The sequence below is a fragment of the Lagenorhynchus albirostris genome, chromosome 8, assembly GCF_949774975.1.
Source record: "Lagenorhynchus albirostris chromosome 8, mLagAlb1.1, whole genome shotgun sequence".
Taxonomy (NCBI): domain Eukaryota; kingdom Metazoa; phylum Chordata; class Mammalia; order Artiodactyla; family Delphinidae; genus Lagenorhynchus; species Lagenorhynchus albirostris.
In genome coordinates this window covers 105395142-105507696 of record NC_083102.1, presented here as the reverse complement: position 1 = coordinate 105507696, position 112555 = coordinate 105395142, and the positions used below count along the sequence as shown (strand labels likewise).

The window sequence follows — 112555 nt, the reverse complement described above, 5'->3', positions numbered from 1 at the left end:
CAAATTAATAATTCAGGCTAAGCCTGTCATTAGGACTCAAGTGCTATTGTTACTTGGTTCCCATTCTTGAAAGAGTAGCAAAGATTGGTGGTCCAGAAACTAGATAATAGTCTTTGGTACAGGGAGAATTGGCAAGCTTAAAGCATTTGAAATGATTATAAATGTATTTGGATCAATTTTACCAAAGTAAACTAATTTATATTTTGATATCTCTCTAATTATAGATATTAGTTGATAATCAATACATACTTAATGAACTGAGTTGAATTTCATTACACTAATGAGGCTGTGTCTTGCTTCAATCTTTTGGACCTTTTTGCTCTGTGCCATACCATCTCTCAGAGAGGCATGCCATCCTGGATCCATCTTTATTTATGAAGGTCATAATCCATACGATAATATGATTATAAATCAATAAAAATGGACTTTTTGCATGCTTCTTAGAAAAAATAATTCAATAATTTCAGTATTGATAATTAAATATATTGACACTACTTCCTTACATTTCTTCCAAACGTTTTGAAGGCAAGGAATGAGGTCACCAGAGCTCTCTAGAAGCCTGTGTGGTACTGAGTTTTCTAATGCAATGTATAGTCATATTGTTGTCTGTCTAGCTAATACATAGTCTTCTAATGTATATGATTATAAGATCCGGGGAGCAGTGTTGATGTTATTCATTATGTTTGTTTATTGTGCAAGGAAATGCCCTCATCTTGAAAATGGAAATACAATGAGTGAAGCATACAAAACATCAGTCAGGGTGTGGAGCTGGAAGTAAGGAACTAACCTTTTTATAGCTGCAGAGATGGTAAACTCCACCTAAATAAGTATCATGCATTTAGTAGCTGTCACCCAAAGCTGCATCTGCCAGTGTCTGTCAGGTGCCTGCTTCCCCCTGCAGTCCCAGGGGAAGGCTATTTGCAGTCCTATTGTTACCAGTTAATGTTGGAAAAATTACCCAAGGGGAAAGATACTGGCATAGCTCAGAGATTCTACATCAGTCCTGATGGGCAATATTTGTCTTTTTTTTTTCTTTTACATGGGAAAACTGTAAAATGAGGGAAAGCATACTGCAGGGGTGGCATGAGTGAATCTCTTTCGAGAATTATACTAGTTTAAGGGTGGGTTTTACTTAAACAATTCTTCAAAGACTCTTGTCATCTTTTAGATGTTAAAGGAAAAATACTTCAATACGTTTCATAATTTAAAAAAATTGACATCTGTGGCGCCTGTTAGAAGTGTCAGGTACAGTGCTTGGGGCTCGTGCTCCGAGGAGGGGGCTCCTCCACCCAGGAGGGGGAAGACAGACGTTTGTTGGGTGACTCTGTGTTTCGTTTTGATGTAGTAGAACTTTTATTTTTCTTTTGTGACTCCTGAAGTCTGAGTCATATTCAGAAAGGTGTTCCTCTATCCAATGCCATATGGGAGTTTTTCCAAGTTTTCTTGTTATATTTTTATGTTTTTTTTAATGTTTTTTTTACACCTGTAAATCTTTTCCCATATTGGGAATTCATCATGTTTCAAACTGAGAAGTATGGATGCAATGTTCTTTTCTTAATGAGGAGATAATTGTTCCAAGCCATTTGTTTTTTCCCATCCCTTTTGAGATGCCACCTTTATCATATATACTATGTTCCAACATAGATATTAATCTATTTCTGAATATCAGAAACAGAATTTTTTGTTTGTTCCATTGGTCTGTCAATGTTCCAGTGTCACACATTTTAAATTATTTATATCTATGTCATTAATAACTCTGGGACACCAATTCCAATGTGTGGGGCTTTTTCCCCCACCCCAAGAAATTCTCCAAGACCAGCTGGGTGTCCTATGATTCAAGTCTGACACTACCTACCTGGAGAGAGCGTCAGACCCCACAGGTCCCACAAGACTGCCCCCCCCATTCAGATGACAGTCACAGTCCAGATGTCATCTGTGCTTCTGATCAACTGGCTGTAAATTGGGGTACCATGATCCCCTCCTTGGATTTGAATGTTTTGCCAGAGCCCCTCACAGAACTCAAGAGAATCATTACTAGTTACATTACTTACTAGTTACAAGAGAAACATTTTACTCACTGGTTTATTGTAAAAGGCTATAACTCGGGAACAGCCAAATGGAAGCAATGAATAGAGCAAAGCATGATGAAGGGGCTCAAAGCTTCCCTACTGCCTCAGAGCTGGCCATTGTTCCCTAATCTCCATGGGTTCACCAAACCGGAAGCTCTCCAAACCCCATCCTTTTGGATTTTTATGAAGGTGTCTTACATAACGTGATTGATTTGATTTAATCACTGGCCTTTGGCATTTGATTCAGCATCCAGCTCCTCTCCTGTCCCCAGATGTCGAGGGTTGAGACTGAAATTTCCAACTCTCTAATCAGTAGTTGGTTCTCCTGGCAACCAGCCCCCATCCTTCCCCAAAGTCACCTCACTGACACAACAAAGACACCTTGATCACTCTTATGCTCAGGAAATTCCAAGGGTTTTAGGAGCTCTGCACCATAAACTGGGGAGAAAAACAAATGTATATTTCTTACTGTAAATCACAGTATAACAGTCTTAGAGCTATTTCCCTTTGTTGATTGTCTTAATTTCAGGGGTTTCCTAGCTTCTTACTAAGTTTATATTTCCATGGAAACTTTAGAGTCAGTTTGGTTGAAAACACAACCCTTTGGTTTCTTATGCATATGTGTTTTAATCTTTTTAAACCTTTCTAAAACTGAAAATGTCAAACATATATACATGTAGACAGAATAGTATTAAGTGAAACCTTGTGGACCAACACCTGACTGCAATGATCATTTCATGACCAATCTTTTTCATTGATCCTCCCACCCATTTCCTCCTATATTATTTTGAAACATATCCCAGGTATATCATTTCATTTGTAAATTTTAAAACATATATTATAAATCTAAGTGATAAGAATTCTTTGTTGTAACAAAATCATAATACCATAATAACCTATTGTTTTTAAAAACAATTCCTTAATATTCCATAATTGTCTCGTAAATACCATACTTTTTTCCTGGCTTTTAATTGAGATCAAATTGAGTTTGTAGATCAATTTAGAGAGAACTGACTTCTTGACAGTGAAGTTTTTGCATCCACAGATGAGTTATGTCTTTACATTTATTGAAGTCTTTTTTTCATTATCCACTTCTCTTTCATTGGCTCTTCATACAGTTTAATTCTTTCATTTGATTTTTTTAAATCTTTGTTGTGGCGTTTGTAAATTATATCCTCTTACTGGTTGTGGTTTGCATTTATGAATGATTTTGATTTATATATGATAATTTTGTCTCCATCTGTGTTTGTAATGTATTTTTTAATCGAATTTATTGTTGCATTTCAAGGAATTCATCAAGTCATCTGCAAATTAGTCATGGTCGGACTTCCTCACTAATTTTTACCTCTAATTTTATTAGCTTCTCTAATTGCGCTGACAGTGTATCCAGATCAGTGTTAAATAACAGTTTTAACAGCAAACATCCATTCCCGGTATGGATGAATAATAAATGAAGGCAAAGATGCTATTATGTGAAAGACTGTTGAAAAATACCATCTTCTTCTAAATGCAAACTCATTTTTCAGTGCTTCAACAACATGATTCATCCTCAGAAGCTACACTAACATGGGACTTCCCTGGCGGTCCAGTGGTTAAGACTCTGAGCTTCCACTGCAGGGGGTGTGGGTTTGATCCCTGGTTGGGTAGCTAAGATCCCACATGCCCTGTGGCTAAAAATTTTTTAAAAACACAGTAATGCAGAGAGATTGAATTTACTTTTTTTTTTTTATTAGTAAAATTCATTCACTTTTTACTGGCAGGTAGGAACCACTTGGAGGTTTCTTTCTCACTTCTGATTTTTGATTCCTATAGGTGTGGTGTAAACTAAGGGAATCACTTGAATATTTTGGACATGTGGTCATGGGCTTCTGCACCAGTTCTTCTAGGTGTCATCTCTTGGGGTGCCATGAACCCTGAATCTATATAAACAAGTATACTTCGGGTGTCCCCAATTGCTAAGGATTTTAAGTTTCATACATAATAAGAATTCAGAAACTTCATGCTGAAAATACAGAAAAGATTGAAATTAATGTCTTATAAAATAAACCTTCTCAAAGAACCCTGAGTCATGCTGATGTAATAAAAAATTAAAACACTGTCTTTCCTTCTAAGTCAAGTGCTTTCAAGTACCAGTCTAATGGATGATGTAATGAGCTACTGTAAGTAAAGAGCTCATAAAAAGGCAAATACAGGGGAGGGAGATAACATGGTGGTCTATACTTCGAGGCCTCTCACTGCCTTGTCCAGCCTCCATGGTGCTCCTTGTTGGCTGCCCCAGGGAGGGATGTGGGTAAACAACTGAATGCGAAACTCTACAAGTACGTTCATTTCTGACACATATACTGCTTTCAGCTTAGATTTTCTCATCATTGGCCAAGAAGTGTAGTAACACACTTGTTTTTACATGGTTTGAGATGCCTTCTGCATCTCTTCATTACTTCCTGTGACTAATGAGAAATGATTAAATATATTTCATATGCCTTAATGACTTTCAAGGGTTTCTAAGTTACCAGTTGGTATTCTTTCCCCATTGAGTTAGGGTGAGAAGTGTTACTTATATTATTTGGTATTAAATATTTATTCTCTCCAAGTTCCTCTCTGCCCCCAACCATCTCATTTTGTACCATCATCATCCCCATCCCTTTTACGGAAGGAAGATGATAGTGACCATCACACCTAATCTTATCAAGGGAATCTAATAAGTAAGATAAGGATGAGAAAGAGAATATATATATATATATATATATATATATAAGTGATAGCAAATGATGACGAATTTGGCTTAGAAATAAATTTTATATTTGCCTATTTTTTGCATTAAAACTTCTGTACATGATTGGAGCTAAGAATTTAAATTCAGACAAGCTTTGCTTATCGCATACTTTTGTCAGAATTATTCTCACACACACCACTTTGCATCAAGCAATCCCAACAAATCCCTCCCTGGGATGGAGTCACTGATACCCTATCTTTTCCCAAGGGTCTCATTACCTGGAGCGCGAATGTTTGAACGGTGGTTCCTGTTTTATTATATATAAACTGACCTAGGAAAATTTCTTCTCCTTCACATTGTTTCGAGACGCCCTGTAAAGAAAACAACAGACACAGAGGTTGTAATGAATGGGTGTTCAGTTACAGTAAACGGAGGCAAGTGTCTGTTCAAGTAGCAACTATTCTCCAGACATCTTTGGGTGTCCTCCGGGGCACAGCGCTATGCTAGCTGCCAGTACTGCCCTATAAACCCAAAAGGTGTTTAACTCTGATGGGGGAGCCCTTAGGCAAGAAACAGGCTAATCAAAGGGCCGAATAGATTCAGATAGAGAGATAAACAAAGAGGTGAGAAAGAGAGATGACAGAGCAAATTCCAAAATTGACTTTGGCCTCATAAATGTATTTGCTATACTTTGAATAAAATAAACACCAAATGAGTCCCTATATTGACCCAATATGCGTGAAACTTAACCAGTTTGCCAAACTTTGATCACACAAATAGCTCCATCCAAAAAGTAAGCTTTTGTTAATTTGTGTATGCAATTACCCTTGTGCTTTTGACCTTCCTTCTTTAACCTTTATTTATTTTTTCACTATCAAATATTTTTTTTCTTTTTAGTCATCCATTTAATACACATCAGTGTATACATGTCAATCCCAATTGCCCAATTCATCACATCACCACCCCCACCCCACTGACGCTTTCCCCCCTTGGTGTCCATATGTTTTTCCTCTACTTCTGTGTCTCAATTTCTGCTTGGCAAACTGGTTCATCTGTACCATTTCTAGGTTCCACATATATGCGTTAATATATGATATATGTTTTTCTCTTTCTGACTTAATTCACTCTGTATGACAGTCTCCAGATCCATCCACATCTCTACAAATGACCCACTTTCGTTCCTTTTTATGGCTGAGTAATATTCCATTGTATATATGTACCACACTTCTTTATCCATTTGTCTGTTGATGGGCATTTAGGTTGACTCCATGACCTGGCTATTGTAAATAGTGCTGCAATGAACATTGGGGTGCATGTGTCTTTTTGAATTATGGTTTTCTCAGGTTATATGCACAGTAGTGGGATTGCTGGGTCATATGGTAATTCTATTTTTAATTCTTTAAGGAACCTCCGTACTGTTCTCCATAGTGGCTGTATCAATTTACATTCCCACCAACAGTGCAAGAGGGTTGCTGTTTCTTCACACCCTCTCCAGCACCTGTTGCTTCTAGATTTTCTGATGCTGCCCATTCTAACTGGTGTGAGGTGATACCTCATTGTAGTTTTGATTTGCATTTCTCTAATAATTAGTGATGTGGAGCAGCTTTTCATGTGCTTCTTGGCCATCTGTATGTCTTCTTTGGAGAAATGTCTATTTAGGTCCTCTGCCCATTTTTGGATTGGGTTGTTTATTTTTTTAATATTGAGCCATATGACCTGTTTATATATTTTGGAGATTAATCCTTTGTCCGATGATTCATTTGCAAATATTTTCTCCCATTCTGAGGGTTGTCTTTTCATCTTGTTTATGGTTTCCTTTGCTATGCAAAAGCTTTGAAGTTTCATTAGGTCCCATTTGTTTATTTCTGTTTTTATTCCCATTACTCTAGGAGGTGGATCAAAAAATATCTTGCTGTGATTTACCTCAAAGAGTGTTCTTCCTACTCTAAGAGTTTTATGGTGTCCAGTCTTACATTTAGGTATCTAATCCATTTTGAGTTTATTTTTGTGTATGGTGTTGGGGAGTGTTCTAATTTCATTCTTTTACATGTAGCTGTCCAGTTTTCCCAGCACCACTTATTGGAAAGACTGTCTTTTCTACATTGTATATCCTTGCCTCCTTTGTCATAGATTAGTTGACCATAGGTACGTGGGTTTATCTCTGGGCTTTCTGTCCTGTTCCATTGATCTATATTTCTGTTTTTGTGCCAGTACCATATTGTCTTGATTACTGTAGCTTTGTAGTATAGTCTGAAGTCAGGGAGTCTGATTCCTCCAGCTCCATTTTTGTCCCTCAAGAGCGCTTTGGCTATTCAGGGTCTTTTGTGTCTCCATACAAATTTTAAGACATTTTGTTCCAGTTCTGTAAAAAAATGCCATTGGTAATTTGATAGGGATTGCATTGAATCTGCAGATTGCTTTCTGTAGTACAGTCATTTTCACAGTATTGATTCTTCCAACCCAAGAACATGGTATATCTCTCCATCTCTTGGTATCATCTTCAATATCTTTCATCAGTGTCTTATAGTTTTCTGCATACAGGTCTTTTGTCTCCTTAGGTAGGTTTATTCCTAGGTATTTTTTTCTTTTTGTTGCAATGGTAAATTGGAGAGTTTCCTTAATTTCTCTTTCAGATTTTTCATCATTAGTATATAGAACTGCAAGAGATTTCTGTGCATTAATTTTGTATCCTGCAGCAATGCCGAATTCATTGATTAGCTCTATTAGTTTTCTGTTGGCATCTTTAGGATTCTCTATGTATGGTATCATGTCATCTGCAAACAGTGACAGTTTTACTTCTTCTTTTCCAAATTGTATTCCTTTTATTTCTTTTTCTTCTCTGATTGCTGTGTCTAGGACTACCAAAACTATGTTGAATAATATTGGTGAGAGGGGACATCCTTGCCTTGTTCCTGATCTTAGATGAAATGCTTTCAGTTTTTCACCATTGAGAATGACGTTTGCTGTGGGTTTGTCATATATGGCCTTTATTATTTTGAAGTACCTTCCCTCTATGCCCACTTTCTGCAGAGTTTTTTTTTATAAATGGTTATTGAATTTGTCAAAAGCTTTTTCTGCATCTATTGACATGATCATATGGTTTTTATTCTTCAGTTTGTTAATACGGTGTATCACATTGATTGCATATATTGAAGAATCCTTGCATCTCTGGGATAAATTCCACTTGATCATGGTGTATGCTCTTTTTAATGTGTGGTTGGATTCTGTTTGCTTGTATTTTGTTGAGGATTTTTGCATCTATATTCATCAGTGATATTGGTCTGTAATTTTCTTTTTTTGTAGTATCTTTGTCTGGTTTTGGTATCAGGGTGATGGTGGCCTCATAGAATGAGTTTGGGAGTGTTCCTTCCTCTGCAGTTTTTTGGAAGAGTTTGAGAAGGATGGGTGTTAGCTCTTCTCTAAATGTTTGATAGAATTCACCTGTGTAGCCATCTTATCCTGGACTTTGGTTTGTTGGAAGATTTTTAATCACAGTTTCAATTTCATTACTTGTGATTGGTCTGTTCATATTTTCTATTTCTTCCTGGTTCAGTCTTGGAAGGTTATACCTTTCTAAGAATTTGTCCATTTCTTCCAGGTTGTCCATTTTATTGGCATAGAGTTGCTTGTAGTAGTCTCTTAGAATGCTTTGTATTTCTGTGGTGTTTGTTGTAACTTCTCCTTTTTCATTTCTAATTTTATTGATTTGAGTCTCCTCCCTCTTTTTCTTGATGAGTCTGGCTAATGGTTTATCAATTTTGCTTATCTTCTCAAAGAACCAGCTTTTAGTTTTATTGATCTTTGCTATTGTTTTCTTTGTTTCTATTTCATTTATTTCTGCTCTGATCTTTATGATTTATTTCCTTCTGCTAACTTTGAATTTTGTTTGTTCTTCTTTCTCTAGTTCCTCTAGGTGTAAGGTTAGATTGTTTATTTGAGATTTTTTTTGTTTCTTGAGATCAGCTTGTATAGCTATAAACTTCCCTCTTAGAAAGGTTTTTGCTGCATCCCATAGGTTTTGGATCATCATGTTTTCATTGTCATTTGTCTCTAGGTATTTTCTGATTTCCTCTTTGATTTCTTCAGTGATCTCTTGGTTATTTAGTAATGTATTGTTTAGCCTCCATGTGTTTGTGGGGTTTTTTTTGTTGTTGTTGTTTTTTGTTTTTGTGGTATGCGGGCCTCTCACTGCGGTGGCCTCTCCCGTTGTGGAGCACAGGCTCCGGACATGCAGGCTCGGTGGCCATGGCTCACGGGCCCAGCCGCTCCGCGGCATGTGGGATCTTCCCAGACCGGGGCACGAACTCGTGTCCCCTGCATCAGCAGGTGGACTCTCAACCACTGCACCACCAGGGAAGCCCTGTTTGTGTTTTTTACATTTTTTCCCCTGTAATTCATTTCTAATCTCATAGCATTGTGGACAGAAAAGATGCTTGATATGACTTCAATTTTCTTAAATTTACTGAGGCTTGATTTGTGACCCAAGATGTGATCTATCCTGGAGACTGTTCTGTGCACACTTGAGAAGAAAGTGTAATCTGCTGTTTTTGGATAGAATGTCCTATAAATATAAATTAAATCTATCTGGTCTATTGTGTCATTTAAAGCTTCTGTTTCCTTACTTATTTTCATTTTGGATGATCTGTCCATTGGTGTAAGTGAGGTGTTAAAGTCCCCCACTATTATTGTGTTACTGTTGATTTCCTCTTTTATAGCCGTTAGCAGTGCCTTATGTATTGAGGTGCTCCTATGTTGGCTGCATACATATTTTTAATTGTCATATCTTCTTCTTGGATTGATACCTTGATCATTATGTAGTGTCCTTCCTTGTCTCTTGTAACATTCTTTATTTTAAAGGCTATTTTATCTGATATGAGTATTGCTACTCCAGCTTTCTTTTGATTTCCATTTGCATGGAATATCTTTTTCCATCCCCTCACCTTCAGTCTGTGTGTCCCTAGGTCTGAAGTGGGTCTCTTGTAGACAGCATATATATGGGTCTTGTTTCTGTATCCATTCAGCAAGCCTGTGCCTCTTGGTTGGAGCATTTAATCCATTCATGTTTAAGGTAATTATCGATATGTATGTTCCTTTGACCATTTTCTTAATTGTTTTGGGTTTGTTTTTGTAGGTCCTTTTCTTCTGTTGTGTTTCCCACTTAGAGAAGTTCCTTTAGCATTTGTTGTAGAGCTGGTTTGGTGGTGCTGAATCTCTTAGTTTTTGCTTGTCTGTAAAGCTTTTGATTTCTCCATGGAATCTGAATGAGATCCTTGCCAGGTAGAGTACTCTTGGTTGTAGGTTCTTCCCTTTCATCACTTTAAGTATATCATGCCACTCCCTTCTGGCTTGTAGAGTTTCTGCTGAGAAATCAGCTGTTAACCTTATGGGAGTTCGCTTGTGTGTTATTTGTCATGTTTCCCTTGCTGCTTTCAATAATTTTTCTTTGTCTTTATTTTTTGCCAGTTTGATTACTATGTGTCTCGGCGTGTTTCTCCTTGGGTTTATCCTATATGGGACTCACTGCACTTCCTGGACTTGGGTGGCTATTTCCTTTCCCATGTTAGGGAAGTTTTTGGTTATAATCTCTTCAAATATTTTCTCTGGTCCTTTCTTGCTCTCTTCTCCTTCTGTGACCCCTATAATGCGAATGTCATTGCGTTTAATGTTGTCCCAGAGGTCTCTTAGGCTGTCTTCATTTATTTTCATTCTTTTTTCTTTATTCTGTTCCACAGCAGTGAATTCCACCATTCTGCCTTCCAGGTCACTTATCCATTCTTCTGCCTCAGTTATTCTGCTATTGATTCCTTCTAAGAGGTGAAGGTATAACCTCTGCATGAATGGTGGGCTGTACACCTCCACCCCCAGCACATTGGCCAAGCTGAAACCCCCTGGGCACAAGGTTGCAGGATTCCTGGGGTCAAACTTCTGGATACCACACTCTGCAGTCTCTACTAGATTCCTTCTAGTAGTTTTCATTTCAGTTATTTTATTGTTCATCTCTGTTTCTTTAATTCTTCTAGGTCTTTGTTAAACATTTCTTGCGTCTTCACGATCTTTGCCTCCATTCTTTTTCTGAGGTCCTGAATCATCTTCACTATCATTATTCTGAATTCTTTTTCTAGAAGGTTGCCTATCTCCACTTCATTAAGTTGTTTTTCTGGGGTTTTATCTTGTTCCTTCATCTGTTACATAGCCCTCTGCCTTTTCATCTTGTCTATTTCTCTGTGAATGTGGTTTTTGTTCCATAGGCTGCAGGATTGTAGTTCTTCTTGCTTCTCTCTACCCTTTAAAATTGAAGATTTTTGAGAGGAGAGCACACTGGTGGAAGTTAATTTACCCTGTAAATCTAAAGTTTATTGTTAGGTTCCTTGAATCATAGTAACACAATAAAATAAAGATTTCATGAGTTCAGTCATTTTATTCAATATAATGAAAATCATAATATCAACATTCAAACTATTTATAAATTAATTTTTTCAAAGAATTGGATACATCATGACTAAATAATGCACTCACAATTTTATATAATATATATTATATATTCAATTATTTCTAATATATATTATATTCAATTATATATAATATATTCTATTATATATAATATACATATTCATCTATATATTGACATATCAATATACATATTTCACATTTTATATATATATATAAAGTCTCATATAGTTCCTGTAGCCTGTTGAGAGGCATGCTACTTTTATTTCCACCTTCTTTATCATTCTATTTTAATTTCACTTGGTTCATAAATTCACTAATATTAGAGAAAAACAATGAGAAGTACTTTTTCTTACTAAAGGATTCTTGCCTGAAGTATTCATCCATAAAATCCCTCTATAATGAGCAACTGTGCACACTTTTGTGAGACAGGGTTTGATCTGCTCAAATCCAACATAGCTCAACTATAGGTGTCTGCAGACACTGACTGTGGATGGCATCAGGCTTGCATCAAAGGACAGTAGTCTCTGTGTTTTATAACTCCAGGACCATGGCATTTAATGGTTTGAATGACACACAAGGCAGGCTGAGCACCCTTGTTTAACTCTGAGCCCTCCTTTGGATAGGAACACGAAGGGATTGAAGTAAGGCATAAACCTCTGAGGAAAACATGGGAGCAGACACTGAGAGAAAAACATCTGGAGATGGCCAAATGGTGACTGGTATAGTGGCCTGGAAAAAACTCACGCTACCCTGGCTGTAGGGGGAACCAACAGCATGCTGGTGCTGATGTTTACTGCAAGGGCCCAGAAAGGGCCAGAGCTGGGGCCGTGCAATGGGGCCCAGCATGAGGTTGAGGGGTCTCCACATCTGAGAGTGGGCTAACTGTCTTTTTAAGAAGCAGTTATACCCTGGTCATCACCCCTGCCCTTGTCCAGAAAAGGATTTTCTTTTTCCCCCCAGCTCTACGAAAGTTGACCTCAGGAGCACCCTGCAAAACTAAGAGGTGAAGGTATAACCTCTGCATGAATGGTGGGCTGTGCACCTCCACACCCAGCACATTGGCCAAGCTGAAACCCCCTGGGCACAAGGTTGCAGGATTCCTGGGGTCAAACTTCTGGATACCACACTCTGCAGTCTCCAACCAGACCACCTAGCCGTGAAGCTCACTGTTGACTTGCCTCTCATGTGTGCAGCAAAAGCCAGCCACCAGACACATGTGGAAAGCAACTAACAAGAAACATGGAGCCCCTGTTAACAAATAGGAAAGGGGGTACTTGGGAGTAAAGATGTGAGGGAGCTAAAAACATGGAACAAAACTGTAATTGCATCCAGTAATATAGGAAAACATATACACTCTAGAAAAAGGAGTATTTATAGAAAAAGAGTCTTAGAATAATCATGACAGCAGAAATGAAAAATTTAGCACAGGGTTTAAAATATAAATTGATAAAATATTCCAGAAGGTGGAACAGAAAACAAAGAAGAAAAATAAGATCGAAAAGATTTTTAAAATAATAGATTAGACAAAACTACAATGAGGTATCACCTCACACCAGTCAGAATGTCCATCATCAAAAAATCTAGAAACAATAAATGCTGGAGAGGGTGTGGAGAAAAGGGAACCCTCTTGCACTGTTGGTGGAAATGTAAATTGATACAGCCACTATGGAGAACAGTATGGAGGTTCCTTAAAAAGCTAAAAATAGAACTACTGTATGACCCAGCAATCCCAATACTGGGAATATACCCTGAGAAAACCATAATTCAAAAAGAGTCAAGTACCACAATGTTAATTGCAACACTATTTACAATAGGGCATGGAAGCAACCTAAGTGTCCGTCGACAGATGAATGGATAAAGAAGATGTGGCACATATATACAATGGAATATTACTCAGCCATAAAAATAAATGAAATTGAGTTATTTGTAGTGAGGTGGGTGGACATAGAGTCTGTCATACAGAGTGAAGTAAGTCAGAAAGAGAAAAACAAATATCTTATGCTAACACATATATATGGAATCTAAAAAAATTTTTTAAAAATGGTCATGAAGAACCTAGGGGCAAGACAGGAATAAAGACACAGACCTCCTAGATAATGGACTTGAGGATATGGGGAGGGGGAAGGGTAAGTTGGAGCAAAGTGAGAGAGTGGCATGGACACATATACACTACCAAACGTAAAATAGATAGCTAGTGGGAAGCAGCCGCATAGCACAGGGAGATCAGCTCGGTGCTTTGTGACCGCCTAGAGGGGTGGGATAGGGAGGGTAGGAGGGAGGTAGACGCAAGAGGGAAGAGATATGGGGACATAGGTATATGTATAACTGATTCACTTTGTTATAAAGCAGAAACTAACACACCATTGTAAAGCAATTATACTCCAATAAAGATGTTAAAAAAAATAGATTAGATAAGTCAAATCCCCAGGATGTGGACATGAAACCCCCTGACAACAATTGTGCATTAGGCCTGGCCAGCAACCAGGTTGGAGCAGATGAGCAGTGCTCCAGAGGATATCTTTAAAAAATAAAAAAGAAATTATTTATAAAGTATCTGACATGAATGGGCAGAATGGGAGGATATTTACACATCTGAAGAAGAGGTTGGAAATGTTTTCATGATAGAAATATAGATAACTAAGCAAATTAAATTAAAATGAGGCAATTATCCTCAAGAACATCAAAATTTTCATATAAAGAAAATAGTATTCCAGTGCATTGTATGACTCAACTAAAACAATATTGTTCACAGAGTCACAGTGAAAATGTTGGCTATGGATTGAAACTGAGATAAGCCGTCTGGCAGTGTCTCACACATGAAACACGGATTCAGATCTAGCAATTCCGCTCTGTGGCACAAACCCAAGAGAAATGAAGCCTGAGGTCCACAGAAAACCTTGTACACAGCTCCTCACAGCAGATTTATTCATAATAGTCAAATAGGTGGGAACCATTCAAATGTCCAGCAACTGATGAACGAATCAATAAAAGGGGTCTATCCATATAAGAAAATATTATCCAGCAATTAAAAATATGAAGTACTGACACATTATAACATACATGAACCTTGGAAACATGCTGAGTGAAAGAAGCCATTCACAAAAGACCAGTACTTCCCTGGTGGCGCAGTGGTTAGGAATCCGCCTGCCAGTTCAGGGGACACAGGTTCGAGCCCTGGTCTGGGAAGATCCCACATGCCATGGAGCAACTGGGCCTGTGCGCCACAACTACTGAGGCTGCACTCTAGAGCCCGCAAGCCACAACTACTGAGGTCTGTGTGCCTAGAGCCCACGGTCTGCAACAAAGAGAAGCCACCACTCGCTGCAACTAGAGAAAGCCTGCGCACAGCAACGGAGACCCAAAGCAGCCAAAAATTAATTAATTCATTCATTAAAAAAACCAAAAGACCACGTATTATATGATTCCATTTTATACAAAATATCCAAAATAGGGAAAGCTACAGGTACAAAGTAGATTAGTGGTTGTCAGCGGCTGGGGGTGTGAGGTGGGGGATGGGAAGTGACAGCTAAGGGGTGCAGGCTTTCTTTGGAGAATAGTAAAAATATTCTAAAATTGATCATGTTGATGGTTACACAACTCTAAGTTGTGTACTAAGTGTACACTTTACATGACTGAATCAGCAGAGTGTGAATTATATCTCAATAAACCTGTTTGGTTTTTTTTTTAAGTTAAGACATAAACATTTTGGGAGAATGGGAGAGGCATGGAAGAGAACTAATCTCCATTTTCCATTAGAGGAAGTCAGTAGATAATAATCAAAACTGAAAAATCAAGGAATAACAGTAAAAGCAAACATGAAGTCAGTAATGACATAAGCAGCTAAAACTGTTGCAAGGGGAAGCTTCCAGAGAGTAAAAATTGAGGTGGGAGAAGTGGGACAAGGGAAAATCATGTTTCCTTATAAACATGGGAATGTTTCTTTTTAAATTATACTTGTATAACTTTGATAAAAGTAAACAATAGAATTAAGTAATAGTAATCATCTGGTCCAACCCTCTTACTTTGTAGATGACAAAACAGAGATCCAGGAAGTAAGTGATTTTCTCACAGTGATACAAATGGTTAGCTGCACAGTTCAGATGAGATCCCAGCTCCCAATTCCTAACCAATCATCTACTATAACCCCTTCTGAATGAAGATTTAGACAGCTTCTCACATAGACAGAAAATTCCTTGGGTGCGCTGGAGATGTTTCCTGAGGGAGACACCTTCTCTGCGATGTGCTCCATGGTGACAGCAGTTGGTATGATCTTCCTGGCAAGCTTGATTAGGGCATGACCCTGGGAACCTGGAAAGGCCCAGCACTTCCCAGGGTGGACATCCGGCTGGAAAGAAAACACTGCATTAATCTTTTATCTGCTTATATAAATCCACTCCTACAATGTTGGCCAGCTAATCACTATTGACCAAAGAACTTGCTTATGCCTATAATATGAAGGCACTGTGTGGGATGTATCAAACAGGAAAGTTTCCATGATACCCATAGTTTTGGTTGTGCTGATGTCAATCAGAGCCTTTTATTGTGTGAGTATGTTTTCTTTTATTGCTCTAACTAGACTGTAAGTTGCTACAGGCAGCTAGTTGGTATGAGTGGTGAAGGCACTGGTGAAGACAGTGCTGGTGGTGGTAATGAAGAGGGTGGTGGCAGTCACTGTGGTGACAATGATGGCAGGTGATGATGGTGATGGTGGTGGTGATGGTAGTAGTGGTGATGATAATGGTGGTGATAGCAAAGCTGGCTATACTGGTGGTAAGGAAGAAAGATGATGTCTACCATTTTCTAGATCTAGACTGTACTCTGGAGTGAGATCTATACATTTGCCACTGAAGGTATTTCTAAACTGGAAATAAATTCAGGTGTGTAGTTATAGTTAAGAAGAACTGTACTGTCAGTTGGTGTCTAATGCCTTTTGAATTGAACTGAAATGATAGTGAAAATCTTACTTGGAAATTTCTCCTATTATAATTGGACTTTATAAAAATGTGTTGGCCTGAACAGCACATAGCACAGTACTTGCACTTAGGGGTCATGCATCTTCAACAAGTGTTTGTTGAGTGACTGAAGTTTTCAGTGGAAAAGGAAGACCACAGAATCAACTTAAAGAAAAGATATGGAATGTGTATGTTTTATTTGAGAAGTACATACTGTAGTTCACTGATCTTAGAATAATAAATAATTATTAATTAATTAATTAACCATAGTTAATTGCCAATAAGTAGGAAATATTTCACGTACTTTGATGACTGTAAAAATGCAAGAGTACAGTTTCAGTTTCCCTGACAAGTTCAGAGTTGTTGCCATTTCAGACATTAAAATTTTTCCTGATAAGTGATAGGAACAGAATGCTAAAATATAAACAGGTTATTTTAAATCTAGCTTTTACCTGGAGAATGATATCTGGAGGCATTTCATAATTTAAGAACCCAATCCCATGCCAGTAGAGTTTTGTTTTATTATTTTTGTAACTTTCTGAGGTCCCAGCTTCAAGAACAGAGGCTCCTGAAATTACAAAATAATTTTTAAAATTAAAAAATCACACAATTCAAAACACCATTTAGATTTTAATGTTGTTGGGAAACTATTACTAGGCAACTTACAAATAAGGTAAAATTCATACCAGGAAACTGATAAGAAAATTATGACTTTCAGCTTTCACTACCACTGAAATTTTGTCACTTTGAGAAAACCATTCTTACTCTGTGTGGTTTCACAAAATTTCTGGAACTGATATTACAATAAAAAATTGAAATCTGGAGCAATTGATTTAGACATGGAAATATTATGTGTACTGTATTTATTAGCTAAGGAGACATATGGATCCCCATACTTCAACAAGTCAGTGATAAATAAGCCCAATTCAATCAAAAACAAAAGCAGAATGACCAGCAATGTCATAAATGTACTAACAAGTTGTATTCATAACAGCCATTCTGCAGATTTATTGAGCTTTCATTTTAATCAAAGAAATATAAAATATACTCATCAAATATTATCCCTTCAGGTTACTTCATTTTAGAAGCAAAATGTATCTGATACATAAGAAATAAAGAAAATGCAAATCACTTCCTTAAATTCCATCTGGATATCACAATACAACATTAAAAAGACACGTACGTGGTGAATATCAGATCACCAGTGCCTTTTCTAAGATGGTAGGATTTGAAATAGTGAATGTACCCAGGGATGCAGGACTTAGCAAGTAGAAACACAGATTCCCAGTTAAATTTTAATTTTACATAAACTATGAATAATCTTTTAGTACAGTTACGTCCCATACAATATCTGGGACATATACTAAAAAATTGTTTGCTGTTTACCTGAAACTCAGATTTCATGGAGCATCCTTTATTTTACCTGGCAACCCTGTGAGTACCTTGTTTTTGAGTGCTGATACGGTCTGCTTGGTCAATGAATTTTCCTGCTGGGCTGACTGGTTGGACGGGAATTAAACTTCCACATACTGATGTGAGGACTGACCCCACTCCAGCCATAATCTAGTTCAGAAAACGCTAATTGTGGCAGGTAGGGTTTTTAAGTAATTCAAATTCACTTTTCTCATTCTCATTTTTTAAGTTTCTATTCAGCTTTATTGAGATATACATACTACCCAATTTACTCATTTAAAGTGTACAATTCAGTGGTTTTTAGCATATTCACAGAGTTGCACAACCACGACCGCAATCAACATTAGAACACTTTCAATCAGCACCCAAAGAAACCCTATTGCACTCAGCGGTCACTCCCCCGAACCGCACCTCATCCCTAGGCAATCACTGACCTACTTGCTATCTACATTTGCCTATTCTGGACCTTCTCTCTTGCTGTCTCTTTGTAGTCAATCACAGTAGTAGCCTTTTGAATATGGCTACTTTCACTTAGCACAATTGAGCACGTTTGAGCTTCCTGGCAGGTATAATGAATGTGTTCCTTCTTATTGCTGAGTAACATTCCACCGTATGGATACATCACAACTAGCTATTCCTTCATCTATTTCCAGTTTTGGTGACAATGAATAAAGTTGCTGTAGACATTCTCAGACAGGTTTTATTGTGAACATAAGTTTAAACTTCTCTTAGGTAAATATTGATACATAGAGGTGGAATTGCTGGCTCATACATGTTATGTTTAACTTCATAAGAAATTGTCAAATGTCATACCCTAGTGAAGTAAGTCAGACAGAGAAAGACAATTATTGTATGTTTTCACTTATATGTGGAATCTAAATAATAAAACGAGTGAGTGACTATAACAAAACAGAAACAGACTCATTGATACAAAAGAGCAAACTAGTGGTTACCAAAGGGGAGAGGGCTGGGGGGAGGGGCAAGATAGGGGAAGGGGATTAAGAAGTGCAAACTACGAGGTATAAAATAAATAAGATACAAGGATATAATGCACAGCACTGGGAATATAACCAATATTTTATATGTAATGACTTTAAATGGAGTATAAGCTATAAAAATATTGAATGACTGTGTTGTACACCTGAAACTAATGCAACATTGTAAATCAACTATATTTCAATTTTAAAAAGAAAAGAAAGAAAGAAATTGGCAAATGGTTTTCCAAAAATGGCTGTACCACCGTTACATTCTCTCCAGCCCCGTGTAAGAGTTCTGCTTGCTTTCCATTGCTGCCGCCATTTCACGCGTCAGGTTTTGTTTGTTTGCTGTTCTAATGGGTATATCTACATTTCACTCATGGATACTAATGATGAGCATTTTTTCATGTGCTTTTTTGACATGTATATATCTTCTTTGATGAGGTGGCTTTCAAATCGTTTGCTCACTTTTTATTGGATTGGCTGTTTTCTTACCATTGAAATTTGAGTGTTTATAAATTGTGGGTATAAGTCCTTTGTCAAGTATTTGGTTTGCAGTCCTGTCTCCCAGCCTGTGAATTGTCTTTTCATTCTCTTCAATGGCTTTTTCCAAGCAGAAGTTTTAAATTTAGATGAAGTCCAAATTATCCATTCTTTTCTTTTTCCGGATCACATTTTGGGTATTGTGTCTAAGAAATCTTTTCCCAACTCAAAGTCACAAAAACTTTCTCTTATTTTTTCTTCTAGAAGTTTTATAGTTTTAAGCTTTATATTTAGATCATACTTTTTACATTTAACGCATTTTGAGTTAACTTTTGTAAGGTGTGAGCCAAGGTTTATTTTTGCATACGAATGTCCAACTCTTCCAGCACCATCAACTTGCTTTTTCTCCTTTGTCAAAAGTTAATTAGTGTGGGACTATTTCTGGACTTTTTATTATGTTTCATTAATTTAATCGACATCACATTCTCTCATTACTGTAACTTTATAGTAAGCTTTCAAATCAGTGTGAGTCCTCCGAATTTGTTCTTCTTTTCAAAACTGTTTTGGCTATTTTAGAAAGAGCTTGTAGATTTCTACAAACAATCATGCTGAGATTTTGACTGGGATTGTGTTGAATCAATAGACTGGTTAGGAAGAATTGCCATCTTACCAATATTGGTGCCTCTAATACACAAACTTGGAAGATCTGTCCACTTTTTTAGGTCTTCTGTTATTTCTTTCATTAGTGGTTTTTTGTTTTTTTGTTTTTTTTTTTGCTTTTAGCATGTTTTTCACTGCTGTTGTGAATAAGACTGTTTTTAAAATTTATTTTTCCAATTTCTTATTACTAGCATCTAAAAATTATATATATACAGTTGAACTTACTAACTTCACTTATTAGTTCTAGTAGATTTTTTGATGATTCTCTACATAAATCATCATGTTGTCTGTGAATACGGAGTTTTTTATTTCTTCCTCTCCAATTTGCTTGCTTCTTTCTTCTTTCCCTCTCTTCCCCTCCCCACCCCCACTCTTCCCTCCCCTTCTCTCTCTGATTCTTGTCTTAATTTACTGTTAGGAATTCTAGTACAGTGTTGACTAGGACAGAGTATAGTTCTTTCATCTTAGTTAAATTTATTCCTAGGCATTTTATTCTTTCTGGTGCAATTGTAAATGGAGTTGTTTTCTTTATTTCTGTTTCTGATAATTTGTTATTAGTGTATAGAAATGCAGCAGATTTTTATGTATTAATTTTGTATCCTGCAACTTTAATGAATTCATTTATTGGTTGTAATAGTTTTTTGGTAGAGTTTTTATGGTTCTCTGTATATGGTATCATGTCATCTGCAAATAGTGACAGTTTTATTTCTTTTTCTCCCATTTGGATACCTTTTACTTCTTTTTCTTCTCTGATTGCTGTGGCTGGGACAACCAATACTACATTGAACAAAAGTGGTGAGAGTAGGCATCTTTGTCTAGATCCTGATCTTAGAGGAAAGTGCTCAGCTTTTCACTGTTGAGTATGACGTTAGCTCTGAGTTTGTCACATATGGCTTTATTATGTTGAGGTGTGTTCCCTCTGTACATACTTTGTCTCTGTATTTTTTTAGTGGTTGCTCTGGCAATCTTAACACACATAACTAACCTTTCAAAGTCAATTTCGAGCTAATATTTTACCAAGAGGTCCCTTTAACTTCACCCATTGACCTTTCCTTAAGAGTTGTCCATCTACATATATTAAAACCCCATCAGCTAATGTTATAATTTTTCTTTTCAACAGTCATACCTATTTTAAAGAACTTAAGAAAATTGTCTCATAGTTATAGATATTTGTCTTATCTGTCGTTCTTTCTTCTTTCCTGAAGTTCCAAGTTTCATTTTGGTGTCATTTCCCTTGGCCCTGAAGAACTTCCTTTAGCAGATCTGTTGACTAAGAAGTCCCTTGGTTTCCCTTCTAAGAATGACTTCATTTCACCCTCATTCTCTTTTTGTTTTTTTTTTAACTTGGTTGCACTGGGTCTTGGTTGTGGCAGGTGGGCTCCTTAGTTGCAGCACACTGGCTCCTTAGTTGTGGCATGTGAACTCTTAGTTGCAGCATGCATGTGGGATCTAGTTCCCTGACCAGGGATTGAAACTGGGCCCCCTGAATCGAGAGCATGGAGTCTTAACCACTGCGCCACCAGGGAAGTCCCTCATCCTCATTCTTAAAGGATATTTTTACTGGATCTGCATTGGCATTTCCTTTATTTCAGTGCTTTACAGTGTAGTTCCCTTCTCTTCTGGTCTCCTTGGTTTTCGATAAGAAATCTGCAGTCATTTGTATCATTATTCTCCCATATTAATGTGTGTGTTTTGTTCCTCTAGCTGCTTTCAAGACTTCCTCATCTTTGGTTTTGTGAAATTTATGATGTGTCTGGATATAGTTTTCCTTGACTTTATCTTGTTTCTGATTTCCTCAGTTTCTTGACTCTATAAATTTACTTAACAAAATTGGGGATGTTTTCAGCTATTATTTCTTCAAATAAATTATTTTTCTGCATTTATCTCTTATTTGCTTCTGAGACTACAAGGATGAGAACGTTAGACCTTTTCATATATGTCCCATAGGTTTCTGAAGCTGTTTCATTTTTTTCAAAATTGTTTCCATTTTTTCCCACTTCTTCAGATTGGATAATTTCTACTGATCTTCAGTTTCACTAATTCTTTTCTCTTGTCATTGTCCTATTATTAAGCCCATATAATGAATTTTTTTCAGATGTTGTATTTTCATTTCTCAAATTTTCATCTGGCTATTTTCTATAGTTTCTCTGTCTTGGCTGAGAGATCATATCTTTTCATTCATTTTAGCTGTACTTACCTTTACCACGTGAAGCCTAGTTACACTACCTGCCTTCAGAGTCTCTGTGTGATAATCCAACATCTTTGTCCTGATGGAGTGGGTTGGCATCTGCTGGTTCTCTTTCCCCTTGCAAATTGGTCACATTTGCCTAGGTCTTGGTATGTCGACTAATTTTGAACTGTATCCTAGACATACTGAATATTATATTGTGAGACTCTGGGTGCTTTTGTTTGTTTCATCACACAATCAACCAGAAATGTTCAGACCATAAATGCCCCTCCTTTTATATGGGAGGTGGTAACAATCTCAGTTCCATTTTCAGAGCCTTCACAATAGCCATGTTCTGCCCATGTGTCCCTCAGTGGACAGTCTAAGACCCGAGCTGTGGCTAAATCTTTGTCAAAATCTCAGAGCCGCTGCTGTGTTGCCGTGGGTCCATCTCCGTGAAAGAGAAGCTATGAGGCAAGCCGGCAGCAGGCCACACACATGAGGTCAGGGCGTCTGCTCTCCTGTCCGGCCTTCTCAAGCCTTCCTCCTACACTCTCTGGCCAACAGGACTATTTTGTTCTGGTTCTTTCTAGAACGGTGGAGTTTCTCTCATAATTTTAGTCACCCACCGCACTGTCACCACCTTGCGGCTCTGTCACTGCAGCTCAAGCCTCAGCTCAAGCTTTGAGAGAAAAGAAAAACAGTAAACTCACCCCTGCATGGGCCACATTTCCAGCCTTTTACTTCCCTCCACAATCTGCCTCCTTTTGTTTACTTTTCATCATACTCAGGTAGCTGCTTTTTATATTTTGTCCAACTCTTTTAGTTGTATGTCATCAGCAGGGAAGAAAGGCTACCCTGGGCTTTTCTCCATCTCATCCTAACCAGAAGCTGGCTGTGCATCATGCTAACATTTATTCAGAAGCCATAACGTTTTCTGCCATTCCTTGTTTTACACAGGGTATCTACGGACCTTTGTCATTATGGTTTTTCCAAATGGAGTTGTAAGTATATTCAACAGAATAGGAAGAAGGCATCAAAAGGCTGTATCAGAATGCCAAGACTCGGACTTCCCTGGTGGTGCAGTGGTTAAGAATCCGCCTGCCAACAGGGGGGCCACAGGTTCGAGCCCTGGTCCAGGAGGATCCCACATGCCACGGAGCAACTAAGCTCATGCACCATAACAACTGAGCCTGAGCTCTAGAGCCCGTGAACCACAACTACTGAGCCCACGTGCCACAACTACTAAAGCCCACGCACCTAGAGCCCATGCTCCACAACAAGAGAAGCCACCGCAATGAGAAGCCCGCACACCGCAACAAAGAGTAGACCCCGCTCGCCGCAACTAGAGAAAACCTGTGCACAGCAACGAAGACCCAATGCAGCCAAAAATAAATAAATAAATTTATGCCCAAGGAAACAAACAAAAAAAGCATTCTGTGAGCTACCTTCCCACCTTATTTAAGCTCATGCCTCTCAGGCTTCAGGGAATTCAAAGTCAGACGTCTGTCCTCTTGCTCTGTCTCTCAACACACACCCATACACGCGTGCGCGTGCGCGCGCGCACACACACACACACACACACACACACACACACACGACTAATAATCATGCTGGTTCAAATGTTCTCTGCTCCATGCAGGACACAAATTTATTTCTGCAATATTAGTTTGGCTTTTGTCACTTGATAAAAATTAGCGCTCCTCTGTGTGCTTTGTATTTCCCCCCTCTTTCTCTTGCATCCTTTCCCCCTCCTCCCTCCCACCCCCCCCCCCATGCTTCACTGAGCACATGGTCATACACTGCCACAGGCAGGGGCTTCTAGGCAGTATTAAGATTAACGATTCACAGTCTAAGCACTTCAGAATGTATTTTTGGAGGATACTAAGAACATTACATACAGTCTTGAGACACTATCACTTAATCACTAATAATGCATTTAGATTAGTCATTAGTACTCGTTTTAGTATACAGAGGATAGAATGCTATAACGCTTGTGACGCATCCCCAGCCTCCCTGTGCAGGCGCACCTTCTCTGTGGTGCTTTTGCCTACACGTCTGCACTCACCCACAACCATTTCTATTCTCCTCTTTACTGTCTAGGTTTGTTAGTTTTTCCTCCCTCTCCAGTTACCAGATAGATAAACACCAGATAAAGAAACACAGAGGACGTAGATGCTTTTGAAGCCTCGACTTTTTATACTGGCCTTGTCCCTCCTTTACTCACCTGCAGACTTAAGGGCGTAATCGGCCATCTGGACTTGATCTCCTCTCAACTTTTTAAGTACATAATTTACCAAGTTTGACATTTCCTGTACAAATTTTAAAAAGAGTTTCCTGTTAACAATCTCTGTCAACTGCTTGAGTTTTGACAATTTACTTTGTTGATTTGGACCCAAATTCCCTAATCTGCAAAATGATAACAACACTGAACATTGACCAAGCTGCAGATGGAGCCCAGCACTGCATACAGATTCTTAACATCACCTTCCCAGGTCAGTGGGCTCGGTGTTTCTCAGGCAGCTGAGTTATCCAACCTGCGATGTTCAGCCGTTCACCAAGGCCACAGAGCAAGGCTGGACTCAAGCCCCTTCTGAAGGCCTGACAACTACTCCATCATGCTGTCACGGTGGGGCAGTCAAATGCGGATGCGTGTGACCTGCTGGGTGCCCCTTACAGTGTCTCTGCTTAGTAATAAAGACTTGAATGTTCTGTAAATATTTGGTTAAATATATATATATATATTTTTTGAAGCTTGTGGGATCTTAGTTCCCCAACCCAGGATCGAACCTGTGCCCCCTGCAGTGGAAGCGCAGATTCCTAACCACTGGACCGCCAGGGAACTCCCTGTAGGTATTTGGGGATCAAGGCAGTTTACATAGAGTACGTGATTGCTTGTGTGAGAAATTATTCATCATTTGGATTAACATTGGGTTCTTGAGTATGTTCTGAGTCTAGAAAAGCAAGTGTCCTGAGAGAACATAACAGTCTGAGTTCTAACTGAGGAAGCACTTTGTCCCAGGGCCGTGGCAGTGGGGACCTTGAGGCAGTGGTGGTCAGTGTCAGCTTTCTGTGTCTTTCAAAAAGCAGAACCTAAGGAAAGGAAAGAAGCTAGTGCTAATAAGGGGGGAGAAGATCTCATTGGTCTTCATCATAATGTTGCCCGACCTGGTGCTAAGTAGGTCAAATACACGAGCTTTAGGTCCCTGAATAAAAATATTTTACTATTTGAGTATTTGTGCATGGACTTTCAGAGACTGTCATTTCTGAATGAGATTTTGTTTGTCTTCTTTTGTTTTTAACTGCAAAATAAGACAGAATCAGTTACTTATTTGGGTGGGAAGTCAGTTTTCTTGAAATACAAAATCTTCCCTGTGACACAGCAATTATGAAAAAGTGTGTTTCCAGGGGCAAGCTTTAGTGAATGTAAGCTACTGCCGGGGAAGAATTTTCAAGAGGACACAGACCACACCCCAGCTGTCGCCCCATTCCCCACTCACGTAAGCTGTGGATGTGACAACTGAAGGTCAGACGAGCCCCGCCTCCCTGCCAATGCCCACATCACCTCGTCCACAACTTCAGTGTGGTCCCAGCCTTCAGCGGAGTCTCCATCTGCAGTCCAGCTGTAACTGTGCAGACCATCCCGTATATCTCTAAGTAAGGCCTTCAGAACATCTATTTCTTCAATTAAAAATAGAATTTCACGTAAGTTGTTTTCCAAAGTCTGGCTTTCCTTCCTGTGAATGGAGACCCTCACTGTGAAAGCAGGAAGCGGTGGGCTCCCTGCTGCCCCCCAGGGCTGGGCTTCAGGGCCAGCAAAACAAAGAGGTGCTTTACGTTGCAGAAGAGAGAAACCCCAAGTGAGGGGCGCTCAGGAGATGCCCCTTTGTCTAAAGCACTGCCCTTCCCTACATGTGAAAAGAAAAGGCTTTCAGGGAAGCTGTCCTGAGGACATCCCAGGGCTTGGGGCGTGCTCTGTGTAGGCACGTCCCATCCCTCCCTTGGTGAGTGCAGCCACCCTGACCTGAGCTGGGTGATCTCACAGTGTGGATCTTAAATCCCCCTCTCACCTCCTTAGGATGGGGAACACCTTGTACTTTGAGTGGGGTACAGAGCTGGAGATTCCCAGACAAGCCCTGAGACTCTGTGGACCAGCCTCAGGTGGGCGAGGCGGGGGGCTGGAGGATCCAGCCATGGGTGGAGGTGGGGGGCAGCTGCCTTTCACCAGCTCCAGGGTGCAAGATTTTACTTTCCAAGTATGGACTCTGCTACTTGTACAGTTTGAAACTTATTAGAAAGAATAAGAAAATGTCAAGCCAATGGGTATTTCTTTATGCTGAAAAAAATGGAAGCACTACTTATCTAGTATTTTCTCCCAATTTGTGAAACAATATAAAATTTTGAAGAAATAAAAACTTAAATTTTGGTGTGTTTGTAACAGTTTTTATTCCATGCAAAAACATTGTTACAAAATAATTTTGTGTCCCACTGCACTTCCCAGATCAGTAAACATATTTTAGAATTATTTTAATGGCTTCATAATTCTCCATTCCACATGTTTAACCTTCGACCTGTTTTTCTCATCTTGGTTGTTTCCTTTTTTAAAAAAATAATAAATAATATTGAAAGCACCTCCCAGTGTATATTTCCTTAAAGAATGATCCACAGAAGTAGAAATTAGTTTTATAATTTTACAAAAGCATTTCAGTGTTTGGACCCACACCAGAAAGTCCCACACATGAGAACATCTCACTCACTTTAAAAGTTCCAGTTGCTCTTTCGGCATTCGAAGCCTGGCCTGAAAAAAACAAAACAAAACAAAACAAAATCATTCCAAATCCTGCCTACTCAGGTGGAGGTATTTTTCCTATTTGTAAAGGGGAAGGAAATCACACTGCCACCCTCGATAGAGACGTGTGGCAAGTGGGACCCACAGCCTCTAAGACACCTGCATCTTCCTGCAAATAGTTATATTTAGAGGAGATGCGGAGGCATCCAGACCTGAGGTTTGTTCCTGTAAACAGTGAGGGGCATCCCCTTTCTCTGTAAGGAAGCCAATGGCTGGATTCCATTAGCATGCCATCAAACACATTGCAGGCCCTTACCTCATGCCGGCAGGGTGTCCCAACAGGACCGTCTCACATTTGAACAGGGGGTGCCCAGCCAGGCTGACGACGTTGCTGCCGTTTAGGATGCACATGGGGCGTGGCAGAGGAGGTCCACATGGGACAGCGGACAGAGAGTCTGCTCCCAGGCTGCAGCCCCTGCCCACCCAGCTTCCTTCTGCCAGCTCCTCTGTGTGCGAAGTTCCACGAACCTCGTGGGTTCCAGGCTCCCCCACCAATGGCTGCAAACCCAGCAGCTTAAAATGACAGAAGTGGATTCTCTTACAGCCCTAGAGGCCAGAAGTCCGAGATCAGGGTGTCAGCAGGGCCGCACTTTCCTCTGAGGCTCAAGAGAGATTCCATTTCTTGCTTCCTCCACCTTCTGGAGGCTCCCGGGCTTGCTGTGGCTGCACTGTCCCCACACGCCCTTCTCCCCTAGGTGCTTCTCCTCTGTGTGTCTCTTATCTTATCTGTGTGACACATGTCAATGGGTTTAGGGCCCATCTGGGAAATCCAGGATGACTTCATCTCAGGAGCCCTAATTACATCTGCAGAGACTCTTTTTCCAAATAAAGATTCCATTCACAGGTTCTGCGGGTCAGGCCATGAAATAGCTTCTTGGGGGTTACTTTCAACCCACTGCAGTGACCAACCATGAGTTATCAGGGAAATAATGTTCCATCCTTCTCAACAGACAAGTTTGCTTTTTTGTTTCAAAGACTCTGACTTCCCATCAGTTTGCTCTGCCCAAATGTGCAAGGCAGGAGGGACATCTCATCCACACTGTTGTGTGACAATGGAGTGGAGTAGAACACAGCATGCCACACAGTAAACGATTACCTCGCTTTTGTTTTTCTGCTGAGCAATTTAATTTTTAAAAATATTTTATTGGAGTATTGTTGTTTTACAATGTTGTGTTAGTTTCTGCTGTGCAGCAAAGTGAATCAAATTATACATATATATATATCCCCTCTTTTTTGGATTTCCTTCCCATTTAGGTCACCACAGAGCACTGAGGAGAGATCCCTGTGCTAAACGGTAGGTTCTCATTAGTGGACAATTTAATTTCTTACAGGCTCTCCTCAACATTTTTCTTTTGATGTGGATGTGGATGTGGGAGCTTATTTTTGGTAGGGAGAAATTCTTATTTCTAGTTTTTCAGTTTCTGTTTGAATAGGTTTCCTGTCGGTAGAGGCAGTGTGTTGCACTTCTGTTACTTTTTTTCTGTTCTAACCTTAAAAGAACATACAGGAAATATGCCTTCATTAATTTGCTGATAAATAAATTTGAGAGTTCTTTGAAAGCTAACATTTTCCGGATTTTTAAAAGCATTTTTATTTGCCTCATTTCCAAAAGGATTTTAGGTGGCTTCCACTATAGGAGCAAATATAGTATAAAAAGCCATCAGACCAGGGCTTCCCTGGTGGCACAGTGGTTAAGAATCTGCCTGCCAATGCAGGGGACACGGGTTCCAGCCCTGGTCTGGGAAGATCCCACATGCCGCGGAGCAACTAAGCCTGTGTGCCACAGCTACTGAGCCTGCACGCTAGAGCCCATGAGCCACAACTACTGAGCCTACACTCTAGAGCCCATGAGCCACTACTACTAAGCCCATGTGCCACAACTACTGAGCCTGTGCTCTAGAACTCGTGCTCCACAACAAGAGAAGCCAACACAATGAGAAGCCTGCACACTGGAACGAAGAGTAGCCCCCACTTGCCGCAACTAGAGAAAGCCCGTGCACAGCAACAAAGACCCAACACAGCCAAAAATAAATAAAGTAATAAATTAAAAAATAAAAAGCCATCAGACCAAAAAAAAAGTGAGGAAATGAACGTGAAGAGAAAAGAAGGACTGGGAAAGGAAGATAACACGTGAAAGATGGGTTGGCATCCACAGGGAAAAATGAAAACCTCAAAGATGCAGCAGAGGCTGCTTTGGGTACGGCTGGTGATCCATCCCTTCCACGAGGGTCCTGTGATAAGAATGGTGCTGGGGCTCCTAAGAACCTTTCTGGAGCTTCCTTCCGGGCAGGTGTACAGAGTCCCATGGAAGGTTAGGACAGATGTCCAGTGCCTTCAGTAGGACTGCACAGCATCTCCAACAGAGCTCCTAATGAAACACCTGCTGCCTGACCCAAAACATGCCCATTGAAGGAGGACCAGTTGGCATCTGCAGTCAACTGGACAGGTGTGGAATCAACAGCCTCCTGAGAAATGACAAGGCTGAGTAGAAAAGGCAGAGAAACAGCTGTGGGCAGGGCCACAGCCTTGTTAGTCATTGTTAACTATTTTACTCTTAAAAATACGGAAGCCTTCATGAATCTGCTAGTCATCCTTGCTCAGGGGCCGTGCTGATCTTCTCTGTACTGGTCCACTTTTTGTATGTGCACTGCCTCGGTGAGCACTGTTTTGTTTTTACAGGTAATGTCGACTGAGAATGTGGCTCAGTCAGATTCTGAGAATGTGGCTCCAATACTTTGAGCTGTGACAAATTGGATGCAAGTGTTCACAAATGCCCCACGTGGTCAGTACTTTTTTTTTTTTATAACAAAACTGCCACAAGTCATCTAATTTTAAACCTTATAACTTCCAGGGAAGAGGGCACAAGCTCAGGTCCAAGGTCACTGACTGGATGGAGTTCATTGGTCTGTCGCTTCTTTCTGTGGAGCAGTGGTTGACTTGACTGAAGCTCCTGTCCTTCCTCCTTTCTCTCATCTTCAGAGGCCAAAGCATAGGACAAACAAGGTAACATCTGGAGTGCTGGGGTGCACCAGAGAGAGGACACCAGTGTCTGGTCTCAGGCTCAGTCCCTTTTGCTCTAACTAGCTTCAGGACAGATGGGAGGCCATTCTGTCCACAGCTCCAGGCCGTGGTTAACTGAAGTGTTCGTTGCCATTTTCCATGTGCTGAAGCTTCCCTTGGGGTGCTGGCTTAGTTTGTTCAGGCTGCTCCAGAATACCAGAGACTGGTTGGCTTATAAATAACAGTTTATTTCTCACAGTTGTGGAGACAGAAGTTCAAGATCAAGGCACCAGCAGATTTGGTATCTGGTGAGAACCACTTCCTGTTCATAGACAGTGTCTCCTCACTGTGTCCTCACATGGCAGAGAGAGGGCAGGGAACCCTCTGGGGTATCTTTTTTTATTTTTTATTTTTTGGCCACACCATGTGCCATGCAGGATCTTAGTTTCCCGACCAGGGATCGAACCCACACACCCTGCAGTGGGACTGTGGAGTCTTAACCACTGGACTGCCAGGGAAGTCCCTGGGCTATCTTTTTTATAACGGGCACTAATCCCAATCATGGGGGTTCCACCCTCATGACTTAATCACTTCTCAAAGACCCCACCTCCTAATACCTGGGGTTAGGTTTCAACATATGAATTGGGGGGGGACATAAATATTCAGCCTATGACATTCTAACCCTGGCCCCCCAAATTAATGTCCTTCTTGCATACAAAATACATCCATTTTATCCCAACAGCTCAAAAGTCTTTGTTCATTCCAGCATCAACTTAAAAGTCCAAAGTCCAAAGCCTCAACTAAATGTCATCCAAGTCAGATATGGGTGAGACCCCAGGTACAATTCATCCTGAAGCAAATTCCCCTCCAGCTATGAGGCTGTGAAATCAAACACATTAACTGCTTTCAAACATAGCAGCATAGGATAGACATTGCCATTGCAAAAGGGAGAAACAGGGAAGAAAGAAAGGGTAATGAATCACAAATCTAGTGTATTAGATTTTAAATGAGTGACATACAAAATGATTTAACAAAACATCACCTGGTAATTGTAAAGCTGTGAACCATATTCTGCAATTACAGCATAAAATTGTCTGGATTTTTGAGGAAACTCTTTTTCTTTAAGCCTCATGTGGTTTCTAAATCCTGTTAAGGAAAAGATTGACTTTGATTAAATAGTTTATCTGGAAACAGTTATAAGATATTTTACATTGATGAAACAAAATTTATATTTTCAGGCAGGACAAAAAAAAAATTTAAGTTCTTTCTGTGTCCATTTGGGCCTTCTCCCTCCCTGCCTAATATGCAGTGTGCATCTGCATTACACATTAACCAGGGCTCCTCAAAGACGGGCGTGAACTTTATATAAATATCAGCATGTCATTTTGACGTATGAGCTTTTGTCTCAAAAATGTATATGTGCCTTCGACTTCTAACAGGTGGAACAGTTCTCAGAACTACTGAGAGTCTGTCTCCTGAGATATAATCCTCAGTTTGCCTTGAATAAAATTCCTCTTTTTCCTTCTTAACCTGATTGTTAATTGAATTTTTGTGGACAACATATATTAATAGAGATTTCTCTAAGCAGGGAAGCTATATCAGATTCTTGGGTGACAATAATTTTAAATGGCAGCATAAGGGGCTCAAAAACGTGTTCCTTCATTGAAACAATCATAAGCTTGCAAAGACTAACAGGACCAACTTTATTGGAATTCTGAAATCTAATCTCAAACTTACAGCAACCAGAGGACTGAAGAAAAGGGCAGATTAATTTTGGAAAGAGAACAGTGTGGCATTATTGCTCACCTGCCCTACCATCTCCCACTCCCCAGAATGGTGGCAGTGGCTGTGCAGATGGCAGCCAATGTTTCTGGTGCAGATGTTGTGCCAGGGGTCTAATACAGACATTGTTCTTCAACTAGTGTGACTCTGAGTTTTGACCTGCCTAGTGTTCCCCTGATTAGCTGGTGCAGAGGCTGACCTTTGTTTCTACCCACTCCCTTGGGCTAGAACAGTTTTCTGGGAGGCTGCAATGTCTGTTGAAAGATTTCAAGATATAAACTGGCCATGACATCTCTGAGGAAGCCCAAACATTGGACTAACTAGAAAAAAACTTTATAACCCATCTGTCTTAAATATGCTCAAAAACTAAAGGAAACCATGGACAAAGAACTAAAGAAAACCAAAGAAATGAAGTATGAATAAAATGATAATACCAATAGAAAAATTATAAAAGGAACCAAATACAAATTCTGGAGCTGAAAAGTACAATAACTGAAATGAAAAAATTCACTGAAAGGGCTCAACAGCAGATGTGAGTAGGCAAAAGAGAGAATCAATGAACTCAGAGACAGAACAATTGAAATTATCGAGTATGATGATGAGGAGGAGAAAGAATAAAGAAAGTACACAGGGCTTGAGAGACCTGCAAAACAGCCTCAAACTTATCAATGTACACTATGGGAGTCCCAGAAGAAGACAGAGTGAAAGATATCTGAATAAATAATAGCTGAAAACTTCCCAATTTGATGAAAAGCATAAATCTACGCATCCAAGAAGCTCAACAAACTCTAACTAGGATAAACTTAAGGAGACTTATACTAGGACACACTATAATCAGTCAGTCAAAAGTCAAAGACAGATAATTTTTTTTATTTTTTTACATCTTCATTGGAGTATAATTGCTTTATAATGTTGTGTTAGTTTCTACTGTACAACAAAGTAAATCAGCTATATGTATACATATATCCCCATATCCCCTCCCTCTTGAGCCTCCCTCCCACCCTTGGTAGTGTATATATGTCATTGCTACTCTCTCACTTCATCCCAGCTTCCCCTTCCCCACTGTGTCCTCAAGTCCAAAGACAGAGAATCTTGAAAAGAGCAAGATAAATACTACTTGTCAAGTACAAGGAATCCTTAATAAGAATATTATCAGATCTCTGAATATTATCAGAAACTATGGAAGCCAGAAGTTGGTGGGATGACATATTTAACATGCTGAAAGGAAAAAAAACCAAAACATGCCAACCAAGAATTCTATATCCACCCAAATTATCTTTCAAATGAAGAGGAAATTAAGACATTCCCAGAAAACAAAAACTGAAGAAGTTATTGCCAGAATACCTGCCCTACAGTAAATGCTAAGGGGACTCCTTCAGGCTGAAGTGAAAGGGCACTAGAGAGTCAATGTCATCTGGAAAATCAGTATCTCCAGTAAAGGCAACTATAAGTTTTAATAAGTAAATATAAAAGCCAGTATTATTGTATTTTTGCTTCGTAACTCTTTATATTTCCTGCATGATTAAAAAGACAAATGCATAAAAATAATTATAGATCCATGTTAGTGGATACAAAATATGAGGCCACAATCACCCTGATATGAAAAACAGACAAAGATGTCACAAAGAAAGAAAATTACAGGCCAATATCACTGATGAACATAGATGCAAAAATCCTCAACAAAATACTAGCAAACAGAATCCAACAGCACATTAAAAGGATCATACACCATGATCAAGTGGGATTTATCCCAGAGATGCAAGGATTCTTCAATAAATGCAAATCAATCAATGTGATACACCATATTAACAAATCGAAGGAGAAAAACCATATGATCATCTCAATAGATGCACAGAAATCTTTCGACAAAATTCAACACCCATTTATGATAAAAACCCTGCAGAAACTAGGTATAGAGGGAACTTTCCTCAACATATTAAAGGCCATATATGACAAACCCACAGCCAACATCGTCCTCAATGGTGAAAAATGGTGGAACCATTTCCTGTAAGATCAGGAACAAGACAAGGTTACCCACTCTCACCAATCTTATTCAACATAGTTTCAGAAGTTTTAGCCACAGCAATCAGAGAAGAAAAGGAAATAAAAGGAATCCAAATTGGAAAAGAAGAAGTAAAGCTGTCACTGTTTGCAGATGACATGATACTATACATAGAGAATCCAAAAGATGCTACCAGAAAACTACTAGAGCTAATCAATGAATTTGGTAAAGTAGCAGAATATAAAATTAATGCACAGAAATCTCTGGCATTCCTATACACTAATGATGAAAAATCGAAAATGAAATTAAGAAAACTCTCCCATTTACCACTGCAACAAAAAGAATAAAATATCGAGGAATAAACCTACCTAAGGAGACAAAAGACCTGCATACAGAAAATTATAAGACACTGATAAAAGAAATTAAAGATAATACAAATAGATGGAGAGATATAAAATGTTCTTGGATTGGAAGAATCAACATTGTGAAAATGACTCTACTACCCAAAACAATGTACAGATTCAATGCAATCCCTATCAAACTACCACTGGCATTTTTCACAGAACTAGAACAAAAAATTTCACAATTTGTATGGAAACACAAAAGACCCCGAATAGCCAAAGCAATCTTGAGAACAAAAAATGGAGTTGGAGGAATCAGGCTCCCTGACTTCAGACTATACTACAAAGCTATAGTAATCAAGACAGTATGGTACTGGCACAAAAATAGAAATATAGCTCAATGGAACAGGATAGAAAGCCCAGAGATAAACACACGCACCTATGGTCACCTTATCTTTGATAAAAGAGGCAAGAATATACAGTGGAGAAAAGACAGCCTCTTCAATAAGTGGTGCTGGGAAAACTGGACAGGTACATGTAAAAGTATGAGATTAGAACACTCCCTAACACCATACACAAAAATAAGCTCAAAATGGATTAAAGACCTAAATGTAAGGCCAGAAACTATCAAACTCTTAGAGGAAAACATAGGCAGAACACTCTATGACATAAATCACAGCAAGATCCTTTTTGACCCACCTCCTAGAGAAATGGAAATAAAAACAAAAATAAACAAATGGGACCTAATGAAACTTAAAAGTTTTTGTGCAGCAAAGGAAACCGTAAACAAGACCAAAAGACAACCCTCAGAATGGGAGAAAATATTTGCAAATGAAGCAACTGACAAAGGATTAATCTCCAAAATTTACAAGCAGCTCATGCAGCTCAATAACAAAAAAACAAACAACTCAATCCAAAAATGGGCACAAGACCTAAACAGACATTTCTCCGAAGAAGATATACAGACTGCCAACAAACACATGAAAGAATGCTCAACATCATTAATCATTAGAGAAATGCAAAGCAAAACTACAATGAGATATCATCTCACACCAGTCAGAATGGGCATCATCAAAAAATCTAGAAACAATAAATGCTGGAGAGGGTATGGAGAAAAGGCAACACTCTTGCACTGCTGGTGGAAATGTAAATTGATACAGCCACTATGGAAAACAGTATGGAGGTTCCTTAAAAAACTACAAATAGAACTACCATACGACCCAGCAATCCCACTACTGGGCATATACCCTGAGAAAACCATAATTCAAAAAGAGTCATGTACCAAAATGTTCATTGCAGCTCTATTTACAAAAACCAGGAGATGGAAGCAACCTAAGAGTCCCTCATTGGATGAATGGATAAAGAAGATGTGGCACATATATACAATTTAATATTACTCAGCCATAAAAAGAAATGAAATTGAGTTATTTGTAGTGAGGTGGATGGATCTAGAGTCTGTCATACAGAGTGAAGTAAGTCAGAAAGAGAAAAAGAAATACCGTATGCTAACACATATATATGGAATCTAAAGAAAAAAAAAAAGATCATGAAGAACCTAGGTGTAAGACGTGAATACAGACACACACCTACTAGAGAATGGACTTCAGGATATGGGGAGGGGTAAGGGTGAGCTGTGACAAAGTGAGACAGTGGCATGGACATATATACACTACCAAATGTAAAATAGATAGCTAGTGGGAAGCAACCTCATGGCACAGGGAGATCAGCTCCGTGCTTTGTGACCACCTAGAGGGGTGGGATAGGGAGGGTGGGAAGGAGTGAGACACAAGAGCGAAGAGATATGGGAACATATGTATAACTGATTCACTTTGTTATAAAGCAGAAACTAACACACCATTGTAAAGCAATTATACTCCAATAAAGGTGTTAAAAAAAAGGGTGTAATTTTTGACAACAGCATAAAAGAGGAAGGGATGTAGCTGTATAGGAGCAGAGTATTTATATGCTGTTGAAGTTATGTTGGTACCAATTCAGGCTGTATTTTATGAATTCAGAGTGTTAGTTGTAATCTCCTGGGTAGTCCCCATGAAAACTTCTAAAACATATCCACAAAATGAGAAGAAAATCAAAACAGTACACTACAGGGACGTCCCTGGTGGTCCAGTGGTTAAGACTGTGTGCTTCCATTGCATGGGGTGCAGGTTTGATCCCTTATCAGGGAACTAGGATCCCACATGCTGTGCGGCACAGCCAAGAAAAAAAAACACAAAAAATAATTAAACACAAAAGGCAATAATGAATAAAATGAGGACCAAACAAGGTATAAGACAGAGAAAACAATAGGAAAATGGCGGAATTCTTTTCTTATCAGTAATTACTTTACATGTAAATGGATTAAACTCTCCAATCAAAATAAAGACTGCCAGAATGGATTAAAAAAACATGATCCAACTATATGTTGCCTACAGGAGACACATTTTACAACCTAAACTGAAAACTATAAAAGAATGCTGAAAGGTATTTTTTAAAGATGTAAATAAATCAGGATGCTTACTATTGTTAAGATGAGAATACTACCTGAAACTGTCTATAGATTTCAAGCAATCCCTGTCAAATTCCAGCAATGTGGTCCAGGCATAGAGATAGACATATAGACCAATGGGATAGAATTTCACATCCAGAAATAAGCCCATACATCTATGGCTGATTGAATTTTTTGACAAGGGTGTCAAGACCATTCAATGGGGAATATAGTCTTTTCAACAAATGATGCTGAGATAACTGGATGTCCATTTGCTAAAAAATGAAGTTGGATCCCTACTTCATGCTATATACAAAAATTAACTCAAAATGGATCAATGAGCTAAATATAAGAGCGAAAATCATACAACTCTCAGAAAAGACATAGAAGTAAATTGTCATGACCGAAAATTTAGTAATGGATTCTTAGATATGACACCATTAAAATTAAAACATTTTGTGCATCAAAGGACATTACTCAAAAAGTGAAAGGGCAACCTACTGAATGAAAGAAAATAGCTGCAAATTATATATCTGAGAAGGGTCTAATATCCAGAATATATTAATATAAAGGACTCTTACAAGTCTAACCACAAAAAGACAAAAGCCCAATCAAATGGGCAAAGGACTAGAAGAGACTTTCTCCAAAGAAGATATATAGATGTCAAACAAGCACATAAAAAGTGGCTCAATATTAGTCAACATCAATCATTAGGGAAATGCAAATCAAAACCACAATGAGACGGCACTTCACATCCACCAGGATGGCTACAATCCTAAAAAATGGAGAATAACAAGTGTCGGTGAGGATGTGTGGAAACTGGGACCATCATACATTGCTGGTGGGAAAGTGAAATGGTGCAGCTTCTCTGGAAAAGAGTTTGGCAATTCCTCCCTAGCAACTTGCTAGTAGGAATATAACACAAAGAATTGAAAAGAGGTACAGTAAGTCCACTACATGTGAACGAGTTCTGTTCTGAGAGCTAGTTCATAAGTCCAATTTTTTCATAAGTCCAAATACTTATAATACTTTTCACACAAAAAATACATAAAAAACAAACAAACACAAAAAATATAGAAAACATTTTAAATTCTACAGTATAGTGCCTTGAAAAGTACAGTAGTACAGTACGACAGCTGGCATACAGGGGCTGGCATCGAGTGAACAGGCAAGAAATAAAGATACTGTCCTACAGTACTCTATACAGTACTGTATAGTACACAAAAGCACAACCACTTATAGAGGATGCACACACATGACAATGTACACCAGACATGTGAACTAAGTTATGTGATTGGACATGTGAATGTACATTCAAATCTTTGGAAGTTCACAACGTGAAGGTTCGTATGTAGAGGACTTACCGTATTCAAACAAGTACATGTATACACATGTTCATAGAAGCACTATTCACAACAGCCGAAAGGTGGAAGCAGTGGATGCCCATCCAGAGTTGACTGGATAAACAAGTTGTGGTCTATTCATACAATGGGATATTATTCATCCACAAAAAGGAATGAAGCACTTATTCATCTACAACATGGGTGAGCCTCAAAAACATGATGCTTAGTGAAAGAAGCCAGACAAAAATGGTCATCCATTGTATGGTTCCGTTTATATGACACATTCAGAGCATGTTAATCCTTAGAAACAGAAGCAGATTGGTGGTTGCCAGGGGATAGGGGAGGGGCAATGGGGAGTGACTGATTAATGGGTGTGGGGTTTCTTTTGGGGTTGATGAAAATGTTTCGGAATTAGAAGTGGTGGGTGTACAACACTGTGAATGCACTCAATGCCACTAAACTGTTCACTTCTAAATGGTTAATTTTATATTATGTGGATTTCACCCCAGTAGATAAAAAAAAGGGATCTGAGGGGCTTCCCTGGTGGCGCAGTGGTTAAGAATCCGCCTGCCAATGCAGGGGACACAGGTTCCAGCCCTGGTCTGGGAAGATCCCACATGCCGCAGAGCAACTAAGCCCGTGCGCCACAACTACTGAGCCTGCGCTCTAGAGCCCATAAGCCACAACTACTGAGCCCGTGTGCCACAACTATTGAGGCTGCGCTCTAGAGCCGGTGCTCCACAACAAGAAAAGCCACTGCAATGAGAAACCTGCACACCGCAATGAAGAGTAGCCCCTGCTTGCTGCAACTAGAGAAAGCCCGTGCACAGCAACGAAGACCCAATGCAGCCGAAAATAAATTAAAAAAAAAAAAAGGGTCTGAGTCCACTTTAATTCCATTGAAATCATTCACACATCAGTGGTGTCTAAAATGGATCTGGCCCCTTTGTGGGCAAGTGGGCAAGCTTACAGTGGGGAAAGACAAAGAAGAAGTTTGCATGCACTGTGAAGATGTATCTTAAAAGATATCAAAGGAATATAGGGTATTCATTTCCAAAACAAGGAAAATCCTGAGCACAAATAGTTCTACCGTTCACATGGCGTGTTCCTGACACAGGCAGGGAGGTGGAGCCTAAGAAGAGCAGACGTGGATCACTGTACATGGGGCTAGGGTGGAGCTGTGGGAAATCTCATCACAGAGGGTTCATGAGTCAGGGGCGGGCAGCAGCAAGGGGTCGAGGGTGCGGGGGCGGCCCCCTGAGGTTCACAGACTGAAATCAGCAGAGATGAAGACCAGACAGCTGGAAGCAGCAGAGCCAGGCAGCGTGCAGTTCTCGGTAGGAACTGGAATGTTCAAAGTCTAGTCTAGAGGTCTGCTGAGATGGTGTGGGTGCTCAGGGCACTAAGATGCGGCTAAAGGAAGGCTGGTGCAAGCTTCACAGAGCCCTCGGTCCAGGTATCTGCATGCAGTCCCAGCTAAATAGCCCCCAGTGCCATGTAAAATAGCATTTCGTGGTGGAACTGGGTGGAACTCTTTCATGGGCAGTCTACACTTCAGGTTGTCTGCATACCACAGAGCAGGTTTCCGGTGTGCTAGGGTTTGTGATGGGTGATATTTACAGTCAGAAAACTGCAAACTGCATGCTCCATCATTTCTTCAAGAATCCTATGATAAGCCAGAGCCTTTGGTTGTCAAAATCCCATAAGATGAAAAAAAAAAAAAAATCCCATAAGATGAGTCACCCAGATTTAGAAAAGGTCAATTGTATGTGTTTGCAATAAAAATATAAAGGATTCTTAACTTCACAGCAACTTCTTTCATTTTAAACTGTGATTCTAAGAGAAATAAAGTACTTGCTAAGTTTTCACAAAGATGCCCATATTACTTTTACGATCAGAAATAAAAGACAAAAAAAAAAAGGAATGGTTCAAGAGCGTGCAGTCGCTTCCAGGCTCCTGTGGCATTTATTACAAATGTGAGTCATTCCACTGTGATGTCTCTCACCACACACATCCTGTGAAATGGCTTCAAGGATCATTATTTAGGAGGACTCACCTAGAAGAAGAAATGTCAGTATAAACACCACACTCGTGACAGTCTTCCATGATCGAGTTAACCTGAAAAGAAGAAGAACAGCAAAAAGAATTTAACAACACACCACCCTTAACCTTTAATTTGAACTTTAACCTCTACAACCAAGTCAAGAAACAGGACTAGGCTGAGTATGTGAGTTAATTTAATTCCTAATCCACTATCTGTGAAATTGAGGGAAAACAGTATTCAGGCTGGTGCATATACATATTCACACATACATACACACCCCTCTCTTTCACACACATTACTGTCATGCTGTTCCATGTTTTTATGCCTATAAATGCTTATAAAGAAGAAAACAGAGGTCTGTTTTCTTAGAGGTCTGCAATGTAGCGTGAGCCAAAGAGAAAAAAGAAAAGTCAGAGTCTGATTTTGTGGAAATTCGGTATTCAGCTAAAGAACTACGACAACGAGCAACTATCTGATAAAATTCTTGAAAGCAATCCTAACCTTCTTTCCTGCTTTTTATTGAAGTACAACATACACACAGAAAAGAGCACAAACCATCACACAGCTCAGTGGACCTTCACAAAATGAACGTATCCATGTAACTTCACCCAGAACAAGGAAAGAGCACGGCGGCTGGTCAGCAGCCCCTCTGGGCCCCCATCAGACCCTGCATTTCCCGCCCCTGAAGGGCACCTCTCTCCCAGGCTCTGTGCCCACTGAGTAGGCTTCCTGGTTGGGAAGAATCGTAAACGGAACACATGTGTGGCTGATCCTCTGAATGTTCGCGAGCCATCCATGGCCTCACGCTGCGTGGCTGGAGCCCCTTCATTCTTATCACTGCAGAGTACCCCACTGTGTGAGTGCACAGACGGGTACCATCCTAACGCTGGTGGGCATTAGGGGCCGTGATGCACAACACCGTTGCCGTCTTACAAACGATGCTGCTGTGAGCGCTCTTGTCCGTGGCTTTTGATGAACGCACCGTGTGTATTTCATTTAGGTGAACTCCCAAGAGAGGAACTGCTGGGTGGTAGAGTCTGTGCACAGTCAGCCTCAGTAGATTTTTCCAAAGAGTTTTACAATGTGATCCCAGTTATAACCTTTTCACATCCAACTTTAAAGATTGTTTAAAAAGAAAAAAAAAGACAATGGCTAAAATAGGCTAATCACGTTAAGACAGAAGGCTAGGAGCTTTGGGACAAGGCTGCAGCTTTAGGGACAAAGTACCCTAAGGTGGCAGACTGAAATTTCTATTTAAAACCCCAGAACTGCCTGAAGCCTTTCAGAAAAGCCCTTTGGTAGGAAAGGTGGGGGGTGGGCGTGGTTGGTTGCTGCAGGCTTCTTGGCGTCAGAGCCTTTGTTCTCGCAGCTGTCCGGGAAGGTCAGGTCACGATGTCCCTATAAACCTCCATCAAAACAAATGTTATCCTCTGTCCTGCAAGTTTTTATCTAAAGGTGTAATGCTCTTAAAGGTCGTAGACAAGAAAGAGAAAGACAGGCATTAAATTCCTTCTCCATGCGCCCTTGCGGCATCATCACCCCACATCTTACTTGTTCAGGTCCCATGTCTTGACTTTCGCCCTCCGAGGTCCAGGCCATGGCTGAGGGGACGGGGGTCCCTGTGCGGGCCGGTCACCCTGCCAGGGGGCGCTCATCCAGCACACAGTCTGGGTCTTCCTGCCAGTGCCCAGGCCCCGCTGAGGAATCTCAGCTGGCAGTGCCCTCAGGGCCAGGTTCCCAGACCTGCCCAACCATCATCACTGAGGGAGCCAGGTGCCCAGGACCCAGCCGGCCCTCAGCCTCCTCAGGCCACGCAAATGGGGACCAGGTCCCTCGGACCCTTGGAGACGGACGTGTGCCCACAGTCTGGCGACAACGGCCTGCTGCCCGCCCCGCCCCTATGGCACTGCTGGGCCTGAGTTTCAGCAAGTCCCTTGAGCAGTTTGAGTTTGGGGTTTTGACCTGTTATGAGCTAGTTTCCATCAACAGAAAGGCAGAATTCCCTGCTCCAGGTGAATGAAGAATGGCTGAGCAAGGGACCTCAAGTCTGGAGGCTGCTTCATTCATAGTGCTGCACCCTGCTCACGAGAGAGACCGGGCAAGAGGCCACTGACGAATGACCCGAGAGGCTGCAGTTTACAGTCATAATTTCACACTGCTGCCGAAGTGCATTTTTTAAAAAAGAATGTCTTTCTCTTTCAGAACCCTTGTCCCCCACTTGCTGTAATTAACCTAAAACCCCAGGCCACAGAAAGTAACATTGCTGTTTAACATTATGCGAACCAGACAGGAAACAGATTTCCTGAATTCGTTTGAGCTAGTTGACCAAATGGACAGATTTACTCCCTCAGGGATCTGCTCCTGAGCTGGACTGTCCATTGGGCTTGTAACCTGACAGCTCCTGAAGCAGCTCAAACCCCGCGGGGAGTATAGACTCAGGACTGTCAGGGAGGAAAACATTTTCCTCTCCCCTCCTAGGTTCCTCTGGCTGGTCTAAGAATTAAATGGACCTGAGACAGATTAAGCAAACACAAGTTTTATAACAGGTACGTGTGAGGGAAGCCAGGAAAACGAAGTCGCTCGCCCAGATGGCTGAGACCCTCACCTCAAATACCATCTTCAGCTAAAGGCAGAAGAGGAGGTCAGTGTTGGGACTTCAGAGGGGAGGGAGGCAGTTCACATGGGGATGGAAAAGCAAGTGTCTGGTATATAAAAGCGGAGACAGTGGGACACAGAGTGGACTCTGATGTCTGGGCCCTGCCAGTCCCCACCCCTTGCCCCAATTCTTTGCAGACATCCCTCCCTGCTGATAGCTCTGTTCCAGGGACGGTCCCTTTATCTCAGTTCTTTACACAGCTAAGGGGAAGGTAAAAAGAACCTCCTGAGTCTTCTGTTTCTTCAAAATAATCGGCCTAAATGAACCCTCATGCCAAAGAGACATATTTTATGGGGGGGGCAAATTTTGTTCCTCTACAGAATGAGCCACCTAATTCCCCCCATATAGAATCTTTAAGTGGCTTATCCATCTACAAAAAGCAATCATGTCTATTGTCCATCCAGGGTGGTGAGAATGTGCTAAAAGCAACAGAGAGGAAGGTCTTCCCAGCCCTCTTCTCCGAACGTGCAGTCTTAAAACCACCTTGAAATCTCACTGGTCACCTGGGGGATCCACTGTCTAAAGAGAGTTACTCAGGTCATGGACCCCTCCCGAGGGACTGGCTTAGTGAAAATTACCACATACCTCATTAACCAAAGGTTAACTAAGCTTTTTGATTAAACCTTAGCTGTTACCATGGGGACGGTTACTTCATTACTCTTTGTTTTGTTTTCCCAGCAGGCAGCTCCAAGGGGGCAGGTGAAGGGTCTTGGGTCTTTGGGCCACCCAAGTGGCCGGGGCTTTCCTGCTGTCTCCTCACATGCTCTAACTAGAGGAGACAGTTATTAGCTCAAAATGTGTACCCACTAACAGCCTGTGTAGTCAATTCTCACCCAAGGACGTAACAAATGCCCTCTGTGTCCAGAGTCGTAAAGCTCAGCACTGGACCCTGCACACGACAGAGACCGGGCAAGAGGCCACTGACGAATGACCGGAGATGCTGCAGGTTACAATCACATAATTTCACACTGCTGCCAAAGTGACATTAAGAAAGAATGTCTTATTTTTTATAACCCTTGTCTCCCACTTGCTGTAATTAACCTAAAAACCCTGCCGTAGAAAGAAGACAGCAGTCCACAGAAAGTACTGGATTCAGAGAAACGTCAGATGCTTTCTCTACAAAGGAGGGTTATTTTCCAGGTGAACAGAGCACATAGGACACATGACACGTATACCACCAGATCTTACCGAATCCCCCCTGCAGGTACGTACCCGCTGGCGTCAGGGTTTTCCTGCTCGGAGAGCACAGTGCTCCTGCCTGGGCTGCTGCTGGCTTCCTCAGAAGGAGCCCTGAAGAGCCAGGCGCTCCACCTCGACCTGGGTCTTCCACTCATTTTCCCCACGAGGAACAAATTGCTGGTAGATGGGATACCGTCCGCTGTCTCTTTGCTACTTGATGGAAAACATGATGCGATCCATAATGCGCTTTGTGTTGGTTTGGGTTTTGTCTTCTTACTTCTCAGGTGGTTGTCCTTCGAGGAGGAAACCGAGTGAACAAACCTTGAGATGCCTCAGGCTCTTCTGTTGCATCACCTTCTGTGACGCATCACAATGGCCCAGCCCCACGCAGCGGGTGCACGCGGCCCCCTCCACCAGCCAGCACACGTCCTGAGTGTACATCACAGTGCTTTACGGCAGCAGCTCCCAAACATACCAGGAAATGCCAGGGTACCCATACCCACTGTTCTCAATTTTTTTTTATTAATTTTTTTTTCTTTTGCCCATGCCTCACGGCATGTAGGATCTTCATTCCCCAACCAAGGATCGAATCCGTGCCCCCTGCAGTGGAAATGCAGAGTCTTAACCACTGGACTGCCAAGGAAGTCGCCGTACCCACTATTCTGCTACAACAAATCAATGTTTCACTGTGTTTGCTTCAGTACTTTTAAAAATTTATTTTTGCTGTGTTGGGTCTTCGTTGCTGCTTGAGGGCTTTCTCTAGTTGTGTCGAGCAGGGACTACTCTTCGTTGTGGTGCATGGGCTTCTCATTGCGGTGGCCTCTTTTGTTGCTGAGCATGGGCTCTAGGTGCTTGGGCTTCAGTAGTTGTGGCATGCAGGCTCAGTAGTTGTGGCTCGCGGGCTCTAGGCACACGGGGTCAGTAGTTGTGGTGCACGGGTTGCTCCGCGGCATGTGTGACCTTCCCGGACCAGGGCTGGAACCCGTGTCCCCAGGGAAGCCCTTCAGTACTTTTTTTAAAAAAATAAAATACTAGGGATTTCCCTGGTGGTAAAGTGGTTAGGAATCCGCCTGCCAATGCAGGGGACATGGGTTCCAGCCCTGGTCCGGGAAGATCACACATGCCGCGAAGCAACTAAGCCCGTGCACCACAACTACTGAGCCCGTGTGCCTAGAGCCCGCGAGCCACAACTACTGAGCCTGCATGCCACAACTACTGAAGCCCAAGCGCCTAGAGCCCATGCTCAGCAACAAAAGAGGCCACCGCAATGAGAAGCCCATGCACCACAACGACAAGTAGCCCCAGCTCGCGGCAACTAGAGAAAGCCTGCGTGCAGCAATGAATACCCAACACAGCCAAAATTAAATAAATAAATTTATTTTAAAAAAACAAAAAAAAAATGTACCTTAACTAAAAAACACTTTAAAACAAAAACAAAAAACCCGAACATGTAGTAGAACATCAAAAGATTACTGCTAATCACAAAAAACAGACATCTCAAGTTAATGAATTTAGTGCTTTTCTATGTATGGGAAGATGCAAGAGTCTGGGCTCATTGAAATCATTCCTTTGATCTGCACCTCAGCTATCTGGGGCCAGTGTCCTGCTTTTCTCCATCCCAGATCCTCTCCGCAGTAGCCTGATGGTGCGGCAATATTCTTTGTTTACTGGAATGGCTGGCAACATTTTTTGTCCACACATCACAATTCACTCACCCATTTTTTTTTTTTTTTTTTTTTGCCCTACGTGGGCCTCTCACTGTTGTGGCCTCTCCCGTTGCAGAGCACAGGCTCTGGACGCGCAGGCTCAGCGGCCATGGCTCACGGGTCCAGCTGCTCTGCGGCATGTGGGATCTTACCAGACCAGGGCATGAACCCGTGTCCCCTGCATTGGCAGGCAGACTCTCAACCACTGAGCCACCAGGGAAGCCCTATTCCGCCATCTTGAAGCTCCTCCTCTGTGGCTCTTTTCTTATGATGGCCCACCTGCTGACATTTGTGACTTCCTATTGTTTTATTCTCCATAGCGCTCGACTGTCCCTTCATATTTGTTTTTGATTTTTTTCTCTTTTTTGGTTTTTCTGTCTTTGTTATGCTGATTTCAGGGTAAATTTGTAAGTGCTAGTATATAATTCACTGATTTTCTTTTTTTTTGGTTAATTTTTTTGATGTGGACTGTTTTTAGTCTTTATTGAATTTGCTACAATATTGCTACTTTTTAAAATGTGTTTTGGTTTTTTGGCCATGAGACATGTGGAATCTTAACTCCTGGACCAGGGATCGAACCTACACCCTCTGCCTTGGAAGGCAAAGTCTTTACCACTGGACCTCCAGGGAAGTCCCACTAATTTTCTTTTTAACTCTGTGAAGTATAGACCTATCCCAAGAAATCCCAAGATTCCTGATTTTTTACCTAATGGTCCCAAATTCAAAAGATACAAACTGATACATAGCAAAGTGTTGCCTTATTTAACCCACTTCTGCCTTGTAGTTATCAGTTCTCCACCCTCCTTGCATCCATGGGACCATTTCCTTTTATTTTCTTTCAAAGATATGATATGCATGTACAAATACATATGTAAAATACATATACTTATGTACAAATATATGTGTGTATATATATGTGTGTATTCATCTCTCTCCATCTATCTGTCTATTCATCTCTTCACTTTGTTGAAAGTAAATGGTAGCTTGCTAGGAACCATGCTCTGCATCTTGCTTTTTTCACGTAAAGATATATCTTTGTGACCATGATAATGGTGGTGGTGATGAAAAAAGAAGAAACGTAAATAATAGCTTTGATTTTAGGGTAGTAACTTTTCTCTCTCAGTAAATGGTTTATGAAAGTTCCAAAGAGTCTTTAATCTTTTAAAAATGTATTCTAAAATCTGCCAAGTATAATAAATTAATTCATACTAGGAAAAAATATATCTTGGAAGTTTTTCTGACTCACTTTGAGATGATCTTCCTCATTCTTTCATGTCTTCCTAGGAATTCATTGTACGAATGTGCACTGAACAGTTTACCCTGATGACCATCTTTATACTGAAAACAGTGTTCAATAAATAAGCACATGCTGAAGTTATTCTGAGTGTACGAGTACATCTGCAAGAATGCACAGCCAGAGGAAGAACTGCTAGGTCAAAATCTCTGTGTGTTTGTAATTTTGTTAAATGTTGCCTTTGTCCTCTGCGGAGACTCTACCAGTTAAGTTTCCACTAGGAATTTATGAGATTTTCTCCTGTTCGCCAACATGGTGTTTTATCAACCTTTTTATCTTTGCCAGTTGAATGGCTTTTAAAAAACTGTACCTCAGGATAGTTTCCTTTTGCATTCTGATGAGTGAGTTTGAGCTTTCTTTTTCCCACATGATTAAGACCCAAATTCTGGGTTCTGCTTTTTTTGTTTTGTTGACCTGTCTTTTCTTTGTTTCTTTTGCTTGGAAATTTATTTTTAAAATCATTATCATTCTTTCATTTATGTCTTTAAGTGTATACTTATTTCTTTAAGTGTGTACTCATTTTAAAACCCTTTTCAAACAACTGGATTAAAAATAAAATCCGTCTGGAGATCATTCATTTCCTGATTAGTCACCATCTTTCCATGGCCTGTTTCCTCAGTGACTTAGAGTTTTGGATGGCAGACTTATTTTGAGTGGGGAGTTTCCTAGTTTCACTCCCATCTCTGATCTTCCGTGTTTATTGGCACCCCATGACTTCCAGACTTGTTAAATTTTTTCTATTTGTATTTTGTCTATTGTTGTTATAAATTTGGAATAAGGAGGTACTTGAGACCACAACCTCAAATCTGATATTTTTCAGAAGACCCCAACATATACATATATATATATATATATATATATTTTTTTTTTTTTTTTTTCCGGTACGCGGGCCTCTCACTGTTGCGGGCTCTCCCATTGAGGAGCACAGGCTCCAGACGCGCAGGCTCAGTAGCCATGGCTCACGGGCCCAGCCACTCTGCGGCATGTGGGATCTTCCCGGACCGGGGCACGAACCCGTGTCCCCTGCATTGGCAGGCGGACTCACAACCACTGCGCCACCAGGGAAGCCCCCCAACATATTTTTAAAAGCAGTATTGTGACACAGACCTTTCAGCCTCCTACCTGCAACTGGGTTTCCTTTCTTCTCTGAAAACAAGTCAGAAAAACCTCATTTTAAATGGAATCAGAAAACTCCTGAAGGGGGAGCTCTCATGAAGTTGCCGGGAGGAAAAAGAGAGGTAAGAATTGCTGTAGCAAGGCCTGTTAGTGTAGAATTGTCTTGGTCTCAACTTCTTATCCATGATAATAAGAATGCTACTTTTCTTCTGGCACAAGGAGGGCATTCTTCAACATGGGAATTTCTTCTCCTGATTTTAAGGGAAGGAAGATCCCTCCCCACCCCAGTAACAATGCACTAACCACAACTTGCAGCCAACAAGAAACTGCCACAACCTGGAACTCTTGTTCTTTTCTAATGAACTTTTATTCAAAACAACCCTCCCCAATTTCCGCCCAAAACCTAATAAAAACTGACCTTCCCTTTGTCTCTTGGGACTTGCCTATGGTTCACCACAGTGTGGACAAAGAATGTCTCCTGCCATGTCAGTAAACAGGACACGTGGCCCTCAAAAGCCATCAGCCACTGCAGTCTCATGCACTGTGCACCCTGAGGGGATCCAGAACGGAGAAAATCTGGACACTGGCCCTAGACAGCTGAGGTGCACATCAAAGGAATGATTTCAGGGAGCCCAGACTCTTGTATCCTCCGATACATACAAAAGCGCTAAATTCATTAACCTGAGATATCTGGTTTTCTTTAATTAACAGTAATCTTTCCATGTTCTGACTACCTGGTCTTTGTTGCAAAAACTCCTACATATTCTGGCTCCCCCCTTACCTTTTTTGGAGCAGTCCCTCAGAGCGATCTGAGAGGCTATCTTCTCTGCTTAAGTCCTCAGCAAGTCCACTGAATAAAACATAAATTTCGACTTTTAGGTTGTGCTTTTTTTTTTTCCAGTCGACAATAGCTTGTTTGTCCCAGATTGCAATTCCTCTGCTATTCCCAAATAAACTCAACCCTGCTTCTATAATTTGTCAATTATTTTATTTAAGATTACAGTTTCTTTGGTTCAGAAGGAATTCTGATTGGCCATAATCTATATTAACATTTCTCTTCCCCAGCCCTGCTTGGGCTGTGCCCTCTGAGACCCTTTCTTTTCAGGACCTTCCCAGTCCAGTTACTAGCTGTTCCCAGCTGAGCCAGGAGCAAGAGAACTATGCCATCCCTGCTAAAAGTTGGGGAGTGTTGAGGTTGGAAGTAAAAATTTGGGAGTCATCTCATATTGGGGGGGGGGAGCTGGAGGAGACTGAATAACCAGTGAGTATGGATAGCACACAGAGATAGATGTCCAAAGACTGAGGGCTATGGCACTCCAAAATATAGATGCCAGGAAGAAATGTAGGATCCAGCGATGAAGACTAGCTTGCAGAATTAGCTTGCGAGTTACAGTGAAAACAGCAGAGTCCCAGGTCTTGGAAGGCAAGTAAAGAAGGTGGGCAGGACCACTTACCCAAGCAGTTGTAACTGTTAGTCTCCAGGTGCAACAGTTTCAAAGCTGTGAAAGCTATGGGAACTTCTGGTTCAGATGAATGATCCAAACATAGTTCTAAAAGCCAGTTCCTCCTGAAATCCTAAACATGATGCAAAGCCTTTGTCTTAGGCCATGATGAAGGCCACAGACTGGGTGATTTATAAACAGCAGGAATGCACTTCTCCCTGTTCTGGAGGCTGCAGCAGGTCTGGTGAGAACCTACTCCTGGTTCCCAGACACCATCCTCTCACTAACCCTAATCCCTGGGCAAACAATGCTGTGACTTATACAAAAGGAAGCCCTGTTATTCTTAGTGACAGTCTACGTGCCTCTACCTGCAGTGGAACAAACATTTGACATTGAAAAACAAAGTCTTGATTACTTTCAAGACTGGGCCAGCTGAGGATCCTGAAAATATTACATGAGAGCTGGATAAACCTCAGTTAGGGTTAATTCCCATCACAAGAGTTATCCTCTCGTTACCCAATTCATACATCACCTGTCTTCTGCTAGATTTCTAGGGCTTTACCTGTGTAGCAGAAGCAGCACCTTGTTTAATTCAAGTTGCCAAATGACCACCTTTACAGACATTTTGATTTTTCTTTTTACTGCTAAAGAAAACCTTAGCTCCATACTACTGCCCGGGTGGTGGGAACCACAGGGTCTCCAGCGGCTAGTCCTCTCCATCATTCTGTCCGATGACCACGTTGTGGCCCCTGCTGCGGCCTCTGGGCTCACGGAGCAGAGTGGGGAGCACGACTCACAACAGAGACCGAATCCAGGTGGGACAAAAGTTCGCACTGAAGTCAAGCGTTGGGACTTTGAACACTGTTCCGAGGAAACACCGCCAAAGACTTTTTTTTAAAGGATCTCTCAATTTCCAAACCAGAAATACTGAAGAAATAAAGTGTGTGGAAGACGTTTACATGGTAATTTTACTACTGATACACAGTTGGCAGAAATGGCTGTGTGCTGAGTTTTCCCAGGTACTTATTTGTCCTTTTAAAAAAATAATTAATATTTATTTTTGGCTGCGTTGGGTTTTCGTTGCTGTGCATGGGCTTTCTCTAGTTGCCCCGTGGGCTTTCTCTAGTTGCAGAGAGCAGGGCTACTCTTCTTTGGGGTGCACGGGCTTCTCATTGCAGTGGCTTCTCTTGTTGTGGACCAGGGGCTCTAGGCATGCGGTCGTCAGTAGTTGTGGCTCGCGGGCTCTAGCGCGCAGGCTTAGTAGTTGTGACGCATGGGCTTAGTTGCTCCGCGGCATGTGGGATCTTCCCGGACCGGGGCTCGAACCCGTGTCCCCTGCATTGGCAGATGGCTTCTTAACCACTGCGCCACCAGGGAAGCCCTGTCCTCTTTTTTTTTAATGCATTAAATGAATGGGAGGTTGACAAGAAAATCTCTGTCGAATTTCTTGGACGGCAGGGAGGGGAGGGCGCACCAGAACTCTGAGGCCGGCCTCGTCCCCAGTACGCCCCATGCCTCGCCCCGCCAGCAGCGCGGCCTAGCCCAGGCCAGCACCGAGGCAACGCCTCTGTCAGCAGCGCAGTCACGTCCCCGCCACGCCCTGAGGCCTCGCCCGGCCAGCAGCGCGGCCACGCCCAGGCCAGCACCGAGGTGACGCACCGGCGCCGGGCAGTTGGTAGTAGGAGCCCGAGTTCTGCCCCTGGAGCTGACTGGCCGGCTGCGGCCCCTCACACTGCCCCGATTGGCTGCCGCTGCTCCCGCTGTGACCGCCGGTTGGCCCAGGCCGTTGCCCCGGCGACGCGGGTTGCTGTGGTTCCGCGCCGCGCTGGGAGTTTGGGGTTGGTCCCAGCCGCCCGCTGGAACAGAGTGGCCTCGGACGCTGCAGGTGGCAATCACCCAGACCCTAGGCCGGCAGGTGAGCGGGGTCAGACGGCCAGTGGGGTCCGGGCAGGGAGGGGGCCACCCGTCATCCGGGCCGGGGGCGGGGTACCTCGGGACCTGCTGTCTACTCGGCGTGTGTGTGCCCCTGCTGTATACCCTGCCTGGACGTGTCCCTGCTGTATACCCGTGTGGATGTGCCCCTGATGTACACCCTGCCTGGACTTGACCGCATGTCCCGAATAGTGAGACGCCTGCATACCTGTCAGGTGGAGGAGGACAGACAGAGCAGGAACGGGGACCTGGCCTCTGCAGCTCAACCCCCGCGTCGGTTCCTGGTTCACCCGAGAACAGAGAACAGCCGGTCCAGCGTGTCTCCCGGCATGAGGAACACGAGCAAGGAGCTGCACGGCGCCGCAAGCCGCTATGCTCCCTGCGGTGAGTGACCCGAGGAGAGGAAACCCGCGTTTGCTCTGCGGCTGGACTGGCTCGGCTGGACTGGCTCACACCAGCGGGGGCTGCCGGGAGGGGACAGGACAACACGGGGTACCCTCAGAGAAAGCTGCGCACTGCCCCTATGCCCCAGTGTGGAAGCAAGGCTTAAAGGGTAGCATGGGGGGGGGAAACTAGGTTTGTTAGTTTGCTTGTTTGTTTTTTTCCCTATATTCAACAAAAGAAAGCCAGGCTACCCACTGCTGTTGGAGCGCCTCAGTTTTTGGAGCTATAGCGTCTCTGAAAATTTCTCTGTAACAGCAACCCTGTGTAAGTCTCACAGGGGTCTCCCTGTATGTTGGCTTGGGCACTTTCATTTTCAGCTGCATCCCCATGTATTTCATTGATCACCTATCTCTTGCTCCTAATTTAGACCCCAACCAGGGTAACTATGTCTCCTGCTTTAAGCAGTGGGACACAGGAAACAAGCCTCTGGTGGAGGCTCCGATGGCACTGGGCTTGTCACTGTGAAACTGGAAGAAGGGAAGGAGGAAGACCTGGGTGCTGGAGTCTGATTTTGCCTTGATTTTTATGCTGCCCCATCTGGAGAAGGGCTGGAGAAGGAGGGAGGAGAAGAGAGCCCCAGAGCTCGGCTGGGAAAGGCAGGGTGAGGGCTGGCAGGGGGGCTGCGGGCAGAGGGACCAAGTGTGGTCTTCTTCACAGTCTCAACATGCTTCTGGCCTGGAGCTCTGGCCACTGGCCACTGGCCACTATGGGTGGCCACTTGCTCTGGCCACTTGCCTGGCCACTATGGGTGGGTCCGTGGCTGTGCTGGGAATGGGGCAGGGGACACGAGGCCTGGGTGTCCGTCTCCACGGTGGGCTCTCAGCCTGGGTCTGACGTCTCAGTGCCTTAGTGTGTGGCCTCCCCGTGTGAGCAGCGCAGAAGACGGCGACACTCGCCAGGTGCTCTGTTAAACACTGTCACACTAACACTGAACTTCAGAACAACCTGCCGAGGGGCCCTTAGCCCTGGTTTATAGGTGAGGAAGCCGAGGCTCAGAGTTTCAGGAGGCTGCCCTGTTCTCCAAGGCCGCGGCGGCCCAAAGGCCGGGCTCCAGAGCCCCGTGGGATGTGCCCTCAGACACCAGAGAGCTGCGGGGCTGAGTCCCTTTGCGGTCTCTCTGAGCCTGGCTCCTTATGGATGAAGCAAGCACGCGAGGGGGCAAGGGAGCCCGTAAAGGAATCTACGTGGTAGTTAAGTGATCTGGCGCCATACAAGTACTGATAATGTTTGAGGACAAGACAGTTCTCGTTCCTTTAACCCTGTGTGTGTGTGTGTGTGTGTGTGTGTGTGTGTGTGTGTGTGTGTGTGTGTGTGTGTGTGTGTGTGTGTGTGTGGTGACAGTTGGTTCACAGTGACTCGTGTGCTGGCTCTCTGAGCAGGGCACGCAGTGATAAACAGCCAGCTGGGTTAGAGCTCAGTGCCCGCCCAAAACTTCCAGTACTGAGAAGTAGAAGCCACTCTGTTCTCTGTGGATTAATTACTAATCAAAACACAGAGAGGAAAAATAAAGCTGGAACCGAATGCCTTCCCTCTAAAGGAAAATATTTGCGCTGAATACGATCAGATAAGATGGTCCTACCCATCCTCCTAGCTCTTAAATTTCTTCTCTGTGAGCTTGGGCACACTTCTTTAAAGCTTTCCCAGGGGGTGGTTTCTCATTTTCAAAACTATAGTGTTTCCACTATACTGTTCATCTAATTACTGTTCTTTAGATATATAAAAGATTTCCCATGAACATTCATTGTCATGCAATGAAGTAGCTTTAGTTCCAAGTACAGACTGGGTGGCTAACTTTTAGCTTCAGAGAACGGTGACTTCTTGTTCCTGGGATCCATGTGTGCTTGTGTAAAGGGATCTATTCAGCGCCGCCTTCCTGTGCTCCTACTGTACCAGTCAGGGTTCTCTGTAGCCCAGCGATGTGTGTGTGTGTGTGTGGAGAGAGAGAGAGAGAGAGAGAGAGAGAGAGGGAGGGAGGGAGATTGACGGGGAGATTCATTTATTTTAAGGAATTGGCTCACACAGTTGTGTAGCAGGCAGGTCCAAAATCTGCAGGCCGGAGACCCAGGGAAGGGCTGATGCTGCAGTCCTGAGTCCAAAGGCTGTCTGGGGGCTGAATTCCTTCCTCTTCAGGAGACCTCAGTCTTTTCTCCTAAATCATTGAACTGATGGCATCAGGCCCACCGACGTTAGGGAGACTTACCTGCTTTAGTCAGAGTCTATTGATTTGACTGTTAATCTCCTCTAAAAAGCACCTTCACAGTAACGTGCCGGACTAAACATCTGGGAACTGTGGCCTAGCTAAGGCGACACATAAAATTACCTTCACACCTGCCAGGAGCCAGTCCTATGTTAGACCCTGAATGCCATGCTTTTTTTTTTTTTTTTTTTTTTTGGCCACGACGCACAGCTTGTGGGATTTTAGTTCCCCGACCAGGGATTGAACCTGGGCCCTCCTCAATGAGAGTTCAGAGTCCTAACCACTGGACTGCCAGGGAATTCCCTGAACGCCATGCATTTTTGACAGCTGGTTCCAGTAAGCTCGTAAATGCAAGAGTTACTTGTGCTATGATAGTGGCATCTTTCTTATCTCACACTCCTGGATTTTGTGTCCAAAGTTTTCAATCAGCTGGGATATTTGTTCTTATATTTGGACATGCGGTTAATCAGTTTCTGACACAAAGAGTCACCAGCACACCAAGAGCCCGAGTGTCCCAGGGTCTTCTCTCTGTGGAGCCATAAGTGGGCCTGATCACTACAGGTCCCTGGGCTTCTGCCCACACCTCTCGCTCCTGGCAGGGACCCTCACAGGTGGTCACAAAGCAGCCTGCAGGGCTGTGACTTAGGTGCCCACTGAGGGGGCCTCAGGGCTCTGACAAGGCCAGTTCAGCTCACACACACACCGCCCACCCCCACCCGTGGCCACGCTGGGTGGGGCGGGGGATTCAGATCGATGGGGACGGAGGGCAGGGAGCAAGCTTGCCTTCATTCACCACCCCCGTTTGTCCTCCCACCCTCCTCTTCACGGGACCCTCTCCCCTAGAAATCCCACAGCTTTATCTACACTCACCGCGCTTCACCCTTGTGGGACCAGACTTGATGTTTCCATGGAAGCCACGCGCAGCCCACCCCTGCCAATCTGCGGCCCCAGACGCTTCCCACAGCATGAGGATGCCCGGGACAAAGCCCCGCCCCCCCTGCCCCGCCCCGTTCAGCCACCCTCTTGAGTGCTGCTCTCCTTTCCTGTCTGACGACTCGTCCCGCTTTGGCCTCAAGCAAAAGGAAAGCGGTGGGGTTCAGATAACATTGTTTGCCAGTGAAGCCTCCCTGATGGCGGCACGCAGTCCTGCATCTTTCTGCTCCTGTCAAATTAGCAAACCTGTTCAGTTAGGCTCTTACTTCTGGTTCAGTGTTTGTTTGTTTGTTTTTCCAATTGGAGTATAGTTGATCCACAATATTGTGTTAGTTTCTGGTGTACAGCAGAGTGATTCACTTATAAATATATATCTATTCTTTTTCATATTCTTTTCCATTATAGGTAAATATTTAGTAGAGTTCCCTGTGCTATACAGTAGGTCATGATAGATTATCTATTTTATATATAGTAATGTATATATGTGAATCTCAACTGCCTAATTTATCCCTCCCACCCACCTTTCCTCTTTGGTAACCATAAGTTTGTTTTCTATGTTTGTGAGTCTATTTCTGTTTTGTAAATAAGCTCATTTGTATCTTTTTTTTGATTCCACATATAAGTGATATATGTGGTATTTGTCTTTCTCTGTCTGACTCTGACTTACTTCACTTCGTATGATAATCTCTAGGTCCATCCATGTTGCTGCAGATGGCATTATTTCATTCTTTTTTATGGCTGAGTAATATTCCATTGTATATATGTGCCACATCTTCTTTATCCATTCATCTGTTGATGGACATTTAGGTTGCTTCCATGTCCTGGCTATTGTAAATAGTGCTGCTTATGAACATAGGGGTGCCTGTATCTTTTTGAATTAGAGTTTTCATCTTTTCCGGATACATGCCCAAGAGTGGGATTGCAGGATCATATGGTAGCTCTATTTTAATTCTTTTAAGGAAACTCCATAGTGTTCTCCATAGTGGCTACACCAATATACATTCCCACCAACAGTGTAGATGGGTTCCCTTTTCTCCACACCCTCTCCAGCATTTATTATTTTTTAAATTAATTAATTAATTAATTTTTGGCTGCATTGGGTCTTTGTTGCTGTGCGTGGGCTTTCTCTAGTTGTGGTGAGCAGAGGCTACTCTTCGTTGTGGTGTGCGGGCTTCTCATTGCAGTGGCTTCTCTTGTTGCAGAGCGCGGCTTCAGTAGTTGTGGCACGAGGGCTCAGTAGTTGTGGCTTGTGGGCTCTAGAACACAGGCTCAATAGTTGTGGCACATTGGCTTAGTTGTGGGATCTTCCTGGACCAGGGCTCGAACCCGTGTCCTCTGCACTGACAGGTGGATTCTTAACCACTGCACCACGAGGGCAGTCCCCGGCATTTATTATTTGTATACTTTTTGATGATGGCTATTCTGACTGTTGTGAGGTGATAACTCATTGTAGTTTTGATTTGCATTTCTCTAATAATTAGTGATGTTGAGCATCTTTTCATTTGCCTATTGGCCACCTGTGTGTCTTCTAAATGTTTATTTAGGTTTTCTGCCCATGTTTTGATTGGATTGTTTAGATTTTTATTATTGAGTTGTATGAGCTGTTTGTATATTTTGGACATTAAGCCCTTGTCCATCACATAGTTTGCAAATATTTTCTCCCAGTCCATAGGTTGTCTTTTCGTTTTGCTTAGATTTCCTTTTCTATTCAAAAGCTTATAAGTTTGATTAGGTCCCGCTTGTTTATTTTTGCTTTTATTTCTATTGCCTTGGGAGACTGACGTAAGAAAATGTTGCTACGATTTATGTCAGAGAATGTTTTGCCTATGTTCTCTTCTAGGAGTTTTATGGCATCATGTCTTATATTTAAGTCTTTAAGCCATTTTGAGTTTATTTTTGTGTGTGAGAGAGAGAGTGTTCTAACTTCATTTATTTACATGTGGCTGTCCAACTTTCCCAACACCACTTGCTAAAGAGACTCTCTTTTCCTCATTGTATATTCTTGCCTCCTTTGTCACAGATTAATTGACCCTAGGTGTGTGGGTTTATTTCTGGGCTCTTTATTCTGTTCCACTGATCTGTAGGTCTGGTTTTGTGCCAATACCACACTGTTTTGATTACTGTAGCTTTGTAATTTCATCTGAAGTCTGGAACAGTTATGTCTCCAGCTTTTTCTTTTTCCTCAGGATTGCTTTGGCAGTTCCGGGTCTTTTGTGGTCCTATATAAATTTTAGGATTATTTGTTCTAGTTCTGTGAAAAATGTCATGGGTAATTTGATAGGCATCATGTTAAAGCTGTAGATTGCTTTGGGTAGTATGGCCATTTTAACAATACAGTAAGTCCCCTACATACAAACAAGTTCCGTTCTGAGAGTCCAATTTGTTCATAAGTCCAACAAAGTTCGCCTATGTACCCAAATAACACAATCAGCTATATAGTACTGTATTGTAATAGGTTTATAATACTTTTAACACAAATAATACATAAAAAACAAACAAAAAGTAAAGAAAATATTTTTAATCATACAGTACAGTACCTTGAAAAGTACAGTACAACAGCTGGCATCCAGGGGCTGGCATCCAGTTAACAGGCAAGAAGAATTACTGACTGGAGGATGGAGAGGAGGTGGGAGATGGTAGAGCTGAAGGATCATGAGCAACAGGAGTTGGAGGGCAAGCTGCAATTTCACTCATGCCTGATGTTGATGGCACAGGTTCTGGTTCCTTGCTGGAACCAGATGCATGTTCACATCTTTGAAAGTGTGCAACTTAAAGGTTCATATGTAGGGAACTTACTGTATTAATTTTTCCAACCCAAGAGCATGGGATATCTTTCCATTTCTTTGAATCATCTTCAGTTTTCTTTATCAATGTTTTATAGTTCTCAGCATATAAGTCTTTTGCCTCCTTGGTCAGGTTTATTCCTAAGTTTTTTTTTTTTTTTTTTTGTCTTTTTGATGTGATTTTAAAAGGGATTTTTTTTCTTTTTTACTTTCCCTTTCTGATATTTCATTGTTACTGTAAAGAAATGCAACAGATTTCTGTAATCTTGTATCCTGCTACCTGGTTGAATTCATTTATCAGTTCTAGTAGTTTTTGTGTGGAGTCTTTAGGGTTTTCTATATATAGTATCATTTCATCTGCATATAATGACAATTTTACCTCTTCCCTACCAATTTGAAAACTTTTTATTTCTTTTTCTTGTCTGATTGCTGTGGCTAGGACTTCTAATACTATGTTGAATAGAAGTGGTGAGAGTGGGCATCCTTGTCTTGTTCCAGAGTTTAGTGGGAAGGCTTTCAGCTTTTTACCATTGAGTATCATGCTGGCTGTGGGTTTGTCATAAATAGCTTTTATTATGTTGAGATATGGTCCCTCTGTGCCCACTTTGGTAAGAGTTTTTATCAAGATATCTCAGTGTTTTTAAAGTTCTAAGTTGATCAAATCTTGGCTAACATTTGGTCACATAGTCCAGAGGCTTGCCCACGTTTTAAGTGCTTTGGGATCTTTCAGGAATGTGTACTCCCGGAAATGCAGTCTAGTCCCAATTTATGGAGGATTGAAGGAGAAGAGAGAGAGAGCTGCACATGTAGGGGATTTGGATACCTCACTGGGAGGCTAAAAACCCCAGGGAAGGGCTCTGCTCTCACTGCTTTGGGACAGAGGGGCAGCCAGCAGCAGAGGGGCCAGCAGGCCTTCTAGAAGGTGCTTGTCATCTGCTGGGCGCCGTGGCTGCTGCTCGTGGCCTTTAGGGACTGTTAACTACACGACTGGCAGGGTTATGCCTCGGGTGACAGGCATTTACAAGAGGGCAGTTTCACCTGTGCTGGTGCCCCATGTTGATGTCCTCTTCTGGTGTCCTGGGAGGGTGTGACGCCCTCCCTGGTGTAGTTATCTTCTGAGCAGTGGACCAAACCAGCCTGGATTCCGTAAGTAATGACCTGACCCTTGGCCTCCTCTTCCCTAGATTGGTATTACCACCTTCCTGTGAAGCAGTCTGAGAAAGCCGTGGATGCCCCGCCAGCGTCCCAGATCCCAGGCCTCAGTGACCTGAGGGCAGCCCCCAGTGGGCACACGCCCGGGGCACGAAGGTGCTTGGTGAAGGAAACGGACTCAGAGTACGTGAAGCTGGCGAAGCAACGTGGCCAGCCCGGTAAGCACTGCAGGCTTGTGCTTTGTGGCGGGAGTGACACGGTCGTCTGGTCATTGTGTCCTCCCTGTAAAAATATGTGAAGTGTATGAGCTTTGCCCAAGGCCGTAGGAAGTCCAGGTCAATGGATACAGTTCAGGGTGCAGACTCTTCAGGGGCGTGCTGCCGTTTATGGGAAAGACCTACTAGGCTGTGAGTTCACTGAACTGGGATTTTCCTTCTGAGTGACACCCCTGTGGTGACTCCCTGTCTAGCTGCAGTCTCTGTCTCTGCACTGCAGTCGCCCAGCTCAGGGCCACCCCTTCCCCAGTCGCCTGTGAAACATCTTTGTTCCTGTTGCTCTGTCTCATCATCCCTCATCCTGTGTATTAATATCTTCTTGGTAATGGGAGGCCAGGGATGAGTGTCCATGGTGATGTTTATGAACACCACATTTTACCCATGATGTAACTGAGAAAGGCCTGTTCAGCTGTGCTAATTAAAGTTGCTGGTCAAGTTAGGAGTCACATCTATCTAGCACACCTTCTGGCTGGCCTTTGTGGTGAACGAGCCTGAGAAACGCTGACCTTTCTCTCTTTCTGACCCCTGTTCCTGCTGTGGAGATTGTCACGGGGAGAGTGGGCGACATGGCAGAGGGCAGCACCTGGCTTTAATGGTCAAAAGCCCGGAACAGACCATGTGATTCACTGCGTGTAAAGCACAGAAGGTCCACCACCTCCCCACTCCCCAGCCACCAGTTAGGACATTAGTGGGACTGCTGGCAGAATCTGAACAAGATCTGTAAACTGGATAAAAGGATTACATCACACTAATTTCCTGATTTTGATCACTACACTGTGATTATGTCATAACTGTCTCTGGAAGCCTCCCAAACGGTCCCCCAAACAGCAATGACAGTGACAATACTAATGGGTGGGGGGGGGAGAGAGAGAGAGAGAAAGAGCAATAAAGCAAATGGGAAACGAAACGCAGCATTTGAGGCATCTGGGTGAAGGGTTTAGGGGAATTCATACCATTTTTTGGACCTTTTGTCTAAGTCTGAAATATTTAAAAATGGAAAGTTCAAAAAAGAAAAAAGTTATACATGTCTTTCTAATAGTAAGAACAGTCGAACAGTCGATGCTGGCCGTCGCGCCCGCTTAGCAGGCAAGACTAGTCGCTCCCGCTTCCCCGCCTGACTGACCCCTGCCTGGGAAAAGCCCTCAAGCCGGGGGAGGGGGACGAAGACCTGGCAGCAAGTCCGGGGGTCGGCGGGAGCTAGAGCCTGAGCGCGTCTCTGACCCTCTCAGCCTGGCTCCAAGCGGGGCACCGGTTAACACTTCCCCTGCCCCCAGGATTTAGAGGGGCCGGTGCCCCGCTTCCCACCGGAAACCTGGAGGGGGCGGCTCACCCCAGAACTGCCGCGTGGGGGGTGGAGAGCAGACTGTCCTGGCCAGAGAGAGGAGCCAGGGCGCAGCCCCCCGGGGGGCCCGAGGAGTTCTGTCCACGCAGATACCGCCCTGGGGCAAGGACCCCTCCCCCTCCCCCCCAGAGACAGGGAGGAGGTGGCCTGCGGCGGGGCAGGGGTACAGGAGGGATGTCCTCTGGGCACCAGGCAGCACGAGCACTGGCGGGTGAGGACACCGCGGACACCCCGGCGTGCTGTCCCCGGCCCAGTGGAGTCCAGGAGGAGAGCCGGTCCCCTCGTCGCTGCGACCTGCCTGCTGGTAATGCGCAGGCCGCTCACAGCCGTGTCTTTTTGGCCTCGAGATCTGTTGAAGCACTTTGCCCCCGGGACCAGTAAGGGCTCCCCCGTGGCCTACTCCTTGCCAGACTGGTACGTCCACCACAGCCAGCCGCCGACGGCCGACCGGAGGCAGTGAGTATCCTGACCCCCGCGTTGCGGCCCCGCCCAGGCCTGCGTCCCCAGCCTCTGACCTCCGCGCCCGGCCTCTCCGCCCGCCGCCTCCCTGCAGCCCACTGTCTCCGGGAGGCTGGGCGCCCTCTTCCGTCCCGTCCTTGCTGGGGGTCGGCTGGTTGCCCAGCTTCTCCCCGCCGCTGCATCCCGGAGGGCCCTTCCCTCTCCTCTCCCCTCCCCTCCCCTCCCCTCCCCTCCCTCTCCCCCTCCCCTCCCCTCCCTCTCCCCCTCCCCTCCCCTCCCTCTCCCCCTCCCCTCCCCTCCCTCTCCCCCTCCCCTCCCCTCCCTCTCCCCCTCCCCTCCCCTCCCTCTCCCCCTCCCCTCCCCTCCCTCTCCCCCTCCCCTCCCCTCCCTCTCCCCCTCCCCTCCCTCTTCCCCTCCCCTCCCTCTCCCCCTCCCCTCCCCTCCCTCTCCCCCTCCCCTCCCTCTCCCCCTCCCCTCCCCTCCCTCTCCCCCTCCCCTCCCCTCCCTCTCCCCCTCCCCTCCCTCTCCCCCTCTCCCCCTCCCCTCCCTCTCCCCCTCTCCCCCTCCCCTCCCTCTCCCCCTCCCCCTTCCCCTCCCCCTCTTCTAAGGGCCTGGACTTTATCCTAGCAGAACCAGGAGCCCAGAAAGTGAGGGGGGGTGTGGGTGGGCGGGGACTGGAGAAGGTCAGAGCTAGGTGCTGGGGCGGGGGGAGGGGGAAGGAGGGAGGCAGAGAGGGGAGGTCAGGAGGTGGCCCTAAGCCGCGGGCCGGGGCCCTTCTGTCCGTTTCTGCAGGGTCCCCGCTGCGTCCATACCGGATTACATGGTTTATGAAGAGTCTAACCGCGATCACGCCAGTGGCAACTACGAGTCCAGAAGGGGGCCCTTCGACTTTGACATGAAGACGGTTTGGCAAAGAGAGGCAGAGGAACTGGTAAAGGAGAAAAAAAAGGTGACTGGAGCCCCACTAGATGGCATGGTTTTGCTTGCCGCCCGGAGCACGCCCCGCGATGTGCTTGTCGGCAGGGTGTGTCCCGTGGCCCCGGGATCTGCATCTTAAGTTCGATCTGCTAAAAGGCCAGAGGCCACGGGAAATTAGCTTCCTTCTTCTCCTTATGAATGCGATCCTTGAGGTAAGATTGCCTTTTACTGAGTGTGTTTTAACCAGCTGACACTCATCTCTGGGAAAGTTGGCCGTCACTTCTCATCTGCCCAGATAGAAAGGACATTATCCAGTTTCTGAACAAGCCCGTTCTGTTTAAGGGTTTAAGTTAAAATTCCCCGGAATACTCTGTACGGACAAGAAGGGAAGAGGAGACGCTGCTTTTCTTCTGTGCAAACCCTGGGTATTTGTATTTGACCTTGAAGGAGCACCGACTGCAGGGCACACACTTTCAAGGCATTTCTGTTTCAAAGGCACCCTGTGAAGGCCATCTCGGGTCAGTGGCTTTCTGGTGGCGGTGTCTCGGTTCATGGGGCTGGCATGGCTCCTGGGACGTGGGGATCTGTGGGTGAACTGGTGACGTTCATGTTAAAACCGGCAGTGGGTCCTGACGATGAGCAAGGTTGGCCGCCCTCCCCCCGCACGACAGGGGAGCGGCCTCGCTGGCTGGCAGGTTCCTCGCCTGACCCCAGCCCGCTTCGCAGTGTCTGCTTGGAAGAGAAACCCTGGAAGTTTATTCCGGGGCTCGCAGAGTTGAGCACTGTGCAGTGTCAGCTGCGTGCAGTGGGCCGGCTGTCTGTCCTCAAGACACCCTGTCCCAGCCCTGAGCCTGGCTCTGGGGGGTTGGCATGTTCAGTGAACGGGCTGCTCCTGGTGACACTTCCCAGCAATAAACAGAGGCTTCGGATGCTAACCAGGGTCACGGTGCCCATGCCCTATAAAAGGCTGGATGTTGTACTGCCGCCAAACCATTGACAGAGCCATGCAGGGGCTGAGAAAGTGCAGGGAGCAAACCCTTCTAAGTCAGGGTATCGTGTGTCTCTCTGTACAGGTGAGGCTACCAGCCATCAAGTCCAAGTATCCGAGCAAAGCCGGGACCCCGCTTGGCCCCAAAGACCCTGCAGGAAGCAAACTATCCTTTCCCCCCATGTAAGTGCACAGGCTGCGCCAGCGTGGTCTGGATCCGGTTTGGGTTTCGTCTTTGGTCCAGGTGACAACAGTGACAACCATGGCTCCAATACACGATGCTGATGCCGGCCTAACAGTATTCGCTTCCCAGCAGCAGGTTGTGGTGATGTGACTTCAATGGCACAACTTCCCATGGCCTGGCCCTGTCTACTGGCCTCCTCTTCCATTTTCCCTTCCCTCTGGGTGCCCCCTGGGCCCCTGTGGACCCATCCTCCCCCGCCCTGAGCGCTGAGCTGAGCTCTCTCCTCTGTCAGCCTGTGTCACCCAAGCTCACCCTATAAACTTGGGGCCACATGTGTGTGCTACTCAGTCCTGACGTTCTCTGTCCCCAAGGCCTGGACCCTGGTGTCTGCGCCTGGTGAGTCCTTGGCTCTGCATTCAGCTGGAACATCTGTCAGGCGCCCTGACACTTCATTACTCGCCCAGCTGGAGCGGGGGTCCCCGAGGCCTTCTGTTTCTCTTCCCGTCCCCAGAATCTCACTGTAGTGCTAGAATTAATGCCGTTAATTGTCTGACTACTTCTTACAATTGCTTCTCCTCTAGTGAGGCTGGGGGAGGAGCAATCAATCAGTTACATTGTGTGACAAATGCCATGAAAGCACCACACTCAGACTGGGAGGGCAAAAAAATTATATCTATCTATCATCCATCAACTATCTATCTATCTATATCTGTATACCTCTATGTCTTTCTGTCTATCTATATCCATCTATATTTCTATATCTACCTATCTATCTATATCTATATATCTATATCTATCTATCTGTCTATATATATATATATATAGAGAGAGAGAGAGAGAGCCCGCCAGAGCCATTAGGAAGACTCTTGACAACAGAGTGATTTACAAGTAAGAAACCCAAGGGTCGGAGGGCACAGGTGATATGTGTCACCTGTTTTACATCTGATCTCCCCGCCTCTCCTAATGGAGGTTATGATAAGGTCTGCAAAGATGTAAATGACAGAGAGAAGACAGAAGTGTGTAAAGAAGCAGCAGATAATCTTTAACATGAACAGGGAAGAACTAATTAAGAAAGTAACAATTTGTTTGAAAGTGGTAGAGTCTGAGTCACTCATCCCTCCCCAGGGAAGGGGCGGTTCTTTCAGAAGGCATCCCTGGGAAATGCTGGAATTCTTCTTCTCTTTGGCTGTTCTGAAGAAAGGTTTTGGAAACTGAACTAAGTGTGCGCTCACTGTGTACAAGGATGCTTGGAGGTTACTTCCTTATGCTTAAAAGTGGAGAGAGATTGAGAAAGAGAGATAGAGGGAGAGAGGGAGAAGCATCTCTGTTGTGTCTTCAGGGACAGTAACGCATCTAATTTACCATCAGTATGTTCGCTGAGAACGCTTCTGGATTACCCTTCACCTTTGTACTTAAGTACTTAATTTTTCTCTTTTTGAGGCCTGGTCAAAAAATCAGTTCACCCACAAACGTTTCCAAACTTATTAGCAATGGATATAACGCTGAGTGGTTACAGCAGCAAGCAGACCGAGACAAGAGGACCCTGCAGACATCCAAGGCCTCTGCTTCGTCTCTGTCCCAGTCTCCGTGGGACGCCGAGCCGCCCCCAGACCCGGAGGCTCCGGAAGGCGCCAAGGAAGGCCCAGGTGAAGTGCACGGCCCCTGAGACCCCTTGTCTCATTACCTATATCATAATGAGTGATCTAAAAACCGCATAAAAAACCTGCAGTTATTGAGGTTACAGTTACACATGAGGATAATATATATTGTGCTTCTTTCCTCTTTATTCAGACGAATAGCAAAAGTCATTATTTCTGTGGCTTTACATTTTCTTCTAGTTGTCAAAAATTCTGATGCTTTATGTGTTGTGCCACACACATGATATCAGTTTTAGTCTCCTGGGTCCAAAAGATTCTGATCCCTGCAATGCTTGGTCCTCTCTGAGGCAGCTTCAGATAAAGCCCCAGTTCCTGAAAAGAACTCACAGTTCAAGCTTGAATTTGTTCCATTATCAGCATTTCTTAAACTTTGTCATTAAACTTTGAATAGCTGAGACATTTCCGTGAAATTAGCTGTTCAAAAAGTTTATTAGTTTGATTTTCAACAGTCACTGTCACAGGGACAATTAGTCTTATTTTGGGCCATGTCCATCTTAAGGTCTATCGAGTATGATATTTAGTTTCTGTAGCTCTAGAACTTATTGACCATTTGCCTTTAGGAAACTTATTTTCACTCCGAGGCTCCATTTCTCTGATTAAGGAGGAAGGAGCTGTGTTGTGTCTCTTCAAGCATCTCAAGTGTTTTATGTGATGTTTTGTAAACATGAGCTCTGCCCGTCTTCCAGGCCAGTGGGCACCACACTGGCCTGGCCAGTGTCTTAATGATACCCTCTCTCCATTGTCATCATGATGCCATTTTAAGTCATACAAACTTTTACTGATTTTTAAGGAATTATTGAGAGTAATTCTTTTAAAATTAGCCTCTTTTATTAAATTGAACAACTAATGCACTTGTCCTTTATTACAGAGTCTTCTCCTCCAAGTGAGTATTTATAGAGAAACTGACCTGCAACCAAGTATAAAAAGTGTCTCAGACACAAAAACAATTGATGGACATAGTTCTTCAATCTGGAGATGATGCATCTCAGAAGCCTGTGAGGTCCCTCTCCAAACCACCCATGTTCTAACTACAAAAGCTGGTGATATCTATGTCTTTAAAAAGTCAGAGTTCTAGGACTTCCCTGGCGGTCCAGTAGTTAAGACTCCGCGCTTCCATTGCAGGGGGCACAAGTTCCATCCCTGGTCAGGGAACTAAGATCGGCATGCTGCGCAGAGGGGCCAAAAAAAAAAAGAAAAGAAAAGAAAAAAAAAAGTCAGACTTCTAGAAACACAGTTTGGGGACAGCAAAAGAAGGACCACTTACATTATTACAACAGAATTATTCTTTTATGCATATCACACAAGATAAAGCATATTTCAGTTTACCTCAGAGGCATACATTTTATTAGACACTACGTGAGAAATGTGGGTTTAAATAATGGTAAAGAAGTGAAAGGCCAGGAGAGGCCTCTAATTTAAATACAGGTGCCCCTATATACACTACCAAACGTAAAATAGATAGCTAGCGGGAAGCAGCCGCATAGCACAGGGAGATCAGCTTGGTGCTTTGTGACCACCTAGAGGGGTGGGATAGGGAGGGTGGGAGAGAGGGAGACGCAAGAGGGAGGGGATATGGGGATATATGTATATGTATAGCTGATTCACTTTGTTATACAGCAGAAACTAACACAACATTGTAAAGCAATTATACTCCAATAAAGATGTTAAAAAATATAAATAAATAAATACAGATGCCCCAGGCACAGAGACCCACCTGCACAGGGTCTCTGAGGGTTTTTAGTATTGTTTTTCTGCATGGTCTTAAGTAGATAGAATTTACCTCACCACCACCAAAATATCTGATCTGGTCTAGGAACTGTCGTTGGACATTAAGGTGATACACTTTCTCCTGGGAAATAAATCACTGCAGTGCTATATACTCCACGTGTTTAAATTAGCAGCAAGACCCTCTTAATCTCAGAGGAAATTTTTAACAGCTCAAAATCAGTGGAAGACTAAGTAGGCTTGGTAAAGCCCCTGTAACCTGGAAGAATCACCGTCTGGCTGAGCAGACCTGCCTCTGCGCATGTTCTGGGTCGCCGAGGTGTCACTGCCCGGGTGCCGTCCCGCCCTCCCCAGAACTTCAGATCCGGCCGCGGCACGCTGGGGCTGACCTCGGCCACTCGCTGCCCTCTGTCTCCCGTTCCTCCTCCTCTGTCCATCCTGGATTTTAACGTGATGAACAGCAATCGCCCACCTGAGCTTGCCTTTTCCGACCCGAGCCGGCCGCTGCAAGTGTCCGGACCTCATCAAGGCTTCTTTAGTGTGTTTTCCCTCCACCTGTCTTAGGATTGTCATTTTTCACTGCAATTTTTGCAGCCGCTCGAGGTGTTCCTGACACGCCAGATAGCTAGCTGGCCTTTTAGATGAGTGGCACCGTTAACGCGGGTGCGCAGGGTGCGGTGTCGGGGTGCACGGTGGGGGCCGGGCAGCATCCCCTGGGGCCGCAACAGCCCGGTGGAGCTGAGCCGCCCCCCTGCCCAGGCCGCGCCCCACTGCGCGTTCAGCTCCGCCCTCCTGTGTCAGCAGAACCTTCCCGGCACTTGCAGGCTTGACTCAGCGATCACCAGCCGCCTGCAAGTTGGAGGCTGATGTTTCCGACGTGCGATTTGTGGCTGCGGGTAGGACCGTGCACTAGACTTTTGTGTAGACTTCAGTAACAATCCTTATAAATAGGTGCAGAGGTACATGTTTTCTTTTAGTTAAAATTAATAGGTTCAATTTTTTAATTTATAAAACGCGCCATCTTTTGTCTCTTTGCCCTTAAAGTCTTATCTTTATTTTGCACTGCAGGTCCAGTAGCACCTCCAACTGCCTCAGCGCCCGCGGAGCGCAGATAAACCCCGCTGTGATGTGCAGCTAGGACCTATGTAACAGCTATAGTTATAAGGCTCCTGTTACAGTTTGTTAACATAGATTCTCACGAAATGATCCATCTTAGAACAGATTTGACGTCGCTGCTGCGTAGATGGTGCCAGTGTTGGGTTTTGTTTCTTGCATCCCTCTGGGACGCCAGGCGCATGGGCTTTGCGCCACTGCGCCTCGCTGGCCTGGGAAGTCCCAGGGTCTCGGAACAGGCCACTGCCTTCCCACCCTCGGCCGACGTCACCACCCGCGTGTGAGCCTCTACTGGCACTACTTCTGTTGAAATCTACGGTTTAGACTCTTAACCGGAAATAACTCACCCAAAAGCTTTTTCACTATTTGGTCCTGTAATCTTTGTAGGAATAATTTTTCTGTTACAAAAAGTATTTAATTCCAGAATATTGTGCAATAGTTTATATTAAGAAACAGATTAATTTATTATGCCTTGAAATTTTAAACATTTAGTATGAAAACATTGTAGCATTTGCTAGTTTTAAATGTTTGAAAATATTTTTGGCATAAACTGAAATCCATAATAGTGAAAATTTATTATTTTGTATTAAGTAAAAATATGTTTAATTTAAATATTTAATTTAGTAGTCTTAACAAATATGTTTTACTACTCAGACAATTCTCTCAGTTTATAAATTTCATTGCTATTTGTATGTAATTAGCATAAAAATGTAGTTTTATATTTTGTACATTTAATTCACTCATAAAATAATAATATTCTGCTGGAAGATTTTCAGAGAGCCAACTAAGTTCAGAGATGTTTTAGCTTCTTTCCCAGAATAAACTTATCATGCATTTGCTCACGTAAAATCTAAACGTTTTCAATTAATTCTTTAAACGATATACTGAACTGAACGCATGGATGCATGTGGTTGGGTAACTACACAGCTCAGAGGACGTGAGTGGCGCGTGCGGTGAAGGGAAAGAGTCTGCTCTAGAGGAAGGTGCCGACTGTCCCTGGTTTCTCCCCTCCCCCTTCCTTTCTCTACTTCAATCCCTACCTCATTCTCAACCCGCGCCCCCCCCCCCAAGAAAAAACCATCAGGAACAGGTATCAGTACCTTAAGACCCTTCGATCCATTTTGAGGATATTAGAGTAGCAGAAACCCGTGGTTTTAGGGAGAGGACAGAGTTTGGGGCAGGGACCTGTGATCAGATCTCGGCTCCATGCAGGGCACCTGGGGTCTGTTATTGAAAAAGCCAGTCGTGCAGTTAACTTTCTGCTTGGTAATAGAAAACAAACGTTATGAAAACAGAAGATTTGCACATTCCATCTAATTGTTCTGAAGTAAAGCACTTTTGCCAAAAGATCAAAAATATAGCTAGATCATACTAAATATAAATTGTCAGTTAAAACCAGCAAAAGAAGTGTTTAATGAAATAGTACTTTCACACGTATGTGCGTGCATGCACACTCACACACACCCTTCCAGTGTCGTGATGTTTTTCTGACAGGCTCAACACAGCCCAGCTCACAGAGCTTAGCTCTGAGCCTTGGTTTCCTCCTTTATCAAAAGGAGATACTTCCAGGACTTCCCTGGTGGTCCAGTGGTTAAGACTCTGCGCTTCCAATGCAGGGGGCACGGATTCCAGCCCCAACGGGCCATCCCACAAGCCATGTAGTGCGGCCACTAAATACATACATAAATACATAAATAAAAAGGAGATACTTCCTATCCAAGCGCTGTCATGATGATTAATCAAAATAAGTTTCAATAAGGTTCCTGACACAATATCTGACACTGTACTCAATCATTCTCTCAGCTTTCATAAATCTAATATTCAATTTGGTGGTCAACTTGCCCATGAAGGGAGCCCCAGATACACATAGGAAAGCCAGCATCCCTGGAGAAAGCTGGGATTCTAACCTCTGTTAACTGATTTAGTACAGAGCCTGAGATCTGCCTGAAATGGGCCCAGAGGTCACACTCTATGAAAAGCAAAGTAGAAGTTAGTGGAAGAGAGGAAAGACAGAGAATAGCTTCAAGGAGGAGAATGCAGAGCAGTGCAATAACAAGTAAGGCACCATGGAAAGAAAGTGGAAATAAATGTCAGGAATTAGAGCAGATATGATGACGGAAGAGAATGAGGTACTTCGCACCCTACAAAGGGCTTAACTCGAGCCCAGGAAACATCTTAAAAAATTGGCCAGATTGTACATTAAAAAGCAGCAGAGGAGCTTCCTAGTGGCTCAGTGGTTAAGAATCTGCTTGACAATGCAAGGGACAAGGGTTCAAGCCCTGGTCCAGGAAGATCCCACATGCCGCGGAGCAACTAAGCCTGCGCGCCACAACTACTGAGCCTGTACTCTATAGTCCACGAGTCACAACTACTGAACGCATGTGCCGCAACTACTGAAGGCTGTGCGCCTAGAGCCCATGCTCCACAACAAGAGAAGCCACCGCAATGAGAAGCCCGTGCACCACAACGAAGAGCTGCCCTGGCTCGCGGCAACTAGAGAAAGCCCACGGGCAGCAATGAAGACCCAACGCAGCCAAAAATAAATACATTAAAAAAAAAATCATAACAGGCTTTTGTATCTCACCTGACCCTCGTCGACCCCTGCAGCAATGGGCATCGTTCGCATGTGAGGGATGAGTTCAGCAAGTCACCGGCCAGCACGCAGTGCAGCCAAGGGCACCAGGGTAATTCACATGAGGGAAAATTCACTACAGACAGCACCAGTTAATGGTTTAGAGCGAAAGCAATGGGGCAGAAAGCTCGTGGAAAACGGCCTGCAGGCAGAGCCATGTGGATAACCCTGGGCTCTCATTAGCCTCTGTGTGTGATGTCCCAGAGGGGACACTGGGGGGTGGGGGGGCTGCCCTTTCCTGTGCATCCGCCCGCAGCACTCCTGCAGGTGAAGGCCCAGTGGGTGCCAGCCTGTCAGCAGGTGGCATCCATCAGGTGCCTGGGGTCACTCCTGAATGTTTGGGTGGGCGGCCTGAGAATACCCTGTGTGACACGGAGGTACCTCACCCCCCCTCCACCCCATCGCGTGTGCCAGGAGGGGTGCTTTTCTCCTCCATCCTGTCTCATTAAGGATCAAATGCTGGCTCTGCCCCATGATGTTGGTTCATGACCTCCTGATGGGTTTCTTCAGGGTCTCCACCGTCGCTCTGAGAGGCATCCAGGAAGTAGGGCAGCCCTGGGCTGGAGAGGGACTTGGCCGGTGGGAAGCAGCAGGAAGCCTCACTGAGTATCTCTGAAATACTCTCAGCTTTGGGAGAATCCGAGCTTGGAATCACTCTGGGGTTTGGGTGAGCCCGACTGAGTTGGTGTCACCACTTGGTGCAGGGTGACCAGTTCTGCAGAAACCTTTGGAGTTCTCTGGTGGGTTGGGCTGGCCTGGGGAGGTGACGGCGGGGTGTCCTTGGCTTTGCTAGCTGAGGGGTCCGCGCTGGAGCTGGCCGGGGCTGGGCTGGGTTCACCCGTGTGGTTTAGAGAAGGCTGGACACAACTTGTTTCCAGGTGTCATATTTACCAGGTGTAACTTAACAAATAGGTAAGTCTTTGGTATTTGGTTTTCTGGCTCGTGTGCAGCCTGTTGGAAAGGAAGGAAAAGGAGGCCTTCATCCCCCAGGGGTAGCAGGCCAGTGCCATCCACCGCCCCAGAGAACAGGGCTCCCCGCACCTCCTCCCCCCACCCCTGTCCGGGTACGTGACGGGACAGGCAGCTCTGGCAGGAGACCCGGAGGCAGTTCCGCCGCCTCAGCTGGTGGTTCTGAATGAATGAGTCATTTCCTCCCGGGCCTTCCCGGGTGCCGGGTGCTCCCAGGACCAGGATGGTCCCAAAGGGAAACCCAGCGCACCGCGCCTGGCCTGCCCGGCCCCACTCCTACCCCGGGGCCCAGGGCTCCCCAACTTCATCCTCTCTGCCACTTTCCCCCGGCCCCCCGGCTCGCGCTCGGGGTGGGCCCCGCGGACACCCGGGCTCTGGCATGAGCGGTGACCTCGGGTAGTCACCTCTGTCCCCCACGTCTCTGCTGTCAGGCGGGGAGGAAGCCGCAGGGAGGTGTCGTGGGTGGGGCAACTGGTTTCAATTAGTAACCTGCTGGTCATCCGCCGCCGCCCGCTGCGGAACAAGAAACCAGGCGGGGGTGGGGCGGGGGCGCCGGGAGGGGAGGGGCCCCGGGAGAGGAGGAGGGGCTGGCGGGCGGGCGGGGACCCCCGGGCTGCCCTACTCCACTCGCTCACCGGTAGCTCTCGGCAGGCGTCGGGCGAAACCCGTGGCGGTCCCTGCACGGCAAGTGTCTGCGGCCAGCGTCCTGTTTTCAGGAATCATCGACCTGCCGGTGAGGCGACTCGGGCTCGCGGACGCGGGGCCATCTGCGGGGAGGCTGTGCGTGGAGGGGGCGCGGGGAGGATGTGTGTGGAGGGCGCGCGGGGAGGATGTGTGGGGAGGGTGTGCCGGGAGGATGTGTGGGGAGGGTGTGCCGGGAGGGCGGGTGGGGAGGATTGCGCGGAGGGCGCCGTCCGGATGCTGGTCCACCTGGCGGAGGCGATTCGCGCGTGGCGGAGCTGGGCAGGTCTTCCTCAGTCCAAATTGAGCGGGAAGGGAATCGGGAGCATTTGGAACGTCCCCTTCTTGTCGGGGGAGAGGGGAAATTACGTTTTGGAGAATGAGTGTTACCGTACTTGCAGAGTTCAAATGGACTCAGGTGTGCGCCTTGAGCCAACAGACAACAAAGTGTCACAGCGTAAAATACTGGCGTCGAGGTGTCCGGCAGGTCAAAAGAGAAACTTCAGTCACAGAGTATCTGACACAAATCCGATTTGCAGCGGGGAGCGGGTCCATCTGCAGCTCTTGTACGCAGCAGGCTGTTCTTAAGACTGGCACCTGGGGCAGCCTCGCCGGCTCCGGGGTCGGGGCGTGACCCGGGGACTCAAGGTCACCGGCCCGAAGTCTCCCTGCCCCCACCGCCCTTCCTCCAGGACTGGCGGTCTTTGGCCCTCCCCGCCAGAGGTCAGCCCTGCCCTGGGCGGCTCCCCGCCCATGGTGAATTGCAGAGAAACCCCGTCTGAAATCCAGGTTAGAACAGGGCCATTTCCTGGAAGGCCTTCGAGGCCGGCTCCAGGCGTGGCGACCCTGCGCTCTGCACTCCCCTCGGCTGTTTTCCGTCCTTCTGTCTGCCTCTCCACCACCTTGCCCTGACTAGCCTGGCCTCACTTTGGCCCATCTTTCCCCACTTATTCTGTTTTCCGGGTCAAAGAGACCTTCGGCTCTATTCGTGGGCTGTGACCTTGGCTTTTAAAAGACTTGCGATTTCCCTGAATAGAAAGCTTGTCTCCATCTGGGTTTCCCACCCTGCCAACCCCTCCCATCCTGTCTGCTTTCACTCTGCCAGGCTCTCAGCACTGGGCTCCACTCTCCCACTTCTCAGCCAGTCTTCCATGACTTTTTTCCCTTTTCAGAGGCCAAACTGACCTTCTAGTTATCTCTCTACTAGACTCCTTAATTCAGCCAGGTTTATCGGGCATGAATTATAGTCTTTTATAGGACTTTCAGCCCTGGTGGGCACTGAAGTAACACTTTAGTTGAAACAGACAAAGTAGTTTTTCTTTACATTGGCTTTTGTCCAAGTGGACTTTTTCCTTAATCAAAAAATTAATACAAACTCATTGTTAAAAAAAAAAAAGAACCAAAACTAACATATAACAGAAAGTGAAACTTCCAGCTTTTCCCACTTCTTAAAGGTAAACCCTGAATATTTCTTTCACTTCCTCCCATATACACACACACATTCGCTTTTGAAATACGTTCATTAAAAAAAAAATGTTATGGGCTTCCCTGGTGGCACAGTGGTTGGGAGTCCGCCTGCCGATGCAGGGGACACGGGTTCGTGCCCTGGTCCGGGAGGATCCCACATGCAGCGGAGTGGCTGGGCCCGTGGGCCGTGGCCGCTGAGCCTGCGCGTCCGGAGCCTGTGTTCCGCGGCAGGAGGGGCCCCAACGGTGAGAAGCCTGCGTACCGCAAAAAAAAAAAAAAAAAGTTATAAACGTTTACACACTTAGCTATATGCCAAAGTAACCCACCTGTCTGAATTTGGTTTAGTGGGTTAAAACTAAAATAAAACAGAACAACAACAAAAACAAAACAAGAAAACCAAAACCAACTGGAGGGTGTTTTGATTTTGCAAAGTTAGTGTTGCTGAGACAGTCTTAAGTAAGGAAGGGGTGGGGTCAAACCAGATAATGTCGTATCTCATGGAAGTAGAACAGGCAACAGAGAAATTGTAACGTGCGCCGACAGGCCCACATTAAGAGCTAGAGTGCGAATTTCGGTTCGCACTGTGTTCCCTTCAATGGTGGTTGGGAGGAAGGTGAGCGATGGCCTCCTGTGTCTCAGGTGGCAACAAAGGGTAGTTCTCAGTAATTAATGATTTAAAAAGGAACAAATAGTTCAGGAACAACCAACTGTTCTCGGGCAAGAGAAGTCACCACAGCAAAGACAAGAATCAGTCATAAAGACTCCCCGTTCTGTTTCAAAGGGAAAGATCGGCCTGAAGCACATTCTTGAGCTGTTTTGCAGGATCCAAACCCCTTTAAGCGCCCAACCACCAGATTAACTGGTGCCTAAGGGATGGTGATGCTGACCTTTGGGACCCACAATCAGGTGCCTGGATTTTGTCAATCTAGAGTGACCTTTACCTCTTTTTAATGCTAAAATATCTGCCCCAAGGGTGGGATTGCTGCCATGTTTGCACAGGCACTGTGTGTTGGGGCATGTTGTCCGCTGGGCAAGGCGTCCAGAACTCCCGTCTACACGGAAGGTCACGTGTGCCCTTTCATGAGTACGCATGTGCCTTTGGCTTAAAGCATCCCCATCCTGCAGCTGGGGAGACGGTGCTTGGATGGCTAGCTCCCTGTCTCCTTCCTTGTTACCAGCAGTAAAGGCTCCTGCTTTAATCAGAAGTACCTGGTGTGTTTATTGGCTCAGCGCCCCAGGCAGTGGGCCCATCGGGTCCCCTAGCAGTCGAGGAGCCTGAGACCCCAGAGACAGGATCAGAGTTCTCTGGGAGGTGGTACCTCCCGGCCGGAATCTAGTGAAACCCTCCTGTTTAGAGAACATGGGGTCCTGGAAAGTGAGAGGAGACACCTTTAGGACACCCGCGGCCCTTGGGACAGTGTTTGTTAGAAGGCATGCTTTCTGAGACAGGCTCCAGGTCGGAGGGTCTCACGCCACTGGTCGGCCGGGCTGTGGGAAAGCCGTCAGCTCTCCTGGAAGCCCTGTCTCTGGACTAGGGCTCACCTGGGACCCTGCTGCCCCCTGAATGACAGAGTGGAAAGTCCATGCTTCTCTAGTACTGGACTCGGCCCCAGGCGCCTAGTTCCTACCGGCGGCCCCGTATCCCCCGGCATTTCTGCCTCGGGTGACGGCTGCAGGCACCTTGTGCAGGAACCCAGTGCCTCTGACGAAACGTCCAACCTCACCCCTTGCTTGGAACATCACACTGTGGCCTTCTTTCCCTGTCCTCCCACTCAACACAGGCATCCCTGGCAGCCTCACCCTGATACCACCTTCCAGCCCTTTGGATTCGCCTCCTGGATGTGGAAGGTGCCACACTTTCCTGTTCTGATTGCATCTCTGCTCACGCTGTGTGCCCTTCAAATCCAACTGCAGGGAGGAAAAGCTTCTATCCTCTTAGATTCAGTTCTTGGCGGACTGCAGGTTAAAAAGACAAAAGACAGATTAGCAAGAGAAAAGACAGATTTTTATTTACATGTGTATGGGAGAGTTCAGAGAAAAATGTGATTTCAGGAGGTAGTTGGAATTTGGGGCTTATATACCATCTTAAAAGAGGGGGTGGGGAGGGCTTCCCTGGTAGCGCAGTGGTTGAGAGTCCGCCTGCCGATGCGGGGGGATGCGGGTTCGTGTCCCGATCCGGGAAGATCCCACATGCCGCGGAGCGGCTGGTCCCGGGAGCGGCTGGTCCCGGGAGCGGCTGGTCCCGGGAGCCATGGCCGCTGAGCCTGCGCGTCCAGAGCCTGTGCTCCGCAACAGGAGAGGCCGCAGCAGTGAGAAGCCCGCGAACCGCAAAAAAAAAAAAAAAAAAAAAAAAAAAGGGGGGGTGGGGAGAGGCAGAGAGGCACTTCTGGGAGAGAAAATGACAGAAGGGGGAGGGGCCAAAAGGGCACTTAGGGAAACACAGAGGACTTCTGAGAGACAAATGGCCCCTTAGAAAAAGAGATGAGATATAAGATAGGACAATATCTATTTGGGTTTTTTTCAGAGAAAAGAGTTTTTTCCTAGGAGGGGTGGTGACATGTTTGGAAGCCTCTAGGCTCAGGCAGGTACGGGCTTTCGGGAACTCAGTCTTCAGCTCCGAGTAGTTGTTATGTGACAGTGGCTTATTCTGGAGCCCTTTGTGTGGATCCAATATACAAACCTCTGACTGTCATTCCCTGCTTCCAGGTTTTCCGAGTCCCCCGGTCACCCCCAGGACGGTGTCACGTTGTCGGTGGTGACACGCGGCTGTCTGGGCACCTGGCCCCTAACCGGCGCCCGAATCCCGTCTCCCCATGCTGAGCTGGCTGAGCTGTTTCTTCCGCACCCTCCACATATCTCATGGGGTTTCACGTCTCCTTGTTGTAAATACCGTTAGTCCTGTCCTCTCTCTGCCACATCTTTTCCTGGCTATTCCTAGTCAGGGACCACTAAGAAACAACCCATTCCTCACGCTGAACTAGATAGACCTCCGGGCGCTGTTTGCACCTTTCCCTGGCTCTCCGTCAGCCGACCTGCATTGGAGCTCATGGTCACTCGTGTTTGCGGCAGTGGACTCCAGCTTCTCAGAGCCCTGGGTCTTTCTCATCTCCCTTCAGATCACACACACCCCAGCGGGTGCGGGTTCTAACCTGAATAGGTACACCTTGAGGAACCAGGACAGCTGCCTGTTGGGGATTTGACACATTGGATGACTAATGTGTGCAATGCTTAGCACTTTCTGCTCTCTTACAGATAATACTTAATTAGAAAGGCATTAAGTTACTAAAAAGGTGAACTAAAAGTACCAGGCAAGTGCCCGAATCCCCCCTGGTGTTGCAGCTCCATCCACAGCCACAGGGGCTGAGGCGGGGCAGACAGACCAACCACCTTGAGTCTTTCCTGGTTGGACAGCGCTGCGACGCTAATTCAGTGATGGGGTTTGGCAAGCTGTATTTTCTCCGCCACGAAGGAAACGAAGTGTATGCTCCACAGGTTTCGTCCTGGGATGATGCCCAGGCTAGAAGTCTGCTGTATGATGTCAAGCGTGTGTCCTTAGGAAATGCACATACATATTATCTGTTGGAGGAAACAGGTCCAGGTGCATGATAACATTAATTCAGTAAAACAATTGAAAAAGCGGTTGTCAGAAACATTCCCTAAATTCTCTGAATGAGCTCACCTATGAATGGCCTCTCCTAGTTACACTGCACAAGGGCAGTGCTGGACAGTGCCCGCCCTAGGCCTCTGCGTGCAGAGTAGACGGTGGGGCATCCCCCCACGAGTGTTTGTCTATGCCTTAAGTTGTGACCCGGAGTTGAACAGACTGCAGTGGACCCTGGGGGACTCCTCCTCTCCGTGTTAAACCCCAGTGGACCAAACTTGGGCCTTGTTGGTAAAGGGACTGCAGCATCCCCTGGGCCTGTTTCCTGATTCCTTTGACGGTTGGAAAAAATAATGCAGCTTGCTGACTGAAAAAAAAAAAGCACAACCTAACATTTGGGAAGTATGTTTTATGCGGCGGCCTCCCTGAGGACTAGCCCAGCACACAGCCTCTCAGAGAGCTCTGAGGGACTGCTCCGAAGAGGTAAGGGGGGAGCCAGGATAAAGAGGGAGTTTTGCTGAAAAACAAACAAACATGTAATTAAAAGATTACTACTAATCAGAAAAGCAGGCATCTCAAAGATTTCAGTGCTATTCTGTGTATGGGAAGATGCAAGAGTCTGGGCTCACGGAAATCATTCCTTTGATGTGCATCTTCACTACCTAGGGCCAGTGTCCTTCTTTTCTCCATCCTGAGTCCCCTCGGGGTGCACCATGAGGGCTGCTGCAGTGGCTGATGGAGGTAACATTCCCTGTTTACAGGAATGACTGGTGCCATTCGTTTGCCTACAAGTTTATGCACTTTTTTTTTTAACTTGAAAATTTCTTCTGAGATTCCACCATTGCCCTGTGCCCCTGCGTGGTTATCACTCCCTTCTTAATCATCACCAGGGTCTCCTTTCACAGCAACGGGGCCCGCTCCCCTCGCTAGTGGCCTCTGGAAGAAGGGGGAGTCTGGGTGAGCAACCAGCCTGCCAGTGAGAGTAGAGTGGCTCCTGGGCTCCCCGTCCTGTTCTAACTGGTCTCAGGGGAAGTAAATTGAGAGGTTCACCGCCTCCCCACCTTTGACCTTTTTCAGTGGGCGGGGTAGGGGGTGGGGTGGGGGCGTGGCCATATCATTGATCCTCCACACCCAGGTCCTTCTGAGAATGAAATGTGGCTCTGGTGACTATACCGGGACTCCCAGGCCAACCTGCCTGTGTGCTCACTCCACCTATAAGTGTCTTAAGATATTTAGTGGGGAAATTTCCAATTAGAACATTGCAAAAGTCTGTGATTTTCTCTGCACAGAGTTGGTTCAGTAAAGCCTTGCTGCCCCCAGGATGAGGCTCAGGCCCAAGGAGGAGTTACTTTGGGGGTGGGGGGTGGGCGGGGTCACAGCCTGGAGGGGAGCAATCACCTGGCACTGAGAGTACAAGGGGAAGCAGACCCCGAGCAGACTCAGGAAGGAGCCCAGGTCTGGGTCAGCAGAGGGCAAGGCCGAGGCAGGGAAAGCAGTTCTCTGGCTCAGGGGCAGGAGAAGCCACCCGGCCTAGAGAGCAACACTTTCTCTGCAAGGCCAGACAGGAGGTCTTCTCTGTGGCTGAGATTCCTTTCCTGGAAAATAGGGGTTGGGGACCTTCTGGGGTGCACTGTGCACCTCTGATTCAGCCGCTGCCCCGTGGGAAGGCGCCTCTAGCTCTTCCTCTTTCTGAGCTCCCCACCCCCTACCCACAGAGGAAGAGCCAGCAGCTAGGAGGGGACGGATTGCAGGAGGAGGGGACCCCAAGCCCTACTTCATCTCTCAGTGGACAAGGGAGAGCCGATAATGAGGGCTGGGGGCTGGCTTCGCCGGAAGGCACGTCTGCACTTACTGCAGACAGTGAGGTGGATCCCAGGGGGATAGCGGCTGCTGACTGCAGGGTGGAGGTGCCAAGGGCTGCATTTCCTGGAAGCCAGACTTCTTCAGAAGCTGGGCTGTCTGCATCAGTCTGTCAGATGGATGCTGTAAAGGCAAATTATGACCTAAGATTCTGATCACCAAGTACAATTCTACTTTGTTTTCCCCACACTGTCAAGCAATTCTCCACACCAGCCCCTACACCAGGGGGTCCTACAATCCAACTCAATTCTGACACTGTCTACCTGGGGACAGTGTCAGACCCCAAAGGCTAAGGGCTCAGTCCCATAAGACTGCCCGCCTTCCCCCTCCCACTGCCCCCCATCACAAGTCCAGGTTATCACCTGTGCTTCTGACCCACTGGCTATCGAGAGGAGGTTCCCATAACCCCCCTCCTTGGGTTCAGTCAATTTGCAGTTGACTCACAGGCTGACATTTCCTCAGAAGTGTCCTGTAAATGCTAAGGGAGCATGAAGGCTAGGCGAAGAGAGACAAGGCAGCACTGCAGGAAAATCTGTGCTCCAGACCCAACTATGACAATATGCTTTGGTTTTCAGAATTTGCCAAAAATGGTCAGTATCTAAGTGTAACAGCGGCCATCAACCCTTTTTTCCAAAAAGAGGGCTTTGGGTTTTAGCTTTGTGAGGCTGGTTCTCTGGTAAGTGGCTGGTGAGGTAGCAGGTTGAGAACCTGACCTGGGGATGGGGGAGCTAGCTCCACCGTAGACCACTCACCGAGTTCACCCAGCAGGTGCTCGGGCTCAGCTCTGCGGGCACTGGTGTCGGGTCGGTGCTCTGGTGGCTGAGCCCCAGTAAGAACTGTGGTTGTGTCTCATGGTTTTCCCTTCCTCTGGTTCTGGAGTGGGACCAGGGCAGGGGTTGATCCCTACCTGCCCCAGGTCTTTCCCTTCCCTTCATGGCAGGCCCTCAAGAGCTGGTGCCTTTGCCGGGCCCCTCTCTGCCCCCTGAGCTGTCCTTGAGGCCTGCTGGAGGAGAGTTAAAATTCTAGAAGCGTGAGGCACCCAGGTGTGGTCTGTTGGGTCAAGGCAGTCTTGTCTGAGGGACCAGGAAGTGAAGAAGGGTTTTCTACCAGAGTAGGAGACGCCAACCCAGGCTCGCTTTGGGCACATTTCCGCCAGCTCCTCTCTGAAATTAGCAACCCTCCAGGTCTTATATATGTACGTGTATGTGATGTAAATTTGTTGAGTTCCTCTTGATGGCACTGACCTTCCACAGGTTAGCGTGGCCTTGCTGACGGTCCAAGTGACCTTGGTTCCTATTGGGGGGATCCACGAGGAGCCCATTGGACTGAGGTGTCTCTAATGCCGAGGCAGCCTGTGTCAGCACACTGAAATCTAAGCTGTAAATGCCTCCAGGCTACAAAATCAAAATGCTATGAACAACCACTCACACAGGCCCCTGGGCCTCATGCTGCAGCCGTCAGTCACGTCCTTGCTTTGCTTCCACCTTCTCTCCGTCTGCCGCTCCCCTGCTCCCTTGTCAACCACTGACTCCAATCGAAGTGCGCTCATATAAGCTCCTCAAGTGTTGACTATTACTTCTAACAGACTCTGTGCTGTTTTCTCCTAGGGTCCTGCCTCAGCTGAGGGATGGCCTCGCCAGGGGCTGAAACAGAGAAACCTGGAAATCACAAGTAAGGCTCTGACCTGCATGCTGCTGGGCTCGGGCTCACTGTGATGACTTTGAGCCACACAGTGCTCTAAGAGCTGACACACATGGACACCTTGGTTCTCATGTCAGAGCCTGAAGCCTGGAGGACTGACCACTCAGTGGGCATACAGCTGAGCTGGCTGAAGACCCCTGGCACCGGGTGCCAGGGCCGCTGCTCGTAGCCTTGGGATGTTTGTTTCCCAAGGACGTCTGGGCACTTGCTTGGGGTGCCCAGACCTGTGTCCAGTGGGGTTTCTTTACATCTGGACACTCTTCTGAGTCACAGTCCCTGCATCTTTCCCAGCTCTCTCTTGGTTCTGACCTTTCAATACTTTCCTTATTTCTTTGCAGTTTTTCATTATTCCACTATGTGATTCACATGGCCACTCTTTTATGTATATTTGTGCATTGCTGGTGTTGATGAAAAAAAATTACTCAGTAGTTGATCTAAGGAAGAAATGGAAAATTTTATTTGAGCCAATCTGAGGATTATAACCCAGGAGACAGTTTTTCAGAAAGCTCTGAGCATTGCTTCACCCATAAGAGGTCAAAGCACGGTTATATAAGTTTTTGAGACAAAGGGTAATAATACCAAATGATGCGTTACTGACAGTTTACACAATCCAGATCTACATGTACAGAGTAGTGGGCATGGGTCATCATGGCCCCTCACAAGATTAAGAAGGAAGGTTATCTCTTAAGGAGTTGTGACCCTTGATGAGATTAAAAAGGAATGCTGTCTCCTAAGGAGGTCTGGCTAGTACAGATGTACAACCCCCACTAAAGGGAAGGGAGGAGATCCAAATGGACAAAGGAAATGTTATGTTTAAATTTTTCTCATTTAAAATTTTAAAATATGAACTTTTTCATCAATTTCCCCCTTCTGATCATTAATCTTTTGATAGAAAGCCTTAGGTGATCAAATATTTGTTCCTTTGATGCCAGGGTGGTTGCTTACCTGCCCTGGGTTCATCATGTCCCTTGATGTCCAGACCTAATAGCCTGCTCCTTTCTTTCCTTTTAAGGGGTTATATTAGTAAGATGTCTGGCAAGGACTGTCAGTTCCAAGTTGTCCAGTAGAAGTTATGCCAATTTAACCTTGCATGTACCTTGTGCTTGTTCATTAATTTATAGTGAGCAATAGATGTGATCAAAATTGACAGTAAAATTAATGTCATTAGTAAGGGTTTAAGCGAAGATCCTCCTAAACCAAAGCATTTTCCTAGTATTTTTACTAAATTTGGAAGATGATCATTCAGAACAGAAATTTGATCCTTCATATGTCATAAGACGAGCTAACAAATATCTTGGCCAAATGGTCATACCACTGGAAAACTGATAGAAACCCAGAATCCTCATATTAAAGGCAGATTGGCAGGGGTTGTTTTCAAGGATACCTGCAGGTGAACTTAAGCCCAAGGGAAAGCAACTACATCTTCCTAACCAACCCAGGGAAAGCCAAGGCCATAAACTTTTCTGTAGGTCTACTGAGTCCTGTTAAGAGATACCCAATATTTAACATCTAGTGAAAAGGAGTATTTATGGCCAAGTTCAGAACAGGTGTCATTAAATTGGCCAGGTAGGCTGGTCTCACTTAGTGATATTGGTGATAATGTTAGCTTGAATGGTGCTGATAGTGTTGGTCTTAGTGGAAGTCTAAGAAGGCCTGATATGGTCCCTTCCAAGGTGGCTGTAAAGAGTCCTTTATCTGATATCTTTTCCCGTATGCATAATCCCCTGGTTGCAGGTCATGGCACATGTGATCTTCATCTGAAGATAGATGACTGAGATAAGTTTCAGAAACAAACTCTACAGTAATGTAACATAGCAACAAGGAATTATCTGAGAAGTGAGTCTGAGGCAGTAAATACAGACCTCAGTTAACAATTATCAGGTAATTAATTTTATTACCTGATAAAGCTACTGGGAACCCAGGAGTTCCCAATTTCTGGAGAGATCAGGTAGAAAGAAAAGATAAATGTCTCAATTCCACTTACAAGGGAGTAATTTACCCAAATTGCTGTAAGTCATAATTAGCTTGAGGGGAAGAGTTTCCTTATATCTGGAAAACAGATTCAAAAACCACGAACCAGGGAATTAATTCCCTGGTGGTCCAGTGGTTAGGACCCTGTGCTTTCACTGCAGGGGGCACGGGTTCAGTCCCTGATTGGGGAACTAAGATCCTACAAGCTGCACAGCGTGGCAAAAAAAGACAACAAAACCAAACCCGGAAAACAAAACCACCAACCAGGGATTGAACCCAGATCCCCACAGTGGAAGCACCTAGTCCTAACCACTGGACCACCAGGGAATTCCCAAAAAGTCCTTTCTATGAATCTTTTTGAAGATGAAGCAGTCTATAAATGACAAAAGACTTAAAAAAGCAAGGTTAAAGATCTGATTACAATGCAATTGTCAAAGAAACTTGGTTATTGCTTTGTCATACAACATTTTAAGACAAGAACTAGAATTATGACTATAAACATTTACCAGGACATACCAGATTCTTAGGAGCTCCATATAATTTCTAGAATATGTATATTAATAATATTTACCCATACAATATAACCTAGGAAGGTTTATCACCACTCATTTGACAATGCTTCCCATGTAATTTAACATACCAAATAAGCCTAATTAGTTTAATATTCCTCTCTCTGAGATGCTTCAGGGGTCCTCTCTGAAGAACCCCAAAGTTAGCTAGAGGTCAAAAGAACTTCAGGGAGAATTTGATATTTGGGAGTTTGTCAAAATATCAAAAAAGGTTTAAAACACTTGGTCAAATAGGATATAGGTCACTGAGGAACAATACTTAATTCACTTAACCAAAGTGACAATAAAATATTTCACAAGCAAACACAGCTCACTCAAAAGGCAAAGAGGGCTTCCCTGGTGGCGCAGTGGTTGAGAGTCCACCTGCCGATGCTGGGGACGCGGGTACGTGCCCCGGTCCGGGAAGATCCCACATGCCGCGGAGCGGCTGGGCCCGTGAGCCATGGCCGCTGAGCCTGTGCGTCCGGAGCCTGTGCTCCGCAACTGGAGAGACCACAACAGTGAGAGGCCCGTGTACCGCAAAAAAAAAAAAGGCAAAGAAACTTACATAATCCATTACCAAAAGCAACTCAATGTTCCAAGAAAACTTTATTCTCTTAACAGAGAGAGAAAACCAGACTCCAGTCTTGCATCAGCTACTCTTAATAACAAATGTATTTAATTCAATTCAATGCAATCCTAGCCTCACCACACACAGAACTCTTTTCTCAGTGTTCCCTTTTCCACACACCTTCCATAATGTTCTGTCTTTTGTCCCTTATTTATTGATTATGCAGAAAAAAACAGCTCTAGGACAGAATTAATTTCTTTCCGTTGAACAAAATGATTTCCATTCCTCATACCTTCTTTGGCTGAAAACACGTCTCTGACTTTCCTTGCATACTGAAATGTTTCCCTTATTATTTTAGTGGCTTTAGTTACATATATATTATAATTCTTAACCTTAAAACCTAGTATCCAGCAGAAACTAACAAATAGGCAATTATGAACTGTCTTTTACATTAGCATCCCAAACATTATCATCCCACACATTAGCAAATTTATACATACTATTTACCATTTCTAGAAAACACATGGGTTTTTTTTCTAACAGAAAATGTCTTAGTGTGTCACCAAATATATTTTTATTAATAGTCCTAAATATCTTTAGTTTCTCTGTAAAAGGAAGCTATGTTCAGTAATTAATGTTTCAGTATCTTATTTGGAAATAAATTCTGGATAGTCATTGAATTCCCATCCTTTAACTTAATCTAACAAAACTCTAAAGTTTCAAGTTATCTAAATCTGGAGAGACTATTTTTAAGCAGACATTCCTAAAACATAATTCTTCCTTTAGAGTTTACACCAAAACTCTCATCATTTCCATTTAATTCACTTAAAAGTTTAGCACACCAAGTCATTTCTCTTGCTGACAAATTTTGTAACAGGAATAATAAGATCTTATGTGATTTCTAGTGAACCTGGGTACAGTAAGAGTATTATACTTAATGTTGGTGACTGTAAAGACATGTCTGTATTAATTAAACCATTTGCTTTCATTAAAATTAATTTTAATGAAATTAAAATTAATCCTAGCTCACACGATTCTGAAATTCATTCGAGATAGTTTCTTTTATATTTCTAGGTATGTATATAAGTAGCAGCTAACTTCCTTTAAGCCAATTAAATAGAGCTCTTATACAAATTAATTTTGGCAATACTACACATCGACAATACAGTTAGACACATACAGACACACAGACAGAGACCCCATGGTTCCCAAAGTTCCGCAATTTCAGCCCTGAGTCAGGAACAATAATAGAAATCCCTTCAGTTACAAAAGAAGTTGGATTCAGATTGGGTTTCTGGCAGATGCAACAGGGTTGCCTGTCTAGAGGGCCAAACCCTTTTTACTAATATTTATGAAGAAGACACTTAAGATTTGCGTGTCCTTGACAAGTCAAGTTCCAAATTACCTATCTCCCTTTTGTTTTCTTCTCTGGATAAGAGTTGCTTTCCTGAAATCTGCATTTTAAAAAGATTGCAAATCGTTCTGGAGGTGATCAGGTAGAATATTTGCATCTCAAAGGCATAGAGGGAGAAAGGCAAGTTCCTCCTAGGAGGACTTTGTTCCCTTAAGGCCAGGATTTTTTTTTTTCTTCTTCAATGCCTACAAGCCTCTGAAGATAAATAGGGGAGGATTTTGGAGTGGTGAAAGGATTGGTAAGCTTTGAGATGTTTCTGAAGGCACACCTCAGGTCCTGTAAAGACTAGATTTGTAAAACAAGGGCAGCTGTTTTTCATTCCTCAAAGAATTGGGTGACCTTCTCAGTGTATCAAAGGACTGACATGCCCATTCATGTATGTTGGAATGTTTGACTTTCCATCACTTAGCTTAGGGGAGAAACCCCCCCCCCCAAAAAAATTCCTATCAAGCTCTGAGTATCAGCTCTGGTCAGTTTAGTCAGACCACAGACCAGTGCCCTCCCATCTTGGTAATCTGTTCACAAAAAATTTGAGGATCCTCCCTGGCTTTAAGAAATTCTTTAACTATGGCCCTCAGTTCCAACTTTTTGAGACAAAGGGTTGTATGTCAAATGATGTGTTGCTGACAGTGAACACAATCCAGATCTACAGTTACAGAGTGAGTAGTGGGTCATGGGTCGTCATGGCCCCTCACAGGATGAAGAAGGCAGGTCGTCTCCCAAGGAGGTCTGGTTAATGCAGATGCACAGTCTACAGTAAAGTGTGTGTGTGTGGGGGGGGTGGCGGAAACAGGCAGAGAACAATTTTATATTTAAAATGTTCTCATATTGCCCTAAAATACAAATTTTTCATCACTGGAGAAGCAAGAATTTTATGTCTTAATCCCAATTCCTACATGGACTTGAAATCCACTACTTTTCCCAGTTTCCTCCCCACCCACCTCTGCTGGGGTTCCCTGGGAGACCCCATCCTGGGCAGTGGCCTCTCCTGGTTCTGGTGGCCTCTCGCCTTGATGATGTCCAGGGCCGTATGCTGCCCTCTGGGAACTCAGCTTAGGGCTCCTTGGTCCTCTTCTGGGAGGTCCCTCAGGAACTGCTCTGGATACTTGCACGTGTGGGTCACCTAATTTCACACGGACACCTGTCCCCCCCTTTCCTTCCCCATGGGTTCTGAGGTCCATTTTCAAGTTTTGGAGCTGCCCTGAGAATAGTACTTGCAGAGAGAATTTTTAATTGAACTAGTAGGATCGCTGGTGCTTCTTCTTTTTTTTTTTTAATAAATTTATTTTTGGCTGTGTTGGGTCTTTGTTGCTGCGCGCATGCTTTTCCTAGTTGCGGCGAGCGGGGGCTACTCTTCGTAGTGGTGCGCGGGCTTCTCACTGCGGTGGCTCCTCTTGTTGCTGAGCACGGGCTCTAGGTGCTCAGGCTCCAGTAGTTATGGCTCGTGGGCTCTAGCGTGCAGGCTCAGTAGTTGTGGCTCACGGGCTTAGTTGCTCCGCGGCATGTGGGATCTTCCCCGACCAGGGCTCGAACCCATGTCCCCTGCATTGGCAAGTGGATTCTTAACCACTGCACCACCAGGGAAGTCCCTCCCTGGTGCTTTCAATCATTGACAAGCAAACACGCCCTGTCCCCACTTTCCGAGCCCCCCCCCCCGCCCCTCCCTGCCCCACCCCCCCTTCCCGGGTTGAGGATCCTGGAGGCTGGCTGAGCGGGTGGTTGAAACAAAGGCTGGAGAAGGGAGGCCTGGCGTCAGGTGCCCTGGATGTGACTCCACTGAGCAGTGACCCCTCCCCGTTGGTTAGTCATTATCTTCCCCTCCCTCCGTCGTTTTATGGTCAATACCAGCTTGTATGGTCCACCCTCCAGAGGCCAGCGTGTCCTGTGAGGAGCCCTGAAGTCCAGCTCATGAGCACAGCCTCTTATTAAAGGTGTGACCCCGAGCCTTTACGACGGGGACTGGTAGAACCTAGCCTCTGTGGCAGTTGTGGTGTCGAATGACTTATACGCACACCACTAATGACATGGTTTCCACTGCAGTTGAATGTCTTCCACCCTGCTGCCCTCTGCATCCCTTCGGCCTGGCACAGGGCCTGAGGCGTGCTTGTGTGAGATTCAGCCGAGGGTCCCCCTCCTCCCTGCCCCAGAGCCCCTTCCTCGTTCTCTGCCAGTCCCTTGAGCGTGCGGCGCAAGATGTCTGGGCCAGTTTGTCTAATGGTCAGTCGTGTTGTCCCTTCCCTGCTGATAACCTCCTGGAATCAGAAGCCGAGTTTCATTCATTTTGCATCTCACCCATTTCTTTTACAGAGTAGGTGCTCAATGAATATTTGTTAAATGAATGAAGTGACAGAATAAAGCAAGGTAAAGTCACTTGACATCGTGTGTAGACTAGAAAAATAGTTTTCCAAGTAATATGTCTGTGACTTGTTATTTTAAAATCCTTTAAAAAGTGGAGTTTAATCTATAAAAAATTGAATCACTATGTTATAGACCTAAAACTAATACAGTACTGTAAGTTATCTATACCTCAGTAACAAAAATACTTGTTCTATTCACTGTTACGTGTCCAATTTACATATTTTAAAATCCTTGTTGGTCTTCACAGTTACGCCATATTTCCTTCTCCTCTTCCTGGAATGAAAGAGGAAGGAAACGTTTTCTATTTCGAAATATGACACAAAGTTGTTTTATCTCATTCTGTTTCGTCAGTTCCAATGCTCGGCCGTTAGCCCTTCTATTTGTACTCTTTGTTCATAACATCCTGAAGGAGAACAAGAACCGTAATTACAGTAAAATATTTGTCTTTAAAGGAGCTTCAGATGCTCTGGCTGTGTTATGACTTCAGAATTTCAGCTTGGTCTGGAGAACTGGATTTGGTCCCTTGAAAAGAGACCTCCCTGCCCCAGGAGAGTAAGCCTGGTCAGGACTGGTCGGGGTCCAGTGCAGACTCTGGCTTGGGCAGGTTGCTTGCCCCTCCTGAGGGAGACTCTCGCATCCCTGCCCCGGTGCCAATAGCACAGTCTGCTAGTGGTCCTGCTGCCAGTTTAGTGATGAGCTCAGGGTGTTGGCCAGTCCACCAGCCCCCTCCCCTTTAGAAAAAGATCTGTCTCTCTTCAGTATTTTGTTCGCATCTTTTCTACATCAGCCTTTTGAGATGGTTTGCCTGTGAGTTAACTTGGATGCCATTCTAGGGAAATCGGAGGAAAATGTGAGGAGCACGAAAGTAGGAAGCGAGGAGATGCAGGAGAGGGAGAAGCAGGTGCCCTCGGTCTGGAGCCTGGGCATCTACGGTTGATGACCGATGGACTCCAGAGAGAATAGGTGTTTACAAATCACAGGCTGCTGAGAACTTCTCTTCCCGTATGGTTGTTTTCTCACAGAGTTAGATTGAGAAGGAAATGTGATCCGTGGGTTCGGGGCGGAAAGTGTGACTCTGAAGGAAGAAACAGCAAGTCTTGATTGCTGGGGACCCATGGCTGGCTCCCTCTGTGCCACTGGCATCTGGCAGCACACCTGTGAGTGGAGTCAGGAAGGCACAGCTGTGGAAGGAGGCGTGTCTAAGGCTGGAGACGCAATCTAGACCCGGGCATCGTGTTTGTAAATAAAGTTGTATTGGAACACGTCCACACTCATTTGCGTGTTGTCTGTGGTCACTTTCATGGGCGAACAGCAGGGCTGAGAAGTGGCAACAGAGCCCCTATGAACTGCAAGGAAAAAATATTTACTATCTGGCCTTTTATGGGAAATGTCTGCTAACCCCTATTGCAGGCCAGCAGCGTGCTGTCCAAGAGAAATATAATGTGGGCCACACAAAGTTTCTAGCAGCCGCACCGAGAAAAACCAAAATGAAAAGATGTCTTGTCTCATTACTCCCTTTGGACATTGTACCAGCGAAGTGCTGGCTAGTGAAACAAAACGAGAAAGAAAGGCCTCAGATTGGAAAGGCTATCTCTGGGTGGGAGAATTAGAGGCTATTTTTCTTCTTCTCATCCATCCATATTTCCTGTGATAAATGTATTATTTTTATCCATTTATTTATTTATTTATTTTTTTGTGGTACGTGGGCCTCTCACTGCTGTGGCCTCTCCCATTGCGGAGCACAGGCTCCAGACGCGCAGGCTCAGTGGCCATGGCTCACGGGCCCAGCTGCTCCGTGGCATGTGGGATCTTCCCGGACCGGGGCACGAACCCGCATCCCCTGCATCGGCAGGCGGACTCTCAACCACTGTGCCACCAGGGAAGCCCTATTTTTAAATTGAAGCCAAGTTTATATGTTGAATGAACCTGGGTTGGGTAGCAACTGGCTACATGCTTTATATGGGATGATTTGGCATTTTGATCTTTTTTTTTTTTTTTTGTGGAGCCTTTCGACTTCAGGGATCTTAGTTCCCCGACCAGGGATTGAACCCGTGCCCTTGGCAGTGAGAACGTGGAATCCTAACCACTGGACCGCCAGGGAATTCCCATGATCTTTGTGCTTTTTTGGTGTTCTTCTGAGTTCTTCCTGATCATCCTCCAAAGAAGCCCTGGGTGTGAAGAGCGGGTGAGGGGAAGGAGAGAGGGAGGAACGGAGAGAGCGTGGGAGCCTCTGCAGGCTGGGATCGGCCTGCCCGCTGTGGCCCATGTGCCTCACTGGCACAGGGTGTCGCTGTGGTCCTGCCGGCCCCTGGACGCTGGTTCTCTAAACTGCCTCCTTTCCTGTTTTGGGACAGCGACTTTGTACAGCTTTGCAATCCCCACGTGGCTGCAATGAAAGAAGATGTCCTCTACCATTTCAGCCTTAGCACCAGCACGCACGACTTCCCGACTATGTTTGGAGACGTGAAGGTAAAAGCAGGGGTTTTGATTCTGGGCATTTGCCCCAAGATTACCCTCCTTTCAGGTGACACAGATAGACTGCGCCACACAGGGCGGAGGTGACAGAGGACAGGCTCTTGAAGTTATATGTTGATCGGATTTTTGCAAATTGTTACCTTTCAAGAATATGAACTATTGAGTGAAAGAAAACTGTCACAAAGACATATTGGTTCCTATAATTGAAACAATGTAAAATAAATTTCCTAATGCTTCACTGAGAGACTAGAAAGGAGCAGACACTAATCCTTTTCTAGGGGAGCAAGGGATACCCAGGAGGGGCAGTCGCATGTGTCTGCTGTCTCTCGTTTAAGATGCACATCCATCTGTTTAGCTAGTTTGGTCCTGACTTATCCTCGCAGAGGACTTTTAAAGCATCTAATCCCCGTGTGGAAAAGTGGGCTAACGTTTAGAATTCAAAACTGAAAGAAGCCAGTGACCCTAGATCCGGGGCTGCCTCATGCGATCGTAAAGTCATAACCAGGTTACATCCTGTCAGCCACCCAGATCTTTTGTGCTGTTCGTTTCAAACCGAGGGACGACTTTCCACGTGTCGTTGTCTTTTTGTTTTTAAATTTTTGTTGGAGTCTAGTCGATTTACAATGTTGTATTAATTTCAGGTGTACAGCAAAGCGAATGAATTATACATATACACATATCCACTCTTTTTTAGACTCTTTTCCCATATAGGTCATTATGGAGTATGGAGTAGAGTTCCACGTGCTATACAGTAGGTCCTTAGTAGGTATCTGTTTTATATACAGTAGTGTCTATATGTCAATCCCAATCTGTCAATTTATCCCTTCCCCTCCTTCCCGTGTGTTCTTAATTCATTCCGTTTTCATTCTCTCCTTAAGTTTAACCTGTAATTTTTTCTAGGCTACAGAAGTTTTCCTTTTTATGTTAAGAGGCTAATAACTATTTGATCACCAAGTCCTTAAGACTGGCTTATTCACCTGTTTTTCTTTTGACGCTTTCACGTACGACACTTTGCAGATGAAGGTTCTACTCCTCTGAGAGCCACCTGCTCACTGCACAGCTGCGACTCCCCGAGCCCCCACTGGCCCCCGGCTCTTTCCACAGGTTGGTCATTTGGGCCTCTGCCAGCCAGTGAAACAGCAGTTAGAAGCCCATGTTACAGATGGGCTGTGGGGCCCTGGTTGCACATTGAGGGGCCCGCAGCATCTTATTCCAAACGCCGGCTCTCTCCAGTGCAGTGGGCTGCTGTGCACACGATGTGCGGAGCCTGGGCAGGCGTGGAGCCTGGGCTTTCCTGCTGGAGAGGGCGAGGGTGTGGTTGTCCTGGCTTGTGTAGAGCTGATTGCTCTGCACTGTTGGGGCCTCTTGCACTGAGCTGTGAGTCCATGAACGAGTGCTTCTTAAACTCAAGGGAGTGTCAGAATCAGCAGGGGGCTCCTTAGTGAACACATTACTGGCTCCCCAGATGCGGGGAGCCAGGGAAGGGACCTGCATTTCTAGCAAGTTCCAGGAGATGCTGCCGCCGCTGGCGGGGGGCACTTTGAGGACCCCTGCTGTACAGACGGGGTGCAGTGCCTGTGCTGATTGGGGCTCTGTTCTCTGTCTGCAGTTTGTGTGTGTTGGGGGAAGCCCTTCCCGGATGAAAGCCTTCATCAAGTACATGGCCGTGGAGCTGGGCCTTGACCACCCAGGTGCAGAGTATCCCGACATCTGTGAGGGCACCGACCGCTACGCCATGTTTAAAGTGGGCCCGGTGCTGTCGGTCAGCGTGAGTACCTGCCCTCGTGGTGGGCTCAGCCCTTGGCTCTGCAGGCCCCATCCCCGCCCTGCACACAGCCTGACAGAGGAAACAGGAGTCGAGGAGAGCCTGGGGCTGGGCTGCAGAGGTAGTGGAGCCCGTCTCCAGGAGAGACAGATACACACGTACAAACACACGCGCACACCCACCCAGCTGTGCGCACACAGTGAGCACCCAGGTTGGAGACCCGGGAAGATGGTGCTCTGCCTGGACCAGGGCCACGAGGAGAGCCGGGCACCAAGTGGTCCCCACACCATCCGCCTGTGTTACTTCACACACATGCGATTCAGCAATGGGTGAACACAGAAACCTCTGGTGTTCTCGTTTTCCAGTTTTGGTTCCCTTTGCAGAGGAGAACATTTTTAGAGGAAGTGCTGCCTTACAGTAAGGCTGCCCCTGAGGCTGGGACAGGGGCCCAGCCCTCTGGGCAGCTGAGACGTCTGGTGGTACTAACCACCCACAACACACCCAAGAGTAAGACGTAATCCATGGAAGCACTTCCCACAAGTAAGACCGCAGGACGAACACGTTCTCCAAAGAGGGCTTGGCCTCAGGGGCAGCTCCTGGCAGACGTGGCACCGGGAGGGCCTCTGAAGAAGGGCGGTTTTGGGGATGCGGAGGTGGAGGAAACGGCACAGGCAGAACCGCGGCGGTGGAGCCACCAGCCAGTTACCGAGTTTGGCTGCGGCAGAGCGTGTGGAGAAAAGGGAAAACGTGTGCGGGGCTTCCCACGCCAGGGGATGTGTTACCTAGCAACAGCAGCCTCCTGGTCCTCAGCTGCCATCTGTTCCACGGGTGGTGTGGATCAAAGGGGTCATCCATTCGACAGCTTCGTGCAAACCTTTACACTTCCCCAAGTGTTCAGTTTTTAAATGTACGTTAGGAAGTTCATCTTCTTTACCACCAGTTAGCAATGCAGCACAGAACACACAGAGGTGCTACCAGAGCGTGACGCTGGCATTTCTCCCTGGTTCTAGCACGGGATGGGCATCCCCTCCATCGCCATCATGCTGCACGAGCTCATCAAGCTGCTGTACCACGCCCGGTGCTCCGACGTCACCCTCATCCGCATCGGCACCTCTGGCGGGATAGGTTAGTGTGCAGAGCGCCACTGGGACCCGGGTGGCAGCGTGGGGACCCAGAGCTCCTCCCTGGGCCGTGCCCAAGGAGAGCTCAGCAGCAGCAGGCATTTTGTTATTTTTTTCTGGTCCAGCTACTTCTCCCAACCTATACCCCAGAAAGGCACCAGGCCACGTGCACCCGAAAACCCGTCCTTTTGGAGTTATACAACGTGTGCCTTCTTGTTTGCTTGATTCTCTTTTAATTCTTGCTAATCCCTCTTTTCTCTGCCTTTCTCCTTCACTTTGCTCACTCCTCCTCTTTATTCCTGCAAAGATGTGAAGCACCTTATGAGAAAACCTACAGGAAAATCAAAGGGGGAAGAGAGAGATGCAATACAAAATTAAGATGTGTCCTTAAGTTGCGTAAAAGCCCTCTGTTCGCAACATAATTTTTTTAACATCGCAAAGGCAACAAAGAAAGAAGAGGATGCAATGAGAAAGTAAAACGCTAAACATCATGTTGAGTTTTCAGCCAAAGTCTTTGAGGCAAACTTGTTTTACTCTGATGTCCCACCTCTGGGCCGGTTTTTCTGCGAAAACTGGGTTCTAGTAATTCTCGCTCCCGCTGAGGAGCTGGGAGCTGCTGGAAGGAGGTCTGCTGTCATCAGCCTGGCCTCTGTGCATTTGTTTCTGACTGCCTAGACCTGACCTCCCCTGCATTTATGGTAATTCGAAAATTTAGGTTTTCTCGCTGTGATAGAGGATCGCTGTAGGTCCTAAATCTTCTCAATACGTTATCTCATTTTTCTTTTCACTATATAGACAGATTGATGGTTAACATCCGTGTTTGCAGATTGTAATTCAAAGTTGAAAGGAGTTGTTCTCGGGAAAACACCCCAATGACCACGAGCTCCCAGGCTGTGCACACTTAGTCTGTGATACCATCGACCCAACGGACTCGTGGCTGTGCACATCGCATCAGCGTGGGCGAGGAGCTCCAGCAAATCCTTCCTGAGTTCTTGCTTTGGAGGGATTTTAAAATCAATAATCAGAGAGAGAATTCTGGAGGGAGTAGGGTGGATTTTGAATCTCCCAAAATTGCCCCATAAAAATGGAGAGATCAACTAGAGAGCCAGACCCCAAACCCCCGGCAACAGTGTGACATGGTGTCCCCACAAATCCCAAAATAGGAACAGTGGGTGGCTGGCATGGGCCGCCACTCGGGAGGGAGAACTGGGTGACTCCAGCGCTTCTGTCAGATGTGAGAATTCTGAAACGGCCAACAGGTATCCCGGGAAAGGGCAGGGCCTGTGTGAGGAAGAGCAGCTGACGCTGGGAGGGGTCCTGCGCCCTCCAATTTGAGGTCTGAAGTGGCTTGAAAGTTCTAGGCCCCATGAATTCATGAAAGCTGCCAGCTGAGCTTCTTTCCAGGTCCACGCTCGGTGTGGGGAGACACCTGGAGAGCCTACGTTGACCAGAACAGGGACAAAGCAGCGAGGGAGAGAAAGTCCAGATGAACATGCAGCGGGCAAGCAGAGCCAGAGCTTGGCAATTGGCCACGTTTTTTGTTTTTTAAACTAGAGACACAATTTATACTTTATTTATTTTTTAAATTTTATTTATTTTTGGCTATGTTGGGTCTTTGTTGCTGCGTGCAGGTTTTCTCTAGTTATGGCGAGCAGGGGCTACTCTTCCTTGGGGTGCACAGGCTTCTCATTGTGGTGGCTTCTCTTGTTGTGGAGCACAGGTTCTAGGTACGCAGGCTCGGTAGCTGTGGCTCGTGGGCTTCAGTAGTTGTGGCTCGTGGGCTCTAGAGCGCAGGCTCAGTAGTTGTGGTGCACGGGCTTAGTTGCTCCACGGCATGTGGGATCTTCCTGGACCAGGGCTCGAACCCGTGTCCCCTGCACTGGCAGGCGGATTCTTAACCACTGTGCCACCAGGGAAGCCCATGGCCACGTTTTTTAATGTTTCATGAGAGCAGCTGACGTGGGGCTCTGGGACAGATCTCCTGGCTCCTTCCTCCTCCCTAAATGTTTAGGAAAACCAATACCACATTAAAGTAAGTAGTAGTGTAGTAGTAGGAAAGGCTCCTGGTCAAATCCCATGCAAAGTTATTACAAAACCAAAGAGCAAGGAGCAGAGTAACGTCTGTACAATCTTGGAAACGCCCAGGGAGGCACAGGAAGCAGGACCTCCGGTGGGTCAGTCCTGGAGGGAAGCCAGGGTGTCAAGAGCTGGTGACCGCAGGAGCCAGGTTTGGGGTGCCCCAGTGTTCCTTACTCCTGAAATAATAAGGTACAAAACAGGGACCAGCTGAACACATACTGGTAAAGGGAGCCCCAGACAGTTCCAGCAGCGACGGAAAGACGCTGCTCTGTGGGGATGGGCCGCCCATCAATTTCACTTTCTTCTTTGCACTTTTCTGTATTTTCTGTAGCGTCTACGCATTCATTACTTTACCTTCAGGAAAAAAAAAAATCTGGTGCTGAAAAGAGATCCTTACCTATTTCTTTTTAGGGCATGACTGACCCTTCAGTGTTACAGTGCGTGGACGGGGCCCTCCCCTCCCTAACCGCCCCTTGCAGCCGGGACACCCGCTTCTTCCTGCAGGTCTGGAGCCCGGCTCCGTGGTCATCACCCGGCAGGCGGTGGACGGCTGCTTCAAGCAGGAGTTCGAGCAAATTGTCCTCGGGAAGCGCGTGGTCCGGAACACGCACCTGGACGATTGGCTGGTGCAGGAGCTGGTGCGGTGCTCCGCGGACCTGGGCGAGTTCCCCACCGTCGTGGGCAACACCATGTGTACCCTGGACTTCTATGAAGGTGAGGAGTGCGCTGGTCTCCCGCCTGGGGGTCCGCACCGCTGTGGGCCTGCGTCTCAGCACCGGTTCCCTCGCGGGCCAGTGGGTCGAGGACAGGCGGGGCCCGTCGGGCTGGAAAGCATCTCTGTCTGGGGGGCGGGGAGGGCATGCAGTAGGCGCTTACTGAGTGGCCGGGGGTGGGGGGCGGTGGAATGGGAGGTGGGCGCTCCCGGGCCAGCATCGGCTCTCCACGTTCCCAGGGCAAGGCCGCCTGGACGGGGCACTCTGCTCCTACGCGGAGAAGGACAAGCAGGAGTACCTGCGGGCGGCCTACGAGGCCGGCATCCGCAACATCGAGATGGAGTCGTCCGTATTCGCCGCCATGTGCAACGCCTGCGGCCTCCGAGGTTGGGTCCCTAGGCCGCAGCTCCCCCAACTGCCCCCCCATCCCCCCCCCCGCCCCGTCCTCCCGGGCCCCGCCCATCGCCAGCCTTGGCCTTGCACCCACCCTGCCCCCAAGGCGTGTTTCTGGACCCCTGCGCTGGGACCTCCTTGGATTGTCACGTGGTCCAAGGCAGGGTCCTCAGTGTCTCTGCAGGGATTCACGTGCCACTGAGAGGCCAGAAAGATGATGAAAGTCCCCCCTTCGGGTCTGGGCAGGCTTCGCTGCTGACTCTACAATGAATCTGGCCTTCAAAGATCTTTGGATTTCTGAATTGGGGCTAATCCACCGCAGTTCCTGGCCTCACCCTTCGAGGTCCAGCTCTGCCTTGCAGAATACCTGCCTCACAGCTTTCACGTCACCTTGCCTTTCGAGGCAGTGCAGGACCCCCCGAGCTGGTCCTGGGGTTTGCTTGGGAATCTCTGGGAACAAAGGCAGGCAAGGATAAGGACAGAACAGGATAGTGTGGCCCCCTGAGCTTTTTCGTGTTCTCCATCTATCAGAAGCCACTGTCGGCCCCTTCCCTTGAGGCCTGGACACTGGTCTCTGTGAGCTAAGCTAGAATCCCGCTCTTTGCACTGACCTGGCGTTTGCTCTTTGCAGCGGCCGTGGTGTGCGTCACGCTCCTCAACCGCCTGGAAGGTGACCAGATCAGCAGTCCCCATGAGGTGCTGGCCGAGTACCAGCAGCGGCCCCAGCGGCTGGTGGGCCACTTCATCAAGAAGTGTCTCGCGGCAGCCTGAGGTCCCCACATCTCCAGACATGAGCGTTGGTGTTTGCAGCAAATAAAATCATTGCCACAATCTCCTTCTGTATGACTTCCTGCATCCTTTGTAGAAGAGTCTGGGGAACCGATTGTGTTTCAGAGGCAAAGAATCCTGCATTAACTACGCAGGAGTTTTTGTTTTTTGAAAGCTTCATGGGAGAATTTCCACCACGTTAGCCTGATTTGGGTTTTCTTTAAGAATGCTCCTCTGAGTATTTGACATATTTTTAGGGAGGTTTTTCAGACTTGTAAATTCTGATAGTTGTCAGATTTCACTCACTAAGAGAGAAGTCACGTCTGCCCTGGCCTGACACCTCCCCTGCATCTGTGCCCCCGTGTCCCTTGGCTTCTTCCTGGGGAGTCAGGACCCCCCAGCTGGGAGACTGGGGGACAGGCAGAGGGAGAATCCAGGGTGTCCCCTCCTATCTCAGGTGGGTCTGGGAGCTGCTTTGGGGCTGTCCCCGTGTCCCCCCAGCCCGAGGACAGTTGCCCCAGTTGTCTTCTTGGCACGTCTATACCCGTGTGACAGTGTTTAGTGTTCGACTCTTTTAAGTGCCCAAGGCGTGCTATTTACTGATTGCACATACGTGCTACTTGGCAGGTAGCTCTGTGACTTTTCGGGGTGCCGGGAACCGCGCGGGGACCCTGGTGTTGACGTACGAGTATGGTCCACACACTCTTCAAGAACCCTCTTCCCTGAGATTCTTAGGTTCACCCCAAAATGAGGGTGGGTAATCAGGTCATTCGAGACCCACTGAGCCAGGCACTGGTCCAGATGCTAGAACCCCCTCCTGGCCCCGCTTCTGTGCTGGAGGCTGCAGCGTGGAGAGGGAATGCCTGCGGTTTCTCCCTCGGCACCCTGGAGAGGCGTCTGCTGCACCCCAAAATTGAGGCTGCCCAGGAGGGAGCCGCCTGGAGAGCCCCCGGGAGGCTGGCAGGTCCTAGAATGTGTGTGTCCACCAGCTCTTGGCGGCCTCCAGCCCTGGCGCAAGCTGCAGGAGCTATGCCCAGGTTCCTGTCACCGGGCTCCCATCTGGCCCCAAAGTCCGAGTGCCCCCAACTTCAGCGAGACATTGCCGGTCCCTCTGGACGCGCGGCTGCCCGGCTGACCGGTGGCCCCTGCAGCCCACGTGTCCGGTTGGGCCCCCGGTGCTTGTGGTCACTAGGCCCCAGGCCCGGGTGAGGGGCCGTGGGGGACCTGCGGGCTGGTCCTGTGTGCGCCCCTCCCACGCAGGTGTGGCCGCGGGGTTCCTCGTGGTGAAGCTGCGGGGTGGGGGGTTGGGGGGAGGCATAAGCTGGGCGGTTGGCAGCCCAAAGGGCTGTTACAGCCTGAGAACGGCCGGTTCTCCTTCGGCCGCTGTCGTTGCGGCATCTCCCCGGCCACGGCCACAGCCCCGCGTCCACTGCTGGGAGGTATCCCGGACCTGCACACCGACCCCCTCCTCTGCGGCGAGGCCGCGGCAGATGAAGTCTGGACAAGGCTCTTCCTACAGATGCTGAGGCCCCGCGGAGGCGCCCGGGTGGGCCTGCGCCGCCCTCTGCTGGCCATGGCGGGGAGGGGCCCTGCCCATCCGTCGGGGGAGACCCCGCCCTTCCTCACCACCGGGGGGGGGGGGCGCTTGTGAGGCCACGTGACGGCCCCACGAGGGCTGAATGGTGCTCACCCGCGGGGAACACCGGTCGGACCCTTGTGATGACGGGATGAAAGTAATGATCACACGCATTTCCATCACGACAGCCTAAGTTGTGGACTAGTGTGGTCTCCGGGAGGACTCCGGGGCTGACGGTGCTTCCCCCGCCCTCACCGCCCGCCAGCAACCGGGTGCGTCTCTCCCTCCATCCTGGGCCAGAGAGAACTGGGGCCGGAACTGAGGACCGGGGCAGCTGGAGAGCTGGTTCAGGAGGTCTGAGAGACGGTGCGGCTGCGCTGGTGTGGCGTGCTCTGCGCACACGCGTGCGCACGTGCACACACAACACACACGGGCCCGCACAGAACACGCCCCCGTGCAAACGGGCACACACAACACATGTACCCACACACGCGCAGGCCCTGTGCACACGTGGGTGCGCAGGCAGACATTCATTAAGCAGGAAAGGAATGGCACTCAGTTGCCTTGACCTCCCGGGGGAAGGAGAGTTTCGGCACCAATCCCACCCTCGGGGCGAGCCGGGGAGCCCAGCCGAGGGTGAGGCGCGCCTGCTCGTTTTAGGGTCTCCTCCAGAGAGGATGGTTTAAAAAGAAAAGTTTTTAAAGGTAACGTATGACTGTCCTAGAGTAGATATCAGTGAAATGTGCGCTGCGGAAATGAACCGATCCTGTGGCGAGGGAACCTTGGTCCCGGTGTGGGAGGGAGGGAGCCGACTTTGCCTCGGGAGACTCCCCAGGTGCATGTAGCTCAGGAGAGGCGGGAACTGCAGCCTGAGGAGGGATCTCACGTCCTGTCGTGGGCGTTTAGAAGAGGCCTGTGTAGTTCTTTTTAGCCCCAGACAGGAAGGACAGTGCTGAGGCCACAGGTGCTGGTGGCGTCTTACCCACCCTCTTGGGTCACGATGCACCTATGCACACGTGTGGGCCTGGCTCTGTTGTGACCTGGGGCAGCTGCTCACCTGTGACATTAGAATAACGACTAGGAGTCGGGGATGCACAGATGTCAGTGAAGACGTTCATTATCTGGCTGCTTGTCTGGGGCCCAAGGGCTTTCCAGCTCCCCCAGGATCGGAGGTTATGTGACTCCCCTAAGCCATATGGTTTAAAAAAGTCAGTACGGCAGTTCCTCCAATAATTCTACGTAGAATCACCACGTGATCCAGCAATTCCATGTCTGGGCACTTGCACAAAAGAATTGAAAGCAGGGACTTGAACAGATGTTTGTACACCTGTGTTCACAGCAGGCAAAATGTGGAACCGGCCCAAATGTCCATCAACAGATGACTGGATAAACAAAGTGTGGCAATCCATACAATGGGAATCATTCAGCCTCGAAAAGGGAGGAAACTCTGTCACGTGCTATATAACACGGATGAACCTCGAGAACATTGCTGTGTGGAATAAGCCCATCACAAAAGGACAACTGCTGTAGGATTCCACTTACATAAGGTCCCTAGAGTGTCAAGTCCATAGAGACAGAAAGTAGGATGGTGGTTACTGGGTCTGGGGAAGGAGATGGGGAGTTAGTGTTTAATGGGGACAGAGTTTCAGTTTGGGAAGATGAGAAAGTTCCGGAACCCTCCCCCTAGTGTGCTTCTCTGACAATCTCCAGCACTGGGTGTGTGGGTGGCCTACAGATTGATTCGATTCTGACAGTGAACTACCTAGAATTATGTCAGATCCCACAGGTTGAAGGGCATGGTCTTGACTTGACAATACTGCTCTTGTTTTAGATGCCAGCTGCAAGCAGGGTCCCCAGGCTACCCACGCTTCAAACTGGGGGCTTCCCATAACCCTTTCAGGTTTGATGGTTTGTTAGAATGGCTCACAAAGCTCTGGAAAGTGTTATACTTACGACTACCATTTTATCGTAAAGGCTGTAAGTGAGCAGCACAACAGGTAGGCCAGGTCCAGGAGGGTCCTGGATGCAGGCGCTCCTGTCCGCAGGGGTCAGTGTGAGCTTCCCTCTGTACATCCACATTTTCACCGACTGGAAGCTCCCTCAAGCCTGGCGTTCAGAGTGTTTAAATTGAGTTTTCAGTATCTAGGCACGATCCAATAAACCATTGACCACAGGATTGAACCCGATCTCCAGATCTGCTCCCCTCCCCTCCCCGGGGGTCAGATACAGTGGAAAGGGGTTTGTTATTATTCAGTTGGCTGGGGACTGCCAAAACAAAATACCATAGACTAGGGGCTTAAACTATAGGAAGTCATTTCTCGCAGGGAGGGAGGCTGAAAGTCCAAGGTCAAAGTGCCAGCTGATCCAGGTCCCAGGTGAAGGCCCTGAACCCAGCCTGCAGATTGCTTCCGGTAAGGACATTCGCCTCATCATGGGGGCCCCACCCTCATGAACTCATTTAACCTTCATCACCTCCCAAAGGCCCCACCTCCAAACACCATCACGTTGGGAGTTAGGGTTTCCAAACATGAATTTCAGGGGACACAGACATTCAGTCCATAGCAGTTGTAACAAAAGACATTCCAAGGGTTTCTGAACCAGGATAAAGGCCAGATATATATGCTTATTATCTCACAGCACCACCGAGGTTCTTTTCTTTTTTTTTTTTAACATCTTTATGGGAGTATAATTGCTTTACAGTGTTGTGTTAGTTTCTGCTGTATAACAAAGTGAATCGGCTATATGTATACATATATCCCTATATCCCCTCCCTCTTGCATCTCTTTCCCACCCTCCCTATCCCACCCCTCTAGGTGGTCACAGAGCACCCAGCTGATCTCCCTGTGCTATGCGGCTGCTTCCCACTAGCTATCTGTTTTACATTTGGTAGTGTGTATATATGTCCATGCCACTCTCTCACTTCATCCCAACTTACCCTTCCTCCTCTCCATGTCCTCAAGTCCATTCTCCACACCTGTGCCTTTTTTAATTTTAAAATTTTATATATTTTTTATACAGCAGGTTCTTATTAGTTATCTATTTTATACATATTAGTGTATATATATATCAATCCCAATCTCCCAATTCATCACATCTGCATCTTTATTCCTGTCCTGCCCCTAGGTTCATCAGAACCTTTTTTTTTTTTTAAATTCCCTGTATATGTGTTAGCATACGGTATTTGTTTTTCTCTTTCTGACATACTCCCCTCTGTATGACAGACTCTAGGTACACCCACCTCCTTTACATTGCTCTTTTGCTGAAATTGCTACCAGAATATTGGAGGGAAGATGACAAGATTATCAGAAGGCTAGTCTGGAAGGTTGTTTCTAGGACGGTGGGTTTGTGTAGCTTCTATGAAAAAAAAAAAATCAAACACCCAAAAATCACAAAACAAGCCGCCTCCTTCTTACTTGGTGGGAACCCTGTTGTTTCCCTGGTTTATTTATTAATAGTTGCTTTCTTTGGCCCAGATAGGCCTGGTTTTTCAAGTATAAGAAAGATTAAGAAAACCAAACTAACCTCCTAGTAACAATAACTGCAGAGAGAGAGGCAGAGGACCTCGAGGCTTGTTTGATGAGGTTGTATTGTGGCTGAGGCTGTCTCCTGGGCAAGCTTCTAGACCAAAGAGCACGTTTTCCAGCCAGGAGCTCCGAGGACCGCTTTGCAGGGCCTCGGTCTGAGGTCAGCTCTGCGCTTTCCACTCAGTGTGCACCCTTCTCTCCCCCTGGTTCCCACCCACTGGGGACCATTGCTTGCTGCAGCAACACCAGCGCTCCCCCGAGGGCCTCCATGGTGCCTGTGCGCCCTGGTCCCCGGGGTGCGCCCACCGGCAGGGGCTGGTATGAAGCTGAAGCTCCTGGCGGAGTCTGACCTGCATACCCTAGACCCCTTCCACCACCAAAGGGGAGGGGAGGCGCGGTACCTGCATCCCATCTTGACCTCTGTCTCAGACTTAGAGAATCACCTCTGGGTGTGGGGCAAGGGGCTGCTGTAAAGGACTGAAAATGGGAGTGGAAGCAGAGTTGCACTGGACCTGGGTGGGCCTGTGAGCACGGAGTCTCTCCACTGCCAGTCCCCTCTCACCTGCGCCTGGGTCACGGCTGCCAAGCCCAGCGGGGTCAGACCATCATCTTCTTTAGACCAGGATCGGGGCTCGCCTGGTCTCCCCACAGCCTGCCTGGTGGGCCTTCCCGGTCCCATTTCACCGCCTGGGTCTGGTCCACGCTGCCTGGAGCCCCAGGGCTCTCTCCCAGGTTCCTCCAGGGAAGAGCTTTGAAAAAACACGTGTTGGGTATATTTGTTGAAGACTAGCGTGGCTGAATAGGACAATACGCTACAAACAGCAAGGATTAGGAAACTCTTTCTGGCTGGGGATGGTTTGGTGGTCTCTCCGAGGGGCTGCTAGAGGGACCCATCTCCAGCACAGCCTTGAACTCTTGTCAGTCACGCAGCTGGTGTGGCGAGTCAGCCCCAGATACAGGCGGGACTGAGCTCCCCTCTCGTGGGGGCCGCCTGGTTCCCAGTCTGCTTAAAAGTAATGGTCTTAGAATAAATCCGAAATAGTAACGTAAGCCAAAGGGGGCTCAAATTACCATCCATCTTGATGGTTCGTGCTACCTGTCGGTGGCTTCTTTCCAGAAGGTATGTCAAGCCCCGTGATGCCTGCTGATGGTGTCTTCTGGCCCTGCAGTGGTTCTCCAGCTGTGAGGGTGTGTGTGGTCTGTGCTTTTGCAGGTTTAGTACCTGTGCAAGTAGCTTATAGTAAAGCGTATTCAATATTCTATCTTGAGGGCTTAGTGTAAGAAGGAGCATTTTAAAAAATATGTATCGTCCCTTATATTAACTGCACATCAAATTCTCTTCCAATTTCATAATTAGAGGCTTGGCATTTTCTCTTGCTGTTTGGTTGTTAAGACCTTGCTACATGTATTACCAGTGTTTCCACAGCTACTTGTTCTTTTTCTGTGTTTCCTTATTTTTATTGTTTAGATAAAATTTGTATATCGTATCATCTCTCCTTCTCTTTGAAGTACATCTTTTGTAATTCCAAAATGGCAGGAATGATATGCTTCATTCATCCATAGGTTTGACCAATATTCTCCTCCTCTCTTCTAGTTTTTCTACTATTAAATTTACTGTTCTGGACTTCTGTCTACAGAGAGTGCACTTCTGAGCACTGTGTAAGGCTTTAGTTTACCTTTGTGACAAGATCCGAATTCAGGTGGCCTGACACCATGGGGGAATTCTTCCTTGCTTCATTGTATCAAAAACGCTATTTTGTCATGTGTTTTGAAACTCAGTAGAGTCTATTTTTGGACTTCCCATGCTATTTCATTGATCTGCATTTTTGCACCAGTTTCATTTTTTAAAAAGCATCGATACTTTAATATGTTCTACTATTTTGTAGGATTATAATCTTTCATAGCTCTTCGTTTTCATTCAGAATTTTCTCTGCTTTTGGAGCATATTTGCTCACCAATTACATTTTAGTATCATTTTTGAGTTAAAAAACAAGGCCAGTTGGAATTTGGATCAGAACTGTGTTCAGTGTGAGCAGGTGCTTGGGGGGAGAGGGTGCTCTCAGCCCTCCTCTCTTGTGTGCCCTGCGGTCATCTGGGGCCATCTGTGTCCCTATGCACAGAGCACGCCGTCCCTGGACGCTGGTCCCCTTGCCCTTCTCCTCTCCTGTGACCTCAGTCAGCCTTTTGGCTGTAGCCTTCTGTATGATCACTGGACTTAACTGTGGAAGGAAGCGATATCAAAATCACTTTTTTGGGGGAGTACGTATTTTCCAATTGTCTCCTTAGAAACATCCATTGAATTGGAATCTTTGTTTCAAAAAGTCTACACATCTACTACTTTTTTTTTTTTTTTGCGGTACGCGGGCCTCTCACTGTTGCGGCCTCTCCTGTTGCGGAGCACAGGCTCCGGACGCGCAAGCTCAGCGGGCATGGCTCATGGGCCCAGCCGCTCCGCGGCATGTGGGATCCTCCCGGACCAGGGCACGAATCCGTGTCCCCTGCATCGGCAGGCGGACTCTCTACCACTGCGCCACCAGGGAAGCCCTACATCTACTATTTTGAAACATATAGTTCACCGACTTCCAGAAAGGTTGTACCAATGTGCATCTCCTACCAGTGTTCCCTTTAACTTGAATGATTGCTTGTTTCCTTCGAGTCCTTGAGGGAAGAATTTATTTCTCATTCAGCGTTACGACTCACTCTGAAGTCCCCCGAGCAGTGCTGGAAAGAGCAAAGTGTTAAATGAATGTTTAATGCATGTTTGTTGAAAGAAAAGCAACTGTTTTTCAGTATAAAGCTCAAAAAAATTAAGGAAAGGGAGAGTTTATTCATGTCTTCCTCTCAGTACCAAACTAACTCTATAACCAACATAAAGGTTTGGAAAAGGTCCTCTTGGGGAGGTAAGTTCGGACTGTGAGGGAGAGATAGTCAGAAGCCCCAGTTCTGACCTGCGGTGGACTTGGACCAGCTCAGCTGGTGGCTGCCCTTGGGCTTTGGCTCTCGCTCTGTTGGAACCCGCTTCTCTTGCAGTATTTTATGGCAAGGACCTCGTAATACTTATGGGAAAGTCTTCTCTTCTGAGCGGCTGGCATCCAGAGGCCCAAGCGCCCCAAAGAGACACAGTAGAATTTCACGCGTATTGCAAAGCCCTTTGTTTCCAAGGAGACGGGCAGCAGGCTAATTCTACGTTGGACTGCAGCTTCCTTCCCCAGTGTGTAAAACGGGCACAGTGTTCCCTACCTCACTGATGTTGGGAGGATGAAGTGTTGGATGAGCAAGAGCTCGTGAGCACTCAGGGGATGCAGACGAGAGGCGGGAGGAGGGCCTGGCCCTCTTTACAGCTGCGTCCCCAGCAGCACCTCCTTCAGGGGCTCTGGGCTCCAGGGAAATACTTCACAGGCCTTCACACCCCCTCCCTCGTGTGTGTTCACTGCTGTTTCCCCAGCGCCTTGCCGGTACACTCCTCCTGAGGAAGGAATGAGGTCACTTGTTTTATTGCTCTAGTGCACAGCATTTATTGATCCATCCTCTTTTTTTTTTTTTTGCATGACTTCCTCAAATGTTTTTCATTCACAAATAATGCTACTGTCAGCAGGATTGAGCACACCTTTGGTTCACACTTATTTATGCCTTCTCAAAAAGTAACTATTAGGTGGAACCTTTTTTATAGGTTAAAGCTAGTCTAATATAGGTAAACTAATATGGTTCAACCTCTTACATAGTTGTTGAATTGCTGAGCCGTAGAATCTGCACATCTTCAGCTTAACAATGTTGTCAGGCTGCCTTCTAAGATCCTGTTCATCTGTATCCTCACCAATACTTTTTACTTTTCCCAAACTGGTAGATGTAAAATGGTATCTCCTGGGGATAATTTGTGTCTGCCTGAGTCCTACTGAGACGAATATCTGAGCGTATATTTCTGAGGGTCCATAATTTGCTCTTCTTTTCGCCTGTTTTTTGACTGTTTTCTATTGGATTATCTCCTCACTGATTTGTAGGCATGTGTATATATTCTGGATACTATCTTGTTGTTGTGTATGTTGAAATAGATTCTTCAAGTCTGTGGTGAATCTCACTTTTCAGATAGCTTCTCTGAGGATCAGAGATTTTAATTTACCATGGCTTATTTTTCCTTTGTGGTCTATGGGTTGTGTGTGTGTGTGTGTGTGTGTGTGTGTGTGTATTATTTAAGACAAACAAAACTGAAGGAGATGCTCTGTTTTCTTGCAAACATTTAAAAAATTTCTTTTCTCCACATTAAGAGTTCTGTACCCTCACTCTGAGGATAACCAATTATGTGGCACAATTTGTTGAATAGCAAGTTTTTCTCCTATTGGTCCGTTGACCACCTTTTTTCCTGCATCAAGTTTCCAAGTATACAAACCTCTGTTCCTAGGCTCTATGCACTGTTCCCTAGGTCAGTTTCCATATTGTTGAAGTAATAGCAAGTGGTCTTACTTACTGTCATTCTATATAAAGTCTTGATGTGTGGGAGGACAGATTCTTTTAATCTGTTGAAAATTGTCTTGGACATTTTTTGGTCTTTGTTTTCTTTGCTTTTTTTTCTCACATTCTCTACTCTTCTCCCTGTGTTTTTTTTAAAATTATTTTATTATTATTATTATTATTGGCCATGCCACGTGGCATGTAGGATCTTAGTTCACCAGCCAGGGATCGAACCTACACCCCCTGCCTTGGAAGCACGGAGTTTTAACCACTGGGCCACCAGGGAAGTCCCTTTGTTTTCCCAAATAATTTTACGCATTAAAAAAATGTCAGCTCATTAAAGTTGACAAAAACAGCAAAATCAAAACAAAACAAACAAAACCTTGTTGGAATTCCATTGGAATTGTATTGAACCTATAGATCAATTTGGGTAGAATTAACATCTTTATGATATTGCTATTTCTTATGCATTAACAATGCTTATTCATTTATTTAGGTTCTCTCTGGTGTCTTTTAATAAAGTTTCATAATTTTCTTCATGAAATAATTGCACATATTTTGGTTAGATTCTCCCCACCCCCAGTTACTTTAACTTTTCATTGATACTATAAATGGTATCCTATTTTATTTTTGTATATACTGCAATTTTATTTCAATTGCACAAACAAAGTTAGCGTGTAGGAACTTTAAATGAAACAGTACGGTAAAAATAGCAAAGAATGAAAAACTCTAAAAAAGGAAATACACCTAAAGCATGAGAATTCAACATGCATTAGTGTTTCATCTTCCGTTTTGATTGACACTTATGAAACAAACTTTGAGATCATGATGACTATTCTGAAGAGATTTCAGCACCAGCACTAAGGTTGGTACATTCAGTTGGCTTGTAATTGACTTATTAGCCATTTACATAGTATATAGTACAGATTTGTCACAGGTTGGATCACAGTGTTAAAGGAAAGAAGGACCTTCCTTTAATTACAGAGGATCCCCTAAACTGCACTCAGCTTAAGACATCCGATGTATAAGAGCACGAAACCATCATAATAATGTGGGTCCAAGGAGCATAGTTTTGTTAAGGAAAATAACCTAAGCTTCTGTTTCCCACTTTAATTGCTGAAATCTCTAACAGTGAAAAAACTGTCACATAGGAAAGTAAATGTATGTAGTTATTCAATCAGGCTTCTCAGGAAGAACACATTTAGCAATCTGGGATAATGCAGAATGACAAGAAATATAACGTGATTCAACAGTGGTTCTTTTTGTCATTTTACACAGACATCATGTTAATACTAAACCAAGGCACAAAGCGTTTAGTGCATACACCAGTTTCTTTCTTAAGATCTAGCATTTTTATTGTAGTCTTTTATCTTGCTTCGGACCACCTGTACCCAGTACTTTATCCTACTATAGACTGTTTAACTCAGTCAACAAAATCAAAAGTGATTTCTGACCAGATTTATGGGAGATATAAAGATTTATATCATCAAAGTGTTTGCATGACCAAAAGTAAGATAATAAAGATGAAAATTCCTTCTATTTCTTTTAGAAAATAGTACTTTATAACCTTGCTGCGTCTTTAATGTCTTTACTCTTGGATGACAATGAATAGTTGATAGAAAAAAAGAACTGTAATGGTGTTTTATTTTAAAAATACACTTTCTGGACTTCTCTGGCGGTCCAGTGGTTAAGACTCCCTGCTTCTACTGCAGGGGGCATAGGTTTGATCTCTGGCTGGGGAACTAGGATCCCGCATGCCGTGTGGCCAAACAAACAAACAAACAATTTCTTACTGAAAATTATGAGAATGATGGCGAGATAGGATTGAATTCTCCTACGAAAGTAACTTCGGAATTTTCTTTCTGTAGTTCTATCAGTTGTTGCTTTATTTATTTTGATTACATTTATTAAGCATATAAATGCATAAAATTATTATATTTTCCTATTGCATCACTTATTTTATTATGTAGTGATCCTCTCTGTATCTAATAGTGCTCTGTGTCTTCAAGTCTCTTGTCTGATATTACCATAGTTAATTTGTTTACTATTTACCTAGTATATATTTTTTGTCTCTTTACTTTCCTCCAGTCTGTGTCCTTATGTTGGATAACTTGGTTTCTGATTATCTGAAAATATTCTTTTACCCTCATTTTTGAGAGGTGAGTTTTCTGGGTACACAATTCTAGATCAACCAGATTTCTCCAAGTAATCTAAAGATATTTAATTGTCTTCTGGTTTCCCGCTGTTAATGAGTCTTTGATAAGTCTACTTATTCCTTTGAGGTAGTGTGTCTTATTTCTTGAATTGGGATCTCCTCTTTGACTCTTGTGCTGAAGCTGTTAATGTGGATTTATGTTTCCTGGTACATGTTATCTTTCTTGTATCAGTGGAATTTGTGCAGTTTATATGTTCTGGAAAATTCTCAGCCATTAGCTATTTAAATGCCTCACCTGCTTTCTCTCCATCCCCCTTGAGGGGTACGCTCTCTTTTGTAATTCAACCTTGCAGTTAAAGATTCAACTCATGACTTCTTTATTCTTTTTAATTAATTTCTTTTGTCAATTCTCTCCTCCGAGCTCTTTGGAGATTTCTTTTACTCTCTCATTTCTGTAAGATCAGCAATGCAACAAAACTCTATTCTTCCAGCAGGCGTTGCCCTATTGTTGCTGGTCAGTGTATGGAAAGCAGAGTGATATTAATTGGATTTCTAGTTTTGTCCCATTTTCATTTCGGCTGGATTTCATTGCTAAGCCTTTTTCCCCTTAGGGTTCATGGTTAGTAATCATCTGTGTTCTTTTATGGTTGAGAATGTATGTATGCTGGTTTTATTTAAGGGTCATTTTAGCTGGGTATTGTGTTTTTATCACACTTCCTTTCTCTTAGAACTCTGTAACTATTGATGCGTTGTTATCTAGCATTGAACATTTTGAGCATATGTTTGAGGCCAGGTAGATGCATTTCCTCTTGTGTGGCTATTTGCAGTATATTTCCTTTATCTCGGAGGTTCAATAGCTCTAGTTCAGCTGCAGCTTAGTTTTCAGAAATATGGCGTACTCTCCCAGTCTTGAAATAACGTTTTCTCTGTTTTAGGGAAATTCTCCCGTGTTATGTCTTTGAGCATATTTTTTGTTCCATTTGTTGGATTCTCTGCTTCAGGGATGGCAATTATCCTTATGCTGTGGAGTCTTTTGTTTTTCAAAGCTGATTCTGTTAGCTTTTTGTGTTAATATTTTTGCCTTTAAAACTGTTTTTTTTAATTTTATATTTTTAAAATCAGTGTTGTTATCTTTGTTTTGTGGTTTCTAAATCATTTAGAGTTCCACAGTTATGATTTTTTTGGGTTATTTTTATCCCTTAGATCTGCAACTTGTCTTTTCATTTATTTATTTATCATCTTTTTTATCAGCTCTTGTTTTCTGAATGTTTGTTCTTACTAAATTGTTCTTCTTTATGAAACAGTTGTAAAGAACTTCTTCATTTTATCTGAGTTGTTTCTTTTCCAGCCATGGCCAGGGCTTTCTTTTGCTGGCTTTGTTTGTCTGCTTCCCTCCAGAATGTTTAGATAGCTGTTTCACTCTTCGTTTTCATGTGACTGATGCTTGGGCCGCTTAGCCCAGGTGTTGTATTTGTCCTTGACTCTCTTTTCAGTCATCCTGAGACAAGTTTGATTTCTCCTTCGAACTCGGATGCAGTGTCTGGGCACACCCTACATGTGCCAGGTTCTCCAGCATGAGGGATGGTTGGGATGCTGGTGGGGATGAGATGCAGGCATATCAGCCTAGCCAGGCTCCATGCTCTCCTCTGAGATTTTGTTAAAGGCTTTATACCACATTCACCCATCCAGTTAGGGAAGTGGATCTCCAACTTTGGATTCTCTTTCTGTTTTTATGTGTAGCCCTGGGGGTATCTCCAGCAGAGTCAGGCTCCTTGCTCACTTTCTGTGTGTCATAGTTTGAATGTTCCAGCAGCCATTTTTCCACCTCCACTGTCAGAAGAAGGAGAAAAGGGGTCCTTCAGGGCCCCTGACTCCACTGATGCGTGTATGGGGGAGAGTCCCTTGCTCTGCAGATTTCGGGCCGAGTTGGGACTGACCCGGGCGGGCTTGTGAGATCCCCACCGCCCCCCACAGCTGTCTCCTCTGACTTCATTTCTTTTCCTTTTCCTCCCTCTTATTTTGTCTGGGAAAAGAAAAAGTCTGTGAGAAGGTTTCAATACACCATTTTACCCAGGGCTCCTCTATTTATGTATTTGTACGCATGTATTGTTACGGGCCCCCAAAATGCAGTGGTTCTCAGCTGTTCTGAGGGAACCGAGGCAAGGGCATCCGTAACCGTTGCTGTGGGATGTGGAATTTGGGGGTGCAGGACTGGCACTTCTGCCGTCTCCCAGGGGAGCTTCCCTCCTGGGACTCTTGGCAGGAAGGAGGGGACTTCACGGTTGTTTGGAAACTCATGATAGCACTGGCCCCAAACAGAAAACTTCGCAAATTCCATAACTGGGTGATTGGTTAAGTAACTTAAATTCTACAGTAGGTTATTATATAGTCTTCAAAAACAATGAGGCTGATCTATAAGTGCTGATATGACAAATAATTTCCAAAAACACTTGTTATATTTATTTATGTCTTTAAAAAAATGAATTAAGAAAACCGTTCGAATAATTTATCTTTTGGGAGAGTGGTTGCATTCTTCCTGTACTTTTTGAATTTCCTAACCATACATATATTTACTTATTTATAATATCAAAAGTAGCTATGTGAGTCTTGGCTCTGTTTTCCTTATACTTTTTTGTCTTAAAAATGGCTCCTATATTATTAAAAAATTAAAAAAATCCCAATTAATTATATATTTACTCTTCTTAATGGTGTCAAGTTATTGTTTAATCTGAGGTATATTTTCTATTTTGCACATTTATATTCAGCCAGAATTAATTAAGGACTCCCCCCTACCCCAACCTGTACTCCAAGAAATGACTCATTTGTTACAGAGGATGAACAGGTGACTTAAGTTTTATGGTCTTCTGTGTGTTTGTGACCCTTATTTCTGGTTTAATTGCTACGTTTTGAGCCAGAGGGTGCCCTCCTGTGGGCGTTTTCTCTGTTATCAGGGCGGATGGTATTGGATATCAGCACTTCCTCAGAGAACTTTCCATAATGATGCACTTTCTGGCACAAGAAATACTTCCTCATGACCCGTCTCCAAGAGGGTGATTTCTTTTCTTCTTTAATTACACCAGGGATGGAAACATTCTTTCCCATCTGGGTTTTGTCTTTATGGTTTCAGGCCACATAACACTCACCTGGGCACACGTAGGTCCGTTTGCTCGACCTTACCGGGAAGGGCTGGGACAGGGGGATAGGCCTGGGAGCTCAAAGACCAAGGCAGTAAAGTGACAGGAAGTTCACTTTAGTTCAAAGCATCATGACTCAAGAGTCTGAAAGAACAAGACATGCTTTTTAGTGTTGACAGCGTCCTTAACCTAACCTGCAGATTTTTAGGTTTTTGTTTCTGTGGTATTAAATGCCTTGCTTGTTCTGTGTCTGGCTGTAAACTTTTGTATTTGTAAGCTGAGTGGAAGCCAATAGAAGAACACTGTCCACCAAAAAACAAGTGTAGAATGATGACAGTAAAAATAATCTTGTGATAATTGAGGATTTTCTATTAATTAATTTTTCACTGGGCTATACCTTAGGTGTTTCTTTCTCAAATAATTAAATTCTGTGTATAGATGGCAGTGCCTTTTCTTTTGACTTTGAAAATTCAGGGTTATACAAATTATTTCAATCCCTATGGGTAGCTCTTTTGCAGTGTGTATCAAGAGATTTGACTCCAACTCCAATAAGCTGATTTTTCAGAGTTTGTTCCAGTCTGAAGAAAGTAATTTAAAAGAAAAATTATTTATATGCAAAAAATGAATTGATAGAAAAATGTGAATTATGATATATTCATTTGTAAGAATGTTAGATAACCAGTAAGATGATGGTTATGAACCTTGTGTGGCATCATTAGAAAATATTCATAAAATGAAGGTAAGTGGCTGCCACCACCAACTTTGGGAAAATATCTACTTGGATGGAAAAGTCAGGAATGTTAAAATAGTTAGAAAAATAAACTAGTGAATTTGTTGGAGTGTGAGAAATATGGACGAAGTTGTTTGTTTAATGCCTTTAATGTCATAAAGTCTGCAATAAATAAATATGTGGAGAAACAGGGAAGGAGCAGAAGCCAGGTCTGGTGGGAGAAGGACCGGGAACTGACAGTCGTGGATCTGGATACAGTGACAAGGGAACTGGGGCCATCTCCGTGGGGCCTCGTCTCAAATGATTGTTCTCAGGGACACACAGTAGGGATGACAATGACCTCCTTTAAAGGAAGCCTGGTCTGGCCTGTAAACACTCCTTCAAGAGATGGAGATATTGTAATGCTTTTCGACTCTATCAAACACTAATTATTTTTTTACAACTTTCCAGGTCCTCTCCCTGGGTGAGTTCTTCTGGCCGTGTATTCTGTTTATGATTCTGATAGTACTTCGTTTTCAAGAACCTCCCAGACCTAGAGACAATTGTGAGTTTTACTTTTATGACACTTTTTGAATTACAAACATCAGAAGAAGAAAACGCAGCATTCTTTTTTTGTTGTTGTCCTTTATAAATTCTGAATCCTGAGTGAAATGAATGGATAGAGCTCTGTTGTAATATCA

At 45.2% G+C, this 112555-nt stretch overlaps 3 protein-coding genes and 1 non-coding gene across 14 annotated transcripts; 2 read left to right on the top strand and 2 right to left on the bottom strand.

Annotated features, from left to right (window-relative positions):
* Positions 1-3951: 3951 nt before the first annotated feature.
* SUN3 (Sad1 and UNC84 domain containing 3) lies at positions 3952-43717 on the bottom strand. Its single transcript, XM_060156241.1, has 10 exons — positions 43572-43717; positions 39740-39801; positions 30776-30879; positions 26642-26682; positions 25450-25621; positions 24112-24196; positions 16637-16752; positions 15410-15577; positions 5061-5153; positions 3952-4071 (listed from the first exon to the last, which is right to left on the bottom strand). The coding sequence occupies exons 1-10, from the start codon at positions 43715-43717 to the stop codon at positions 3952-3954; spliced, it is 1107 nt and encodes a 368-aa protein (XP_060012224.1).
* LOC132525024 (U6 spliceosomal RNA) lies at positions 29290-29396 on the bottom strand. The gene has a single exon (XR_009542155.1). It is a non-coding gene; the product is annotated as a U6 spliceosomal RNA (small nuclear RNA).
* A 7063-nt stretch (positions 43718-50780) lies between the features above and the next one.
* Positions 50781-68072, top strand: C8H7orf57 (chromosome 8 C7orf57 homolog). Of its 8 annotated transcripts, none has more exons than XM_060157529.1 (9): positions 50781-51035; positions 51245-51436; positions 58594-58779; positions 60526-60634; positions 61430-61586; positions 62629-62726; positions 64168-64373; positions 65254-65268; positions 67179-68072. In XM_060157529.1, exons 2-9 carry the CDS (start codon positions 51382-51384, stop codon positions 67223-67225), a joined length of 873 nt encoding a protein of 290 aa, XP_060013512.1. In that variant the 5' UTR covers positions 50781-51035; positions 51245-51381; the 3' UTR covers positions 67226-68072. The 8 variants fall into 8 exon arrangements, 5 of the variants coding, with proteins under 5 accessions (XP_060013512.1, XP_060013509.1, XP_060013511.1 ...); XR_009542108.1 differs by having other exon boundaries at positions 50908-51035; positions 65254-67006; XR_009542110.1 differs by having other exon boundaries at positions 50908-51035; positions 65254-67061.
* Positions 68073-71426: 3354 nt separating this feature from the next.
* Positions 71427-96377, top strand: UPP1 (uridine phosphorylase 1). Of its 4 annotated transcripts, XM_060157521.1 has the most exons (8): positions 71427-71557; positions 80041-80104; positions 89351-89465; positions 91081-91239; positions 92247-92361; positions 94941-95150; positions 95389-95535; positions 96174-96377. In XM_060157521.1, exons 2-8 carry the CDS (start codon positions 80061-80063, stop codon positions 96311-96313), a joined length of 930 nt encoding a protein of 309 aa, XP_060013504.1. In that variant the 5' UTR covers positions 71427-71557; positions 80041-80060; the 3' UTR covers positions 96314-96377. The 4 variants fall into 4 exon arrangements, with proteins under 4 accessions (XP_060013504.1, XP_060013505.1, XP_060013506.1 ...); XM_060157522.1 differs by lacking the exon at positions 91081-91239; XM_060157523.1 differs by lacking the exons at positions 71427-71557; positions 89351-89465; positions 91081-91239 and having other exon boundaries at positions 80086-80104.
* The last annotated feature ends 16178 nt before the right edge of the window (positions 96378-112555 follow it).

Bases quoted from the DNA above. Each gene is read 5' to 3' on its own strand.
- SUN3 (XM_060156241.1), bottom strand. From the start codon at position 43,717: ATGAGTGGAAGACCCAGGTCGAGGTGGAGCGCCTGGCTCTTCAGGGCT. The intron at 30,880-39,739 runs GTGAGTCCTCCT...TTTCCTTAACAG, and splicing joins ACTGACATTTCTTCTTCTAG to GATTTAGAAACCACATGAGG. The intron at 15,578-16,636 runs GTAAAAGCTAGA...TTTTCTTTCCAG, and splicing joins CTCCAGATATCATTCTCCAG to CCGGATGTCCACCCTGGGAA.
- C8H7orf57 (XM_060157529.1), top strand. From the start codon at position 51,382: ATGAGGAACACGAGCAAGGAGCTGCACGGCGCCGCAAGCCGCTATGCT. The intron at 51,437-58,593 runs GTGAGTGACCCG...CCTCTTCCCTAG, and splicing joins AAGCCGCTATGCTCCCTGCG to ATTGGTATTACCACCTTCCT. The intron at 60,635-61,429 runs GTGAGTATCCTG...CCGTTTCTGCAG, and splicing joins CCGACGGCCGACCGGAGGCA to GGTCCCCGCTGCGTCCATAC.
- UPP1 (XM_060157521.1), top strand. From the start codon at position 80,061: ATGGCCTCGCCAGGGGCTGAAACAGAGAAACCTGGAAATCACAA. The intron at 89,466-91,080 runs GTAAAAGCAGGG...CTCTGTCTGCAG, and splicing joins CTATGTTTGGAGACGTGAAG to TTTGTGTGTGTTGGGGGAAG. The intron at 95,151-95,388 runs GTGAGGAGTGCG...CCACGTTCCCAG, and splicing joins TACCCTGGACTTCTATGAAG to GGCAAGGCCGCCTGGACGGG.